Source organism: Pagrus pagrus, assembly GCF_965226575.1.
Source record: "Pagrus pagrus genome assembly, chromosome: 11".
NCBI lineage: Eukaryota > Metazoa > Chordata > Actinopteri > Spariformes > Sparidae > Pagrus > Pagrus pagrus.
Window position 1 is genome coordinate 16,898,126 of NC_140195.1, and position 121,108 is coordinate 17,019,233.

General features: G+C 41.8%; 8 protein-coding genes across 15 annotated transcripts; 2 read left to right on the forward strand and 6 right to left on the reverse strand.

The window, feature by feature from the left end:
- Positions 1-4,206: 4,206 nt before the first annotated feature.
- Positions 4,207-24,041, forward strand: avpr2aa (arginine vasopressin receptor 2a, duplicate a). The gene is made up of 7 exons (XM_084366430.1): positions 4,207-4,495; positions 5,523-5,600; positions 13,810-14,195; positions 15,463-15,708; positions 15,940-16,083; positions 17,518-18,061; positions 21,260-24,041. The coding sequence occupies exons 3-7, from the start codon at positions 13,812-13,814 to the stop codon at positions 21,454-21,456; spliced, it is 1,515 nt and encodes a 504-aa protein (XP_084222556.1). The 5' UTR covers positions 4,207-4,495; positions 5,523-5,600; positions 13,810-13,811; the 3' UTR covers positions 21,457-24,041.
- A 5,487-nt stretch (positions 24,042-29,528) lies between these two features.
- ssr4 (signal sequence receptor, delta) lies at positions 29,529-33,566 on the reverse strand. The gene is made up of 6 exons (XM_084365895.1): positions 33,381-33,566; positions 33,036-33,154; positions 32,862-32,936; positions 31,311-31,400; positions 31,116-31,181; positions 29,529-30,186 (listed from the first exon to the last, which is right to left on the reverse strand). Exons 1-6 carry the CDS (start codon positions 33,427-33,429, stop codon positions 30,082-30,084), a joined length of 504 nt encoding a protein of 167 aa, XP_084222021.1. The 5' UTR covers positions 33,430-33,566; the 3' UTR covers positions 29,529-30,081.
- A 1,849-nt stretch (positions 33,567-35,415) lies between these two features.
- On the reverse strand, positions 35,416-46,433 carry arhgap4a (Rho GTPase activating protein 4a). 3 transcript variants are annotated; one of them, XM_084367428.1, is made up of 22 exons: positions 46,380-46,433; positions 43,819-43,908; positions 43,460-43,631; positions 43,153-43,315; positions 42,857-42,919; positions 42,645-42,773; positions 42,419-42,547; positions 41,476-41,697; positions 41,277-41,378; positions 40,808-40,981; positions 40,198-40,282; positions 39,968-39,995; positions 39,774-39,873; positions 39,555-39,615; positions 38,669-38,746; positions 38,424-38,552; positions 38,204-38,309; positions 37,327-37,554; positions 37,188-37,243; positions 36,882-37,110; positions 36,740-36,788; positions 35,416-36,161 (listed from the first exon to the last, which is right to left on the reverse strand). In XM_084367428.1, the coding sequence occupies exons 2-22, from the start codon at positions 43,883-43,885 to the stop codon at positions 36,018-36,020; spliced, it is 2,514 nt and encodes an 837-aa protein (XP_084223554.1). In that variant the 5' UTR covers positions 43,886-43,908; positions 46,380-46,433; the 3' UTR covers positions 35,416-36,017. The 3 variants fall into 3 exon arrangements, with proteins under 3 accessions (XP_084223554.1, XP_084223553.1, XP_084223552.1); XM_084367427.1 differs by lacking the exon at positions 46,380-46,433 and adding an exon at positions 46,108-46,370; XM_084367426.1 differs by lacking the exon at positions 46,380-46,433 and adding an exon at positions 44,189-44,256.
- Positions 46,434-48,390: 1,957 nt separating this feature from the next.
- naa10 (N-alpha-acetyltransferase 10, NatA catalytic subuni) lies at positions 48,391-51,262 on the reverse strand. 2 transcript variants are annotated; one of them, XM_084365893.1, is made up of 8 exons: positions 51,074-51,262; positions 50,829-50,927; positions 50,645-50,703; positions 50,515-50,560; positions 50,307-50,422; positions 50,132-50,176; positions 49,076-49,160; positions 48,391-48,947 (listed from the first exon to the last, which is right to left on the reverse strand). In XM_084365893.1, the coding sequence occupies exons 1-8, from the start codon at positions 51,092-51,094 to the stop codon at positions 48,765-48,767; spliced, it is 654 nt and encodes a 217-aa protein (XP_084222019.1). In that variant the 5' UTR covers positions 51,095-51,262; the 3' UTR covers positions 48,391-48,764. The 2 variants fall into 2 exon arrangements, with proteins under 2 accessions (XP_084222019.1, XP_084222018.1); XM_084365892.1 differs by having other exon boundaries at positions 48,391-48,955; positions 49,075-49,160; positions 51,074-51,261.
- Positions 51,263-52,871: 1,609 nt separating this feature from the next.
- Positions 52,872-60,559, forward strand: LOC311265006 (ceramide kinase). Of its 2 annotated transcripts, none has more exons than XM_084366284.1 (13): positions 52,872-53,230; positions 54,926-55,021; positions 55,258-55,395; positions 55,497-55,625; positions 55,770-55,833; positions 55,939-56,084; positions 56,167-56,241; positions 56,358-56,510; positions 56,776-56,881; positions 58,355-58,458; positions 59,289-59,485; positions 59,569-59,885; positions 60,074-60,559. In XM_084366284.1, the coding sequence occupies exons 1-13, from the start codon at positions 53,107-53,109 to the stop codon at positions 60,177-60,179; spliced, it is 1,755 nt and encodes a 584-aa protein (XP_084222410.1). In that variant the 5' UTR covers positions 52,872-53,106; the 3' UTR covers positions 60,180-60,559. The 2 variants fall into 2 exon arrangements, with proteins under 2 accessions (XP_084222410.1, XP_084222411.1); XM_084366285.1 differs by having other exon boundaries at positions 58,361-58,458.
- Positions 60,560-61,591: 1,032 nt separating this feature from the next.
- LOC311264786 (glucose-6-phosphate 1-dehydrogenase-like) lies at positions 61,592-66,320 on the reverse strand. 4 transcript variants are annotated; one of them, XM_084365890.1, is made up of 14 exons: positions 66,176-66,320; positions 65,970-66,084; positions 65,510-65,766; positions 64,836-64,873; positions 64,593-64,701; positions 64,294-64,511; positions 64,044-64,202; positions 63,819-63,944; positions 63,643-63,736; positions 63,366-63,552; positions 63,027-63,262; positions 62,053-62,129; positions 61,865-61,957; positions 61,592-61,761 (listed from the first exon to the last, which is right to left on the reverse strand). In XM_084365890.1, exons 3-14 carry the CDS (start codon positions 65,636-65,638, stop codon positions 61,671-61,673), a joined length of 1,557 nt encoding a protein of 518 aa, XP_084222016.1. In that variant the 5' UTR covers positions 65,639-65,766; positions 65,970-66,084; positions 66,176-66,320; the 3' UTR covers positions 61,592-61,670. The 4 variants fall into 4 exon arrangements, with proteins under 4 accessions (XP_084222016.1, XP_084222017.1, XP_084222014.1 ...); XM_084365891.1 differs by lacking the exon at positions 65,970-66,084 and having other exon boundaries at positions 66,209-66,320; XM_084365888.1 differs by having other exon boundaries at positions 65,510-66,084.
- A 1,570-nt stretch (positions 66,321-67,890) lies between these two features.
- Positions 67,891-78,248, reverse strand: galnt6 (UDP-N-acetyl-alpha-D-galactosamine:polypeptide N-acetylgalactosaminyltransferase 6 (GalNAc-T6)). The gene is made up of 11 exons (XM_084365640.1): positions 78,039-78,248; positions 76,379-76,884; positions 75,422-75,594; positions 72,041-72,190; positions 70,696-70,930; positions 70,502-70,619; positions 70,192-70,392; positions 69,902-70,033; positions 69,682-69,783; positions 69,427-69,585; positions 67,891-68,486 (listed from the first exon to the last, which is right to left on the reverse strand). The coding sequence occupies exons 2-11, from the start codon at positions 76,858-76,860 to the stop codon at positions 68,373-68,375; spliced, it is 1,866 nt and encodes a 621-aa protein (XP_084221766.1). The 5' UTR covers positions 76,861-76,884; positions 78,039-78,248; the 3' UTR covers positions 67,891-68,372.
- Positions 78,249-81,200: 2,952 nt separating this feature from the next.
- On the reverse strand, positions 81,201-120,364 carry LOC311265644 (adenylate cyclase type 6-like). The gene is made up of 23 exons (XM_084367527.1): positions 120,123-120,364; positions 117,311-117,508; positions 116,329-117,217; positions 96,651-96,800; positions 96,155-96,276; positions 93,321-93,432; positions 92,892-93,019; positions 92,343-92,501; positions 92,117-92,258; positions 91,844-91,972; positions 90,053-90,081; positions 89,659-89,806; positions 89,461-89,558; positions 89,231-89,318; positions 88,981-89,097; positions 86,460-86,612; positions 86,104-86,273; positions 85,712-85,741; positions 85,467-85,599; positions 84,810-85,073; positions 84,503-84,707; positions 84,191-84,315; positions 81,201-81,663 (listed from the first exon to the last, which is right to left on the reverse strand). Exons 3-23 carry the CDS (start codon positions 117,214-117,216, stop codon positions 81,535-81,537), a joined length of 3,519 nt encoding a protein of 1,172 aa, XP_084223653.1. The 5' UTR covers position 117,217; positions 117,311-117,508; positions 120,123-120,364; the 3' UTR covers positions 81,201-81,534.
- Between the last annotated feature and the right edge of the window lie 744 nt (positions 120,365-121,108).

The window sequence follows — 121,108 nt, forward strand, 5'->3', positions numbered from 1 at the left end:
ACTACAAAGGAACTTTCTCCCTTTTATTTATTGATTCTGGCGGCCCCTGTGGAAAAAAGTGGAAGTGTTTTCATTCGTGTTGTAAAGATCTTGATCTGACTAGCGTGTTTTCAGTTTGAAGGTAAGTGAAGAATGAAGCAATATATTTTCACTGCAGTTTTTCTGTTTTAATCATAGCTGTTTGTAGGAGGCATGGCAATGGGGTAATGTATCTGTTAGTAGATATGTAGGATTAATAAATGTAGCCTAAACTTTTATTTTAGTGTCGTAGAACCAGACTACAGACACTCTATGTTACTAATTAAATATTTATTAACAAAATGTTTCAAGAATTCATTTGAAACTTTGTAAAATAACATAAAAACAGCAAGACACACATTTAAACCACACTGGTGACAGTGTGTGTGTATATGTTTTCGTATGAAAATTACAATAATAATGTAAAAAAAATCCCATGACGTGCCAGGACTTGCCCTTAGGCACACTGGTGTGTCCATGCACGCCATTTGGCAACCACTCAAGATTAAGTGGTTGCCAAATGGCGTGTCTGGGCAGCATAGTTGATACCAGTTAAACTTGTTTTTTATCCACCTCAAAGCTCCTTGTGGTGCATTGAATGGAGAGAAATGTAGGTCAAATGTAAAAATAAAATCATAAATACAAAACACAAATGAACACTTGGCTACTACTTAGCTGATCCTTAACAGAGCACTGCACTCTTATAACATCGTTGACTCACGATGGTCAGTTTAAAAAAGGATCTTTTTTATTCCATAAATTCTACTTCCTTATCAAAACCTGATTCCTACATTAACTGCAGTGCAACTCAACTGCTGGCAGTTTGGTTGGAGATTCACGTGTCTTGTGCTACAAGCAGCTAATGCCGCCTCGAGCCCTTGAGCCGCTAGCCTCAAGCAGAGATGAGGAGTGGGCTACAGAGGCCTGATATCCTGGCTTCTTTCCACAACTCCAGATTTTTCATCACTTTCAAACTTCAGTCTCAACAGACACTGTTGGAAGGCTTTATACTTTTACTACTTTTTTTTTATTTTTTATATCCAGTTGTACTCTCCAAGACATGTAAATGGACTGTAAAATCTGTCTGGGGTTCCCCTTCAAGGACGTTTCATTGCTACTCTCTGGCCAGATACATAAAAGGGTGAGTTCACCTAAATTATAAATAAAGCACTTGTCTTCATTAATCTCAGGTGGTATTTAGCCATGCACACAGTTTCAGTTTTTTTGTTTGGGTGTTTGAGATGATTTTAGATTTCTCCTGCCTCCTCAATATAACAAAGTCGAATGGGATTTTGTTTTTGTTGCTCAAAGCATTGAAAATTTGATTGAAAGGCAGCGTCACACCAAACTGAACAGTTCTCAGGGGCAGTACCAAAGAAAATGTCCTTTTGTATATTACAGCAGGAAAACTGCCTCTGGAAAGAGATGTTCCCATTGATTTATTTTCAAATGTACTTTTTTCAGTTCCTTGAACACCAAATAAAAAATTCCTTTCACTTACATTGCATGAAGAGAAGGATAGATTGATAGGCTACTTAAAATTTGTTCAAATAAAAGTATGTTACAACGTGTGATTTAGGTGAACAAACCCTGCAAATAAAGAAGTGCTCATTTGTGGTATAGATACAGTTACTTAAATAACATGTTTACTTCTGTGGCTCTGTATTAAAGCATTAACTTCATCATCAAAACTGAAGAGGAATGTGTTTTTTTTAGCAGTCAGTGACAGGTTTGCAAAAGTGATTCATGCTTGTAGCATCTCATGGAAAAGAGCTCTGAGGATAATGACAGTAATAGGGCCTCTGATAGAAATAAAATGACTCTTTATGGGCAAAATAATCATCCCATAGTATCTTTTCCTGATTATTATGTATTCACACAAGTGGAATCCCAAATTCCTCATCTCTCTCTGTTATTCGTGGGTTGGCTGACAGTTAATGATTCTTTCAGATGTTCCTGAGCTTTTCAGTGCCAGTTTTTGTCAGACCAGGTGTTGTTCTGCGCTACGTGTACTTCTTCACCTCAGGCATGACCTAATTCAGGCCGTCCTGCAGGAAGACAAATGGCTCTGTCGGACTTTTTGTTCCTCTGAGTGAACATCCAGTTAAACCGTTTCTCTGTGTTGAGGCTCATGGTAGCCATGTTTGCGGTGTCTGACAGACTGAAGAGAAGGAGCCAAAAGTGAACTTGATTGAGTGACTGTTTTTGGATTCAGCTCCGTCTGTTCCAGGACTGCCTCCATCTCTCTCTTTCCCAGGCAGACGAGGGCCCCTGATTGACCACATGGCTGATTCATATTACCTAAAAATCAAGATGTTTTAGTATTGTCAACACCTTTGCTCGAATTAAGAAAAACCCTGAGAGGAGTCATTGAAAGGTCTTTTAAGAAGAGATTCAGCTCCCAGAGGAAAACAGCTGTCATTTTTATTTCTGGCACAATACTAGGAGCTGGAAATAAGCCTCAACATGTGGGAGAATGTCCAGCCAGAATTCTCAAAGGAAAAGGTTGTCATAGATCGAAACATTTAAAGGTCCCAACATTCCTTTTAAACTTTAGTGCTGCTCTGCGACCTAGCATGAAGAGATGTTCTAACTCATGATAGACGACGGTAATAAAATGTGGGTTGATGTGCTCCCAGTGTGTCCTTTTCTACTTGTTAAAGGTGCACTATGTAGTTTAGTATGCCTGGACAAACTAAATGAACAAACTTTCTTTGTCTTCATGCCTGAATAAACTGAATAAACAAGCTGATCTTAAAGGACAACACAATTTCATACTGTTTACATATAGTTTACATTTGGCGGACCCTGCCATCTTTCTAACTTCAAACAGTGTTCTGGGGACCCTAGTTTCCTCTGAGTTCAGCTTGTTAATTCAGTGGATATGTAAAAAACAAATATTTTCACCTCATTAATATTGTAACAGTTACCCTTTAAAACTCAAACTAAAGATGAACAAACCATCTGTTTCCATTTCATTGTCCAGCCTTTGTTTTCGCTCCTTCCCTCTCTTCTCGCTCATCGGCTGTCATGTGAAGCTGTTAAACAGACAAAGTGGATTGTGGATTAATTCTGCTGCTCTACCTCTTTGTGATAAAACGTCCTCTAAGACCAGAGGAGCCAGGATAATCATGTTAGAGTGATTCTCAGGGAGCTTACAGCCCCACCTCCGCAGCGGCAGGACAGAATGGTTTGGACTGAGGAGGGAGACATTTGATGTGAACCTGGCGGCACCACTGGAGGAAAAAGCGCCAGCCTTTCTGACATCATGGGACAATTCGGTCTCTGCTGGCCAGGGATCAATGGCTTTGTGCTTGACGGACAGACAGTGCCCCATGGGTATATTAGGTGTGTCTGTGCTGCTGGGGGCAACTGAATGGGAATATAATTCTTGTAAATGTCAATGAACTGCTGTTTCCTTGTTCTTTGCAGCTGTTTGGGAAAAAGTAAGAGGAAGCTGCAATTTACTTGTCAAAATAAATTTGGGTACATCGGCACAAATTGCCTGTTAGTCTGTGCGTGTGTTCAAAGTTTGTGCACACGTGTGTGTGTTTGCCGTGTGTGAGACAGAGCCTTGACATTAACACTGACGGACAGCCATTTTTTTTCTTCTTCACAGTAACCTTCACTGCTCCCCGTGTACACCAAGGGCGTGACCTGCTGTTGGCCCAGCTGACTCAGCCAGACGGCATTCCTGGATGGGTTGAAGTGCACCGGCCCTTGTCCACCACCAGCAACAAGACAAGAGGAAAGAGAGTGCAACACAGTGCAGAGCTTAGAATAAAAAACATGGGCGGTGTGTATCAATGACTTACACCAGCCCATAAATCATTACAATGGTGGGAGGTGTCACACTGATACACACACTCACACACACATGCATGCACACATTAACCTCAAAACAAGTTTGCACACACACACACACACACATGCACATGCAGATAAAGCCAGTCCACACCTCTTTCTCTTTCTCACACACTTTATAGGTATGTATAACACCCTCCCTCCGCTGCTGGCTGTGCACGCTCCACCCTCAGCCCTATGAGGACAGGCTGGTTGACCCAGGAGGAGGGGATAGTGGGGGGGAGGTAGGAGCAGACGGGAGCTCAGATTCATTTCTGCTGGTGCTGCTGGAGGCACAGCACATTGCAAGAGGCATAACATGACGCACAAGGAGCCGGGACGCACACACACACACACACACATGGCTATCAAATGGATTACTTTGACACACGTGAAGTCCAACAAAGCGAGGACAATACAGTGAGCAGGCACACAAAGGACTTGTACAGAACCTCTCTGGCAAACTGACAGTTAAAGGAAAATTAAGTGGCATTTCTTGTGCGTCCTGCTTGATTCATTCAGCAGTCAGCTGATTTTACTCAGAGCGGAGGGACTCGAGTTGACAGCAGTGAGGATGTGAATGTTTTGGGGAAAATTCTGACAGCTTCTCTGCGACCACTGAAGAGGATCACAAGTAAGTGGCTTTTATTTACTCTGTGGTGAATGTTTGATTTTTTGCTGAAAGGCTTAGACAAGTGATATTGCTACTGAAATTCTAAGTATAATCCTCCAATAATTCTCCTCATTCGTTCATTAAAAAACAATTACAACCTTAGCGGTGTGTAGGAACTTAAACTCTCAAACGCGAATGTGTGAATGGTTTTGTTTACTGACCATCTAGGTCATCTCTCTGTATATTTGCAGTATCTCATGTCCGCACGAGACACGCAACTTAAGCTCGGTGTATAGGGTTTTACAATTCGTGTTAACTGTTATCTTTCATTAATGTTTTATTTTTCTTAGTTTGTCCATGTTGTTATCATTAAATTTACTCAAGTTTTACTCAGTCTTGCTTTTTTCCTGAAAGAAAAACCCCATGATTAAAGAAAATCTGTGTCATATGATAATCAATGAGTTTGAGCAAGAAGAAAACAAATCTTTTTAGAAACAGATCCACAACAGAGCACCTGTTTTTAAAGTGCTCCTATGGCTGAAGTGAATGAATGTATCGATTGAAATGTGCCTCATACTTTATTAAACAATTACTGGCATGAAAAAAAAGCTTATATAACATGATAAGATGACGATGAATGGTTTTTATATGATTAATAATATATATGATTTTTCCATACAAATTCGCTAAATGTTGTCGTCTGTTTATTTAAAATGAATAAAGATCACACTCAGTTGATTTGTCAAACAAATAGACACATTATTCACAAAGCTTTCGATGAAGAATTGATACGTTGAGTATGTATTTATCGTGTCTGTCAGTCCTGATATTAACATTTATAATAGATGTTAACATACACAGAATGTCAGGTATTCTTGATTGTAAATGTTTGATATCAGATCCGAGCTGAAAATGCATGTGCTCCTCAAAGTTTTTCAGGGGAATTAAAAAAGCTCCAGGGAACTGTCAGCTTGTTAATGTGATCTGCTCTAGCATGCAATGTTAATGGACTGTAATGGTGACGACTCTTAATGCTTTTGTCCCACAGTCACCGAGACGGGGGCAAAATACACCAAGAGAGAGAAAAGGACACGCGTGAGAAAGCTTACCATGCACTGACAACAAGGTGAGAGGCGACAAAAGGCATATACGGTCACCTTGGGGTGCTCTTCTTCTTTTATGTGCCTGCGTGTATTTGTGTGTCTTGTTTCCATCTGTATGTGTGTCTCTGTGTGTGTGTGTGTCCTGCCCGTATTTTAAAAGGAAAATCAAAAAGATGATTAAAAAAGAAAGTTGAGGCTGCCTGTTTATGGTACACACAAATCTGCTTTTAAGTTAGTTGATTTATTGCTTTGACATTCAAACGATTTTTATGATGGAACAACTAATTACTTAAAGGTCCGGTGTGTAGGATTTCGTGGCATTTAGGGTCAGAGATGAAGTGTAACATTCAAAATTATGTTTTTATTCGTGAATAAACACCTGAAACTAAGAATATCTGTGTTCGTTACCTTAGAAAGAGCCTTTTTTGTATTGACAAAAGGTGACGAACTCCGCCATATTTGTACAGTAGCCCAGAATGGACAAACCAAACTCCTGATCTAGAGAGGGCCTTGTCACGTCTCAAGCATTTTTAGCGGCTGCTATTGGGGCTGGTGAGGTGAGGCCTATCGCTAGATGCCACTAAATCCAACACACTGGACCTTAAATAATGTAAAAATGAAAATGAAAAGATTTCTCTTTAAAGAGAAGTTCTGATGACAGCAAAATCACACACTTTAATTCTCAATGAAAAGCCTGTATCTCTACCATCACACAGTCAGTTTCCACTGGTGTAATCGCAATTAAAGTAGCTTGTTAGTTCAATAGACAAATCACAGTTTGTTGAATTAATTTTTTTTTGGATCTGAGCAAGCTGTTTTAACCAAAGCGCTTCAGGGTTTGTTTTTTTCCATTAATCATGCACTTTTCTCCTTTTTTGTGTGTGTGTTTTTGGCACAATCTAAAATATCCACAAAATGACTTCCTTGATTGCAGTCCCCATCAGGAAAAATCATCACCATTACTGTTATTTTCACAGTCAATTTACTTTGGTCTCCAACTGCTTTTTAAAAAAAATTTCATCATGTGGCACAGATCTGATTAGATAAACTATATCCTACAGGCCTGTTTTAGCTGACGTGGTCACACTGTGACCCACTTTCCACCCTTCAGGGGCAATACTGAATTTTCTATCTGCTGTGTCACATGAAAAAGGTCCCTGTTTTGTTTAGGGCACAAGCCTGCTGGCAGCACACTGGTTAATGATACATAACAAGAAAAACATTCAGTGGTCTTATGAACAGGCTTTATCAGTGCTGATAAGGGGACTTGGACCTTCTTCAGCACCAGTAAGATCTGTCCACTGACTGTATTATGGAAATAAACTCACAGTGATGTTTGTGAATACAGAACTCAAGGAGTGGTGCCGAACACATACAACTGAAATGTGGGCGCATAATGACTGTATCAGTGTGTTCAATGAGGTGTGGTCCCACATGATTAACATTTAATGGGTTTTTTGTGCAAGAGAAAGTGTTTACTTGTATTGCTCATATGGGCTGCAGTGGAGAGCCTGAGTGGCATCAAAGAGAGGAACACAGAGCTGCCAATATGATTTTTAATAAGCACTGCAGGTGCCTCTTGAAATCGAAAATATATGCAGAGTGTCCATCTGTCATTGAGGCAAGGTATTCAGATGGGGAATTCATGCCACATGTGAGTGTCAATGGGGATCTAATTTATGGGGAATTTTTTCTGCATTCTGGAGTACCTTTGGGGATCCAATTTACTGATACGTGAGGCTTAAAGACCAAAGCGTGGTCATGCCTTCTTTATCATGCAGATGAAATGCTGCACAGCCCAGAGTGTGGCAGTACATGACTCATCCGGGACTTTCTTGCGAAAGAATCTATTGATCCATATGCAAATAAAGTCTCTCGCCCTTCTGAGAAAAGTAGCAGAATACCAAAGCTCATGTCACATGGTGTGATCTAATGTTTGATTCATATGTTTATTTCCAGTCGGATTAGATGCAAATTGGGCTGTTTCCTGCTGCCAGGTGTGTTAATGAGGATGATAATTCAAATCAAACATAAATGATAGCCATATCAGAAACCTTCTCCTTTGTAGTTTTGATTCTTAATGGCAGGAGAGGGTGGATTGGTTAGGACAGGTGAGACAGAGAGGGTGGATGAATGAAAAACAAATAGAGAAACAACAGGTTAGGGGAAAAAATAAAAAATAAAGTAGAGAAGGAAATTGGCAACAGGTTGTTTGAGCGCACACCGGGCTGCTAATGAGGATACATCAGTCCTAATTAACCAGATTGGGTCAAATCTGGTCAAAGGGAACTAATCAGGGGACTGACAAGCACACACAACACAGGCGGGGAGGTGATGGATCTTTCATTATGTCTGGAGTATTGCACCTCGTGCCTGAGCACCTGCTTGTCTGCCATTACCGTTTCACGTTAGCTACTCATTAGCTTTAGATCTGCCAGGCAGGTTCATCCACGCTGTCAGTGTCTTTAAATGCAAATAAGGCGCTCAAATGCACCAAGACGAGAGAAATGTGTTTCCATGCCACGCAAGACATGACAAGACAGAACCGAAGACGGGCAATATTTTGATGTGAAGACACAGGAAACTTATTTTTTATTTTTTTAAATTTCTTGCAAAGTAGTTTCTTATGAAACCATGAATCAAACCTGTACGTAAAGGACAATAACAGTGTAAACAGTTAAATTTGAATGTATTTTGTCTTCCATTCCAGACATCCATTGAATTCCATTCATTTCCACACTATATGAAAGTCTGTCAGTTAGCCTTAGAAACTTGATTGAGTTATGTAAGCCTTCACAGTGTAGATCAGGTTTGGATGGATTGTTGTTACATTATTCAGGTCATCATTAGGTTACATTTTTGTGAGGTGCAGACTTCAATCAATCCGTGCTCTACATTACCGCGCAGCAATAATGCAGCATAGTCAAATATTAATGCAAATTTGATTTTTACCGTGGGCAGATTATGCTGAATATGTTTCAAGTCTGCTGATTCATTTCCATGTGATGCAGAAAATAAAGGCCAAAAATGATCATCCAATCGCCAGAGCAAACATTAGATCAGTACCTTTCAGCATAACCAAAGATAAATTCGAAATTGTTATTTTTAATTTGTGACTTTACTTATGTTGAGGTTCAATTTCTCTCTTGTCACAACGCTGTGCTGGTGCTCTGCTTAGGTTTAGGTGCAAAAACCACTTGGTTAGGTTTAGGAAAAGGTCATGGTTTGGCTTTAAATACATGTTTTGGTCACCACAACAAATGCCTGGAGACTTCCCAATGAAAATGGCCGGTTTTGGGTTAGGGTTAGGGTTATGCTACTAACAGGAAAAAAAGAAGAAGAAAATAAAACAGTTTTGGAGGATGAGTTGAGGACCCTTACAGTTTGATGAAAGAAGCTGCTCTGTAGTCTGGTGGTACATCAGCGGATATTTCTGTATCTTTTGCCAGATGGCACCAGGGTGAAAAGGCTGTGTCTGGGGCTGGTGTTGTCTTTTAGTATCCTTTGGGCTCTGTGCAGACATCTCACTTCACTGATATCACTAATGCTCAGCAGATGGGCACCAATGATGTTCTTTTAATCACCCGCTGTAGAGTCTTCCTGTCCTGGGCTGTGCACAAACAATGCTGGTTTGTGATGTTTCCAGCTAGGGTGCTTTCTATCACTCCTCTGAAAAAGATGCCAAGAATTTGATCCTAGAATTTAAGTTTCCTTAAGAAGTACACATTTTTTGTGCCTTTCCACATAATGAATAGCGTGCTAACATTTGCACACTGGGATTGTCCTTTAAGTATAAGTTTTTATTGCTTAAACCAAAGTTTTTGTCCAATAATGTTTCAGTTGCCTGAAATCATCTGCAATCCTTCCAGCAAGGGAATCTCATCATTATACTGTATGTGCTTATGTCACATCAGATTTATGACCAACACACAAAGGGTATACTGGTTTACTTTGATTGTTTGTCATTTTGACAAAATAACACTGAAGCGATTATAATCTCATCTGAAAAATGTATCTCTTGGTACATAACATACTTAAGGATGGTTTAACAGGACTTTGACACAGACAGATAGTGTTTGGATCCACGACATAGCAAGAACATGACGTAGTTTGTCAAACGAAATGACCGAAACATGTGTGAACAGCCAGAAAAGGGCACTGAGATGTTGAGAGATGTGAACGGTGGGGAGCTATAATGTTTTCTTGCACACTTTAACTACCTGTTTCAGTCCTCCCTGAGGCACTGTAGATCTGGGATAGCGATAGAGAATGGGGAGGACATGAAAATGGATAGTTGCAAGACGGTTTGCATCTCGAGAGGAAGGCAAGACAGGAATCGACTCCGTCATTAATCATGGTGAAAGCTTTAAAGTAAAGGGGGGAAGCAATGTACTCCACTAACTACTAAAAGCAGTGTCCACAGTCCATCCAGCACAGAAAGATGGAACAATTTGTGCCTAACATTAAGTCGATCAGACAGACGGGAATGCCGTGCTGCGCTTGTGTTATTAAAGAGAGAGCGAATCAGAATATATTTCCAGAGACAGGGTATGTAAAGGAATATGTTAAGCTGCATCCAGCACAGTTCTGCAGACAATATTTACCTTCTCTATGTGAAGGAATTTCCTCTGAGGAAACTTTGTTGCCAGAGGTTTTGAGCTATGCGTGGGTCTCCTGAAGTTGAGCAATTTTAAGACAATCCATCTTGATTTCTTGGATGGACAAGTCATGCAAATGAGACATAAGAAAATACTTTAAGTCCTTCAGGAGTTCAGGAAAACAGGGGCTAATTCAGAATCCATCAGAGCAGAGATGGAGCAATCCTCTCTGAATCTGTTTATGTGGAAATGCCTCACACACTTTCCCATACATGATCAGCCGATGACACCATTACAGACAATTCTTCCTACCAGATATTAATCCTCTTATTTCATTTTATTTAACACAATTTGGAGCCATTCATTTGGCAATACCATGGGTTCATTTCTCAGGCCACACTGGTATTATATCACCTCCCTAAGTCATTACACCTTATCTTCACAGAGGCATAAGAAAGGGTCAGAAATTAGTCACATGGGCAAATATACATAATGAGATTATATGTGGGTAAAAAGGAGCGCAGCAGCACAAAGAATCCTCTCATGAATTATGCTGTAATTACAGAGAGGGGCACAAGGCTCCTCAGGTCTGCACAAAGAGAGGCCAGGAGATTCCTTGATGGAAAAAGGCCTCGTTGTCTAAACCTCAAATTAAAACTTGAAACGGGAAAAATAATAAACAGATAATAAGAAAGAATATTACTAATTTTGATCCAGAGGACCTTTAGGCAGGAACAATTTGAGCAGAACCAATTCAACAGAGGAACCTAACAAAGGTTGCGCTTGGTTTTACCATTTATGGCAGTGCTGTGGCTGACTGGTGTGGCCGCAGGGATTCACAAACCAAAGAGTCGTTGTCCAACTTAAGAGGAACGGTTCCACTCAGATTCCCTTCCTGTCACCCGCGGCTCTACCTTCACGCTGGGTGGAGTGGTCCAGCTGGCCCGGCCTGTCATGCATTCATCTGAATACATTCCTTTGGCAAAGCCAGCATGTAACACTTGACAATATGTTCAGCTGTGTTATCTCACGCACCCAGCAGTGAGAACGCTATATTATGAGCAAATTGGCCATTAAGTCTCAGTGGAGGAGTGAGAACAACCTTGTAATGTCTTGTTAGTCACACTCAATTGCACAATAACATGACTTCAGCTTCAACTTTGCTGTTCCCCTTGCAGCCAGGTAAAACATAGAAGTGACATTGGCAGGCAGACTCAGGTGCAAAAAACATCATAAAACACATGAACTCACTTTAAGTGACAACCAGAAACTTAGAGTATGTTTAGCCCATCATCGGGCCGCAGTATGGGAAACTAATCGTCAGCTGGGTCAATGTTCATTTTGGCGGCTGTTTTAGATTTAGTTTTAGTCTTTAGACAAAAGTGCGCTTCAGTTTAAGCCACATTTTATTGAATTTTAATGAAGTTTTGGTCAACAAAAAGCCAAACATTTGAGCCACTACTTAGTCAAAACCTTTTCTCTTTTCAAACGCATTCAATAAGGCTATTAAGGCTCTGCACAATCAGCAGCTTCGTGTTTGGTGATTTCTTTTTCACACATGCCAGACAGTTTGATCAGGCTGTTGTGTAGGTTGTACTGTCAAATGTGAACATAAAAACCCAAAACTGATGAAACAATTACTTGATTAATATGCCTACCTGGCCTCGGCGATCACACACAATTATCTGTCAAATGAACTGCTGTGTGATCTTGGACACAGCACTTCTAGATATTAACTGCTGTGCCACGTTCAGAGCCGCCATTACACTTTTTCTGGTTAAATTGAAAACAGTTCGAGTATAGTTGCTCCAATTAGCACATTGACCCAGCTAATGTTTGCCTGGAAGCCTGGAAGTTAGTTAACATTAGGACTTATAGCTAACATGAACTCACTGTGGCGTTATTATCACGTTGGAACGCCTTCAACTGTCTCTTCAGGTTGGTTGTAATTCTTCCAACTTAATCTGTAACCACAGGGTGTTTCTCCGTCTCCCTTTGCTGCATTTTGTTTTCCTTTTTGCCGACCAAAAACCATCATGTTGTTGACACTAACTTGCTGTCGGTTTAGGACAGAATCACCTGGGACTATGGGAATTTTGACAGACAATTGTAGGGGATAAAAATCATTCAGTTTTTGAATGATAGTCACAACATCAAAACTGTTACTTCCTCACATTCTGTTGAGAATTGGTTAATTTTTTTAACGCTTTTAAATACAATTCTTACACATTGCACTTTTAACCTGTTTAACCTGTCCTTCAAAAGGGTAGGAGCTCAAATTCTCTTTTTACCAAGAGGACATGGTAAAAGATCTCAAGCCTTAGAAGTTGCTCTGTTGTGAGACAGATCATGCAGTTTAACACAAATAATCTTAATGGCCTCTTTAACTACATGTTGAAACCTGATCTTGACACCTATTGTAGTTTCTCTTTTATTTTTAGAAGTGGAAAATTTTCCAAGCACCTATTCAGCACTTCTGTATACCGAACCACTCCTTGCACATTAGTCAAAATAATGACAGTGTCAATCAACACGCAGTGAGATAAGTAACAGCTTCAGAGTTGGTCACCTTCTCTTTCCTTATCTTATCATACTTTTTCCACATTTCTGTACATTTTTGGGGGCGTTTTTTTTCCATTTCCTGCCCTTTTCTCCACTCTTCTTTCATCTGCCTTCGTTTTCCCTCCTACATGTCCTACGTGCAGTTTATTTGACCGAGGACGCCCCCCCAGCATCCCACGACTCTGTTTCTGAAATTGTCATCTCATTCCTATCAACTTTCTGGTTCTTTTCAGCCATTTATTTATAAGCAAAGAAAAATAAACGTAAAGATTCATTTGGATCAAGAGAGAGTGTGAGTAGGGGGGGGGAGAAAAGAATGCCCAGCTGTATGGGAGAAAGTTTGAGAGGGGGCGGAACAAAAACAGGAGAAAAAACAGGAATGTATGGGGGTAAGCATGGGATGAGAGCGATTATGAGAGCGGAGGTGAAGGAATAAGAGTGGTGGGATAGAGGGGAAAGCTGTCAAATCAACCTTGAGAAAATATGAGAAAGAAAATAAACCGCGATGGAACTTGCGTCAAACAGAACTTGAAGCTTTGAAAGATGGATAAACAGACACACTGAGGACTTATTAAAAAATTGGAGAGAGCGGCACGAAAACACAACAATATTCACATGGCAGCATGATCGGTAGAGTCCTCTGGCTCTCATTATTTTCAGGAACATTTCACAAAAGCGCATAAAAGAAGCATTTTAGAGTGTTCAAAAATGTAACAGATGCACCAAAGAGAAAAATAAAGAGTCTTTGTCATTTATCTCGGCATCAACTTGTATTTTTTAAAGAAGGTTGAATTGTTTTGCTTCAGATTCTCGGCGGTTAGATAAGGTCAAATTACTCAGCTGACAAATTTTCCAGGCAATTGGAAATTTATTAAAGTTGGCAGACATGAAACAAATACTGGTACAACACAGAAGAATTAAAATGTTTGTTGATTAAATCTTCACTTTGTAAAAAAATAAAAAGCCTCAACAGTCTTGTGACCCTGCAACAACATGACTCCTGATGGCTCTTTTTGCACCATAGCATCATTTAAAAAAACCATAACAGATTTTATGGGTTTCTGTCTTGCAGGAATGGAAAGCATCAGTTTGGAAACGGACTGGGATGGGTTAGCCCTCTCCTCTCTGGTCGCTACAGGAAGGAACAACTTCTCCTCCCCGTCCTTGTTTGTCTCTGAACTGAACTCCCTCAATAGCTCTCATGGCGGGGGATCCTTCTTCGGAATCTTCCCCGAGAATGGTTCAACCACCACGCCTCACACCCATCCCCAGCCCAGGATGAGGGACCTGGGCCTGGCCCGGGCAGAGATCACAATCCTTGCACTGGTGCTGGCTCTTACCACCCTGGGGAATAGTTTTGTGCTGTGGGTGCTGCTGAGGAGGAGGAAGCACAATGCGCCGATGCACGTGTTCATGGTCAACCTGTGCGTGGCTGACCTGGTGGTGGCGCTCTTTCAGGTCAGTTCACGAGTTATTGACACCATTAAGTAAACAGAAAAACTTGTAGTTAACCTAGTCAATTTGATGAGTGTATTGTGTTTTCATGAGTGTATAATGACCTGAAAGTCTTTGTGTTTGTTACCTTAGAATGAGCCTTTTTAGCTTCAAAGTAAGCGAGTCCTCTCCCACGTCAGACAAATAAAATCAAAATCAAAATCAAAAATGATAGACACAAGCCAGTCAGAGACAGGGGAGGGTGGCGACAAAAGCAGTGGGATCTATAAATGGCCTAGAACAGACAGACTACAGACTGGCTCTAGTGAGGCCCTTAGTGGTTTTCATGTTTTTAGTGGCCACTGTAGAGGAGGGTGAGGTGAGGGGCGTTCAGTCGGTTGCCAATTTCAACCTCACTGCTACATGCCAATACACACTGGATCTTTAAATCAGTCGTTTTAAAAGTAGGGTTAAGAGACATCCAGGGTCCTTGAGAGAGATCCAGGGTCTCCAGCAAGAAGGGTAATAATTTATTTTCACTATCATTCCATCCATAACACAGTTACATAATGTATGACTATTTCTGTCATGGGTTTTTAAACAAGTTCTGTGATAAAACATCTAAAAACAAAATTCTCATCATACTCTGGTCCATAATCTAATTTATGTCAGTTTATGGGTCATTGATGTACAAAAAAATGACCAAAACCAACAATGGGTTGTCCATCATTCAATACTCTGTGGCTTTCCCACCACCACATGTAGTTTCATTCTCTGTTATTTCCTAAAACAGCTGGGCACTGTAGTTTTTAGCAAAGTCAAACAGGAGTTTTAAAGAAAGCACATGTGTTGGGGACTATTTTCGGCCGTGGATTAACGAACAATTGGTGCTCTAGATCTAGGAAGTGTTTACAGCAGTAGCAGCAGGTGTACGTGAATAAGCCCGAGTCAAAATAAACTACAGCGCTCATGTTCATGGTAATTAAGGAATGTGTCACCCGGTGTGACTCATTGAGGCTTTTGAAAACAGTTTTTGACAACAATGGAGGTCCGTGGCACGCAGAGATAAGCTATATCAAGCTTGATATAATTTATAATTAATTGTTAGCGTTGGTGTTTTCATGGCATTTGTTGACAATGAGATAGGAGATAAGATAACAAGAAATATAAAATATCACCAGACGTGTCTTTTAGTGTTTCTCTTTTACATCAGAGCCAGATTAGAAAAAAAAACTCCCCACTATACTGCCACATTTATATAAATAACTGTTTTTTTTATCTGTGTTTCCAGGTTCTACCCCAGCTAATATGGGATATCACAGAGAGGTTTCAGGGGCCTGACCTGCTCTGCCGGTCCATCAAGTATTTGCAGATTGTGGGCATGTTTGCTTCCTCCTACATGATAGTTGCCATGACAGTAGACCGGCACCATGCCATCTGCTGCCCATTGCAGGCTTACCGGGGGGGAGCGATGTCCCGCTGGAACACCCCTGTCATGGTGGCCTGGGGCTTGGCGCTAGTCCTCAGCATACCGCAGGTAAGGAGGGGTGAACACACATATGCAAACAATACTTCACACGCACTTGGGCACATGGTGAAATAGGAAATGAGAACTCAGCGGGTGTTCACGCCCTGATTTCTACAGTCGAACTCAAGATGTTGGTCTATTTTTAGCCTGATGAGGTCATTGCAGTTCAGTTGATGGAAGAAGAAGCTGACAGTCATGTCTGCGGGTGTGCTGACCACCTCCTTTTGTTCGGTCTGTCAGGTGTTCATCTTCTCTCGCACAGAAGTGAACGGAGAGTACGAGTGCTGGGGTCAATTCGCCGAGCCGTGGGGGCTGAAGGCCTACGTCACCTGGATGACCGTGGCAGTCTTCCTCCTGCCTGCCCTCATCATTACCATCTGTCAGGTAATACTGGTTGTGCTGGCTGGACACTGCAAAGTCCACAAAGAGCCACTGAGTAGGATGGCTGCAGGCAACATTATCCAATAATGAAGCGTGTGGCATGAATGAAATTCTGTTTTGTTTACATGGAGGGGGCACTTGGCAGCCATTGTTCAGTAACCCGTGGGGGACTGGGGCTGGTGTTATGTAGCATCCCAAGGCGGACTGGCATTCTGGGCCGACTCTCATCAGCACTGCTGCTCTATTTAGGGAAAGATATTTCCAGGGTCCAGCTATTTCCCCTAATTAACACTGCACTTGGAAGACCACTGCTGAGACGGCTGCTCAGAAAATCTGCCCACTGTGAGAACCTCCTGCCAGGAAGTGGAATACACCAGATCTCAGCCAAACATAGAATCCTTGACCTTTTTTCTTTCTCAAATTTCAAATCGAGAGACACTTTTTCAGAAGTATTGAAGTTGTTGTTTCTGCAGTGGGAAGTTATTCTGAAAGTGTCGACTGACTCAGCTGATTAAGTCCATATAGTTTAATGATATAACTGTATGGCATTGTGGATTGCAGTGTCTCAAACTGTTCAGTCAGTAAGAAGAGCAACGGTTGACAGAAACTTAAAATAAGCAAAAATAAAGCACGCTGGAGGTATGACTCATAACTTGAGATATTGCTTGATTTCAAATATTGTTATAGTTTCTCAGGAGAGCATGAAGAATCATTTCACTGCAATAAAATTTTATGGTGGCATTTCTGATTCATTGCATAAAAATGTCTGAAACTGGTTCATGTCTGATGGTGAAGGCCAACAAACACTCACTTTCGTTTCAAATTTCCTGTCCCTGTTAAAAAGCAGAAATGCAAACAAGATAAGCATCTGAATCTGCCACGTGCCACATTCCCAGGCCCAGAGGACCTTTTTTTTCCTAATTTATTTTCCTTTTTTGCAACAGCATTGCTTTGTAATGTATTCAGTGTGGTATACCAAAATACAAAAGTTTACATGTTGTCCATTTTTATACACCCTTAAGAGAGTGAAAGATGGATTGTATGGAAATCAAATGAAAAATGCGACTTACAGAAAATAAGAAAATGTAATACATCCTTTTAAACATACATAAACAAACTGTGAAATTTGGTTTTAATAAAAAATTGTGGACGAGTGCACAGTTTTAGCACTGTCATGAAATTTAAGAAATATAGAGTTTTCATATATGTTGTGAAAGTTACCTGTGGAGCCTCCCAACATATACTTCCTCCATGTGTAAAAACCTCAGAAGTTCTCCAAGTACAAGACAAATAGCAATAAAAATTAATATTGTGCTGTGGTATTTGCAATCAAAGGGGCAGGGGATAAAATTGACTGCAGTCTTTGAATGTCTTCATGGACTGTCCTGTTTCCATCATAACCTGCTAATTCTTGAAAAATATTCCCTTTTTTTTCAGATAAGAATCTTCCGAGAGATTCACAATAACATCTACCTGAAGTCAGAGAGGATAGTGATGACTGACATGAAGAAGAATGAAATCCTGTTCCGCTTCCACAGCTTCAAGAAGGAGGACGAGCGGGCGAAAGAGAGGGGGACACGGGCATCTGGAGGAGGAGGGGGGAGGGGAGGACAGCTCTTAAAGGGTGTGAATAACAACCCTCACAATACCAACCATAACAGCCAAGTACCGTCAGCTATTCAGTATAACAGTTGCTGTGGTGAACATGACACAACATCATCGCCTACGCAGCAGCAAATACTGACCAGCTCAGATTGCCACGAGTCGTACACGTCCTACGAGCTGAACTCAGGCTCACCCCGCTGCTCCCTCGACTACGCACCCCCTCACCCTCCGTCCACTCCGCCTCCAAGCATCACTAAAGCCATGTCCAAGACAGTGAGGATGACCCTGGTCATCGTGCTGGTCTATACTATCTGCTGGTCACCTTTCTTCATCGTCCAGCTGTGGGCGGCCTGGGACCCCAACCCTCCTAACCAAGGTCAGTCCCATAAGTGCATATCAACCCAATCGCCACAATAAATAAATGTTGGCTGTGTACATTCCTACAAACCAAGGATGTGCTGAAAATTGACATTTGACACATTTACATGTTATCTTCCTCACTGTTGCAACTTCATGTACGTTAAAATGTGCTTAAGGTCTGGTTAGGTTTAGACACAAAAAACACTTATTTGGAAAAGGTCATGTTTTGGCTTACCTGGTACTGTTGCCATAAACACATCTGAAATATGTCCAGTCATCTCGCCATAAATATCTGGTTTTGTTGCCACTAACATGGCTGGAAATTGTCCTGTCGACGTCTTGTTAAAGGTATCCACTAGTTCTCAGTTACAAATGTAAACACCATGTCAAACACTGTCACGCCACCACCTACCCTCCAGCTCCTGACACAAAATTCAGCTTATCTTCACGTGATCGCGAGAAGATACGTATTGTAGAAATGTTGCTATGACACATTTGAACGTATCTGTTGTTTGCCAACATTTGATCCTGGGCTGTGCTTATCCATGAGACCTACTATGTGTGCACAGCCAACCAACTTTTGGACCTCAAAAATAGGGAGGATTTTGAAGCCTGGGGGACTCGGGGCCCTACCCCCGAAAAATTACAGATTCAAGGACTGTGTTTCCTGCTTTTTGATGACATTCAAAAAAAGAAGAAGAAAAAAAAAAATAGGTAAATAAGTAAAATGCTTAATACACAGTAGAACATACTTGTTTAGCTGGGAGTTATCAAGCAAGACATCGCCAGCGTAAATTAACCAAGAAGATTAAATAGCTTGTTTAACTTAAATCACACCGATATACATATACCCATGATAAGCCCCTTTACTTAAAACTGTACGTAAGAAACAAGAATTCTCTCCAACTCGTCTGAAATTTGTTGAAATATTCTTTCTCCTTTACATTTGTCTGTCCGTCTCTTATTCACAGAGGAGGACATGGTGTAACAGTAGAGGAGACAGCACGCTGTATAGTGCCAGTAACAGGTTGTGATATTTAAAAAGGGGGGAAAGTGTGAATGTTGTCATAAATTGGGAGAAATACAGCAGAATTGGAGGAAACCGGGAGAGGGCATTAAAAAACGTGAGTCTGCGGGGAAAATCGTGAGGATTGGCGAAGTATGTGTGTGCAATTCACCCTCAAAAAGCAACAAAAACAGACATCTGGGTTATAACCATTACCAGTGAATCACTTTAGTTGTTTTTCTCAAATGGGTTAATCCTCCTTATCCAAGTTTATCCATTTAATTGCCCTAAATGTGCAAACCCCATCTGGTTTGCACTGCAGGCAGCCAAAAACAAAAAGCAAAACAAGCAGGTCTGGTTCCTAACAACATCCTCTGATGTGATCAATGCTGATGTCCGTCTTGGTGATTCTAAACACGATCTCACTCATTATTCAGAGGACACCTAGCTCCAGCTCTGATGTGGTAACAGTGAGTGAAATACAAGGTCAAAAACAATGTTTGTTTTGACTCAAAACCAGAAACCCTTGGATGACATCTCTGGCCTCTGTACATTTTGGCACAGGGAACATGATCTGTTGATGTCTTTACTGGCAGCCAGTGATGGAGCAGGTGAGGCCATTGTCACCTTAAGCTGCAGCTGATAGTATGTTCTTAGCGGGTGTCCTTTGATCTGAAGCTAAAACAAACAACAGAGGCCAGTAAATAACCAGTTTATATCCCCTGCTGGTTTTGCAACACCGCCAGATGTTGACATTTCACCAACAATAATAACGTGCCAGCAGCATGCACACATAGTCCAAATCACAGACACACGAACGAGGCAAGCTTGGCACGCACCAAACTCGAGTGTACATGCATATACACAGTGTATGCATCGACATGAGTGAGTCCTTACTGGCAGGCAGCTCCTATCTCATACATCTCAAACACACAAACACACCCGCCCGCATAAGTGATCATTATCAGCTTTGCCATCTAAAATCAGTCTGTCCTCATCGCTTGTCCTCAAGTGGCCGTGGTGAAATAAGCACCTTCTAGTTATTACATAAAATACTTGTAGCTTTTTCAGCCGTGTTCGTTCTGTTTGTAAGCGGGGACACAAAAACTGATGGATTGGATTTCTACCAAACTTGGATGGAGGATGGGTCTTGGCCCGGAATAGAGCCAGCATCCAGGATTTTCTCAATTAATTTCTCCGGAAATAATGCGTGGATCTTGGTGCAAAAAATCAAGCATATTTATGTGGCTGGTATCTATGCAAGACTACAATTTGATGCGGATATAGGGGATTGTTGGGCTTTGGCGGAGGTATGCACTCTACTGAGTGGCATTCTAGTTATTAGAAGTGGAAAAAATGAAAAAGGATGTACGTAGGACTTTGTCGGATATTTACAGTCCTGTTGCTATTCCTGAAGGAAACACAATGAGAAACAATACTCATGAATGGTTTACATTCAAACTGAACAGTTGTTATACATATACAATGTTTGTTTCATAAGAGAGAACAATGGGATGCACACCATGACCCAAGTTGGAAGAATTATCTAGCTCACAAACTGTTCATGCGAAAATTCCCATTTTATTTACAAGCAGTTGCTCTTGTCTCTGTATGTATTTATAATACTAATAAACTTTATTTATGTAGCACATTTCATACAGGGCTGTAGCTCAAAGTGCTTCACAAATTAAAAACAAGCAACTAGAGCACAAACCTCTTCCATAACACGCCCCTCTAATGTAATCAAGCCAAATCCCATATCAAAGCAAACATAGTTAAATCTGCTAAGTTTTGGTTTGGGATACCAGGCACCTAAATACGCCAGATTTCTTTTTAACAAGGTCCATCACTGTTCCCTAAGAAATTAACATTAAAAAAAATCTTGGATCCGTCCCTTTATCCGGATCTGCACCAAAAGTTAATTGGCTCTGTTCTGTGCCGAGACCAATCTTTCATCCAAGCCTCGTGGAAATATTTTCTGTAGTTTTTGTGTAATCCTGTTTACAAAGCAACCAATGAACCAACAAACAGACACAGGTGAAAACATAAGCTCCTTGGCAGAGGTAACAAGCAAGAGAAGCAGCAACTTGCAAGAACAGGTACACTAAAACACAACATGTAAAAGATAGAAATAAAAGAAAAGATAAAAAAAAGAATAAAACAGGGGAGAAACGCAATGTTGACTGTTTTTGCGCTTGTCCTCTGCAGGAGTGGCCTTCACCATCCTGATGCTGCTGGCCAGTCTGAACTCATGTACCAACCCGTGGATCTACACAGCTTTCTCCAGCAGCGTGTCCAGAGAGCTGCAGAGCCTGCTGCAGTGTCGGTCGAGACCCGGCCGCCGGGGCTCCCTTCCCGACGACTCCACCACCACGCACACCTCCACCAAGGACAGTCTGTACTGACAGAGACTGATGCGACAGAAAATGACACACAGTGACATGTTTGAAAAGACATGCATGGGTGCACACGCGCCCTGTTGCAAGGACGTGCTGTTGCACACAACTCGGCCACCATCACCGCCTCCGGAGAGTGCTGACCTCTACCAGATGTTTCCAACAACAAAGGACAGCTGTACTGTCAACAGGACCTCTATCCGTAATCACCTGTCCTCTCCACCCTAGCAGTGAGGAGGGCTGTCATTGAAGATGTCACCACCATTTTATGAGGGCCCTGTGGAATATACTGTACAGCAGCAGTCAGTGACAGCATCTGCAATGCAAAATGGCCTTGAGAGTAAAAAGATTTTCACCTCATCTGTGGTTGAGTAGGACCCTGTGTGTTGATTGAACACATGAACTATGAGAAAAACTTGCCTTGCTCAGACAGAGCAGAGCCACAGGAATTCAAGGGGTGGGTCATGGCATTAATGGCCTTACGGCACGCCTAATATACACAGCAGCAGACAAAGCTATGGGTGGAGAGAAAACAAAGCGGCAGGCTGAGGGAAATGGAAAGAGAGACACAGACAGACGGCAAGAGAGCATGAGACAGCTGCTGGACTGAGAACAGACAGTGGGATGACATGGATGTTACAGCTGCAGGAGCGGCCCTGAGAAGGCTGCAGTTGAAATCTAATAATGTGAACAAACTTTGTTAAAACACAGAAAGTGGATTACTGAAGGATGCTCGAGGCTGAATTCATATTCACTCAGGAGTTCCACAGAACAATAGTGATTTGTTAGCAGGATGGATGGAGATTCACTCATGGAGGACAGTGCAGCGGAGTCGAGAAACTGCCCCATGAGACACTGGAGCAATGTGGGTTAACGCAGCAGACAGGAGGAGGGGGTAGACCCAGGAGAATACAAATAAACAATCCAGGTTTCCTCAACCAACCGGGACACAATTATGTGATTGTATTTTGTACAAACACAGCATATGAGGTACACAAAATTACCTTCCTGACATAAGCTCTAGGTGAATGATAATCCAGAGACACAGGAAGGAAATAAACACTCAACAGCATTCCATGTGCGCTGATGAACAATGTAAAGTATATTTATTGAAAATGTAAGGCACATTAGTTAACGTACTGTTTGTGTAAGATAAATCTTGAATGTTAATCACGCTGGTCCGATATGTGTAGTAGAAAACAAGGAGATGTCAACACCAAAGATTTTTTAAAGCTCAGCTGTAGAATCAATTTAGGTCTCAATAGCAGAAATGTTATGCTCACATGCAGTCAGACCAAGTGCCTGTAATGTCCAGAGACATTAGTAGAGGGGCCTCCCTCACTGGATTAATCTCTGAGCGATGTCAGCCATGTTATTGTTAGACAGAGCAGGAATCATAGGTTATATCACGCCACAAGCCATGTCTTCTTGTATCCTTTTATTTATTGTTGTATAAATGAAAATATACATACACAGATATATATATATATATATATATAATTCTGTTCCTGTTACTGCCTTATGTTCATGTACAGTTTTTATTTCACATTTCAGTCTGCATAAAGAGTAATGTATTATGCCCCTCCACTGCATGACTTAAAATAGTAATGTTATGACATTTCTTTTTATAAGAAGTACGATTATATAAGCCACTGTACAGTAGATGTGATAACGTTCTGTGTGTATAAAGTTAGATTAGAAAGTCCTGGATGTGGTCAAACTGTTCATTTCTGTTCTTGAATGGGACAGTTCATCCCAAAAAATTGAAAACAAGTCTTTTCCTGTTATCTGTAGTGCTATTTATACATCTAAATTGTTTTGATTTCAGTTGCCAGGTTTTGGAGATATCGTCCGTATAATCTCGTGACTGTAATGGACCTAGGTGGCTCTGGGCCTCTGCTGCTCAAAGCACCAAAAAAGCAAACCCAAAGTATAAAAGTAAAAAGTATGATTTCTTGGAGCCAACAGCTTCAAACAGTTCATTTGAATAAGGCCATGAATGGGGAATGTCTTGCTTCTCAGAATCAGTGTCGTCGGCAATGTGGCCTAGTTCAGTTTCATTCATTCATCAGTCACTGCCTTCGTCACTACACGCTTTTTTTCCCCCGTTTGAGTCTCCCTCTCCGTCTGTTTCCGTCTGGTTCGTCTTGCTACATCTGCCATGCATGATATGCACTAATAGGTTGAAATCAGTCTTGTGATACTGGGAAGGCAGCGTGCAGTGACGCAAAATCAAAACAATTGTTAATTCCCCTCAAATGCATTGAAACTAAAGTTGCAAGCCTGTTTTGAAAATGTTGAGAGTAGAAAGTACAGACGTTATTATTTTTGTTAAAATGTAGGTAGTAAAAGTAAAAAGTTGGGAGAAAAATACGTATTCAAGTAAAGTACAGCTACGTGAAAAAAACAGTATTTGTGCTTCATTACTTCCCACCTCTGCTCATGACAGTGCTGGATGTAAACATTAATGGCGGGCTTTAACATTTGCTAGCTTAGTTAGCTAGCGTCTCATCTGTGAGTACACGCACCCCTCCTTCTGCATGGTGATACGAAAACAAAATAGTTCCAACATGAAATGAAACATGATTTCTGGAAAGAGACACTGATGTCAAGTTTTTCACATTTATTTTTTAGGCGCTTCAAGCACCATAAGGCGAGTCCCATCCGGCTCTATTATATTTGAGAGAAGGCAGACATTTCTACAGCCAATATCTCCAAAACTTGGCTACTCACACCACAACTATCTGGACGGATATATAGTGCTGCAGGCAAATGGAAAAATATGCGTTTTTGATTTTAATTTGAACTGTTCCTTTAAAGTGCCACTGACTAATTTCAAGCCAGTTCAGCACATCCTTTTTCATGAGAGAGCAGCGCTCTGCGTGTCCACAGGACAATACTGGGATGCTTTCATGGTGTCTCAGGAGTCCTCGTCTGGGTCGGAGGAGAAGCCTCACCTTTTCCTCTGTGCGGCCAGGGTGTTCGGGCTTTCAGCACGCCACTGTGAATTCGCTCTCGAGATGCAAGCCTCTGCTTTGATTCTCTGCCAAATCAAATGCTAGACTAACAACGTCCAGCGTCTCACTTTGTTGTATCAGGAAATAAATGAACTTCCCCCAGACCCTCGGGGTGTTCATGTATTTTCCTCTTCCTGTCAGGAAGTTTGAGAGGTCAGAGGATGATTCTTCTCTGCTGAAAGGGTCAGACTTCACATCCATCCAGTGTTTCAGACTGATGGGAGAGGCAGAGCACACTTTCACTGTGCATTAGAGAGCATTACACCAGCTAAATAATGAATGTTCTTGGATGAGTTTGCTGGCACATACACCCACTAAAATTAGATTCATCATTGCAGAGAATTTCTCTGTGACTGTCTTGTTTCCAGAGGATGGAAGACTTGACAGTAGCTATTACCACCATCACCCCCTCCTTGTCAAAGCATATGATAGATGGTCTATAGGGTAGGTTACTGCTTTTTTGTAATCCTGCAGTGTGTCATTGTGGGTGTGTTTATGCTGAATATCCTGATGCTTATGGATTCCAGGCTGAAGCAAGGTTGATGTCTAAACTCAAGGTCACTTCTTCATTACAGTGGGGGCAGAGCTTCCTGCCAGGCCCCATGGCTGTGCTGGTGCATAAGGGAAATAAATGAGCCCTCTGTGTGGCTGTCACAAGGGCAGGAAAATAGGTGAACTTCAAATCAATTTCGGGTCAGCCAAGGAGTACATCCAGTGGCTCTGAAGAATGACGGAGCCCCCCCAGCCTTGACCAAAGTCGGCATAAATCAGACCTGGGGCCGGGAGCTTTACTGCACTGAGCAATGTGTCTGCATTGCTTAACTCCAGACCCCTCCGCAGATCTGATGACTGCCGAGGCTGCTATAAGCTCATTCCAAGACACCGGGAGGCATTTCTGGCCCCAACCAACTTACACAACCAACCCAGTGTCTGGAGAGCGCTGGAGCATCTTACTTTGTGAACAGCAAAAGAAAAATGAGCCAGATAATTCATTATGCCTCCATGACACGAAAATCTTATCTTTGCTTCATTTTTCTCCATTCAGCCAGGTCATTTTTTGAATATACTTTCTGTCTGTCAAAACAGCTGGGAGTTTATTTTGGGAAAGACATTTTTCCCTCACATAAAAGGTAGGCCTTTCTGCACCCCATTGCCTTTATTTACAACCTTTTGACTGCGATTGTTTTCAAGGTGAATTTCACCAAATATAGCCACACTTTTACTTTTATTGGCCCGCAATTATGATGTAGCAGAAACTCTTGCCTCATACGTGTGAGAGCCAAGGGGATCAAGGTTGGCTTTTATTGCTCTCACCCACCCTGTTTTCATTACTTAAAGGACCGCTGTGTTCACACCTCAACACGACCCTGTGTTTTTTTTTTCTTCATTGTAAAAGCAGGCATGTGGACCGACTGATAAAATCCATTTTATGGGAGCTCATTCAACAGGCTCTCACAGGATTTATGTGCAAAGAAAGCGTTTGTTGTGGTGTGTCTGATCCCATTTAACCTACTTCATGGCTCTTGGCCAGCTATGAGCAGTGCATGTAAATTTAAAAAAATGCTCTATTACTGTGGTTGACCTTCTAGTGTGATATGATGAAGGAAAACACATCCACAAAAAAGAAAGAGCGAGAAAAGGGCAACTGCATTGACAGGCAAAGCAGATTAGAGGATGCTCCAACAGGACAGGAAGAGCGGGATAACACAAAACAAAAGCTCAAACGCTTGGAAATGACAGTGAGTTTATTCACTCAAACCCAGTCAAACTGTTGTGGTTAAAACAGCTGCACATATATAACATGCCTCACTGTACATACACAGCCGGAACAATAACTGTTATTGTAGTGTAAGGAAGGGGAAGCCAGAAAAGCCTGAAAAGATACAGTCTGTTTTCTGAGTATGTACTTTTCCCTGCGTGTTTGTTGACCTTGTTCTGCTTTGCAAAGAGTGTAAAGAACAAGCAGTAAAAACAATGCTCGTGGCAGAGACAGTAAGTATGACTTCATGTGAGAATAGTTCGAGCGACGCCAGTTTCCACATTGCTGAATCTCACTAAGCCCATCGGTGTCTGCCCCCGGAGTTGGCGCTTTACACACCTCTGTCAGAGCAGCTTTTCTCTGCCTCACAGCACACACACACACACACACACACACACAATCCAAGATACCTCTACAGTAACTCCTTTTTCTCAGTAAAGATGTTTGTTTTGTTTTTTTTACCTCTGCCAAGGATGTTATGTTTTCACCCATTTGTTTGTTGGTTGGTTGGTTGGTTGGTCGGTTGGTTGGTTTGTTTGTTGGTTTGTTTGTTTGATTGTTTGTTGGTTTGTATGCAGGATTATACACAGGATCCTAGATCTGGTAATCTTAAATTGTGGTTAAGCAGTTATGGGTGGTTTAAAAGAAGTAAACATGTATGTAACGCTGTGATCCTACCCTCTCACTGAAGTTACATAGTGCAGGAACAAGGGATGGGGGGGCGGAGTGACAGAGGCAGAGACACCATTACCCAATTACAAGACACTTTAAAAGCTCCTGTAGCTCAGGAGGTAGACTGGGTCAACCAGTTATCAGGAGGTCACTAGTTTGATTCCTGCTGCATGTTGAAGCAATATACTGACCCCAAACTGCTCCTGATAAGCAGCTCCGCACTGTGCATGGCAATCAGTGTGTAAATGTGAATGTGACAGGTGTTGTACTGTGCTTTGAGCAGTCAGCAGGGTGGAAAAAACACATTAGAAATGCAAGTCCATTTACAACCATTAAAAAGGATTTTGAAGTTGTTATTATGAGGTAAAAAAGTTACAAAATGTTGGGTTAAATTGAATAGGACTGTTGGGCCTTGACAAAGTGCCATGCTTGCTTTGTTACATAATAATATGAAGAAGAATGACAAACTAATAGTACACTCTGTAAACCACTGAAAACAAAATTACAAGATGCTTGTAAGGTGCAATTAAAACCATGTGTTGTGTAATTATATTAAAATAAATGTGATTCACATTCGTTTGTTTACATGACCTCGTAAATTTGTGTCTGAAACAGAAAAAAACAATCCACAGATGAACAATCCATCATTGAAAGAATAAATTATGACTTCCTGTGAGTGCATTTACTCTGAAACAAAAGTAACAATCTCAAAATATTTCACTCGACATCTGCAATAATCTGCCCTGGTGTGTGGGTTGGAGTTGTGCACTTTAAACTCCATCACACAACAAAGGAGAGGACGAGTCTTGTATCAGCATCGGCTCAGTGGCCCTCTTTGCCTGTTTGTTTGTTCATTCCATTTATATCCCTCCATCAACTTCCCACAGCCTAATAGATGACTCCGGGAGAGAGCGTCTCTGGATTCACTCCAGCTCACGTCTTCTTTGAATTAACAACATTGTGATGTCTCTTTTGTCTCCTCTCCAAGGTGAGAGGAGACAAAAGCTGGGATGTGCTTACACCATGAGAGGGTGTGTGTTTGGGCTGACAAAGCTTAAGAAAGCCAGACATGTGAGAAACTTCTTCTGGTGCACTCTGTACACTGTGCAGTGTTTATGTGTGCAGATCATGTTACTCACATACAGAGTTTACATTAGTCTCATGGGAGTCAGTGAGAGGTTGCAGTCGTGCGTCTCTCTATACGTGCTGTACAGTGTGTGCAAACACTGATTCGGGCCAACTACAAAAATAGACACGCTAAGTTTAACAAACTAGATCACATAAGCACGCGATTGCCCTAAGTACCCGTAAATGTGACAAACTAAATTGAGGTGGATGTAAAACAGAACAGGAGCTCAAGGTGCATCAAGCAATGTGTTGCATTACATCAGCAACAGCTGACATTAAACCAGTCAAAATCACCTTTAATCCAATGGAGACTTTACAAAGCAGCACAGAGCTGCCACAGTGTGTTCAACTGGTGGCACTGCACTACAGCAGGTCAGCAACGCATGCAGCTTCGGTGCCTGTTTGCTGATTTAACACCTACACCATGTTTAATGTCGCGTACAGTGTCCACGGAGAGAAAACAGGACAGGATATCAGGTGCCGGAGTGCTGCTGCTGTGTCCGAACACGTACTTCTCCTTGACTATCTAGGAACACCAGTGGGACAGTGATGCCTCTCCTCTGCAGACAAAAATAGCCCAAATTTCCACTGAGAGTACAGCCACAGCCTTCCAACTGAACATGTTTACAACAACAACAGGGTTATTTTTCTCCATGATTTCAGTAACTACCAGAAATGATTGAGTACCCTTTAAAATGTAAACAAAAATAGTTCTCATATGATTGTCTTAGACTGGATTCTCCATCAGTAGGTGTAAATCATTCTTTAGGGAAATTAGAAACTGTTAATCAGATCAGATATAGAGCTGTAACTCCTAAGTATATCTGTATAACCGTTTTTGATCTCTCCAGGAATTAGTCTGTGTCTTAGTCTGCTCCTGAGTTATGATGTCCAATAATGGGCAAAAAAGGGTTTTCTGCAGAACATTATGTCATCACTACATATAAATTTGATCCTAGTCGACATTTGTATGAATGTTTTGTCATAATTATCTTATGGTTTATTGAGTTAAGGCTGACGTGTGTTTTGTGAGGTAACGTGACCATTGACCACCAAATTCTTATCAGTTCATGAGTGTTAGTGTACATTTAGGACATTTAGTGGACATAAGGTCTTGGTTTTATCATTTCAGTCCGCTTTAACTTTGCCTTGTTTTTATCAGAATCAGAATTTGTTTTATTTTCATTTGTGTTGGTTTTAACTGCTATCGTTTCTTTCTTTTCTGCCAAGCACTTTGTATTGTTTGGAAAAGTGCTATATAAATAAAGCGTATTATTTTATTTGTGAAATTCCCTCAAGGCGTTACTGAGATATTGCATACACAAGAATGGGACAGACGACCCATAAACAATCCCTCCAGGCATGGCTATTGTCGGCATAGAAGCATTTAAAAAAAGAAAAACCTTATAGTTGACATCTGGAAGAAGAAGCCTTGAAGTTTCAGTCTGCCTTGGAGATAAAGTAATTTATAGGTCTGTCACATGAACCAACACATCACACTGGAAGAAAAACAAGCCATTTATTCATTTTACTGGAAGAGACAAACACACTTAGCCTGTTCAGGCCAGCCAGTGCAGTCACGTTATTGACATTTCATTTGCATCGAGGTCTTGATCTCTCCCTGTTGGTGTTTGGCACATCTGTACAGTCCCACTCTGCCCAGTATATCCACACAGAAGGACAAAGGATGAACTGGTCTGGGAGTAGTTACATTTTTTTTAAGCAGGACTTAATACAGTACGTGATCTTTATTTGTTTTGTTGACTTTTGTGGTCCAGGTTTACGGTTTGGTTTTATCAAAATTACAAAATTTCCTCCACATTGACGAGACAAACTCATGACGCAATTCATCTGTAAATTGATAAGACTGATGGCATACAGACACAGTCTGAATAAAAAAAAAATACAAAGACTGCTACTCCCGCTCCTCGTCCCAAAACAGACCATGTGGCAAAACCCTTTTGGCTTGCCACCACACTGGATGATGGATCGTAGGTCGAGTGCCACCTGAATTCAGTCTTTAATGATCCAGTGGTTAAATAGTGATTGTGAATCTGATTATGCTTGGATGGTGCTCTTAGCACTGAAGGCCATGTAGTAGAACAGGATACCGATGAGGGCAGCCACCACCTCAGTCGACACCCATGGGCCGTTCCAGGCACCCTGTAGAGAGATTAAAGAAAAAAGAGGCTCATCATCGGTTTATAGAGGAGGATAAGTAAACAGTGACGACTAACTACACATTCTAGTTTCACCTGGTTCTAAGAATACGGCAAGGCTGAAAGCAACACAGGTGATTGCTCAGATTGAACCTCATGTCACAAAGTACACAATGACCACACAGTCGGTCATCCTGACCTTTTTGTACAATAAAATAAGTTACAAATAACCTGCACTGTACAGGATATATTTCTTTATGATCACGACACAACTTCCCTAAATTTAATACAATAAAAATTCTGTTGTAGTGAGGAGGGACATCCTTAAGCAATTACTTGACATTAAATCATGACTTAAATCCATTTATTTATTTTTTTTGTTTTTGTTTAGACTGAGGAATAATACACTACAATGAATACCTGCAATAACTGAGGTGTTTTGGTCTCTTGGGGAATTGGAAAAAAAATGTGTTAGTAATCAGATGGCTAATTACACATCTCGAACATTCGGAGCAACCTTGCCATTCATTGACAGTTGTATTTCTGGCCGCCTAGTGAATACAAGTCCAATACTCACTCCCCTTTAGGTCTGGTTTTGGTCTCCACTATATTGTATTTATAGAACCTATTAGCAGAAAAAAGCAGCCTGCTGATCAATGCCGCAAGACTGAACCAAAAACAGTAGAGTGGTAAAATCCAAATATAGAGTAGAAAGATGCTACACAGCTCTGTAAAGCTAAGGGGGGTATCGCAAAATCAGGTGATAATTCTGTGGGGTTTATCACTTCGAGCGAGTATTCATGTGATTCAATTAATCCTATGAAAACACTGATTGTAGCAGCTTTAATTTGCAAGTGTTTATTCAGTTAAACAAGGCTTGTGGCACCATGAGTGCAGTCATGCGTTCGATCTGAGGGTCTATGGGAGACTCACCCTGTGGTCAATGTTGACAGAGAAGAGAGGCTCAATGGCGTTTACATCTTCATTGTTTCTCTGGGCCTGGAACAAAGCAGATTCACGTATTCATGTATAATTCAAATTAAACAGTTTTTCCTTCAACAAGATGGCACATTGCAAAGCAAGTGGAGCTTACTGGCAGGAAACTATGATCAACAATCGAATACTGACCTTGCGCAGGGCACTGTAGGACTCCTCATCAAAGAATTTGACCTGATATGTTCCAGAGCTGGCCTGTTTGTGAGGAAGACTCCAGGACACCTGAGGGAAGAAGTCACATGTTGACAAATATCTTATTTTATTTGTTAGAGTGTCTAAATTAGATGCCTTCACCCCTCTCCGAGACGCTGTGGAGTGTGTTTATGAGCTGCTGAGGATATGGGCTGTACGAACAAAAAGCAAAAGTGCTTATGGCTGTTCTGTATGGCCACACTCGGAGGAAAAGATTAAACCCTGCTGTAATAGGAGGTGATGAATCATTCTAACAGGGATAACAGTGTACGTTCAGACAGTCCCTCCTCAGTGTCAATCATGTTGTTGCACTTCTTTGTACGGATTAAAACTGACAGAAGTAGTTGTGTGCAAAAAGAAAAAGATGGCTTGAGTTAGGAGTTCATATCTCGTCAACTATTTTGATAATCAGTTAATCATTTAAGTAAAATTTCAAGCACATCTCAAACATTTCCTGGCTCCTTCTTCTTAAATGTAAGGATTTATTGCATTTCCTTGTCATGTATGATAGTACATAAAGGGTCTTCGGGTTTTGTACTGTTGGTTGGACAAAAGATGTAATATGAAAACATCACTTTGGGCTCTGGGAAATTGTGTTAAGCATTTTTCACAGTTTTTGGGACATTTTGTAGAGTTATTGGCAGATTAATCAGCAATGAAAATAGCGTGTTAGTTGCAGCTCGGGAGAAGTGATAGGGTTGTTAGATTTAAGTGACAATTCCCTCCCAGTTCATGTCGGAAAGGTGTTGTGGGGCATTGCAGATGGTGCTTGATGATCAGACAGTTGAACAGTCATGTCAGACATGTTTGATATCAAAATGATATTTGACAGATCATTCACCTTTGGAGGGACAATAACCCCTGACAACCGATGTGGTTTTTTCAGAGTTGATACCGATTATTAGAAAGCAAGGAGACTGAAAACTGATATCTGCCACCAATATTCATTTGCAGTACAAAATTAAACTCTCACAACCAGTGATGGATTTAAAGTTTACTCACGTAATGTTCCTAAGTAAGATTTTCAGGTACTTTGCTAGATTATTTCTATTTTCTGCTACTTCACACTCTACTACATTTATTGATCCATTTAATTACTAGTTACTTTGCAGATTCAGCTTATTCAGTGTTTATAGGCTATTAGCTGTGACAGGTTACCAATCAGATATTGTGGGTGAGAGGACACTGCATCAGAGCCAAAGTAGCACGTTTTTAAATTAGTTTATTTTATCTGCAATCGGACAGAAAACTCACTGATACCGATAATCAGCAAAGTGCTGAATATCGGCCTACCCCTAGTTTAAATGTGTGTAAATGTGACAAACTGAGATTTGCAGCTAGACAGCACTCAATACTCAACTCATAGTGGCTCTAGGCTCAGCCCCTCTTCAGGGCCATTATCTTATAGTTTTATGGCTTGTAGATCACATATGAGTACCATGAGAGCTAATGCCTCACTCATTGCTTATGAACTTGAAGCCACTTCCATACCTGGTACTTGCCAACATCCTGACCTCTAGTCACTGGGAACTGTCTTCCATTGACATCAGCATACAGAGTCACACTCTGGAGAGGACAGAAAAGATCATCAGTGGAAGTCAATGGCTCGTTAACATCAACATATAATCAGACTGTTTGTTTGAAGTCGTAGAGGTGGACTGTTACCTGAGCTCCGTTGGCACAGGCCAGGCTGAGTTCAACGATGAAGACAGACTCGGAGGAGATGACGGCGTCAGAGGTGGTGTAGGCCGACGGAGTGATCACAGGGTCCGTGCAGCTCTCTCCTGTTACCACACAGTGCAGAGACGGGTTAATAAAATCTTTGACACCAAGGTATCATCTGCACAGAGTTAACAGTCAACACACATATCACCAAGACTAATATTCCACCTAACTCAGAGGACCAATGGAAGTGATTCAATGGGCTACTGAGATACTAGCTATATGTGGTTAGCATTAAAGGCTAATTAACCCCCGCAGATCTCTTCAACCGGTTCCCCGCTGACTTACCAGAGCAGGCGACCACCAGCAGAGCGAGGAAGGCGGCTATCCGAATCATCGTGGCGTCTGAGAGGTTGTCTGGGAGGGTTTTGTGTTGTTCCTGACGTCCAGCAGCTCAACTGTACTGCTCCTTTCACACTGACAGAAGGAAAGAAGTCCACCTCAGCTCACCGATGCTACTCCTCTGCGGCTGCGCAGGAATGACGTGGACTGTTGCGCCGCGAAGCATTCTGGGAAACTACTATGTCGACACGTCATCTTGTCTGAATCAAAACAGAGGACAGGCTTTGAATGAATTAAAATGAGTCCTTTAGTCATTTTAATGCGTTTTTACCACACATTTGTTTACCTAAAACAATTTAAATGTGGTATTTTATGTAAAAGCCGTGTGGTACGTTGTTTTTTGTGTGATATTTATCCAGTGGTGGAAGAACTAAGTTCATTTAGTTAAGTATTTTTTAGGTAACGTTACTCGTAGCCTACCTGAATGTTTCCACCTTATGATACTCTATAAATCAACCCCACTACAGTTTTAAAGGGAAATATTGTACTTTTTTACTTTAAAAAATATGTGAAAGTCATACAATTAACACTGCTGATTTTTATTTTATTGAAAATATGAATGTGACACAGACCAAAAGTAGGCTACAGGACAGTTGAAATAGGCTCATGCCAAATCAGCTAAAACATTAAAATACCTTTTATTTATTCATGCGTTAGTGATTATAAACCTATACAATAACATAACAGATTGTTTATTCAGATATGGGAAAATTTATATTTCTGAGTTTGTATTATTACCTCATTAATATCGTTTATACACAGAGCCCATTAAAAGTTCTATTTTGAATGCAGGGTTTTTACCTGTGATTGAGTAAATTGCATAGCTACTCCTTCCACCACTGAATGTATTACATCCTTATGGTTTAAAGACTTATTTTTAGGTCTTGATAGCTTGAGGCTAATATTGGCCCTGTAACACTACCAATATGATACAGGCAAATCCCACATGTACCAATGTGAATTAAGAAAGGTCTTTAATCTACTAAGAAATCATACCCGCAATACATCCAAACAATTTTTATCTCAAGCTTCGCAAAAGCATTCAAACATGTGGGTCTATTTAATCAATTAGTTTTCTTTTTGTCTTTTTTCTCCGTCCTCCTTCTGACACTTTCCTCATGAGCCACCATTAAAATAATTTAGCAATCATAGATATTTGTACAATTTGACTAACTCTTACTAAAAGGTTTCTCCAGGTGTAAATTTTTAGTAACTCTTTCAAACTGTCATTCAAGTTAATAGACTTTTTTCACAGAAGAAATTTTGAAATGTCACGGCAGCAAAAACACGTGTTATTAATAACAGTAAAAACCAATAATGGCTGCTTTCTTTAATCCCATTACCATTTCAAAGCAAGGCCCTGCTATGGTTAATCTGGCTCATTTTGAAGGGTAACTGACACTCAAAGTGAAATAGATCAATCATTAATAAGACATAGGCTAATTAAACTATTGATTAGAAGTTTCTTGACCTTAATGTTTTGTTTTTTTAACAGTTCTAACGGTTTTTTGTAGTTTTTCCAGATAAGACATTTCTAAAAAGCCTTTATTTCACCATTCATATAAATAGAAATTATAATCAAGAAATATTTAAATACTAGTTTAAGCCTACTCATCAAAAATCAAGTTATACATCCCCTATTTTTTGCCAAAATCAAGAATAAAATAAATAAATGACTCAATAAATAGTTAATGCCATTAAATGCATAAATAATAATAAAAAATAAATACAGACATTAATAAATACATAAAATAACATCAATTTACATTTCTGTTTGGGTCAGTAAATAAATGTGGATGAATAAAAGGATAAATAGATACAGAAACAAATTAAAACTAAAATATCAATTCATGCCTACATTTACTTCCACTATCACTTTTAGTGCATTTAATGGCATATTAATTTATTGAGTCATTTATTTATTTTTGATTTTGGCAGTTTCTGTCCTACATACTCAAGTTTAAAAAAGGGAAGACAAAGCTGGCAGAATAGACAAAATATTTATTCGCCATGTAGCCTAGATATACAGACAAATCATAGAGTGTGAATCGAGTTACAAATAATTAATATGTACAAAATCCTTACAGCTACAGTAGTCACAGTTTTCTTATCAACTTTAGGTGAATAATAGATGTGTATATTGTATGTAGATGTGCATTTACCGACTAAAAATGACGGAGAAAATTTGTGGAAACAGTTTAATATCAACACCTACACAGATGCAGATAGTTGCATAAGCACACTCAGCTGTACACAAACACGTCTGTGCATTTCAAGTAATCCACAGTTTCCACATTGTACAGCAGGTCTGCAGTCTCAACAGGAGTCTGCTGTAGAAAACATGAATGGGAGGGCTTCTGAGTCAGGAGCCACCCCGTGGAAAGAAGCCAATCAACAGACCTCAGAGAAGTGACTATGGGTCAGTGACCTCAGTTTTCTAGAAATAGATGTGCTGAAAGCTACTGTCAGAGCACATCACCCTACACCTCAGTTTTCATTTGTATCATCTCTCTCTCTTTCCATGTCATCAACTATTGCCTGTCCTCTCCAGTCCAGTGGATCTGCTCCTTTGAAGAGCCCTGCTCATCTCCCTCTGCGCCCATCCCGCCTCCCTTTCCTTTGGGCAGCCTGGGCAGAGGGAGAGGAGGCGGCGATGGTGGAGGGATCCGACGCTCCTTGCCGCAAGAGGAGCTCCTTGAAGACCGAGTCCATCTGGCGACAGACCTCCTGTGAGATGAAATAAACAATGGTGGTGTGAGAGAGGAAAAAGACAAAACTCTTCTTTGTTCTCTGCACCCACTTCTGCTCGCGAGCTACTGAGTATGTTTGACAGAAAAGTCATACTGCACTATTGTCATGAAATCGTCAGTAATTTGGTGCCTTTTTATTAAGACACTTTAAAGGGTTTGTAAGTTATAACTAGAATAAATCAACTTAAGCTCTACAGAACCCTTAAAAGCCGTTTATAAATCACTTTTGAGTTGCCAGGTTGTCTCTTTTGCTCTCATCAGTTCATCAGGAAAATCTCTAAAAAGATGGTTCAACCACTTCGCCTCTGGAAAACATCTGGATCAAAAGCTGTTTTATGAACATCTTGAAACATTAACAACTTGTTATAAAAAACCCTTCAAGGACTTATTAACATTTATAGTTGCAGATTACTTATTAGAACATCATAGTCCCATTACTTTTTATTTATATAAAAAGTAGTGGAAAAAGCTTTTTGTTATAACTAACAAACCCTTGATGAAAGGTTGCCTTGTCACATAGTTGGACCAGTAAACAAATGAGAAATAAAGACAGACCTTGTCTAATTGAACGGGAATATCCTCAGAAGATGAGTGTTCCTGAAATCTGTATAAAAACAAAAACATTGTAAAACAGTGAATATTCATTTATCACACGAACATAATGAGTTGGAACGCTGAAACATTCAGTGGTACTCACTCTCTGCGCACATTGGCAGGAGAGTGGAGCCGCCTTGGCTTGCATTGTGGCCCAACAGGAATCTGGAGCATTAGTTTCCCACCCGAAGCGATGCCTCCCCCTGCTGGCCCAGCTGACAACCTTCTGCCGTCGATGGAACCACTGCTGTTGGCTCTGGGGCGGTCTGGTTTCTGCGTCGCTGCTGCAAACGAGCTTGTGCTGTTGTCAACCGAGTATCCCATTTCCAAATCTGTAAGCACATCACTTTATTTTATTCTATTCAAAGACACCATCACAGTTGATAAACTAAGATAAGCACATACTTACCATCTCTGCCATGTGTGTACTCAGCCTCCACATCACCTTCTTCAATGATAGGCTCACTGTAAAGAAAAAAAAAACCCTCAGGTAATCACTCCACGAAACATTGCATCCTTGTTGTGTGTATGAACAGCTTTTCTCTCACCAGTCATCCTCCTCCAGTGTCATGCATTTCTCATACACCGGGCCTTGTAATTCACTCTGGCTGGGGAAGATGCTCTCATGCTGGATGATGATGTGCTTCACCAGGGCATTGATCTGAGGCTGCAGGGTGACGACATCATCGTCGTTTTGTCCTCTTACCAGGCTGGGGCCGAAACACACAGCCAGGTTGTAAGGCTGCATCATGTTTTCGTCGCTGTACTGAGACACACTGGAGGCAGAGACACAGAGTTATACGATGAAGGAGTGAGGTAGGTGAAACTAAGCTAAAATTCCCTGACGCTTTTATTAACCTTCTTATATTCATTCAATACGAATACAAGTTCACAAAAACATCTCCCAAGTCTCCTCCCAATCAAATTTTACGTTTTACGATAAAAAAAAATATAAAAGAAATTCCATGTCAGTTCAGACCACCTGTGTACAAACACTTGTAAAAGTTTGAGCAGATAATACATAAACGATTTTTCCAAAAAGCTGAATGATCAAACTAACTAAACAAGTCCACTGGGGACCAACTATGACCATTAGACCTGGGAAAGGTCAATCAATTAGGATGATCTCCACAATGATTTTACATTCATTCAGCTTAGGTGGCACCCAAAACTGTTAGGGTGCTGCACCTAAACCTTTTAATTGTAGGGACAACTCTGGAGTTTTAATTACATTTGACTCTAATACATATATATTGTGAAAAAAAAGCCCCTGATCCATCATACTGCTGTCAGATCTAATAAGACATGCACTAACTAGTAAAAACATATTTTCCTTCCTCTCGCTAGAAAAACATGGTTTCCTGTGAGTCACTTTCATTTATGTAGACACACATCCTGAACAGTGATGACTGTTTAAATACTCACTGATGAAGGAATGCAAAGAGGTATCTCATGACGATGATGACCGGCTCGGGGTAGGAAGAGATGACCGTTTTGAGCTGAGCTGCTCTCTCCGCCTCGTTCTTTATTTCTGAGAAAAGGTGATGAAAGAGAGATAAGCTACTGCTGCATGCTCTCAACCACACTCATTTCACATTTCAACACATACGCCCACACCCACCCACCCACACACACACACACTTACGAGTGTGCTCCAGAAGTTGGCTGGTGCTTTCGATGGGGAAGAGGGGGTTCTCCAGAACTCTGAAGTAGAGCTTCAGCACTCCAGCGACAGAGTCCATGTCACATCTCCGCTCAGCCAGTGGGTCCTCTCCTGCAGGGGAAGCCCACAGCACACTGCCCCACATTATTAATGCTCCACAGTGGGGGGGGACTACTCTGTAAGCACACATACAAGTCATGCAAACACACACAAAAACACAGGCCTACCTCGCTCAAAGGCATCCCTCAGGTTGTTGACCTCCATCTGAGACCCTGGCACTCTGAATATCCCTTCATGGTGGAGACCTGATGGACGGACAGATTATTATAATTCCTTAGTGATCTGAATGATCTGAGAACATTCAGATTCAATGCATATTGTAACCGTGTTTCTGGGGACATTATTTTCACCCCCACCCCTTAAAAAGTCCCCAGTCTGCAGTACTGCATTTTATTTCAGCTACCATTTTTTTTTAATGTGCGTTGCAAACCAGTTCAAATCATCAACATGGAGTTACAAAGAAAGGATACAAAAGATGTAGTCCAGGCCATATTGTTGACGTATAAGAGCAACTGCCGCTTTTTCCTACGTCAGCGGGCTAATTTGCCTTATTGTTTCTCGTCTTAAGACGAAAAAACAACACAATGTGCTGAAGGATCGTTTCAGCTCCTTGAAAAGCAGTTCCTGGGACTAAAGGTCCCAGGTACTTTGGGTGGAAATGCAGCTTATATACATATCTAGAGACACCATAGGTAGAAATGTATGCCATTAAAGCATCTTTACAAGTACACAGCATAATGGCTTTTGTTTTGTCCTTAGAAAAGTGGGACAATCACGATAAATACAGCTGCCGAGTGTGTGTTGCTCTCAGCCCATTCATTTCAGGAAACTGATGTCTGCTACAGTCAACTTTTACTATGACCCGTGAGTGGCACTACAGCTGGGAATTTTCAAATGCTACACAGTGGCTTAAAGTGTTTCTTTAGTTTTATTTGTTTAAAGGAAATATAATACACATGGGATCACTCTACTGTAACAGTCAAATATGTTTTTGCGCTTGAGCTGCAAACGTGCAGCTGCTGTTTTCGTGCTCTCTCCGTCTTGAATACTCACCATTTAGATTGATGAAGCAAATGCAGCTTTGCACAACAATTGGAATCTGTTGTCCTGATGCCTGAAAGAAAACAAGTTTCTATTTAAATTTCGCCAACAGCAAATCGAACACATCATTGCCAACTGAAAGAAAGACAGGTGAAAATAGATTGAATATACCATGACAGAGAAATGCCAAAAGCGGACATGGTGAGATGGTGTTATCATGGTGTTAGCTACCTGTATGAATGAGAGCATGTCTCCGTTAAAAAGTTTGTGGTTGTGCTTCAAATTGGCACTCGAGTGATTCTTCCTGATTCGCATAGACATTCCGTTGTGTCTGCAGAGCCAAATACCATAACGTGAAGACACAGTTAACTCAATTAAACCAAGAACAAAGACTCAATACTAGAACTAAACATTTTAATCCATACCTTGGCTGATGTCCATTTGCTGCTTCAGCTAGGAGGAGAAAAGGAAGAAAAACAACCGGCATAAATGAAAACCAGCCAGTAAGGAAAAACTAGAAGATCAAGATTTCATACTTTGGATGCAGGTCATAGTAAAACAATTTAGTTGGAAATGATACCCCACAATGCACCAACTGTTATCAAATGACACTTTGGGTCAGCAGTTTGATTCGTGAGAAATGCAGAAGCGATACCTTTTTCCACGGCCGCTTTGAGCTGGTCATGCTTGGCTTGCAGTTTACATACCAGGGAGCTGCCTAGAAGGTACTCTTTCACTCTCTGTGAAACAAATCAGCAAGGTTATTATAGTTCAATAGAACTGAAAATAGCAGTGCATGTTCATTGAGACTTTGGTGTCTACATGACTGTGTGTCATTTGCCTTCATCAAGTGTTGTGTTTGTAATGCAATACCTATCCTGAACTCATTCTTGCCCCTGAAAAATACCCCCCTATATCATAATAAAAGCAACCATTTTTAAAAAGAAAATACAACAAAAACAACCACAATAGCAGTTAAGACTACACATGCCAAACAATAAAAGCTAAACTGAAACAACTCTGAGAACTAACTGAAACTAAACTGCATTTAAAACAAAAAGGAAATTAAAAACTAATGAAACATACAAACTATAAAAATAAATATACAAATCAGATGCAATTTAAAGTCATTATCATGCCGTCACCATCAGTCTCTGTGGTCCTCATCATTGTCTACCAAAACCCAAGAATTCAGCCAAGAAACCACATCTGATATCCACCAAGTGTTTATCTTTAAAATCAGTTTACTGCCATTGTGGCCTTACAGTGATGTAGAGGTTTTCTATTTCCTGCAGGTTGGCTCTGCGTCGGGCCACACTGGGCTTGACTGTCAGGTTCTCAGTGCTGCCCTCTTGAGAGGAACCACTGCTGGGGTCCAGATCATCGTCACTGATACCCTCCAGCAGGGACGACTGGGCCGCTGACATGCTCTTACTGGCCTGTATGACAGAGTGTGACAGAGATAACAACTAAATACAATCCTACATATAATCATTACATTCTTTTGAAATATTTTAGAGTCAACACACAAGTTAAGTTTGATACTTTGGTTCTTCCTCACAGGTTTACAAGCTCGCCTTCATGTCTTTACCTGAGCTTTGCAACTACTTCAATAAAATACAGTTAGAAAAGCCCTGGACTCATATGTGATGAGTTATAAACACTTGTGGACAAAGCAGACCAACCAACAAAAAGGTGATAATGAGGTGTTAAGGGTTGTGTGATGTACTCTACCTCCTCTGTTTCCTCGGTGACCGCTCTCAGTCTGGTTTGGATCTGTTTGAATCTGGTCTCCAGCTCGCATCTCATCTCACACTCTGCGCTGACCTCAGTCACCTGGAGAGTCAGGACACAGGAGGGTTTGTTAATGCAGAACAGCCCAATAATCCACTGAACGAACACACACACACACACACACACACACACTACAGACCTGGTCTCCATCATGGGGCTGGTAGGAGAAGCGGAGGGGCATACAGAAGGTGTTGTAGTTGTCCTGCAGTAGGGTGTCTCTGTCCTGACTCTGGTCCAATCCGGACACGGTGACTTGGAGCTGCTGCAGCCCCGTGCCCAGGTTCTGCTGGGCCCGCCACCGACTGGACAGGTAGGCCTGCATCACCCGGTTCAAAGAGAGGTGGTACCCTGCATCTGCACACTGAGGGAGGCAAGGACAACTCAGACAATAATCACCTATATAACTAAGGAGACTTCCTTAAACATGATATTTTACACAATATCACCGGTGCACAAGGTCTAATATCACCCTGTGTTCCAATGGTGTAAAAGTTTGTTGACTGGTTCAATGGAGCATGCTAGTAAAGACCGATGCCAACCAACTGCTTGTAAAGTATGAGTTGTATTTAAGGAACATAAGACAATGGTTAAGTTAATGGTAATATAAGAGGAGGAGATACCATGACACAATTTTCAGGACAAGGTAAACCCACTGGGCTCTATAAGTGTCGCGTAACAAGTTAAGAGTACACCAGCCAAATTTTAACATAACTCTCATATATTAACAAAAGCTAAATCCTTTTATTGAAACTCCACAGCTTTTGTTGACTCCTGTCAATTCGACCAGCTTCGTTGCTTTGTTAATATTATTAACACATGTGTTATTAATATCTAAGAATATAGAGAAACACAGATTTGATGGATGTATGTTGTGAAAAACAGAACTTATATGACAATAACCAGGTCAATCAGTGCCTATAAAAATATTGTCCCAAAAAGCTTATTTCTCTTGAAGCAATCTTTTTTCTTTCGTAGAAAGTGTTACGTACATGTCTATCGTTCATTTAGCATCCACAATATCGACACGTTTATCATCAAAGGGGGTTCAGCAGACACAGAAGGGTGTGAACTGATGTGCTCACATCTATGAGGGTGGAGATGTCCTGGAGGTAGTACTTATTCATGGAGGCGTTGGCTGCAGCCAAGTTCAGGAGGTAATCGTTTCGAGCCTTGCTGCACTTCAGGTAGACTTCTTGGACCTTACCTTGTCTCTGCAGAACAAAAGACAATCATCAATAAAAGGAGAATTAGATATTGTGCCTAAACACACGTATGCACGTACTACCACATAAAAGGGCATTTATTTACTTTCTCTATCAACCTCCCCAGTTTCTTTGCAGCGCTCTGCTTTTGCTTTTCTTCCTGTTTCTCTGCTTCCTTCAGCTTCCCCTCCGCACACACATATTCGGAGTGGTACTGGTAGTACGTCCTCCATGCCTGCACACAGACACATACAGTCATGCTTTCCTTTATTTGTTTGGTAGCCGGAAAATGTTTTGGGTTGTTGATTTCTCACTTACGGTCTGCAGCTCTGTGGTAACCTTGAGTAGCCCATCTTGCAGCTGAGTACAGACGTCTTTACTCTTGAAACAGAAGACCACAAGTTGAGATGGCATAACACAGAAGGAACACAGTGAACCACAATCTATGAGTTAATGTCAAGAGTTCAAGAGAATTACAGTGGTGGAAGTCTGAAGAGGAAAGTAATGGCTTTGTTTTTCTGACTCAGGTAAATTGCACGGTACAGGTGTAGGCTTGTCCCAAATAATGAAAGACTCTGCTCGTGTTTGGTCAATGCCAGCGCTCATATCAGTACCTTCTTGGCAAGACGTTGCGTGTACTCTAGGCAGTGCGTGAGCGACTGGAAGAGAACGTTGCTGCAGCTCTCACTCAGTCCACTGTGGTCCTTACTTTCTTGGCGGGTCTGGGACAGCAGGGCCAGCCAGACCTGGGCCACCGAATGAGTACTGGGCTCCTTCCTGAACACAGGTAAAAAAGGAAAGGAAAAACAAGAAAAACTGTTACAACCAGGAAGGCTCAACAACTGCATCCTCAAATGAAAAACTAACTGCTAGTTCATTCTAGTACATTACGTGCTCTGCCAGAGGCTGTTTTGCCTTTACCTCTTTATCCTAGAGGTGAACCGTTCAGCAAGTTTTTCAAGGGAGCGAGCGTACTCGCTTTCGAGCTCACTCCGCCGTCGCAGGTAGTCCGTCAGGTCCTGAAGCTGCTGGCTCTTCTGCTCTAGCTGAAAGTCCAACACCTTCAGCTGGTCGACAAGCTGGCAACGTACCTCTGAAAGGGGGAAAGACAGGCAGAAGGAAACGCACAAAAGAGAGAGTATGACTCATTCTGAAAGTCTTACTGGGGGTGACAAACTGATTTTTTCCACACAAAGAACACATCTTTGTCACAGTTAAGATGGGGTGTGATGAAGAGGGAGGGTTTCTGAGAAGACTGCTTGTAAAAGTCATTATTTTACCTTTGATTTGCGTGTCGTAGTCCACCAAGCCAACCTTTTCCTTCCGGAGTTTCACATGGGAAGTCATAGTTGCTCCAACTGGGTGGAATTCTGGATAAAAGGAAGTGAATAGTTTGTGTGGTTTGCATGAAATATCAGCTGAATCACGTCTCTTGCAGAGTCGAAGTCTGCTTCACGTGCATGCAAGCTATTCTGATCTTTGTAAAAAAAAAAAATTTTTAAAACTAGCCCTGTGCTCCACTGCTGCACCCGAGCATGCTTCTCTACTCTACAAACTCTCACACCGCTGGTGATGAAACACCCCCCACTCCACCGACCATGCTAACTTCCTCCTGCCACAGAACGAGCAAAAAGAGCATGTTCATCTTACTGTAACACATCTCTTCAAACTGGTCACCCTCTGCTGAACGGCAGACAGCTAGAAAACCAGTTGGCATGTGCTGCCTGCTGCACCGGTCGGTCACGCTGCAAAATTGCATTGGGTGCAAAAATAGCTCTAGCAACAGCTCAGTTGCCCTAAAAATAGGGTGAACCACAAGCTGCTACAACTCTGTGGGGATGTTTGTTCTCAAGACTACAGGTAGTTTTACCACAATACTCAAGTTTACTCATGCACTCATTAGACATTCTGGATTTTCAAGAATAAATGGCTAATCAATCTTAGTATTTCTTGATATCTCACTTACTAACCAGATGACTGAGAATCTTTATAAAAAAAGTATATTTTAGTTTAGACTCAAGTTTATCTGACTGAGACTCGGCTTTAGACCAGACACCATGATCAATCAATCACTTTCCATTTTTAATCGAGATATTTCTTTTAAAATATCATCTGACAGGCCTTTGACAATCAGAGTTGACAACGAACTAACTAGATGGCACAATCTTTATAGAAAGTATATTCCAGTTTAGGGTCAAGTTTATCTAACCGGAACTAGGGTTTGGACTGGATAAACACCAAAATTGACAAAAATCATTGAGTAACATTTAGCTGACAAACCTTGGTTTTGGTTTTCTTGCCACGTTTGCCTGACAAACAAACAACGCTTTATGATATCTTGTCCTTTTCTCAAATCATCCGACGGGCCTTTGACAATCTGAGAATGGACAATTAACTAAGTAGATGACAGAGAATCTTTATAGAAAGTGTATTCCAGTTCAGGCTCAGGTTTATTTTAATGAAACAAGGGTTTAGACTGGACAAACACCAATAACGACTTAAGAACATTCATCTGAGAAACTTTAGTTTTGGATTCTTGCCATTTTGTATGACACTAAAGACTGACCGACATCTGACGGGCCTTTGACAATATGAGAATCGACGTCTAACTAAGTAGAGAATCTTTAGTATATTCCTGTTAGGCTCAAGTTTATCTCACTGAAACTGTGCTTGAGAAACACCAAAGCTGAACTCAAGTCGTAAGACCGAAACTAACAATGCTGTATAAAACCTTGTCCTGTTCTCAGCAGACTATAGATAAAGCAGTGCAGAGAGGAAGGCTGCAACATCTCGGTGCATGACAGTCATTAAACGCATCATCTGGCTGGCCTTTGAGAGCCAGAAAATTGACAACTTAGCCACTGGTATCCACAAGATATCCCTTGTTAGGACGACATTTAGTTCACGTCAGAAAGGGGAAGAGAAGGGTGTTTTCTTGCTGGATCACAACCCTCTGTACACAATCACCACACACACACACACACACATACACACTCTCTCTCTCTTTCCCCCCTCGACTTCCCCTTTTTTCAGAAGCAAACACCACCGATCAGCACTCTCTTCAGCTGAGACAGTAACGGACCTGCTGAAATGAGTCTGCTGTATTACAGCAAACCCAAAACTCCCCATAGAAAGGAGTCTCTCTCAATTTTCAATTTTCCAGCCTATGTCACCCTTTTCCATTAGCCATTTCATTCTTTCTCTGTGTGATCAGCAGTGAATCACCAACTCCTGTCGTCACAACATGCTGTAATATTTTATTTTAAGTAAGTCTTAACCTTGCACTTAAGACTAGGGGTTTTTCAGTTGCTATAATCATGCGTGTCTAACACTGAGGTTTTCACAAGCTCAAACACATACGTGCTGCCTGAGCTATGAGACGTTAATGACCTGAGGGCTGTGACTGTAGCCAACAATAACATATCTGAAATAATCAAGCAGGAAGGTCGATCATAACAACTTGCTTGGTAGCACAAAAACATGTTTATTGGATCTAAACTGGCCTGTTTTGGTGAGGCAAATGAAAATCAAGAAAAGTTTAATACATCCAAAAAAGGAGAGAGTCCTACCTGATGAGGAGCAGTCTGGACTAGTGTCTTCTCCACACTGAGGCAACTAAATAATGCCAGTTAATAGCACAGTAAGCTCTCAACTGTTTCACCTCCCCCTCACATTGGACACGGATGGATGTGGGTGGAGTGGAACTCATCTCTCTCTGACTCTCTCTCTCTCTCTCTCTCTCTGTCACACCCTCGCTGCTCTCGCTTTCTCACCCATCATCACGCTCACACATGCAGTTTGAGCCATCAGTGTGTATTGTGCAAGTGAAACGAGTCAAAACCTCTTTTCCGAGCCTCTCTTTCAGGCTGCCTCTTGAACTCCAGAGAAGGTTTTCAGTCCAATCAGACACCAGCTGTTTTCACTGATTAGTCCCTCTGCACTCTGGTTATTCACTGGGCACTGAGTGAAATCAGCTGCCATGGTGTTCAGTTGGAAAAACAACACAGAGGGCAACTCTAAGCCAAGATTAGCTTCCATGCTGTGTGACCACACTTCATTATTAGTGCAAGTAATGATTGCATGATTCATTGGGTAAATCAATTCATTTTTTGTCTATAAAATGTCAGAAAATTGTGAAAAATGTCGATTAGTGTTTCCAAAAGCCCAAGATAAGGTTCTCAAAAGTCTTGTTTCATCCACACCCGAAAGATATTCAGTTTACAGTCACTGAGGAGTAACAAACCCTGGAAATATCCACATTCATGAAGCTGAGAATTTAATAAAAAATTACTTAAATCACAAAACTGATTATCAAAATAGTTGGCACTAAGTACATTAACTCAAGTACTGTGAAGTATAATTCTGAGATACTTGTACTTCACTTGAGAGTTTCCATTTTCTGCTACTTTCCACTTCCAGTCCACTACATTTTAGAGACATATATTGCACTCTTTACTCACTACATTTATTTGATAACTTTAGTTACAAGTAACTTTGCAGATTGCACGCTGCATTACAGCCAAAGAAGTGCATTTTTAAATGCATTTATATGCAATCCAATTTGAACAAACAGTGATTTCAATAAGGAAATGCTGAATATCGGATCCAATAATCGGCCAAGCTAATAATCGGTCAATGCATACTATACTATACTATACTATAGAATATGTATATATACATAAGTAAATATATGTATAATTAACTTTACTTGTACTTTTGACACTTACTTTTTATACTAAGTATAATTATTGACTTTTACTTAAGTCAGCCCCATGATGGAATTTCTTTCACCAAAGTGACACGTTATCTTTACTGTTACTCCACAATGACTTTTACAACAAAGCTTTAAAGGTCAAAGCTAAAAAGGGCATTTGACTTCAGAGAAATTTTCCAGTAACTGTCATTGCAGGCACATTGGTGACAAAATAAGGTAAAAACAACAATAGCAACAACAACATTGCTGCTATCAAATCCTAACTCATCTAAGCACGATCAGTGTGGAAGACTTGTTTTGAACAGCAGCAGCATTGTCACCTTCTCTCACCTCGAACTCTAACGTGTTAAATGGCACGAAGGTGTGAATCAGAGCTATTTCCAATGTGTCACAAACTGCCAAATTTTCAAAAAGGCCAGTGTGCAACATTTGCTGTTATCTGTCATGTACTTCTCTCTAAAAACCACTCCAGTACGACAAAGGACAGTGTTGACTGTAGGAAGTCACTGCTCAGGTCTCATGTATCATGACTTTAGTACCTTGAAATACCTGTTAGCAATAAAGGATTCCCACTGTGTCTGCTAACTCGGCTGTAAACAAAAAGGATTCAAGTACAGATACGTTTTAGGAAGTACTTTTGTTGACTAGGAAACTCTTCACTCTCATAAATCCCCTCCATCTATATGTAGCATTAGCATTAATAGGAAATGTTTTGTAATGCTAGAAAAATGCGACAAACCTGATGACAACGCAGTCTGCTCCTTTTATTTCATACACTAGCGTCCAAAGGTCAAATCCGTTGTAGTTAAACAGTGTGCAATAATACTCTGCCTGCCAGTCTTTATTTGATGACGCCACTAGGAGTCACCAAAGTTGGAAATCGTTAAATTCCTACACACTCTGTAAGGGCTTCTCACTGTCAATGGGAACCTTTATTATGGATCTTGTGTATCTCATGTGATTTTGTAAAACAGAAGTAACATTCGTGACAGTGCATATTCAACAGTAACCACTTCACAGGCTGTGTAGTACAAAAAAAAATACATCCGAGACATTTCTTTAACTTCCTTCCTACTTCCAAGTAAAACTACTACGCTGCTTTAATGATCGCTTTTAGGAATAAGTGCAATAACACAAGTATTATTTCAAAGATTTATTTGCAGTAATTGTGTTAAATAATGAAGAGATTAGATTGAAACAGCTTTGTTTTCAATTCTGTAAACCTCACAGAACTTTGGGCCACTTTTGATAATGACAACAGCAATCCAATAAAAACACTGAGACCAATTATTCACTTTAGTTTCATTTAGATAACACTCAGATTCATGTCATTATCCAAGACGTTTTGTTCAGCACTGCAGTGGAAAGCGAGACTTGAGAAAAACCAGTGATGAGAATGTGTGAACGGCTTTGACGCACAGATAGTCACAGTTTGTAAAGTCAGAGATGTTGTCGAAAATAGATAAAAAGTGGAAGTGAGAGATGAATTTAAAAATGTCTAGGACCGCAGCGTCATTGTGAATCGGAAGAAGAATCTTTAACGTCCGTGCTTTCTGTCGCCTCGCTGACTTCGCTCAGCTCTTTGCTCTCTCCTCCGCTGTCTCTCTCGCTCTCTCTCTCCTGGTCGCCGGATCCTGATGGGCTCTGGCCAGACGGTGCCTCCTGACCAGAGACGCGCACTCCAGGCTTTCTCAGCTGTGGGGCCAACAGACGAAAAAACAACATATTTCACAGTCAGAATCAGCTCAGTTCAGGGGCGTTAAATGTTAAACGAGGAGCGCCAACACAAATTTCCACAGTAGTTACACTGAGAGTCTAGTCACCTCGTCAGCCATGTGGGCCAAGTCTCTCTTCATGGCATAGGCGTCCTCCCCATCTGCGTAGTATTTAGGCTCCACCTCACTGATTCTATGGAGCGCCATGACAACACATCAGTTACAGTCAGAGCAAATATCTAAAAGTCTGGGCTGTAGCATTGAGGTCATATTTGTATCTTCATGATGAGAATTATGGGGGTTTAAGCAAACTTGGAAGTGTTTAGATTGCAAACAACTCAAATTTGACTCATTTTAGGCCAAAAAAAGAAAATAATAAGAATTCAGCTTTTTACGCACAAGAATTTTATTCCTGGCCCTGAGCAGAATGCTCTGGAACCTTCATGTTGGGAACAAACGTTTACGGAAAATATAATTAAACAGTTAACACTTAACAAATAAAATCTAAAATAAAAATAAATATAAGTCTAAATAGATTGTAGAAGCTTAGTTTTGTGGTGTCTGGTGCTGTTGTTTATCAATGAGGCCAATATCCACTTACAATATATATTATGTATGTGTAATAAAAATCAGGTAACAATAACGGCCGACACTTTTTTTTGCAAAAACAAATATTTTGAAAAGGATCCATTAAAATTGATTTTGTAAGAGAATTTGTTTGTTAAGCATTGGGAGGCATTTGTCTCTTACTTGACTCTCTGATGGTCAATTACAGCAACACTGTTTAAATGACCTCAGAGATATGAATACACGGTGCTATTATCAGTGTTAATAAAAGATGCCTGATCATATGTATTTATAAATCAAGTGTGCATTCACTACCAAAAAGTCTTGTGGCTTAATACTTTGTTTCTGACTTCAAAGATATCTTCAGCACTTCTGTGCTGCATTTATTCATATCATATTGGTCAACATAAAACACATTTGCAGACACAAATATATCTGCAATAAGCTGATATTGATCGTTACATCAGTCATTCTTATTTACTGGTTTAGCACCATTCACGAGCCAGGCCACGGCCACACTACTTGTGTGACAATACCCTTGGAGAACATGCATTACAATAAATGCACTGAAGTAATGTTGGCAGAGAAACGACTTACTGGAATTTGAGTGTGTTGGAGTACAGGTGCAGGGCTGCTCGGTTGCTGCAGTGGGGAGAAAATATTGGTAAGTCTATCGAAAACAGGAGCATTAACACACATAATCGGAGCCAGAGTACATTTTGTAAACAGGCAACCATGCTACAATTTATCATAACACAAAAATGTACAGTACCTTTTGCGAACATGAAGCGAGACATATTTAGCATTGAAGTTTTCTATCATGGCCCGGCTGGCCTGGTCCATCAGCTTCTGAGCCAGGCCGAGACGTCTGTGGGAGCGTTTCACTGCCTGCAGGACACAGATGAAGGTTTTAGTTTCAATAGAGGAGCCAGCCAAATACATCAACAATATAAAATGAGGTGTTTCTCATTCAGACTCACCAGGGATGTGATGTGACCATGGGGGACATCATCTGGGTCCTCCTCCCTAGTGAGAGTTCAAAACAGTTTGTTGAAACACTGAACATTTACTTTGTTCAAGTGGCGTCAGGTAAAGGTCACACATACTCACATCTTTGCTAGGACATATCCCACAATTTTGCCATTTTCGTCCTCTGCAATGTATGAGAGCTGAAACAAGGAAAAGAGGGAAAAAAGTGTCAAACATGCAGACGTACATATACTGTAAGGATTTAGATGATAGGAGCATTGGTGGCAGAAACAGGAAAAGCAATGGACACTGCACTGGGAATTACCTGAGGCCAGGACAGCCCGTGGTAGAAATAGTATTTCATCTGGTAGTTTTCTGGCAGACACAGCAGGTTACAGTGCTGCATGTTCATAAGATCCTCCGGCTGAAATAAAGAAACTGAATGTCAGAAAGGTGCATGACACGATGAAACGGTGATATGTGGTCAGCTAGCGAGTGGGCTATAGTAGCTAGCTTAGCTTTAAGTTAGTAGGACCAGCATGGCTGTCGACAGGTTTTCAGCACACTTACCCTTGCGTTTCGTATGTTCATTTTGGTGGTTGGTTTGTTACTCGGACTGTACAAACAGAAATCAAATATACTACGTTACACGTATCAATCAATTCATAATAAGTACACTGCAAGATTTAAAGAGCTTCTCTCGCTAGCTAGCTAAGTCGACTTGCTAGCAAGGAAGGGAAGGGAGGAAGGAGCGTGCCACAATAACGGCAGGCATTTCCGGTCACGGTGTGCGCTGGGACTTCAAAGTAAAAGTTGTAACTGTTGCATGAGGGACGAAAACATGCTATACACGACCTTTATTTTGAAATAGGGATTCGCGTCGATAGGAACTCGGATGTTGTGTTGTGGGTTGTTGTCTCACACTTCACACACCTACAGGAAGCATCAGGCTGGATCAGCAACCAGGGAGACCGGCTGCCTGCTGTGGGGCCCCGGATCCCCAGGGTCGACCCAACCCCACATTCATCGTGTGCAAATTAGTTGCAACAACCAGCACAATATCAGCTTTATTTGGCAAAATCATGTCTTATTATCTGGTCTTGTGTGGACCTTGTATTGTAATAGTTATTAAAATATTTTTGCTTTCAAAGCATGAATTATGTCAAGTCCTTAGAGAGTCAGATGTCCAAGAAGTGTCACAAAAATCAAGTCCCAGATTAGATTTAGGCCTTCATGTCCAAGTCTCAAAACTCTGGTTGGAGCACTGTGAAATCACTTCGGATCACTTGGGGCACAAGCTTTTAATTTGAAATCCCCAGGGTTAGCATCTGCCTTGCAATACGGCTGAGGGCCCATATTGTGTTTTTGCCCAGGAGGCCCCCTAGTGAATTCATTTAGCCATGTTTGGTGCGATAAGCTACAAGTATACTGTCCTGTCTGTGCGGATGGAGACTTTACTGTTCAAAAAAATAAAACAGAAGTCATGAGACATTATTTCTCAATTCATTACTCTTAATTTAGAGCCAGATCACAGATTACTAATCATCTCCAGTTTATCAGTGAGCCTTCAGCTCAGAAAATTCTCACTTTCCTATCCCCTCATCACAGAAAATAAATAAAATCACATTTTAAAAGAAAACTACTGCCGTTAAAATGTGGCTGTAAGATTTAATGTACGCACACTGAAATTACTCTCAATTTGATATTACTGCATACAAACATTTTACATTAGCATTGGCTCAATACAGGTATGGGCTTATTGGACAGGTTGGTATTATTATCAGTTTGTTTGTTTTGATGCGGTTGTTGTGGTTGTTATTTTATTACCCCTCAGTTTATTCTGTAGCTGTAACTGTTCCTGTTGTTTGACATTTATTGCAAAACTGAGAAATAAATGAGTAATTGCGGTTATTTGTATGTCAAGCAAACTGCTTAAAAATATAAATCAAAAAAATAGATTTGGAAAAAAGTGTTGCAAAGTACAGATCCTGTGTGGCATACGGGAAAATGTTCAAGTCTAGGCCACCATTAGTGTCATTATTACTTTGGAAATGATTAGTAAGAATATGTAATCTACATTTCCTCTACAGAGTTGTATTTGTTTTTCACAAGTGATCTTAAAGTTGTCACTTTACCTGTTATTCAACCCTATTGATCACCACATTTGTTAACTTTATATTTCATAATTGACTGTGACAGGGTCCAATCACAAGTCTTTGCGCTGCTGTCTTAATTGGACAATAGTCACCACTTCAGGTGAGCTTCTGCCATCCAATCAGCAGTGCAGCATGCAAATATTGCAGGTGTCACCAGCAGGGAGGGACAGTAGAGGAAACATATTTCCAGAATAACACGGTGTGTGCCAGGCTGTCTCCAGCACTTCACAGGAACGATGTTGTGAATGTGTCTCCAGGTTCATTCAGAGGAAGATAAAAAAAAAAACTCCCATCATATAAGGACTGATATTGCTGACTGACGGCGAGGTCACACTGTCAACCTGCTCTTATTTCTCAGAGATGTGATGGTAATGGGTGTCAGATGTGATCATTTAAGTTTTGTGAGACACCGGAAAGATCGACGCTGTGGCTGAAGCGCGTTTCCAGATGGAGGCAGACCTGAGGCTGGAGTCGAGTTTGTGGGTCGGGAACAGAAGATACCGGGCGGTCCTGACAGGCTGGCACTTCAACTGGACCGAGGTAGATAAGAAGAACCGCGACAAGAAAACAAGTAGGTGGCTGTTAACTCTTCAAAATCAGTCGATCGGTAATGTCGCTTTTTATAGCCTACTTTCCTCTGAGCTGACACACACAGGGCTGATGACAAGCCGAGCCTAGGAAACAGCAGACAACAACACTTCAGCTTCAGTGTTATCAGGGAGGGAGGGAGGGCACGATCATTGAGCTGCTTGCAGAAAACGTGAAGAACAAGTTAAACAGCACCAACATGAAGCACAACCTGCTGATACAGTTGACTGAAAACACAGAGGAGTCACACACTTCCTGACAGTAATATTAGGCTTGGCATTGAACTATCAGTCTGTGTTTTGTCTCAACATCTTTCATCCTTTACTCAAGTAAAAACACCACACTGTAAAAATACTCTGTTATTTGTATTAATATTTATTCATAGTTTTGTTCTTATGTGTATACTTGCAGTGTTATGTATACAGTATAGCGACTATAAATGTACATATAATGTAATATTATTTATTTATTTTATCAAAGTTTATCTTTATATTTCATCCCTTTATCCTGTTACTATATTCTGACTTATGTTTTTCTTCCCAGCTATAAGCTCATCTTTGTAAAAGTACAAGTGCCTCAGTTTTCTTTTGTTCCTCTACTGATTTAATGATTAGATGGAAAGTGCTTTCTGGAATCCATCTGTTGTCGGATGTTGTAAAGAGGTGTACATGTCTTCTTAGAGATAATACACACTTGTGTCCATTTAAAACATAATGATGATAAATTTGTGTCAAGTCAAGTCAACTCAGTTTTAGTTATGCAGTCCAATATCAAAAATCACCAATGCAAAAATCCTTTAATTGGTTGGTATGTTGTCTTTGATATGCGTTAAAACTAAAAAATATTGACCCATAGAAGACGCAACGATGTTTTAACCATCAATCAAATGTCTTTCACAGTCAGTATTATAGCTATAAAACACCAAGCTCCAAACTGTGATAATAAACCTTTTTTACAGGGGTGCTGTGTAACAATTTACATGTATTAATCACTTTTTATAATGACATGAAAAATGAGACCTTCCCCGTTTCTCTCAGTTGTCTATACAAGCCTGTGGATGATTTGTTTGAGTTGTTTAACGCTGCTAGACTGTGAATTGATTTGTGACGGACTCTGGCCAGATTTTCCACGACAATCCAAAGTATGTGACTTTATGCACGTTCCAGTCCGCTAACATATCAACCGACCGGCTTCAAGCACAACACATAAGTTCCACAGAGCCCCTGTGACACAGACATTTTGACTTATCATTAACAGGTGTAACTAATATTATAGATGATGGCCCAGCTCTTCCTAGGTGTGCCAGTGAGCCAGCATGCACAATAGGCCATTTTTCACAGTAAACAGTTTGACTTGTCATAGGAGGAAAAGCACCACAGGTGTGACATTAACGATAGCTCTGTTTTGTCCCAGTAAGTCATGACAGTGTGACAAGGAGCCAGGACTGAAGCAGCTAAATGGAATTCACTCTACTTCAGTGCCACTACGATCACGTGCTTTTTTTTCGTGACATGAGAGCTTTGATGTTGAACAGCTAAATATGACACTTGTGCTTTAACGTCTACGTCAAGTAATAAAAGCTGCCGTGAGGATAGTGGTTGAAGTATTCCATTCACTGTATGCAAAGAAGCGTGTGCACTGAGGTTTGCGCTGTGTGCGCTTGTCTGTGTGATTAAAGTTTCAGTACCTGTGGCAGAGGTGGTTGGAGTGGAGGAGGGCCGGGTGGAGATACTACCCCAGAAGTCGGTTGAGGACACAGACAAAGACTTCACAGGTGGGAGACTCTCGGATATCACAAACCCAAGGCCAAGGTCGACGCTTAAGTAAATAGTAATGACACAGGCTCTTTGGCCGTTGAGGTTAAAATGAGATTCGATTGAGAGTAATTTCCATACAGGTGCACGGCAGATAAGCTTTACAATTAAGAGAAATATGTGCCTGTCAACCCCCTTGCTCAGGCAGGTGATATTGTGGTTTAACAGGATGGTTTTGTCTTCTTTCCACCTTCAGTTTTCTATGTGAAGCGCTTCAGCAGTGGTGGCTCTTACGGGTTACTATGGAGACTGGGCCGGACCCAGTTCAGCTGCCCCAGTCGGGCCCTCAGAGACCAGTGGACGAAACACCTACGAACTGCTCTCAAAACTCACAGTAAGGATGGATAACTAGACAAAGATGATACTATGACTCCTATGTCTTTTAAATATCTAAGAACTGTACTAATTATCTTTAAATCTAAATCTATCTGCTAGGTCCGCTGCGTCCACACAGGCTGTTGGTGTTCATCAACCCATTTGGAGGGAAAAAGAAAGGAAGAAAGATCTACCATTCTGTGGTTGCCCCTCTGTTTGAGCTGGCAGGCATCAGCTCTCATGTAATAGGTGAGAGACAACAACATATTAAATTAAAGGGGCACTATGTAGTTTTGGGGAAGAAATTCAAACTCAGAATTTTAACATTTACAATTGAGTCTATTTAGTGTTTAGACATTTAGTCTATATGTAATAATAACTTTTATTATTTAGTGACAGAGCGGGCGAACCAGGCCAGAGACCACCTCCTGAAGAAAGACCTGGCAGGCTTTGACGGGTGAGAGCTGTCAGAGTGCAAACACTGTGGTATGAGAGCACAATAACGGCTAAGCTCGCTGGGAGGTGCTTCCCTAACAGAAGCTCTTGTGTTTGTTTATAACAGTGTGGTGTGTGTGGGTGGGGACGGCATGTTCAGCGAAATACTTCACGGTTTGATTGGGCGGACACAACAAGAGGCCGGCCTTTGTGAGAATGATCCTGCTGTCACTTTGCAGCCTTGTCCACTACATATTGGCATCATCCCCGCAGGTACTGACACTGATATTCACACACTGATGGAGTGAGATTCAGGGCAGTGACAGCTCACGTTCATGTGTTGTGTCTGTTGCAGGCTCTACAGACTGTGTGTGTTACGCCACAGTGGGAGTGATTGACCCTGTTACTTCAGCTTTGCACATTATCATTGGTGAGGAGACACTTTAACTTTTAATCACCGTTTTTGAATACACAAACAATATTATCCAATCTGAGCTCCATGGTTTAGCCTCTATGGCCATTCTTAATTCCCACAATGCTTTGCAGGAGACTCTCAGCCTCTGGATGTGTGTTCAGTCCATCAAGCCTCTGCTCTGATGCGCTACTCAGTGTCTCTGTTGGGCTACGGCTTCTACGGCGACGTACTGGCTGAGAGCGAGAAACACCGCTGGATGGGACCTCTACGATATGACTACTCAGGTATGAGTCATTTAGTGAACAGGAACGAGCACACGCTGAGTTACATTAGATGCTGATAGATTATCTGTATTTATTTTTAGCTTAAAGCTAAAAATTCAACCTGAAACTGTCGCTATGACAGAGATGAAAGGACTTCATGTGGCTCATGTGCTCTTTTTATGAAACGAAACCCCACGAAATTTCCACGCGTATGTTCTTTTTAAAATCTTGTTTGTACGCCTAGTGTTGTGCATCTCCAGCTATCTGATGGCTCTCCTTTGTCTAGGCACGGTGGTGTACCTGAGCAACAGAAGCTATGCAGGCATAGTTCAGTATCTGCCAGCAGACCCGGTGCACTCCAGCCCGAGAGACAGAACACGCTGCCTCTCAGGGTGAGATTCCAACTACTGACAAGACTTGACATAACACTGTTCAATTAAAGGAGACATATGCTCATTTTCATTTTCATAATCATGATTTTATTTGGGTTATTACCAGAATAGATTTACATGCTTAAGTGTTAAAAAAAACAAACATCAGTTTTCTCATACTGTCCAATGCCGCAGCACTGTATTCCTCCTTTGTTTGAATCACTCTGTTTTTAGCTCCCCCCCTCCTGAATACCCAGTCTGCTCTGATTGGTCAGCTCACACACGCCTGTGCCAGCAGCACTGCTAACAGCAACAGAGCAGCTGTGCTACATCAATTCTTACATGCCAAACTAGCTGCTAGGCGTAAATTGTTTGACAATAAATATTTAATATGACAAATATTTGACAGTGTGATGTCATGAAGTCAGGAAATTAAAGGCGGGTCTACTGACGAGGCATTTCAGGAGCAGTGTTTTCTGTGGGAGAGAGGAGCTTCTGTTGGTGCGGCCTATGACCTTTTTAACTTTCAATACCTTTTACATGCATAAGAGCCCGTATAAAACACTGAAGGAAAGGAAACAAATGAAATATAATAGGTCTCCTTTAATAATATACAACAAACAGACTTTCAAAAATAGAAAATGGAGAAGATTCGAGTGGGATCATGATCCCATAAAAATGTAAAAAAAAAAAAAAACATGTTTTAAATGAAAAAAAAACACAACCACTATCTGGGAGCGTTATCTATTTTGCAGACTCTACTTCTCTATTTTAATTATGTTATTTGTCAAATATAACCTTGTATTTACTGTTTGGATGTGATTTTTTTCTGTACTTCACCAGTATCACAGAGGTGATGTTCATTCCTTTAGTTTACAGTGTTATGTGACTGAGATTTGGCTATGTGAAGTGAAAATATCACATAAACAACAGCACCACAATGTTTTCATGTTGTGTCTATCCATGAGTCCCAGTTGTTTAAGGGGAATAAGTGGAATGCGACAGTGTGGTCATAGTAATTTTGTAAGTGAATTTGTCGAAATGATGAAAGCCTCTCTCATTCTTGGGTGACTAATCTTATTCCTAGCCTTTCTACAAGTCCTTATCCTTAATCTGAGGGTGAATCTAACTGGCCCTTTTAATGAGAAAAGGAGAAAGTGTCCCTGGGGGCAGCATCATTATTATTAATTTCAAATTCACTGTTTGAGACGGCGTAACTGCCAGCACCTGCAGCAGGGACTCAGGTGTTGGGTGCACCTTAAGGAGGGTAGGAACCACGTCAAGAGGAACTTGATCTGGATGAAAGGTGAGACTCGGCCGTTGGAGTGAACAATGCCTCGGTCTTTGTCTGAGGCAGCTGCCTCTGGCTGTCGGCAAATGGCTTATGATGCTCCTTTGAATGGGTGTCAAGGTCGAGGAGCTTGTTATTTCACAGACTTCCAACCAGTGTGAAAATTCATTGTGTTGTGTTTGTGTGTGTGTGTGTGTGTTCAGGTGCAGTGTGTGCTCCAGAAGCACAGAAAGACTTTTCCATCAGTCTTCAGATTCAGGCTCCCTGTACAGCTCCCACTACAGCCAGTTCACTAGTGACTCAGAAGGTAATAACATAGATGTGTTTGTGTTTTGTGTATTTTATCCCAAATCACGTCTTATTTCAAGCTTCGTTTTTGCTGTTTATCCTTTAGACTGGAGGTAGATCGAGTAGGCAATGGGAATCGCGGAGGATTTGAGGATAGCGTACTCGCTGTCATTATCTGTCATAGTGTCATTTATCATCTGTCACTCATTAGTCATCATCATAAATGTATAAATTACACACAAAAGACAAAAGCCAAATATTACAAAATTGAAATTCGTCAATGATAGAGTTAGGGTTAGCTAATGTTATTCTATCTGAAAATAGCAAAATGTCAGCTAATATCGCATAATCAATCTACCACTTTCTAGCAAAATAACACACAAAACCTGAGCCTTTGTTTCTAACTGTATACTGCAACATTTCTCATTTTGAATCCTATTAAAGGTGCACTATGTAGAAACTTTAATCAGAAGAGAAAAATGTTTAAATTACTGTTTTTTAATGCCTAAACAAACTAAATAAACACTTGTTGTTTTCATGACTGAATAAACAGAATAAACAAACTGCCCTTAAAGGACAAACAGCTAGCTTCAAATAGTGTTCTAGGGACATGATTTTCCTCTGAGAACAGCTTGTTTATTCAGTTATGGTTGAGTTTGTTTCATTACCACAATAATATTGTAAATATTAAAATTTTATTTTTGAATCATAATTTATTTGTTGAGTCATTTCTCTATTTTTTTTCTCTTGTCAGTTTCAGTCCTCCATAGTGAGGCTCATAAAGAATCATCAGTGACTGTAGGATTTTTTTTTAATGTAGCATCGTCTTTCTTTCTCTTGTCTCTCCAGGTGAGTGGGTGACCGTGGAGGGCAGGTTCAGGTGTGTGTCTCTCACTTGCATGTCCAGCTCTTGTCCCAAGTCGCCTCTGGGCCTCTCTCCCTCTGCTCACCTGGCCGATGGAACAGGGGACCTCATCATTGTATGGGACACTCACCCTCTGGGATTCCTCAAGTTCCTCTACAGGCACACAAGCACACAGGACCAGGTATGGGCACTCTCCCATTAAAACAAAGCTGGACCAGCAAGCTTTAACACTGCCTGACCTAATTCATCTCACGCTTTTCTTAGTTCGACCTGCCGTTTGTGGAAGTCCACCGTGTGAAGGCCGTCCGTTTCTCCCTCCCCTCTGGAAAAGAGGAGGAGGGATATGAAGAGATTGGAGCGACAAGTAGCGCAATTGATGATGAAGAGAGAAGCTACATCGAGACCGTAAGCAGGAATGGATCTCAGCAGCACCTGGCAGAGAGAGGCACAGAGCGAGAAATGACAAACGAGCAGAAAACAGTGCCCCCCTTCCTGTGTGGTCTGTGCTGCAGCAAAGCTCCTGCTGCGTCTGTGTGGAACTGTGACGGAGAGATTCTGCCTAACACTGAGATCCTCTGCAGGTGAGAGAGTACAACCATCCATGTTGTGTTTTGGGTATTGTCATACGATACTGTATTATCCAGGTTCAAATGTAATTGTAATGCAGCTTTATCATATAGTAATAGACAAATAAAAAATAGTGCACAGGTGGATAACGATGAGTATTTCTCTGCTGCACACTTTTAACTGCGTTCACTTCTTCTCTCAGGATTCATGGCCAGTTGGTGCGACTGTATGCCAGAGGCATTGAGGACGGAGCAGCTGTACACAGCTGCAGCGAGGAACTTGACAACAAGTGTGAAAGGATATTCTGAACCAAGACATGTAATCTAAATGATTGACAATGAGAAAAAGGGAACAATAGGAATGTTTGTAAGGAAAAGCTAAACCTTGCAGTCCGTCATGGCCAAAGACTTTGTATTTCAGGTACTTTTATATAACAATAATGAAAAAACTATTTATTCTTATATTAATGTGTGTTTAATGAAAACTGCTCCTAAAAAACACTATTAACTTATCTGTAGTGCAGGTTTTTCTGCACAAAAACACAAATGTGCACAGTTTTTTTGCAATTTCTGGTCTTCACAATGTACTGTATTTCTACTTGAGCTTTCCGAGAATAAAATCATGGGCAGTGTCAGTAGAAGTTTCAAGACAAAAAACATCTTAATGCAATAAAAAAAGACTGACCTGACTCTGACTGACTTATTCTTTATTGTCATCAACATCAGCTCAGTAGTGCAGAGCAGTAACGGCTTCATTTTTGTTGTACATAAACAATCGTGTGACACAGAGATGTAGTGTGAAGCCACAAAGTCACAGAATTAAAGTGAGACTTCTAACAAGGTGTTTCTTTCTGTGGGAGACAGGAGCTTCTGTTAAACGATCTTTTACATGCACAAGAGCTTATATTACATACTGAAGGGAAGGGGGAAATAGGTATGGTAGGTCTCTTTTAAACAAATTAAATCAAATAACACAAACAAATATAATAATATGTCCCAGAGGAGAAGTTCTTTAAACACATGTTTGTCTTTGCTGCATTTCCCACGGTCCTCCGGGTACCCGAGCCAAATCATCTGTTATTTGTCAGAGTGTGTGTGTATTTGCGTGTGTGTGTTTGTTGATGGGAGGCCTCCAGCTAGACCACGCACCTGGTAGAGAAAGACATAGTTGGAAAGAGACAGCGTCAGTCTGCTGCAGGCAGTTGAAAAGTGAATTGGAGTTGTGATGTTAAAACTTTTTCATTATAGTTTTGAAATTAGTGTGAAGCACCTACCTTGAAGCCATTCTTACCTAAAACAGGACATTCAAGCTCTTCTTACAAACCAGACCAACAAGCCCTCCAAGTAAAAATATTATGTGCATATTACGTTGTTGCTTTGCATGCATCACATTCAGTGACATCATGGTTAAGTGATGACTCACACAGGCCTGCTGGCAGCAGAGAACAGGCTTATAATATTAACTTCAAACAATCATGTAAGTAGAGATTGTCTTGCTCTACAGGTCCTACATGTCTTTAGGCCGTAGGTGTTAGGTGTGACCACTGCTGTTAGAAAAAAAGAAAGAAGGGTGGGTGGTAGAGTGAATGATGATTTATTTCGAAATTTACAGGTGAACACTCAAATCAGGCGACTACAGTTATTCTTGTCCTGTGTGATTTGGAATAAAAAAAGCAGTGTTTTTTTTCATGCAGACAAAATCAAACAACAGTACAGCAGTGAAAGATTGCAGTAAACTTTATTGTAAACTTTCCTACGGTGACGTGTGTGAGGGTTTGTGCATGTGTGTGACAGGGGGCATCATGTTTTGTGGGGCTGCACCCACTTGTATGTTCCCTCATAGCGGAATCCCACCCTCTTCACAAGATCATCCGCCTCGTTTGGACCGCGACTACAGACACAACAAAGAACGGAGAGGAAGAAGCAAAATGAAAAGGGAAAAGGAAAACGTGCTTCATTTCTTAATTTCTGTCTGATTGAACGAATAGTGTTACCTTCCATATGTGTAAGGGATGGGGTGTGTCTTCTCTGCCTCTATTTGGTGGAGCAGGGGGGTGAAGATCCTCCAGGCCTCCTGCAACTCGTCACTGGGACAGAAAGAGGAGCAGTTCAACTCGAGACACAGCACATTAAAAACAACATACAGAGACAATGAACGATGACGGTAAGTATAATAACCAACCTGCGGACAAAATGCATCTGATTTCCACAGAAGACATCTAGTATCAGCCTCTCATAAGCATCTGGCAGCTTCACGTTCTAGAGGAAGATAGCAGCTGTTAAAAAACTGTAAATATTTGCTTGCTAATGAATAAGTGATCTGTCTTAAAAGTACTAGGAATATTCAGAAAATCTTGTTATTAATGACACCGGTGGCCGTCAAGTGAACTGCAATCAGCATCCTGTTGCTCACACCCCAGGAGCAAGCATCATCCTGGGCATCGGCCAAAAGGGTCACGTGACAGTGAATGCAGAAATAAACACTGAATACCTACATATATATTTTGAACGAGAATGGCATTTAGTAGAGTGTATACCTCTACCAAGCCCCAAGCGTCCTCCTTTAATTAATAAAGCCTAATCCATTATCAAACTCAATAACCTGGTATCATAAAAAAAAAAGTAAACTACTTGTACCTTCTTAAATATAATTTAATCTCACCAGATCTAGGATCTGTCGAAAAATGTCTTATCTTGCAATGTTAAAGAAAGTGAGAAAGATTCCTGGGTCCGCCCCTTCAACTGGATCCGCACCAAAACTCAGTGGGGTTTATTCTGGGGGGAGAACTATCCTCCAACGAAGTTTCATGGAAATCTAGTCAGTAGTTTTTGTCTAATCTTGCTGACAAACCAACCAACCAACCAACCAACCAACAAACAAACAAACGGACATAGGTGAATCACTGTGAGCCATTAAATATCTATCACATACTTTTAAGAGACATGATGTAATATGTTGCAGATAAATCTGACAATTCAAATAAAGTGTGACCAACTTTTCTCAGGAATCAAGTGACACTATCTCAACCTTGATAGGTTTGCAGTCATAATAACAACATAATAACAATAAATAATATCAATAATAACATTCTAAAAGTAAGGTGCACATGAATGATGGACCACATGGATACTTTGAGTTGACTGAGCCTGCAGCACCTTGTATCTGCTCCTGTAGGTGAGGTCCAGCTCAGTCTCCTCCGGGCTGAAGTACACGCCAGGCCTCTTGGTCATCATTTTCAGGTAAATGGCTTCGTTCGGCTGCACCCGCACCACCAGCTCATTTCTCTGACAGCTTTTGCCAAAGATGTCTCCTGGCACGTCGGTGAACTGCAGACGCACTTCTGCCTTCTGCTCGTTCAAAGCTTTACCACAGCGGAGAATAAAAGGGACTCCTGGTGGATGGGAGGTCGACATGAAAGGAGAAAATCAGAAGGGACGTTTTTCAATGTAGTGAGTAAGTGAGGAAAAAGAAATATAAATTTTTTTTTGCCTCACCATCCCATCTTTCATTCTGGACATAGAGCACTGTGGTGGCAAAGGTTGGTGTGCAGGAGCCCTCTGGTACCGTGGGGTCATCAAGGTAACCCAGCTTGGAGTGCCCCTCCCCCTCAGGGTCTCCCACATACTGGCCGAGCACCACATCCGATACAGCAACAGGGGCTATACACTTCAGCACCTTCACCTACAGCACATCAAGACAACAGGAATGCAATTACACAGAAAATAAGCACAAATATCTGACTGTTTCCAACCACCCAGTCACTGGTGTTACCTTTTCATCCCTCACGTCAGCTGGGCTGGTGGAGGCAGGTTTCTCCATGGCGACCAAACAGAGCATCTGGAGGAGATGGTTCTGCATGACATCTCTGCATCCAGAAACAAGAATCAGTGCAACAATGACATTTTATTCAGTGTTTTTCACTTTTATCTGAACATACTGTTTCTCACCGAATGATACCAAAGTTGTCAAAGTATCCTCCACGGCCATGAGTGCCAAAAGGCTCCTTGAAGGTAAGGACCACACAAGCCACACTGTTCCTGTTCCAGATGGGTCCAAAGATGCGATTTCCAAACCTGGAGGTGAGAGAATGAAACACTTTTGAATTAAAACCATTCTGTTTAGGTTTATATCAGTTGTAAAGTGCTTGAAAAAGTGTGTCTGGCGCATGCTACCTCAGCACCATGAGGTTCTGGACCATCTCTTTGCCCAGGTAGTGGTCTATGCGGTAGATCTGGTCCTCTGTGAACATGGAGGACAGGTGGGCTGACAGCTCCTGTGAGCTCTGGAGGTCTCGGCCAAAGGGCTTCTCAACAATTATCCTGTTCCAGCCTCTGTTTAACAAACATAGCTCGTTAAATTAATGTGATCAAACAGCAAGTAAACAATTGCTTTTGTGGATTATAGAATATACCACACACTGACTTGCTGCACATGCACTTGGCTTGGATGTTTGTGCTGACTGGGTGGTAGACGGTGGGTGGAAGAGCCAGGTAGAAGAGTCTGTTAGCGTCCGCTCCCCCAGGCAGAGATGACAGATGAGCGTTGAGTTGAGTGAAAGAGCTGTTGTCATCATACCTGCCTCTGACGTAGGAGTTCCTCTTGAAGAAGGCTGAGAGACTCTCACTCTCTTGATCAGTGACCTAAGGGAAATGATTAACAATAATTCCTGAAAACAAACCCCAAACCATGTTGTGTCAGACAGCCGTCAAGGAGTGTCCTACCTTCATATGAGGCAGACATGCTGTCTTGATGTCCTCCACGGTCAGGTCAGACCGAGCAAAACCCACAAAGTAAGTGTTATCTGGGAGCAGGCCATCTCTGAATAACCACCTAAAGGAGGGACAGAGTCGGTGAGAAGCGGCGAGGCAGGACACCACCCAAGGGTCGAAGTCCTCATGATACAATGTGACCAAACAACATTTTAACCAACTTTGTCTGTGTTTGAGCAGCAATTCCATACTCACCACAAAGTTGGATAGATCTTCTTTTTTGCAAGATCCCCCTGTACAAATAATACAGCAAAGAAAGAGATCAGATTATGAAGCTCTACTGATAATCGCAATCAATAAAGAGTCCAAAGAGCAGGCAAACTTCAATAGTACAGTCGCAGTCCTATGGACCGGGTGGAACGGTTGAGAAATGTGACAACTTTGACTACACCCTCTCTGCAACACTCTGAGACTTTATTTAAAGTTTACATAGATCACTGCTTTGCCAAAACAACTAGATTTTGGGCTCAAGGCCAAGAACAGTCTGACCAAATGAAAATTCTTTCACCGCTCGACAAAGGGAAAAGTAGATGCAGCACATTTAGTCAACATGTGCTCATTCCACAGCTTTTATATTCTGTGATATTCCCCAGTGAATTGTTCTCCTGCAAGGCTTTGTGTCAACTCCATTGTCTCTTTTTAAACTCTTATTTTCACTCTGTACTTCAGTGTTTATTGAAGTCTATATGAGCTGACCTCAGCAAACAAGACAGTTTGTTGACTTTTGACATCTGAAACAAACCTATCATTTCTGCAGATCTCTGTTAAATGTTGTCAAAGGGAAACTGAAAGTGTATCAAATTTAACTTGAGAAAAGAGGAAACTGGTTATGTTTATCATGTTGTAAGAAGTTCAGAAGTTGTACTCACAGAGGCTCCCAGGATTATGAATGCGTGTGTGTCGGAGTGACCGGACCGCTCCTCTCCATAGAGCTCCCTCCTGAGCTCTCCGAACACCTCAGAGCGACTCAAAGGCTCAGTGCTCATTTTCTGGCCCATATGGTCTCAGTCTGTGCTTACTGTGACTATTACAACTATTTTCCTCTTGCCACATGACACATGCAGTATGGTGAAATTTCAATTGTCATCCTGCCTTGCAGAAAACCTCAGCGAGTTAATGCTGCCACCTGTTGTTGCAAAGAAATAATGTCACTGCCTAGTCATGCTTTGTAACAGCCCCTGTAGTTTAGAAGGTTGAAGATGGAAATCAAATCAGGTCTGGCAACCTGTAAGAAATCCTTTCCATTCACTTTAACTCACAATTCAGGTTTATCAAGGCGAAACCCAAAAAAACAATTGGGAGGAATGTTTCTTGCTCCTAAAACCTCACCTTGGACAAATGTTGCGCAAACATAATCAGTTGCCTCAGACGGAGAAAGTCTGCAGGAGTTCTTATCAGTGCTCTTTTCACAGGAATATGAATAGTGTTCGCATGCATGCAGCTTCTAAATCAAAATGATTTCAGACATGTATGAGTTTTAGTATCAGTAACAACTGCAAAGAGTCTATTTAAGCACTATTTAAACTAAAACATACCATACATAAGCTGAAAAAAGATGACTACTGTACACAGATAGTGGTGTATGTTGACGAAGGTTCTCAGTCATCCAGGTCATGGTAAATCTAGGTGCTGTATCATAGGAAACTGGACTTGTTTCAGTTTCAGACGTTTCACCTCTCACCCAAGAGGCTTCTTCAGTTCTAACTAACTGGAGGGGTGTTGCAGGCTTTTAAACTCTGTGTGGGAGTGTCCTTCTTATGTGTGAGCTCTGAGTTTCAGAGTCGTTAGGGCCACTTGTGGGTCGTTGATCTAATCGGCCTTCGTGTGGGTTGCTGAGGCTGGGTGAGCCCAGGTGTGAATGGTTGTTAAGCTGTCTGGGGAGGGAACTCAGAACTGCATTGTAGGCGGGTGATAAGTAATGTCTTAGGCCACCTCCTCTGTTCGAAGACCTTCGTTCCAGTTTGACATAGATGGAAACTTTTACTCCTCTATCAAACCATCTGTCTTCTCTGGCCAAGATGTTTACATTGTTGTCCTCAAAGGAATGATTTTACTCCTTCAGATAAAAGTGGACAGTAGAGTCTTGACCTGAGGAGTTGGCCCTACTGTGTAGTGCCATTTGTTTATGGAGAGGTTGTTTTGTCTCCCCAATTTACAAATCTGTGCAGTCCTGGCTGCATTGAACAGCATAAACTACATTACTCTGTTTATGCCTGGGTGTTTTGTCCTTAGGATGGACAAGTTTCTGCCTCAGTGTGTTGGTAGGTTTAAAGTGAACCGGGACACGCTGTTATTAAAGATCCTCCTGAGTTTCTCAGATGTTCCTGCGACATAGGGAATGGCGATGTTGTTACGTTTTCTCGTCTCCTCTCTGTCTGCTCTGGATCTTTTAGCGGTTTTGACAAAGGTCCAGTTCTGGTAGCCACAGGTTTTAAGTGCTCCCCTGATGTGCTTCTGTTCCTTCTCCTTCCCCTCTTTCTTTGTGGGCACGGTCTCAGCCCGATGGTTTAGGGTTCTGATGACCCACAGCTTGTGTGACTCTCTTGACGACAGTCAAACAGCAAGTATTGATCTGTGTCTGTAGGTTTTCTGTACACCTCAATGTTGAGGCTTCTGTCTTCTTCGATGTGTACTGCACAGTCCAAGAAGGGCAGACCGTCTCCTCTGACATCTTCCCACGTGAACTTGATGTTACTGTCCACAGCATTTATATGTTCTGTGAAGGCTTCCACTTCTCTTGCTCTGATTTTGACCCAGGTGTTGTCCACATACCTGAACCACTGGCGAGGAGCAGTTCCTGTAAAGGTCGAGAGAGAGAGATCAAGGTTCTGCTCTCAACTTCTTCCATGTAGAGGTTGGTCACTATTGGGAGCACCGGTGAGCCAATGGCACAGCCGTGTTTCTGTCTGTAGAAGCCTTCACTGTACTGGTGACTGTAGCAGGCGTTTCTTCACCATCTTAACAGCTTCTTGAGTGGGAATGCATGTAAATAGTGATGTGACATCGTAAGAAGCCATTGCTTCGTCTGGGTCCAGTGTCTCTCACCTTGCTGGCAAAATCCTGTGAGTTTTTGATGTGGTGTTGAGTGTGTTGAGTGTTACCGACCACTCCAGTGTTACCGAGTGGTGTAATTAATCAGGACAGAGCAAAGCTGTTGGTCACAACTCAAAAATATTTCACTGTTTAACTGCAATCCTCCTGAACTGGATGTACAGTATATGCTGATGAAAAAAATCTGTAATACAAGTGATCATTTATGTGACACAACAGAGTCGATTTTTTTATTAAAAAAAACAAATGTCTTACTCTTTAGTTAAACTTGTGCATATTGTCACATTTCAACATTCATTGTCAGACAAAGAAAGTCAGTAAATAGTGATTTTCCAAGCTGGAGTGTAAATTCACTGAGTTAAGTTCACTGCAGTTGACAGCCACTGCCCCGCAGTCAAGCTGCCGCTCCTGAAGTCCACAATCTCTGATAATCCCCAACCACCTTCAAAAGTCTTTCTGGAGTTTCCATCATAAATAAATTTAAAACAAGCCAAAGCCAACCCGAGCATCTTCACCAGATGTGACCGTCTTTACTTTGTCCTTCGTCTTTAACGGTTAACTCAGCGAGGCCAAATGCCTCAAGCTCCACAGCACAAAGCCCTTATGGATCAATGTTGAGTTGGCTCCTTGGAGCAGAGTCTGAGGAGGTGCCAGAGGTCACCCAATGGGCAGACTGGGAGGTCAGCTGAAGCGCCAGTGTTGGAAGAGGTCAGCAGCGTTGCACTGGTCCATCTGAATCTTGTCTCCTTTCAGCTTTAAACACAGCCCACTACTGGGATTCTTCAGAAGATTTTCCTGGAAAGAAGCATCAAAGAAAATCTGAACAATTATAACACTCAAACTATTCCTATAACCACTGTATGCTGAATAAATATGACATTTAGGGAAATACGCTTATTTTCTTTCTTGCCAAGAGTTGAATAAGAAGCTCAATAGCACTCGCATGACTGTTTGCTAAATTTAAGGCCCCGATGCAGCAAACTGACATCAAAGAACTAGCAGCCACGGAGGCTGACTGTTGCGTCTCCTCGCGTCTCCTCTGTCTTGGCCACAAAGCTGCACTTGAACACACCACAAAGAATACAGCAGGCGACCAACAAGCTTGTACATTCTGCAACTGAGTGAAAGAAATGCCTCTCTACAGATATACAAACTGATGTTACCATTAAGCAGCATTTTTTGACACCATTCTCACTCATATAGCTGCTTCTAATGGATTATATGTCTGATAAAAAGTTGCAAATGGCACCGATGTAGAGGCAGATGAGAAAATCAACCAACAGTGCGGCACACACGTGTCAACTAGTGCACGGATGTTCACTGATGGCTCCCTGTCGGCCTGGTGTGTCAGGACCTTAAGGCTACAGCCAGCAGCTGCTTAGCTTAGCTTAGCATAAAGACTGGAAGTAAAAATAACTAGCTCTGTCTAAACAATCTGCATTCAAGCACCTCCAAAGCTCATTTATTAACATGATATGTCTTGTTTGTTTAATTGGTGCAAAAACCAAAGCAGTAACAAATCTGTAGTTTTATGAAAGAAAACACAACCTCATGGTGACAATAAAAGCAGGGGCCCCTGTGTTTTCCCTTCTTCATTTAATATTTAATTATGCTAGCTGAACAGCATCTAGCTGTATCCTTATATTTATCGGACAAATATGATACTCATATCGAATTTCTCATCTGAATCTCAATTGCGAGCATTTCGCAAAACCTTTCCTTGAACGCTCCTCACCTCTGTAATGACCCACTCCTGTTGTGGTGCCAAACTGGTGCCCTTCCCCTTCCGCTGACATAGCTCGAGCTTCACCGGCTCTGACTGGGGTGAGGCATTAAGACACAGCTGCTTCCCGATGTTATGACGCAGCTCCTTATGAGTTGAGTATTCAAAATACTGGAAGAGACAGTCATCCAATTAGATACCTTACTGTGCCAGAGAACATCAAATTATCCTCAGCTCTTATAGTTTCACACGTGTGAGTCAGTGTACCTGGTTGCCTCCCATGTTGTGACACTGGTACATGATCAATGGTTTACCACCCTGGTTGTTCTCGCCAACATCCAGACAGGTGTTAGATCCCGAGTTTCTAAGCTGGTGCGAACACAGACACAAAACAGTGAGATTCAGCCGCAGTTGTGCAACATACAACAGTTGTGTGGTGAGTTATTTGAGTCATAGCCACATTCAGACAAAGACAAACGTGACTCACTGCTCCAAACTTTTCTGGGGTTAGGTCTGGAACGAAAGCCTCTGGGTAGACGGTGTTTAAGTACCAGGTGAAATTCTTGCACTTCAGCCTCTCTCTCAGATTAAGACGATCAGAGATGTCCCCATACTTATGCTATAAACAAATAAAAAAGGAACAACCAAAACAATCATTTCTAATTACATTATCACACCAACTTGTTGTGGCAGGGATATAAAAGGGGATAAATAGCATTGTATTCATGTGCATTTATCATTTGAACACGGTTACTCCTATCAGCAGGTCACACTGACCTCCCTGGCCATAGCTGCAGCGTTGCTGTTACGGCGATAGAAGATATTCTTGAAGTCATCCATCCAGACTTCAGCCAGGCGGACCTCGTTGCGAGTGATGACCTCTGTGCCCTTGGGGAAGGTGTGGGGGCTCTTAGTGCGGAAGACATGGCCCACAGAAGAACAAGGGATGATCTCTAGCTGACCCCCACACTGCCACACCTGTGAATCACATTTGACACAGGCAGAAATTCAGATTCTAATTTGATAATGACAGGAAGGCTTATTAAATAAAATATCCAAGTGTGGGAGCAGAGATAAAGACACTGACCCTGAAAGACATCTCAATATTTTCACCGCCCCAGATCTCCATCTTGTCATCGTATGTGCCAATGTGTTCAAAGTACTCCTTTGAGATAGAGAAGAGACCTCCGGCAAAAGTAGGTGTTCTAAAAAAGATACAAAGGCTTTATACACTTAAATGATTCAGGGTGTTCTCAGTGAAACCAACATGATCCTTCTTACTTTACAGGGTAGGTTTCATCCTTGCGCAGCTTCCTCGCATCCTCTGGAATTGGCTCCCAGCCGAAAGTCAGGCTCCAGTCAAAGTTACCTCGGTTGTAAGCGTGGTTGGTGACCGCAGGCTTGTTGTACTGAAAGCTGTTGAGGTCGATGGTGGTGATTTCTGGACTAACCACAGCAGTCGGTTCCTCAACTATGCGGGCCAAGAGGGGCTCTAGCCAACCATGGAAACACTCACCTACATGGGGATGAGAGAGAAGTGAGAAATCACTTCATATCCACATCTTTACCTCAGGCACATAAAAAACAATTTATCGCCACCAATCAGTTTCAGGTGTAGAGAGTGTAGAGAGCTGATATTACACAAGATTTCATCCAGGAACGCATGAGCAATCGTCTGACGGGAAAGGCCAATATATCAGGGCTTCTGATGTAGCCAGCACATCTCTCGCTATATCTGTATGTCAATTTATTAAAAAAACACACTAATAAAAAGCTAAATCATTGTCAGACAATAGCTGATGGGTCCTATGATTGCATTTTGGCCCATGCGTTCAACCTCTTTTGCTTTCCACATGGACTGTTTACCTCTAAAGCCCACTCAAACAGTTGTTGTCAGGGCAGCGGAGGCAACGAGCGCCGATATTTGACAAGGTGGGGAACCACTGAGAGACTAGCTGCACCTAATATTGTAAGCTATTCTATGTTTATAATTCAATCTTTGCACTTATTTAATATAATCTTTGTATAACCCTCTAGACCCCAGCCAGCCTATTCTTCATTTCACCATTTCTTGCATCAGTATCTCCAATGATGTGTAGCATCACCAGAGTCGTAATATATGTCTATATTGGCAGAACTGTTGATTCAGATATAACTTGGTCCGACTATTTAAAAATGCAAATAAAAATAACACTAAGAGAGGCAAAAAGAGAGAACAACTGGACCTAATAATTGCCAGTTACTGATGCTGGCTACAGACAAAGGAAGATGTAATTGTTAAGCTTGACTAGATATCAAACATATAATTAATATGTATACAGAAATGTTTAGTGAGAAAGTTTATTAAACACTATGCGCAAGTGGGATTTATGTCCCAAAACCTGGATAAACAATGGATGGAGCTTAATATTATGCAAAATAATCATGATCTTCATTTTATTTAAAAACATGCAATATTACTAATCAACAATTTAGAGAAATATAGGAAAAAGGAGACATTTTCTTGCAGTAGTATGAACATTTCTAGTGAGGATAGCAGTGCTTTTGCTTTGATGAGCTGCACACAGCTGCTTAAAAAGGTGACTGTGGCTTGTGTTAAGTTGTAGGTGCGTGTGTGTTTTCTCACAGTGTGCATCGAGAAAGGTTAGCACTTCGCCCTGAGCGATGCTGGCACCCAGCATCCTGGCAGTGATGAGGCCTTTCCTCTCCGGCTGCCTTACGACGTGGACAATCTTCAGCTGACGGACGTATTCCTCCAGTTGGCTCTTCAGATGCTCTGAGGGAATAAAAAACAACATTATTGTGTCTGTCGTCATCCAGTTGAAAGTGTTTCAGCTCGAAGCTGTTTTCAAGCTCGGCGCAGTTATGTCAGAGTGCACTCGGGGCACACTCTGACATCACTGATGTGGTTACTTTTGCAGCAGAGCACACTGAACCACAAATACTTCAAACTTCGAAACAGAAGTGGTCACTGACTAAATTTAATTTCAACCTGGTCTTTAATAAAGCAGCTCACTGCCTCACAAGACATATTCACATCTGTGAGACCACTTCCAGAAAAAATAGCAATCAAGTGGAAACGTTACTGGTAAAACTGGGTCACACTTCCCTTCTCATACAAATATGACCACAATGCGTGCTGCACATTTGTCATAAGTTTCGGTCCAAGAAAATCCACCAACCACATGCCTAGACGTCATGACACAGAGCTGCCTCACTGGCAGCAAAAAGGGAAGTTTGAGTATAGTAGAAAACATGCAAATACAGTTGAGGGCAACTGTAGCTTAGGATGGATAACTGAGTTCCTCTCTCTTTGAAGGGTGTACTTGCATCATGATGCAATTATCTTATATCAGTCACATAAAATGGTCTGAAAATGACAATAATATTGTTTATTGCAATTATATCTGGAAGAATATATCGTCCAACATAAGTATTTATTGTGACAGGTGTAGTTGGTGTTGCTTGAAACATTGTAGTAATCCTGGGGCTTGTTCCATAAAGCGCACTAAGAGAAATGGGGAGTCCAAGTCCTGACTGAAATAAGCCTAACAAATCAGTCGGGCTAAAGTGGTTCAATAAAGATCAATTCAAGTTTACACACAATCAACACAGGCTCAACTAGTCAAGATAAATGCATGTGTAAGCTTTTCAGAAACAGTCCATGAGGTCGAACACAGATCAAACCGATCACTGCCACAGAGCAGCACTTACTTTTGGAAACTGACAGAGAATTTAAACATCCAATCTCAAAAAAGGCAGTACAGCTGCCATAGATACAATCAGAGATGCTGGAAAGGCTGAACGATACATGTGTGAGTATGAACTAACTTGTGATTATACATTTGGCCCAACTATGTAGTTCAACTGGTGGAGTGTGTGCTCCATGTTGAGACTCTCAGCAGATACTTAGGCTCAAATCCGACCTGTCACCTTTTACTAAGTACGGAGAAAAAAAAACGATTTACTGGTGAAAATTAAGTTTTAAAATGTTATTCAAAATGGTAAGTTTGCTTACTGGCTATAAAAGCAATAGTATGGCTTCACTATTGACTATTAATAATAATCTAAGAATACACACATGGGTTGAGTTCTTTTTAAAAACTTCCTTAATTTATTAAAAGCAATACAATCAGGCATGACGATAGAGGCATATGGATTTAGATGCTACATTTCTGCTCAATATAACTTTTTGTAATTGTATTGTACTGTTAAATATCCATGGATTTACTATCATTCTATTCAGTAATTTATATTGAGACTTATTTTATGAAGCATAAGCCTAAACATTGGGTATCACATAACATATAATAAAACACAAATGCTGATCTATATCTTTACATTTATCATTGTATATTTTTGTATTCATCATTTATTTAAAATGATTTTCTATAAACTTTATTTGTTAGACTGATTACGGTTGATAAAGTCAAATTATATGTCAGCAGGTCAGAGAGTCAGTTGAAAAACCATTGCTTGTCAGGTCAGTGTTTCAGGAAGTGATCTGGTTAAGCAACGACTCAGAAGACAGGTTGCCCTGGTCCAGGTTGCCATAGTAACTGGGCTTGAACTAATCTGAGGTTTCTTTATGGAAATAAATCAACTGGAAAATGAGTCAGACTAACTGGAATAAGCCTGGCTTATTTGGTAATCTTGCTTTATGGAACATGCTGCGGATCTGCATTTTAGATCTGTTTAGATTCAACTTTACAGTCATAGCACAGTTTGGCAAGTGTGTGAACAAAAGTGCATATAGATAAACTTAAAATATAAACAAATACACGAACAAACAGTAAAACAATGGGGTAGGTACTGTAGGCCTACAGTAGTTGAAAAGTTTGCTTATTTCAAAAAGTCAGGGATATTAACTTTTAACACACTGTCTTATAATGAACTTTACAGACAACTCGGTTATGTTACTTTTGGGCAATGATATATAATTGTGTCTGCATGGTTAAGTCATCACATAACACACCAGATTATAAAACAACTAAACACTTTCCTATGCAATCGCACTACAATGCTACACTCTGTACACCAAATATCAGCTTCTTTTATCATTGAGAAGTTGGCGCTCACCACTTTAATTTCTACTTCACTGGAGGCCAGCCTTGTGTACACTAAAATACAGAGTCATTCTCATTTATGACACCGTTAGCCGCTCTTTCCCTCCACGTCACACAATGCGGTTCGCTTCTATTGTTATAAAACCACACCTACCTGCCACTGTGTGTGTGCATGCTGTTAAAAATCCCAAGCTAACATCATTCTGGGTTATCTTATCAAAGTGCACAGCCTACAGTGACTGGAATACTGCCCTAAAAACTCTGAAGGTCAATTAATATATTACTTGTACTAAGTGCAGACTTAGTGTAACTGTGTGTAACTTATTTAAGATACAATCAACCACAGCTTCCTGGCGATTTCCTTTTGTTTATAAGTGTCTCTTCACTGTCTAACTGTGAAACTAGTGTTCAGTTTTATCTACACATCATCCAATAAAACATCAGTACTATGTACACAAGGCTGGCCTCCAGTGAGGTAGAAATTAAAGTGGTGAGTGCCAACTTCTCAATGATAAAAGAAGTCGATCTTTGGTGCGTTATGTCATGACTGTGGCTCAGGGGTAGAGCCGCAGTCGGAGGGTCGCTGGTTCGATTCCCCTGGTCTGCATGTCAAAGTGTCCTTGGGCAAGATACTGAACCCCAAACTGCTCCTGATGTGCTGGTCGGCACCTTGCATGGCAGCTACCTCCATCAGTATGTATGTATGTATGTATGTATGTATGTATGTATGTATGAATTACTGTAAGTTGCTGCTGAATGCCCTAAAATGTAAATGTATGTGACAGGTGGGTTTTCTTTGTAGCATTACATCTATTGTCAATATTGGAAGCAAAATGGTGCTAAAACTGAACTCCAAGCCCCTCAAACAAGGTTTTCTATATTTTCCAGCAAGCGAGTTGTCAAGTATGTTTTGTCATCTTGTGCGTTTACATTTCTCACACCTGCAACACTGGCGTCATCCACCAAGATGATCTCTTTGAGCAGGGAAGCAGGAGAGGTGTGCAGGACGCTGTAGACCGTCCTGAGGAGAGTGGACCAAGCCTCATTGTGGAAGACGATAATAACACTGGTGGTGGGCAGCGGAGGACAGCGACGGAACTTCCTCTCCACGCACCTGAGTGAATTCAGTCACGCCAAAACACAGAGACGAAGACGTGTGAGAAGTGGGAGGCATATCTGATAGAATAAATAGTAAGCCAGTGCCACGTCTTAACAGGCCACTGTTTGCGGATATTTAAGGTCTGCCAATGCAAACTTCTGCAAACATCCTTAAGCAATCAGTTTTAATCTTTTAAAAGCTGCTAGAAAGTCCCGTAAAGCAAATAGCTCAAAGCCTATGAAGCCTGTGTCAAGTTGGATAAAAGTTTATAGCACATAACACAGTCAATACATTTGTAGATTATTTTCTCAATTAATCTATTTGTTGTTTGGTCTATAAATTGTCAGAAAATGTTTCCCACAGCCCAACATGACGTGCACAAATGTCTTTTTTGTCCACAACCCAAACATATATTTATTCATTCATATTTTACTGCTGTAGAGGAGTAAAGAAACCAGAAAATATTCACATTTAAGAAGCTGGAATCAGAGAATTATGACTTTTTTCTTAAACAATTACTCAAACACATACTGATAACTGATTATCAAAATAGTTGGCAACTAATCAATTAATTGTTGTGGCTCTAATGTGCACACTGCTGTGCAGTTGTTGTGAAGTGATTTTCCTGTAAAATGGAGAGCTCAATATAAAAATACTTGTAAATAATTTACTGCTCTGAGCATGACCCCAGCTGAGACACAGTGTGTTATCTTGGCTGCTGTGTACATGTCAGCACACTTGTTGGTAAAACAGTGATTAGTCCAAACTATCTCAGTTTATTTTGAGAACATGTTCTTACTCTGGAGGCCTCGTGTCATCCCCAAGACTACGGCTAAGCGAGATGCGGTCGCTGGCAAACTGGTTGAAACAGTGCCGTGTCATACCCTCCGCCTTCTCCTTCTCCTCCTCTGGGGACATCAGGTCCTTCTGAAATGCCTTCCCATCAGCCCCGGGGCTGTTGGGGTCCTGTGGCGGCCTCTCCAGGTGAGGTTTGAGAGCAGCCTGAGTATAGAATCCAGGGGGACAGTTGACATCCTGGGTGGGATGGTCCTGTACTGATGGCGGTTGTGGAGCTCCGATCTGGAAGCCAATGTTGTTGACAGCATCTCGGACCATTACCATCACCTTGTCCCCTTTGTTCACTAGGTCCTGAAACCAGGGGTCGTCTGCGGAGGAAGAGCCAACATCCCTCTGGAGAACCACAAGGGCAACCAAGAATAGAGTCCCCCCAAAGAGTACCAATTTCAGGGGGGACATACGCCGGCGAAGGAACAGACGCATGTTTGAGAATGGGTTTCCTCAAGGCTGTTAAAAACAGAAACAAACAACACTAATTACTGGATGCTGGACTCCTCACTCCTCTGAAACCTTAATCTGCCGTTACTGAAACATTCAGCGAGAGGACAATGAGCAAAGAAAAATCCCCTGAACCGGTTTGTGCGTCTGTGCAAGTGTCCTAGCAGCAGGTGAACTAGTCGAGCTCGCTCCTCCCTCCCCGTCTCTTCAGGAAACAGTCCCACAGGGCGGGCGAGGAGAGATCAGGGAGGTGGAGAGTGCGAACAAACACACCACACCTCTCTGTAAACACCTGAACTCACCTGCTCCGGCCACAGTCCTCCAGGACCCACGTGGCAGCAGGTGGGCCGCAACGCTGCTGGCTCCACCTGCAGCTCCCACACAGGTTAATGAATTACACACTATGACACCTGCTCCAAAGACACCTCACTTGTACTGATCATCTGTCACCTGCTACAGGGAAGTGCGGTTTGCTACGTGGAGCATGACAGGACCATAACATCGGAGCATTGGCACAATGAGACGCTGTTTCCTGCTGTGTGAAACAGGATATCATTGCAATGTAGGAGTGTCCTTAGGTGATCACTGTTCAGTTACAGACTCACTCTTACTTGGTCATAATTAATTCACTCTATTCTCAAGCCAGCCTGCTTCATAATTGATTCGAGAGGACACTCTTGTAGTGTTCAAGAAAAGGGGAAACAAGCACAGACCACTCTGTCCCTGATGATGAGCAACAGGTTATTCCAGTTTGAGCTCAGCACAGTTACGTCAGATGGGTGAGAGGAAGGGAAATTATTTAAAAAATTAAATACCATTATGTCCCATGGGACCAACTTTTAATATTTTTTTAGGAGGAGCCATCATTTTACAAATTACACAAATATTCTCACTTCTCAGTCACTTCAACAAAAAGAGGAAACACTGAGGTCAATTAAAAGATGCTGACTTCTGTCAAAAATCACTAAGCCGAGCCATGCACTGAGGAGAAAAAGAAAGAGGAAGAGTTGACTGAAACTTTTGATTCAGAGTGGGAAAGCTCTAAAAATCATCGTATCCGACGGACATGTGAAACCCGTCATTCAAAAACACAAGTGACACGGAGACGCGGCTGAAAGGTGAATATTAAAGCGTTTCTATCTGCCCGACACGCCGCAACTTACCATCAACTGACGAGCCGCTGTCGCTAACACCTGTTCCGGTTGGTCCGGTGGTTGTTTTAGTTGTGCAGGAAGCTGCCGGGCGGACACGCCGGCCGTCGTTTCAGGTGGTTGAAGTTGTCAGACGGGAGTTTTGAGGGAAGCAGGATGCGGCAGCAGGTCCGTGGCCTCCCGGATCTTCCTCCGAGGCGAACAGGTGCCATTTGTTGAAAATGATTAGCTGGAGTGAGGCCCCTGCTGGCCGCGTGCGTCCTCAGCAGTGCTGTCATTGAAAAGTGAGCACGAGCGCGTATTTAAAAATGATATAGTATGGAGGCTTCTGGTGGCGGGAAAATACCAGAAAACTCCAATCAATAGCCTACTACAAAGTTATTAATAAAACAAAAAAATAACCATAAAAAAACACGAAAAAACCCTGCATTTTGGTGTATTTATATATTGTGCAGCTGCTATAGGTAAAAATATTTAAAGAGATTTAAAAAAAAAAGTCATTGTTAAAAAAACAATCAAAGAACTAGTGTAGTGGTGTGTATTACAGAGACATTACAAGTCCCTTCTACATCCCCAGCATCACCAGCCTATTATAGCAACATTGGTGCTTTTTCATCAGGGATTAGGAGGAATTTATGTCGCTTAATTAATGTTCAGCATAGAGTGCTGTAAGTGAACATTGCCATTAGCTCAACAGAAATTCATTATTCATGTGAAAGCAATTAAATACTCTCTCCTGTATCACCCTCTTGTAACCGTAGACTGATTTATTCAGAAAAAGGAGAAGGAGGCGTCTCTCAGGTTACTGCCACAGGGAGAAATCTTGATTGCAGGCTGCTGATTGACAGGAGGGCTAAATTAAAGCCAAACAAACAGAGCACCCATAAACAGTGCAGTGGAAATGAACTGTTTCGGAAGTCGTTTTGTCGGGAAAGAAAGAATAGATCAACTGATTCTTAGCACTTTGTTTGGGAAGAAGTGTTAATCATATATATATATATTTTTTTCCACCTTATTATTCATAAAGGTGCAATATGTAAGGATGCTGGTGCTGGAGGGTAGTAATAGTTTGAATGACTAAAAAAAATGCCATATTTAAGCCAATATTAAACCAGATTGTCTGTAAGAAAATGTTGTTACAACCTGTAAATTTCAGAAGGTGGCTTTTGCTTTTACTTTATAAAGTAAGGAAACTGATCCTATCTCAGAATTACCAAGTAGACGATTAAATTGAAGTTACACAAGCTAAAAAAGTTAAAACATTATTAGTCTACCTAACCTGGTATTGTTGAGGAACCCTAATTTGTTTCCTCAATATTTTCTTCAAGTGAAGCTACCTTGTCAGATTTTACAATGTGCTTTGAGAGATAAACACATTTTCTCTACAAGCACAGTTTTATTTAAAGGTGCAATAAATAACAATGTTAGTTTATAACATTTAGAAATGCAAATACAGCAGCTACAGATAGCAGCATTTAGCGGTTACTCTGGTGGTGCTGCCCCCTGTTTGTTTGGAGAATGAATTTCACATGTGGCCAATTGTTACGTATTGCACCTTTAATAACACATCATAATGAGAACAAATTGAAGGTAGGCGGTCCCCTAGTTCTCTTCTGTAAAGATCTAAGAGCATTATCAGAAACAATAAACCAAATAAACACAATCAATGCAAAAAAAACAGCCATTTATTAATTTCTTATCCAAAGGGAAATTAATCAGATCAATCATTGCACTATTTCTTCATTTCTGCCACTTTTTAAAGGAAAATGCAACAGTGTTTCGTTGATCTTTCATTTTAAGGACAGAGAGGGATAAGCGAAAGTGAGGATCTTTTTTGCCGCCTGTGAAAGCAGCAGTTTTAGGCTCAGACAGAAAAGTGAGCACATCAACACCAGGTGTACATCTCGTCTAAATATAAAACACACCTCCACTTATCAGCCAACTTGTAGTCTAATCAAATGGGCGTCTAGTTCAATGATTAAGTTTCTTCCTCAGTACCAAAGGCAATGTAAAGAGTGGTTTTCTTCAGTAGTAGTTTCATATTCATCATGACATACATTCATATTATTATTAATTTGGGGGTTTTTCAATCCTCCATGTGCCAAATACAACCAGCTAGGGTCAAATACTGTTGTGTAAAGTTGTGGTCCATGAAGTATGTGGACCTTGGAACTGCATAATCTCAAGGCAATATTTGTGAGCAGACGGAGAAATCCTGCATACAGTTAATCCTGAAGCTGTCAGGAAACCAGCTCACTTGTGTAACACAATCCAAAATATACGTTTCGTAGGCTTTTGCTTATTTAGGTCTGGAATGAAATCAGTCAGAATCACAGTCCAGTAAAAGGCGCAGTAGACATAATTCTCTCCAAAGGATCATTTTGACACAAGAAATCAGGAATGGGCACACAACTCCAAAGAATAATATAAAACATGCCTCGCAGCAACCAGTTTGGCAAGAAAGCATTGTCATACAGTATCATAAAAACCTCACAGTGAAAAGTTACAGTATGCCCCTTTATAGATAAAGATCAGCATTCAGCTACGTGTGTTCACACCCATACACACACACACACCCAAACACCCACACATACCGTACTCACACACACTTATATAAAATGTTTCATAACAGTTTAACAATCTCTCTTCAGTACCGTGATACTAACGCAACTGCTCTTCCTTCATTTTGTACTTTTGAACCAAAAATACATCGCAAGGAGCGCGTAATCAATCGTACATATCAGTGAACAACAAACAGCCTTGTGTCCAGACTGTGGCTAATCACAGGCTGGAAGAAACAAAGAAGGCCCTGATAAGAAACACAGCCAGTCCAAGCCAAGGTTATTGTGTTTTCTATCTGCGTACTGTATGTGTGCGTGTTCTCCTTCATGAATAAGTCCATAACAAAAAAAAGTGTTTGTCACTATCAACGACAGTGACGTTACCGTGGCCTTTGTTGTCAAAACTGAATAAATTACTCAAAGTTACTGTACTTTCAAACTGAATCATTAGTGTGTGTTTCATATCAAACATTTGTTCTTTGGTCATTTCATCCTTCATGTTGTCCTTGCATATTTTCCTTTAAGTCTTCTTTGTATATATATGTATATATATATATATATATATATATATATATATATATATATATACATATATATATATATATGTATGTATATAGGTCATCACAAAATCCATCTGCATGAAAATAAATAACGACTCCAGATGAAATACTTGTACTATTGCTCATAAACACAAGCATAGCCACTTCCGTTCTAAGGCAACTGGGCTTCGTGATCTCTCGAGCATCTTCAAACACGGTCCTACATGTGTGCATCTGAGTACGTGACAACATACAGACAGGCCGAGCTCGTATGCGTCGACCGTCTCCTGTCCCCCAGTGTGTTCGCACCGCGCTTCGGTGCTTATCGCCGAGCTGACCACTCAGCCTCTCTGCAGTCTCTGTCTTGTTAGTGCAGTGGGAGTCACGCTGCGGTCGGCCTCTCCGTTGTTAACTGCCTGGGGGGCCGCTGGTGAGGAAGTAAGTGGTCATCTCGCCCTTCCCCTTCACCTTGACAACACCTCGACAGTCCAGCTGGTATCCGTTGTTGACCAGCACGTGGTGCAGGTCTGTGGTCACCTAAGAGAGGACACGGAAATTTGACACTCAGGATGTGAGACACTAAACCCTTCCGAAGAGAAATACTGTCTGTCCCAGTTTCATATTGAATAATGTCCCTACAGTGACTTTGATGAAGGCATGGGATATTTATATAGATAAAATGTTTAAAAAGTAAAGTTGCATTTTGTAAGTAAAGCAAAATAGATTTATTTATTTATCAGTAATGAAACAAATAGTACATCGTCAGAAAATTTGTCCACAATAATCTCACGACAATCGTTATAGTTTAAAGGAGACTTATTATGCTTTTTCATTTTTTCCCTTTCCCTCAGTGTTTTGTAAAAGTTCTTGTGCATGTAAAAGGTCTTGACAGTTAAAAAGTCCATCAGCAGAGGCTCCTCTCTCCCACAGAAAACTGCCTCGTCAGAAGTCCCGCCTTAATTCTGTGACTTTGTGACATCACATTACGTCACAATGTCGCACATTTGCATAATTTATGCCTACATTCACGGTAGAAGTGAAGCTAACTGGAAGCTCAAAACATGACGGACCCGACCGGAGACATGGTGGACGGTAAGCTGACCAATGAGAGGAGACTGGGTATTCAGGAGGCGGGCACATTGGGGGAATACAGTGCTGCTGTATGAGAAAACTGATGCGATTTTTTTTCCTATTCTAGTAGTGACCCAAAATAAAATGATGAACTTGAAAATGAGCGTGTCTCCTTTAAGTTATTTATCAAGCATACAGTAAATGTCAAACATTCACTAGTTCCAGCTTTTCAAAGGTAAGAATTTTCATCTTTTCTCCTTTTTCATATAGTTGAATATTTGGGTTTTGGACTGTAGATTGAATCATCTGATGGGGACTTTTTTCCATTTTTCCAATCACAAGATTATTTGAGAATGGAAATAATCATCTGTTGCCGTCCCACTGTTTGACAATTTGACTTGCAGTGACTCATTCTATACAACAGATGGCGGCATTGTTCTGACTGTAATCTTTCTAGCAGCCAGCTAATTTCTGTCATTTGGTGCAAATAATCTCACCACAGCTCTCAGCTAGGCTAGCACGTTTCAAAATGAGTGTTAACATCGACTATTTATATCCATGAATGAGCTGCTGAAATATGTTGTCCTTAACTAACAGGACTGACACTGTCTCTCAGAGGAACATGCAAGTACTGTTTACTACTGATTCCCCTTTTGAAGATGAAAACAATGTGGGGAATTCATATTTATCTTTCTGTCCTCCTCCAGAGGGAAACGAGAGCTCTGTTTCGCATGTCGGTGCTGACAGGGATTTTTGCTCAGGGGCACTCCTGCAGAGCAGATGTCTGGATCTGAATCATTGTACTGTAAGGCTTGTTTGATTGTATTCGTAGAACTGGTATCTGTATGAGTTTCAGGAAAGACAATTCTGGGTATGAATAAACATCACTGATACACACTACAGACAGCGTGGTGACTAATTTCTAAAGTAATTAGATCAGTATTCTGTGTTGGCAGATTTACTGAAACTGGAAGTTTGCAGTTTTTTTTTTTAAACCACAAACGAACAGTGTTAAACTTCACTCCATTTTGACTGCACCTAGACTGTTTAGGACTGTTGTATCAACTACGGATTATGTTCCACAATTTGTCACCGCTGGTCTACAGACACACAGAGTAAAGTCAGATAATCCTGTCTCTACACTACCTATTTCTCACATAAAATGCCTTAAGAAACATATTTTAGCATAAGTCACCGGCATTTCTCATGTTTCTGTATTGTGAAAACAGACACTGAAAAAATGTAGATTAAAATGCAAAACAAGGCAGTGCTGATAAAATATGAACCATGATCCTGTTCATTGTCTTTTTCTCCCCCAAAATGTTTTCAGATGTTGATATGATGTTGTTTGTTTTGACCTGGCCGGTTTACTGTTTCCTGTTTTCATTGGTCCGGTGCGGCACAATGCATTCTGGTTGTTCTAGGTTTTCTACCTTTTGAGCAAAAGGGAATACCACTGCCCCCTTTCTCTGTTTTCTCTGATCATGTAGCACCAATTCCAAAAATATTTGTGTCTTCCTACTGGAACGACAGCCCAGTTTTATGCCAGAGACATCTTTTCAGTGGTGTCATATCATTCTCATTTTCAGGTTCATATTTTTATTTTGGGTGTGTACTAGAAAATGTTTACATGTTTTAATGTTAAAAAATACATTATTTTTCTCACACTGTCCATTGCTGCAGCACTATTCACGCTCGGTTTGCATGCCCGTCTCTTTAAGGCCCACCTTCTTAAAAACCCAGTCTCTTCTGATTCATCAGGTCTTACAGGACTGAGCAGTCACCGCCAAACCGCAGCCAAACCGCGGACAAACCGCGGATAAACTGCGGACAAACTGCGGACAAACTGCGGACATTGCTGAGGGAAGTCCTGACGACTTGTTTGAAGGTGCATAGTGCAGGCTTTATAGTCTAAAAAGACATGGAAATCTTGCTCTCTACAACATGGGACCTTTAATGATAACTAAAACTGTGAAATGTTCATGTAAAGTACCTGGATGTAGTCTGGTACTCCTGTGCTGTCCATCCGGCTGGCCACATTCACTGTGTTCCCCCAGATATCATACTGGGGTTTCCTGGCTCCAATCACCCCTGCTACCACTGGCCCCATGTTCAACCCTGAGAACAAATTACCTCACTGTGTTACATCATACTAGCTCCATCATGTTAACTCAATTATACTGCTGTTTCTCAGGAAGTAGATTACTGTAGTTCTCCTTTGACCGGGAAAAGGATTTTCTTTTAAACAAATGCCAACCGAAAGAAGATTATCAGATAATGTTTCTCCACCACCTTCCAGGCTTACCGATCTTCATCTGGAAGTTGTTGAAGGAGTGCTCGTTGATGTATTTCATCTGCTCCCTAAGCCTCATGGCGTAGTCAGCCAGAGCCAGGATGTGTGAACGGCCCTCTCTGTCATAGGTGGAGTCGTTGAGGCCAGAGGCTGCCATGTAGGTGGAGCCGATAGTCTTGATTTTCTCCAGCTGACGGAACCTCTCCTCACTGATGATCTAGAGACAAAACGGTGCATCAGAAGAGGACATGAGACAAACTAAGCAGCACTCGCTTGGCAGAACAACAACTGTTGATTTGCATTCATCCTTTCTTCTCACCTCGTCAAAATCAGCGATGATCTCGTTGAGCAGCCTGAGACACTCTACTCCCTCATTGTTAGCCTCCAGCTCCACGTAAAACTCGGAAAAGTTGCTGATGGAGGCAAACATGACAGCGACGCACTCGCACGACTGGTAGTACAACTCGTCATTCCGGCGCTCCCGTGCAAGGAAGTGGGCGGCTACGTCCTTGGGCAGGATGTTGTGGAGCAGGCGGCGGTTGTACGCCTGCAGCTCCTCCATCTCCTCCTTCTCCTCTGTGGCCTGAGGAGGGACAAGGAGAAATGTGGTTTGCTTAGTCTCAGTACAAACTCTCCTCTTTATACTCTCATAAGCTATTGTAATATGAATGAGTTTGAGTACTTTGCCAGGTGTTTATAGTTATACAGTTATTACAACATTGCTACATGAGTACAGAGTACTCATGTAGCAATGTTGCAAAAGATTTTAATATTTTCTCCCTCTGTTAGATTTTCTCATATTTGGACCACCTGGTTTGCCTTCTTTGAAGTACTATATAAGTACTTCCCTACTTCCAGGAGCACCTGACACATGTTTGTTTGATTTTGACTTTGAATTATATAGAGGAACCAGTCATCTCTTTCCCTAATAGCTTTAGTTTTGTTCCCTTTTTATGCATGAAACTGTTTCGTTTACCTGCAGCTTCCAGAGGAAGTCAAGGCGTGCGGTGGACTCCACCTGCTGGCCATGCAGGTAGAGAGCCAGAACAAACACTGTCAGGATTACAGGGGTCATGACCTTTAAGGGTACCTTGCTCATGCCCTCCAGGCTGAGGAGGGAAAAAGGAGTTGACAAGAGTCGTGAATCATTATCTTGCATGGGAGTAAAATGTACGCAACCTGACGCGCATTAAAACACACAAATAAGTGAATGCTCCTTACCACTGTTCTGCAGTTTCATTGAAACTAGGCCTGGAAAATAGAAAAGAGAAATCAATGTCTACAAACCATATGAGTCACTGAAATCAGGCAGTACAAAACAAATAGTAGTGTAGTAGCCAATCATTAACAGGTGATGGTTGCCTGAGGACAAAAAAACAAGAACATTTTCAGAAAATAGGATTAGAGCACAAGTGGCACACAAGAAAGTAGGCCTTTTACAATCTAAACCTTATCGTGAAAAAGTAGGCCATGTCCAACCTGAACCATGGTATTGTGACACGAGAGCTGAATGAATCACTTCAGAATTGTAAAAGGAGGGATTGTGTGTGTGTGTGTGTGTGTGCGTGTGTGTGTGTGTGTGTGTGTGTGTGTGTTCCTGGCAGGGGACTCACAGGGTGTTGACCAGCAGGTCTGCGTTGTCGAACAGGACCACCTGAGGCCACTCCACCAGCAGGAGGAAAGTGAGCTGGATGAACAACATCAGAGCCAGCTTCCCTATGCTGCTGATGTGGAGGAACACGGAGCAGGCCAGCAGGGTCAGCAGTACGCTGTAGTTGAAATACTGCAGCAGAGAGGAGGCAGCGAGGGACGAGGAGGAGGAGGAGGAGGAGGAGGAGGAGGAAGGTCAGGTGAATATTCAAACATTCTTTTCAGGCACACAGAAAAACACACACGTACATGACCACGTAGGCCCACACTTTGCATCTAAGCAATATACACACACATGCTAAAATGTTCTGAGACTGACCTCGGGGAAATGGCAGGGCATGACCTGGCTGAAACACAGAGTCAGACCGTCCTCTGCGGTCTTGGTCAGGTTGAGCAGCAGGCAGCGAGTCACTGAGGTTGTGTTCAGCTCGTTCTCCAAACACTCCCTCAGATTCTCTCTGCTGCAGGTAAACTGGCAGGGAGGAAGGAGACAGTCTGTCAATTAACTGCCAGCAAGTAAAGGTGAAACAACACAGGAATGTAATGCTGCAAACAGAGAGCTACAATCGTTAAACATGTAAATATTTTTTTATCCCTATCAAATGACGGTAGAGCCCGATTGATAATGGGTTTATGCATGCAAAAAGCAGGGATAAGGGAGGAAGATACCGGTTTATGAGGCCAAGAGCAACATCCATGTTTGAGAGTTACCTGTATGTATATTATGTACGTTATATATTTGTATTTTGCATTTGTTTTAATAAAGGATCTGTTGCTTATCTGTAATTAAAGGTGCACGATGTAGTTTTGGGGAAGAAATTTTAATCAGGAGAGAAAGATCTTTCTTTTTTTAAACTGTTTATGCCTAAACAAACTAAACAAGGAAACTCTCTTTGTTTTCACGATTAAACTGAATAAACAAACTGACCTTAAAGGACAACACAATTTCATACTGTTTCACTGTGTTTATATTTGGCGGACCCTGCCACCTTTCGAGCTTCAAACTGTGTTCTGGGGACCTTAATTTCCTCTGAGAGCAGCTTGTTTATTCACTTATTTTGTATTATTACCTCATTAATATTGTAAATATTAAAAATAAATTCTGAGTTTGAATTTCTTCTCCAAATCTTCTTAGAGCCCCTTTAAAGATTTTTGACCTAGATATGTACTGAGCAGGACATTTTACATTTGAAATACAGTCTCTGGTGAATAAACTATGTAAATAATGTATTTTTCTTTTTAATCACACCAAAGATATTACATCTTTCAATAACCTGCTTGTTTTCATCCAAGAAATAATCCTCATTTTTCTATCAATGAAATTTATAAAAATACATTAATCAGACAAAGTGTCTAAAGGATGAGCATACTGAGACTATACAGTACAGAAATGCAGAAGGCAGCCGCTGAACTGAGCAAACAAGCCACTGAATAAGTCCCTGTGAAATCTAATTTGGCTAGAATGATGTTGGAGTGTGACAATGAGCAACCACAGGCTGAAACAACCCTGCAGGCAGCCAATCACACAAGTGGATCAGCAAAACAAAACAGCTACAGAGCACGAACAATGAGTGGCACACAAGGCGACACCTGTCCTGGACCGGCAGCAGTCAGATTAATATCTTAAAGAATTATAACGAATTATAACAACAGATACAGAAATTGTCATCACATTTAATTTATGATGTCTCAGTATTTCTTTTACGTGTAGATACATTTTTTTTTTGTTTTTCTGAAATTCATTCAGGTATTTCTTTGTTTTTATTGAATAATTGTCTGTTGATTGGTTATTCTTCTGCCTATTGTGTGTGCTTCTTGTTGCATTTTCCTAAATTATGTTACATTCATTTTTTTATTGTTTTTTATTTTTCTATAAAGGGTCCATTGCATAAGCCTTCTTGGCCTTACCAAGCCCCTCTTCTTCAGAATCGTCTTTCCACCCAAATTCAAAAGGCTAGCTCAGTCGACTCCCTCAAAAGTAAATTCAAAACACGTCTTTTCGCATCAGCCTTCAACCTCAGTTAGTCGGCCCTAAATACTGCAATCCAACTTTAACTTAGCCTTTGTGGGCACACTTTTTTCTGTATACAGTACGTGTGTGTTCTTGTATTTGTGCTGTTCTGACATCAGTACGTGTTAAGATTGTGATAATGTTTAATGTATTATTTTATCGTAAATAGTCGCCTTTAATGCCTTTCTTATGATTTAGCGTTTTTAGCAAACATTGAGCGAAATGTATGCTTATTTGTTGTTTTTTATTACTTAGACAGCTGTTTGAGGCGTGCTTTGTGATATTGAGCCACAATAAACTTTAACTTGACCTGTCAAATCTTTTCATTATCTAAATTTCATGCAATCTTATGTGTGTGCAAATAAAGGAAAAATTTAAAAATATACAGTAAAAACGTTGCTAAACCATAGCCACATTATCGCTTTTGTGGCTACATACCATCGTTTAAAAAGCACAGTAGGCACATTTGTATGTTTTGCTGATGCACAGCTGTGAGTCAGACAACTGTCACAGACAATGATTTTTATCTTTCGATGAGTTTTAACACTTCTGTTGTTTGTTTCTTCATCTGTGATTTGGCATACACAGTGGTGCCAGCATTAAAATTGTTTTGATCGCCTTTTACACATAGCAGTACTAAATAGGTTTACATAATGTCAGTAAACATCAGAAATCAGAGAAGAAGTGTGATGGATGAATGGAAGGACAGACAGATGGTGCTCAGGCTGATACTGTACCTAACCTCTTCCCTTATGTCACTGTGGTGGCAAATTTGAAACAACACGTTACATGATACAAAACTGACAACATGAAGAGCTGTAGTCCCTACCATGTTAGCAAAGGAGGAAATGAAGAGGAGGAGGATGGTGAGGACGCCCACCAGTGTGCTGTTGGCACGAGACTGGACTATTTTCTTGGTTACAGTCTGCAAGGCATCTGGGAAGAGCTTGAACACACACAGCAGATAACAGAGAGTTAATACCATTAGTGATGCTGGCTGAAGACATATGATAATGACTCTTATCTGAAGATGTCTGCGAGAGAAAACATATGAGTGGCGAAGGGCCTCTGTTTCTCACTTTGATGCAGGAGTAGATGGCACAGATGAAGAGGATGTTGGCGAGGATGATGAAGATGCTGATGTAAAGACCGAGCATAAGTGGTGTTCTGCGGAAGAGAAGACAACAGGCTCATTAGGATATATAACTCTCATTAACTCCTCATAAACTAATCACAACCACATTTCCTGTCCACAGTTCAGTATAACTGGGAAACTGGGAAAGGCAACTTATCGGAAAGAGTGACTTACTTTGGGAAAATTATAATCTGGATGAAACAGATGCAACAGAAAACGAGAAGCGTGCAGGCCACATATCCCCCGAAACGATCATCGACCTTTTTGGAGTACTGGAAACAGAAAATCAAAGAGAAATAAGTTTCCTTGCTGCTCAATTAAAGAGGAATTTTACTTGACAAGGAGTTACGGTGGCTCCAATCAAACACCAACCTTCTTCTCGAGGTCGGCGGTCTGAAAGGTGAGCAGGAACTTCTTGACGTGGTCTTTCCTCAGCTGGTCGATGCTGCGTGCGTCGATTGCCCGACCAAGAAACTCATCCACCTCATCCTCAGGGTTCAGGGCTTCCTGAGCGCAGCGGCTGCGAGGTAGATGGAACAATAGGTCACTGTTGGTCACGGTGTGTGTTTGTATCCATGAGGAAGTTGGCCTATGCTGTGACAGGCAGGATGACTCAGAGCTAAAGTGGTATTAGTGCTGGCTTGGATCAGACTGTTTTAAACCAACAGTGGGCTCTAAAGTTAGACCGCTACAGTGACAGTCTGCCGGTCAACCGCTAATAACAAAAAATCACACTGATAACAAAAACTGAGGGCAAAACACTCACTTGTCTTTGCTGGATGCCTCATCGATGCCCTGAGAAAAACAACAACAGACAGTGAAAACGGGGGAAAGAAAAAGGGAGAGAGATTATCGTGTAGCCACAGTACAACTGAAAAATAGACAGAGACTCAGACATCTGCACAGCTAATCCCTGAGAGCCAGACTGATGTTTTAATTAATGCTCAGAGGCTTCAAATTACACCCTCTTTGCCCCCTAGGGCTCAAACCCACTGAGATGCAGAGGACAAAAGGAGGAGGAGAGGGGAAGAATGTAGGAAAGACAAGAAAATGAGACTTGTGGCATAAAGAGAGGGAGGAAGTAGGAGAGAGTGAGTGAGAAAGAGAAATATCTGCAGCTGCAGCCTCATCTGATTAGCTTCAGTAGTAAATGATGCACTGGGTGAATCCCTGGGAGCCCTGTTGTAACTCCTGTTTGTTTGACGGGCACAGATCAATACTTCTTCTCACATTCCCATTGTCTCCTTTGGGCTTTAGCTTACAAACAGTTCTCTACACATTTGACACTCCAATTCAATTTTATAGAACATCTTGTTCATTCAAGGTGAAGGTATTTTAGGATTTTGCCAGAGTCTTAGTTTTACCGTGCAAGCATGCTAACAAAGAGTGCAGCGGGAATGAGCCCTACATAAGTAAGCATTTTTGCATTTCAAGCTCCGTTATCTCAGACTGTAAACGTCATCACGTTGAACACAAAGTCCCCTCTACTCTCAAGTCTGTCTCGGCAGGCGGTTTTAGTTGCAAGCTATTCTAACTCTACGATAACATAGAAAAAATAAGGCAAGCGCTGTACTGAGGTGCTCTTCAAGGATGAGGACGAAGGTTGAGTACAAATAAAAAATGAAGCAAGCTACTTGCAAAGAATGTCCATGTTATGTTTCAACTCCAAAAGTCTTCAGTGAGGCAGCTTTATACTACCGTTGACTGCATTTACACTTAAAGAATTACAAAAGTAGTGTTCACTTAAGAAGATGATCTTGCTGGACAAAACATGTAAGTTTACTGTCTGCAATAATTCAAAATCCAATTTAAAACTCCTATGAACGAGAGCAACGCTAACTTCTGGGTTAGCCAACAAAGCTAGGTCATCTCTGCTGCTATCTATTACTGTTGTTGAGACGTTGAAAAAATAGTTAGAAAGCACAGAAGACAGAACAAAGACAGGAATATCCAGTTCCTAACATCTTATCTGCATGCTGAGAAGAACCATTAGAGCTTATCCTCCACTCCCTTGTTATTCTGCACAGTTATCTAACAGAAAGAACTCAAAGTGCAGCCGAGGCACACGAGAATGTCATTAGTTTTGCAAGTATTTGGCTGTAAATAAAATTAATGGACATACAAATATTTTGACCTTATGATGACACTAGAAGAAACGCCACAGGATCACCAAAGTTATTACACTTCATCCCGAGGTGGACATGAATGCCTGTACCAAAATGTAATGGCATCCATGAAATAGCTGTTGGGATATTTCAGTCAGGATCAACTTAGAGCCATGCTGCTAGCATGACTAACAAAATAAGGATTGTTTTTAGAGATTATATGAGAAGAAATAAAGTTTGTGTAAATTGTACTGATAAGAAGTTTTGCCCCAACAACAGTTCCCATGACCCTGAAAGACCGGAGAGAAATCGCTAATATTAGCAGCTACTTTACATGATAAGGAAGGATATTTATGATTTCAGAGAGTGGAGAGAATGACACAGGAAACTGGATACGGACAAGAAGAACAGGTGCCGTGAGCTCAGCTAAGTGCTCCCTGTGTATAACTCACCATCTGCCTGAAGACTTTGGACTCCTTGGTTCTGGAGAATGATCTGTCAGGCACCCAGCGTGGCATCAATCCCTCTGCAGAATTTGCACGTGCTCGCTGCATCTTGGCCATCATAGCTTTCTCTTCTTTCTGGAAGTGAGGAAGAACGCACCAGGGTAAATGTTTCAACCAACTTCGACGCCAGGTGACAAGCCATTTTACTGTTTGTGTGAAATGTGGCGCTAGTGTGAAGTTTGTGTGTGTGTGTGTGTGTGTGTGTGAGCGTTCACTTACCCTCTTCTGGCTGCAGCCGAGCACCAAGAAGGTCTCAATGTTGTTTTCCTTCAGGTAAGCGTTCCTCTCCCCTCCGAATCCAGGCTCCACCTCGTAGTCCCCGTTGAGATACTGCAGCGTGGCGTTGGTGATGTGTATACGCCTACAAACACATAGCGTGTTAGTATCTAAATGTGCTACTTGAGCTCACGTCACTGCATTAGCAGGCGGAGTGGGAGGGACTTACCCAGCCTTCCCCCCGGCCTCCATTTGGTTGGCGAGCGTCACGTCGTTGGACCAGACGTCAAACTGCCACTTGCGCAGGCCCAGCACCCCGCAGTGAACGCGCCCGCTGTGGATGCCCACCCGCATGTTCACATTAACGCCCGTCACCTCTCTCACCAGCCTGCAGTGACACACACATGCACACGCTAGTGTCAAAAAACTAGTGTCACCTTCAGCTTCACAGCGTCTCCTCGAAACCTGCTACACCATAAAGGGGCACCGAACACATTCAAACTCAGAATTTTAATATTTTCCATTTTCCAGGAAAATAAGGTCCCCAGAACATCGTTTGAAGCTAAAAAGGTGGCGGGGTCCGTCACATATATACAAAGTAAAACAGTATGAAATTGTGTTCAATTCAGTTTATTCGTGAAAACAAAGAGAGTTTGTTTATTTCGTTATTTCCCCCAAACCACATAGTGCACCTTTAACTTCACCGGAGTGCACGCCTGTGAGGGTGTCTTTTCTTGTTCTGAGTGTGTTTCGGTGCATCAGTGTGTGTTTGACTCACGAGATGGCCTCGATCATGTCTACTCCCATCTCCACACAGCAGTGGGCATGGTCAGCCCGGGGCTCAGGCAGCCCTGACACACAGTAGTAGCAGTCCCCTAGGATTTTAATACGCAGGCAGTGGTTCTCCTGTACAGCACGGACACACACACACACGCACAAATTAGTCCTTCAATTACGGCTAACTCACAGCATGCTCATGTAAAATATAAAGCTTTTTATGCTCAACTTAGATGACTCATCAGTCTCAGCATAGTCTAATTGATGCCTTACACAATGCTTAAGTAACAGCCCCCTCCCCCCCACCAACAAGTACATCATGTAGGCTTTGTCATACAAACAGCGGAGGCTACACACTGTACAGTTACATAAGCAACAATGGTTTAAAGTTCTGCTGTGAAAATGGCTGCGGCAGGCTGTCAGCGCTCACCGAGGCCAGCTTGTCAAAGCGGGCGAACAGCTCGTTCAGTGTCATGACCAGCTCCTGCGCCGTGCACTGAGACGCCAGGCTGGTGAAGCCCTCGATGTCTGCAAACAGTATGCTGCAGGAGAGGTGATGGTGGAGGTGGCGAGGGGAGACAGAGAGGAAAAGGAAGACAAAGGAGACAGAGAACGAGACCAATCAATAAAGTATAGAGTTAGTTAGCATGGTCTACTGCCTCCCTCCCTCCCTTCTCACTGTCCAGCTGCTATGTGAGCAGGGGAGGGAGAGAGGCAGACATTTGTTCAGCTCTGGCTCTCATCATCTAGGCCAATGTAGGTCACCTCCTCCAGCCCCGTCCCTCTGAGAACACCACCCCCTGTCCCCCTGTCTGCATGCCTTTCATTGCTAACTTTTGATAGTAATGAAAGGACAGGATAAACAACACCACAGACAGGGGGAGTTCCAGCCGAAGGTGACAGATGGCGCTGTTAGTCCCATGAGGTAATCCACTGGGGGAGCGCTGCTCCAGCAATCTCCCACCCTGAGCTAAGGCTGTGAGCCATGATGCAAGAGCTTGTCTTTAAAGGGTCAGTTCACACAGAAAAACAACAACAACAACACAAATGTATTTCCTCACTTATTCCTAGTGGAATCCAGTGATGAAATGTAGTACATTTACTCAAGTACTGTCCTAAAGTACAATTTTAAAGTACTTGTACTTTAGTTGAGTATTTCTGTTTTCTGCTACTTCCACTCTACTACATTTTGAAGTCACATACTGTACTACTACTACAGTATGCTACTTTTACTCCACTACATTTACTTGATAACTTTAGTTACTTTGCAGAATACATGCTGCATCAGATCTAAAGTAAACATTTAAAAATGTATATATTTTTTCGGCAATAGGATAAAAAAAAAACCTATCATATCAGATCCGATAATTGAGCATCTATAGCATACCATAAATACAGTACAAACATGTAAATATTCTTATTCTTATTATTATTATTATATTATACAGATACTTAAAGACTTTTACTCAAGTACTATTTTCATGAGTGACTTTCACTTTTATCAAAGCAATATTTCTTTTACTCAAGTAAGTATGACTTTTAGGCCCCCTTTACAACAGTGTTGATATCTGGCCTAGTTAACACATGCAGTCAGTCTGAGCAGTTTTCATTGGAGCTGCTACTATATCTACTAGAAAAACATTTCCATGCAGAAAAAAACAACCGCCTCAAAAAATCTGGGCAAACTTCCTACATGGCCAAATACTCTGAGCAAGTGAGAAAACAGCTTTCTGTAATTTGGCTGAACTGGCCTAATAAGTATTTTTTTAACTATGATTATAAGTAGCGTCACACACATCATGAATTAGTTTGACCAACAGCATGTTGAGTGTCAATGACCTGTATCACAAGTAGAGGCCCATTTTCCATGTAAAGACGCCGTCAATAGGATCAGAAAAACATATAACTTAGATTTATTTGTTGTTTGGTTTTAGAAGCAGTGTTGGGGTAGGTACAAAAAAGAGTATTTCACACTGCTCCTAATATTTGAAACTATGCATTACTTTTGCATTACTCTGCAGCATTGCCTGAGATGCAATGTCACAAAATTGTAAGTTAGGAATGTCACATTAAACCTTACATTGGCCCACATATAAGCCTTATCTGTCATGGTCCTAGGTTTCAGTGTCATGTGTCATGTTTTATTTTTTTCTTCCTATCGTTGTCTGTTTTCCCGCCCTTTCTCTGTGTACGACTGTGTTTCATCTGCTCATCAGCTCTTGTGTATTTCAGTCTGTGTTTTGTATTCACTCTTCGTTGGTTCGTCTGTTTTCGTCCTGTGTCTCCTGCGCTCGTTCCTCTGTACTTGTGCGTTTTTGATTTGTTCCCCAAGGCTTTATGGTCTGTCCTCGGTTGTTGTATTACTGATTAGTTTTCTGGATTTGTCATGTTGCCTTTTTAGCCTTACTCGCATTTTGGATTTTGATTTTTGGGCTTCAGCTGTCATTATTAAAGCTACCTCAAAATAAAACTATATCACTGTTAAAATGAATGTTAAAAACGTTGGCCCCCCTAATACTGCCTAGCACAAATATTAATGGCCTCAAAAGACTTGGCCTAAAAAAAAAATCATGTTATGGAGTATAAAGTGCATGTAGCGGGCCAAACACAAACGTACTCACACGTGTTTTTACAAAGCTTTTACAAAATGACAATGCGCATCAATCTGGGGCAAAGACAGCTGGTTTTAATCTTGTGTTACATATTGTTGGATAATGCATTGTTCCTGTAAGTTTACACCTTGTTAGAGCAACGCTGTCGCAACGGATTATAAGTGCATCACCTGCACCTATTTGGGTCACCTCTGACGGGAGATCTCTGCTGCAACCTCATTCGCGTTTCCGCCACCACAGCCTGAAAAGCACCGGCTGGGCTCAACAGTAGGCTAATGGATGGAGAGTTTCAGTCAGTTAGTTCCGACTTATTCCCACTCGGGAGGTGAAATCCAGTGGTGAGGGCTGAGACGGGGGGCCGGCAAACTTGGGGTCTGCCTCCTATCATTTGCTACAGAGAGCACAGCAGTGCGCCAAAGTAAATATCGTTAATGCAGCTGGTGGAGTCGGTGTCAATAAGCAACAACATGCATAATACATGCTGTCAGGGAAATAGCTGTTGGAGGGACTCTGTAACTGACACATCAGTCAGCGGAGTTAGGTCAAATCCACTGGTGCTCACTGTGATAGCAGAGTCGACAAGCGCCCCAACATCCTCCTGAGTGTGTGTTCAGTTGTGTGGAAGCACACACGTGTATTTATCTGTGTTTACCTGACGTTGTCGTGTTTTTGGATGTAGATCTTGTGGAACATCATATCTTCCTTCTTGGCATTGATATCAGCCTTCATCTCCATGGCAACGTGCCTTGGCAGCACTGAGAGCAGTAGGCGCTCCTGAGAGAGAGAGAGAGAAATTAAAGAAAGAAAGACAGAGAGAGCCCATTCATTATCATCAGTTTGTACTGTTAGGACTGCTCAATGAGTCACCCTGCCTCGTTGGCATCTGCGTGGGAACGTGTTAGTCAAATAGAGAGGAGTGGAGATACGTGTTATACTTCAGAACATATGGCCGACCTCAAAAACTGAGAGGAAAAAAAAAACACACCAGAAAAAAGGAGACACCCATGTGTTGCTCTGCTGAATTTGTTTATGTGTTTAGTTTTCCTACGGCGCACGTGCACAGCAGCCGCCCTCGCTTATTTGCGTGGAAGCATGCACGTGTCTGCGTGTGTGTGTGTTTCAGTGCATGTGTGTGTGCATGTGTGTACCTGCTGCTGGTTCTCCCTCTGCAGGTGCAGTCTGGCCTGGATATATCCTCTCGTCTCCTGGAAGGCTTGTCTCTGGGAGACCTCAGCAGGATAGTGGGTACAGATCCCGATCATGTTAGTGCACAGGAAGATCAGCACGTTGGCACTGATCTGAAAACACACAGAGAGAAAAAAAGAAAAACATGAGAGTCCCACCAAACATACACAACGGTGAACTCTGCCTGACCTGGGAGAGGTCAATATTCGAAATTGATAACACTCTGTGTCATACAATTTACTGCAAGGAGAAAAATTCCTCAAACGTCTGAGGAGCCATTAGATGTGATCTGGTTAGAGATGATGAGCATGGCCTTGTGGCTGCAAGAGGACATTCCCATCACGTCGTGCTTTTAACAGCAGAGAGGAAGCCTGGAGGGTTCAATGTGATGCATGACTGGGGACACGCGAAGACCGTGTCACTCGTGTGTTTGTTGGACTTGAACTGAAAGTTTAGATCGTATCTATTGTGTGGTTGATCCTGTCAAAATGGGAAAAGGAAGGCAGCAATGTGCAAATCTGAATATTTTAAAAAAACAGAAAAAGGTTATTTGAGCCTACAAAACAGCTTCTTTTCAGAATTGAGTGGTTAAGTACTTTTCATGCAACTGGTCGTGTGTTTGAATGTACAGCTTTAGACAGCAGGGAGCTACAGAAATGTGACTTTTCTCTGTATCTTGGGTTGAACAATGAGGCTCTAAGCATGCACAGGCACAAAATGTGAAACAGCATTATCTGTGGCTTGAGCAAATTAAGTTTAGATATAGTGTACAGTTAGCTTTGCGGGGTCATCGACCTTGAAAGCGTTCCTCTGGGCTGCTCCGGCCGCATTCTGTGTGTGCCTGTGTGTTTTCTGGATGCGTGTGGTAAGCCAGCGTGTAAGTCTGTTAGTGATTTCTCTTCTCGCTCGTCCACAGCCAAAGACTGTATACCAGAAATGGAGCCCTGAGCTCTGGACTTCCCCTCCGCTCAGAAACACACAGGCATGCGCACACACACACATCCTCTACATGCTCAGAAACACACTCCAGCCTGGGAAAGTCACTTGACCCATGACCAGAGCACAGAGTGTTTCCTCTGAAGATGATATCATCAATAATGAGAAAAAGACATGCAGGGACGGTACGTACACATAAAGGCTGAATTCTAATCAGTCTTAATAACTAAAAGTGGAAACTGGAGGACGCGAAAAGTCTCACCACCATTACCAGTATTTCTGAGCCATGGCTGGTATGTTGCCAAACCAGTGTGTCTTTGTGCGCATGTTTGTCATTTGTGTTTATGAGCAGAGAGATGGAGAACTGGAGATAGAGGGTGCTTATCTGTGCACATGCATGCACTGCATATTTTCATGTATGTGTCCTTTTAAAACGCAACTACTGACTTTGCGTCCACACGACGAATGTAGACTCAAACACGGCCTGAAACTTTCTGTCATGATCCTGACATGAGGTTTACACTGTACACACGAGAACTCATCCCTCTGTTGTCACAACAGGACAGAGCCAATCTAACCAGCTGTGCTCGAAACGCAACACCGTTACCACAGGACAGTGGCAGCCATGTATTGGCTAAATACCATTCCCCGATGTAGCTGATGCAGGCAGAGAGCAACAACTTTACTCAAAAGCTAACACCAAAGCATCCAAAGTGCACTCTCATGTTTTATTTCTGAGGGTTATAGATAAGAACAGGTTACCTCCAACATCAATGTAATACCGTTGATGCAAACTGAAAACATCGATCCATATCATCATCTTTAGGCCATCTCACTCAGCAGTCCGTGAACTTGTTGCTCTCACTACGGCAACATCAGCTGATTTGTGTCAACTGCTGTTGGGCTGGAAAAACCTTCTTGCAGACTGAAATTCGATTCATGCTGTTCTGTTGGGGGAAGCAGTGACTTAAACCAGCAGTGAGTAAGAAAAAGAATAAATAAATAATACAAGTAGAGGAAAAGTCTGCTAGCCTTTAGGCTAATTGCAATGTAAAATGCCACAGGCTTAAGCTAATAAAAGCGACTGGGAAAAAAAAAAGTGTCTCCTTGACATGTTTTATGTGTTAGTGGAGTCAGTTTAAAGTAAACTTTACAGCAATTAGCTGGTTGCAATTAATTACAATTATTCATACGTTGTTATTTTCTGTACTGCCAAAAGCAGAAAAGAAAGTCATGGCAGCTTCTTCTGTGACTGATTGCGTTACATGGGCAGATATATTGGTCTCATATTGATCGCAGGCCCCTGAATGAAATCAAATGGGGCTCATATTTTGGCAAACTTTGCGATATCGGTAAATATTATATCGTAGTCCAAAGAATCAATAGCGTCGTATTGTGATTTACACCCCTCGTCACCTCTGAGCAAGAGGCTCTTTTTGTCCTGACGGTGATCAGTCAACTGTCAGTCATCTGTCAAAGATTCAGATCGAAGCTGTCAAACAGACACCTCATGATCAGGCTATTGAAGATCAGGTGTGAGGACCTACAAACAAAACCCACTCTGGTCCTCTACATGACTGTCTGAGCAATTGTTCCCCTTGAGTGCAACTTTAAATTTGAGCCGCACCATCTCTTAATGAGTGATTCCCCTATTGTGTTCATAAATCATTGGCAGGCCGGGGCTTCCTGATAAGTCCTCCATCGTAATGTTAGAGACCACCGATGGAGACCCGACACCCTGGTCTTGAGGGGCTCTGATAGAACCTGATCACATTAATCCCAAACAGATGGCTGTGAACCGAGCGAGCCAGATAACTTTGTTAAGTGGCCTGTCTGAGATACAGGGCCACCTGCAGTTCCCAGGACCACGCTTCTCAGCGCTGCACTCAATTCACATCCAGAAGATTCAGCTTCACAGATTTCCATCCAAATAAAGACATTCCTATCAAAATTGATTTGATAGTTTGGCAACAAACTGACTACATCTTGAATGATAGCTCAATATAACAGCCGGATAGCTCTGAATAAGTGAAACTAAAGTGTTGGGAAACATGATGAACAAAGCTTGCATTAATGCCCAGTTATGCTTAGTCACCACACAGTCTGGAGATTAGAGGCAGCAGCATTCACAGAGGCTTTTGAATAAATCTTGTGTGTGAGCTATGCATGTGAGTGTGTGTGCCTCCTTTTGGACTGGCAGCTCTTTGATCCTGAAGCTTGTGTCTGTTGCTGCACTTATAACACCCAGCCATGCAAATCTAGCACAGAGCCACAGCCACGCTGACACTCTCCTCTCCAAACAGTGATGTGGTGTAAAGAGAGCAGTAGAAACTTCCCTTCATTAGCACGTCCCCACTCTCTTTATACCTACTAAGCTGGACTCAGAGTGTCTTCCACTGACGTCTCATGACCACTCTTCCTGCAGACTTTTGGCTCTCAAAGACGAGCCCCGCTCGACATTTACTTAAGCAGGATCCTCTTGGCGGTGAAGTTAAAAGGAGTCCAAACATTGGCTTATAAGGTGCGGCTCCCGACAAGGTGCTTTATGAAGTGAGGCAGATGGATAACATGTTAAAGAATGGGTGAAGGAAGGGGATGGAAAAGATTTAGGCTTGGCAAACACACAGCAAACACATTCTGTCTTCAATAATATCCCACTGGACAATTCCCTCACGAACAAGCACGCTGGAATGTACAACCCCAATTCAAAAAAGCTGGGACGCTGTGTAACATGTTAAAGGAGACATATCATGCTCATGTTCAGGTTCATAATGTTATTTTGGGTTACTGCTAGAATAGGTTTACATGCTTCAGTGTTAAAAAAAAGAAAAACTTATCAGTTTTCTCATACTGTCCTGTACTGCATACCCAGTCTCCTCTGATTGGCTAGCGCACACATGCCTGACCGAGCATCGCTAACAACAACAGAGCAGCTGTGCTCAATCCATTCTTACATGCCAAATTAGCTGCGTGGCATGAATAATGCAATAATGAGTGTGATGTCACAAAGTCACAGAATTAAAGGCAGGACTACTGACGGGGGGTTTCAGGAGCAGTGTTTACTGTGGGAGACAGGAGCTTCTGTTGGTGCGGACTTTGACCTTTTTAACGGATAAATGGCCCTGAAGGAAAGGAAATGTTCCTTTCATACCCAATCATGATACTATCACCTGTTACAAATTAACCTGTTAACCTGTGAAATGTCCCAAACTGGTGAATTTTTTTGGAGCGTCCCACAACTTCCCCAGTCTTTTACTGCACCAACTTGTTTGAAGCGTGCTGCTACATCAAATTCAGAATAAGCATTACTTTACTAAAATCAATGAAGTCGATGAGATAAAACATAAAATATACTGGACACCAAATGGATCTAATAATAACTGTGTGTGCTGAGTTCGGCATTGTAATCTATGCCCCTTTTAGTTTCCCAAATTTAGTCTCAAATTTTCAATAATGACGGCCAGAAACAATGTGAAGCTTCATATTGTATGTAATAAGGTTGGAATGAGATCAAACTATATACCTGTGACGGGTTGCTTTATCTAGAACCAGGGGATAAGAAAGGTGACTGGCTCCAAAATAATTCGGACCATGATATGTTCAATTGATGGACAGGGGATGTTTCCGTGACATTAAGGCCTGCTGCGTTGACCCCAACTGTAAGTGTTTTAATCCTAAGTAGCCTTGTCTGAGAGCAGAGCTGAGGTGTAACTAATATTGACTGTGACAATACGGTGAGAAGAGGTAAACTAAGAACTGATAACCACACACGACACACTCGAACTTATTGGATAAAGGCATTGTTCTGGTAATCAATCCTTGGATTTATCCAGGAGTATTTGAAAAGGGCCTGCAATGAAAGATAAGTCCCACCAACCCTGAGCTCCACTAAAGTTTAAACTTTAAAAGGCCAGAGTGCTACATCCCATAAGTCAACACACAGGCTCTGGGGACAGGGACTGCTGTTGACATGGGGACTACTCTCCAGCACATGACCTTTGATAGGCATCTGGAGCTTTTTAAAATGTCTTACAGAGATGAACGTCAAAGTCCAGTCACACACTGCTGATCGCAGCCTGAAAAGATAACATGTGGTACAGCTTGGTAAAAATAGACACTACTATGAGACTTTGTTGCACCAGTCCGGATCTAATCGGGGTTACTATAACATGTAATTACTGACTGAAGAAAAGAAGCCATTCCTTATAAAGATAAATGTTGCACAGGGGTGGGGGTGCCTGTCTTTGCCATCTTGGGTCTCTGCCATCTGGAATCGGAGCTCTGTATTCGTCATGGCTCGGGCCAAACCAAAATTGGTCTCAGGTGACCAGCGAGGCCACGAAGTAATCTTTGTGAAAGCGCTGAAGCAAATTCCACAAAGCTAAATAGAGCTGGACCCAGCCCGCACATCTGTCGGAAAGTCAGATCCTGAAATATTGCACATTAAACACTGCGCAAACATAAGGAAAATCTCCCAGCAGTCCTGGAATTACTGACTAAAACAAACTGCAACCACCAGCTAAAAACGACAAACTCCATCCGTCTAATTTTACAGACAAGTTTTTCCTCAAATCAAAAGATTATGATGCTCATTTATCCTTCAACTTCAATATCTCAACCTTGAACTGAGTCTCAGGTTAAACAGCTCCAATAAGGACAATATACATCTGTCTGGCCCTGAGTTTACCACTATTCTTCTGACACTCTATCTGTATCGATGTGTTTGGCCTGAAGACACACAACAGTAACAGAAGAAATTAGTGGCCTCAGAGAAAAAGACTGACAGAGAATGGGGGACCACTTTCGGTAGAACAGCACACAGATAAAAGAGATCCCAGAGGATCTGATGTTGTCATTTGAGAGCCTTGAACAAGGTCGCTCCCAAGAACCAAAGCAGGAAGCTCACATGAGCCCACATTAAGAGCCATCGTAATACTTTCTTGTGGTTCGCTTCACTCAGCTGAATTATACCACGTAGCATCGAGGGTTTAGGTCTGCTCAGGGACATTTATCATTCGTCCCTCTTCCCTCTCTATCCACATATTTTCTGCCTTTGAACTGCAGAGACAGCCACCAAATAATCTGACATTGGTCCTCAAGGCTTATATGCCTATGTCTTGACCTGCTGCTGCTGTTTCAACCAGTCAGAAAATATTTAGCATTTTTGCGAGAAAAATATAAGTTAAAGGCACGGTATGTCATTTCAGCAGCTCTGGGGCCTTCAGTCTGAGCAATCAAAACAAAACATTTGATGGTGAAGTGAAGTAGCGTGGGATCATTGGAGTTGTTTTCTTCATTAAACAACCTACATTGCAGATGACAATCTATCTGATGTGACTCAGGTTACGTTTAGTCACGTTCGTCAACTTCCTTCCTCACTCTCCATCAAATCATCTGTTGTATATTGTGCAGTTTTTTACTGTAAAGTTGCAAACGGATGTTTATAAATCTTTACACCTGCTTAATTAATGGTTTCTAAACTATTAACTGACTATAAATGCACCACTTATTAATGATGGTTATTATAAAGCGTTACTGAATATCATAATATTGGTGGGAGTCATATTAGTAGTATCATTCCTTCCAGAATCAACAGGTGTTGCATGCTTGTCACTGTCTTCCCTGTTTCTTCATTAGAATAATGATTTAACGGGTCAAATGTATTCATTAAAACACGAGTGTTATGTGCTCCATTGTATCAGACGGGCATTAGATGCAAAGCTACAACAATGAGCACACAAGTGTCTGTTTGTCAGTGGTCTTGGCTGCTCAGCGGTCCGGGGTCAGTATTTGGCCTGGACAGCCAGAAGGGGGGAGGGAGGATGGGGGAGGAGTGGGCAGGACTGGACACAACACTCTCCTCCCAGCTGTGTCCTCACTAACCCTTCACTTCCTGCCCACTCACACCCTCACAGGCACAGCTGCAATTACAGCACGGCGGCTGCGAGAATACAAGATTTGGTTTAATTAGCCTAACAAACCAACCTGCCCCATTCAACCTTCGCTGGCTCCTCTCACTGATTTGGACTGTGTGAGGGAGTCCAGACCTTGAACCGTGTGACTGTGAGCTAAACATCCAGGAATCCCCATTTCAGCTGCTATCGCCTCCATCTCCTTTTAAGCACAATATGACATGAACCCAAGGCCAGCATCTCACTAAGTAAGGGACATGAATATTAAGAGATAACTCTAAAACGGGAAAATGCCTGATGGTGACTTATATAACTGCATTTGTTTATCACTTTAGCCAGAACGATTTTAAATACCGAGTAAGAGAATTAATAGAGGGAGCATTAAACTACATTAAATGAGATGGTGTGTGTGGGCCAGATGCTGGAGCTCTAATAAAAAGAGTTCAGTTTCAGCGTCCAGTTATATAAGAATCTGCGAACATTCACTTCACAGTTTTAACCACTGTCCTTCCCTGTTCTGACTCCTCAACCATACACAATATTGACTTTTACGACAAAGCACACGGATCGATACTGGGATGAGAACAACGGGTTATAGTTCAAACAGCAGAAGCACGAGAGCAGTTTGGTAGCTGGCAAGTTTTGATCTTCCTCGAGTTGCCCAGTTAAGGATGAGCTGATACTGAAGTCATGCATATAACACATCCGCCTCCCGGCCCAACTTCAGGAAGCGTCACATGTGACATGTTTGTGAAGCCTGATACGTTCCATGGGAATAAAAGCGCGGGGGTTGGGTTTCAACACATGGTTTGAAAGCTATAGGCTGAGCTGCTACTGAATATGTCTTACTGTTCTGACCTTTTCTTGATGATGTCCTGATCATTTCTGCTCAGCTCTCAATGACCAAAAACAAAGGCTCTTGGAAATGTGATTCAGGCACATTGAGTAGTCTGGCAACTGTAGCTCGTCTTTCCAACATGAAGGCGCTCATGACACTTCATCCCAAACAAAGAAAACAGCACTGTCTACCTGCCACCTTAAAAGGAAAGGATTTCATATTTGATGCGCGAGGAAGGAGCGTAATAAATTGTGACGCAAACACAATGCGCATTTCTGAGCTATCTGTCACAGGACCGGTCCTTTCCGCTCGTGTGAAGGCACGAGACAGAGTGTAACTTCCTTTGGACTGACCTTGAGTGTGTGAAATTAAATCATGGGACCAGGGGCTTGTTATTGTATCTGACATCATCCACTGAAAATGTGAAAAAAGACACCAAGGCTCAGTGCTTGAAACTTAACAGCGAACAGGAAAAACTGTCCACACTGACTGGATGAAATCATTAGAACGATCTGCTTTTTGCATTTTGGTAAACTGGTCAGGTGATAGAGGTCGAGCAGGTAACCCTCAAAGACAATTTTTGGGGTGCCTGACTCTCCTGTATTTAATTTTTCCTTCACTTTTCTAGCAGTCAGCATCAAGTGTCATACATCATTTGATACGCATATTATATACGTTAACACATTTTTTTGCAGTGGTCCCTCAACTGAAGCTGTCAAACACTTGTGAAAAAGACACATACAGTATGTAATGGAGGCAGGATATTTTACAGTTTAACGTCTGCACTGATAACAGAAAACTTCACTGGGAATTAATTAGTTATAACCTTCCCCAAGCATCTTTTCTGCTTTGTATTACATTAAAAAGAGAATTTATATTTGCAAATACTGGACAACATTTACACCGATACCGATATATCTGTGATAGGCCAATATCGCCCAATAATATATATCAACCGATATATCGGTCGGCTTTCGTTACAGCTATTTAATATAATATAATAATAAATGATGTTTTTCAGTGGAAAAACAGGTGTAATCCCATATTTTATTTGCTGACCACGTAGATGTGTCCAAGAACATTCAGAGAGTAAATGAAAAGGTCATTAAATCAGAAAAGATGATGTTGAAGATGATATCTTTTGAGCAACATAAATAGGTTGTCCACAACCATTGCCTGTTGGCCAGAGGAAGAAACTTCATGACGAACTTGATAATCATCATAATCATAATGGGTTCATCAATCAGTTGATTGGTCTATGAATATCAATCAGTGTCCACAACTCAGTGGAATAGTATTCAGTTTGTTGTCATAGAGGACTAAAGAAACCAGAAAATATTCACATTTAAGAAGGTGGAATAAGGAAATGTGCTTTTTTTTTTTTTTTACCTCTTATAAAACCAATTATCAAAATAGATTATCAAAATAGTTGGCCATGTAACAGTCGACAACTAATTGATGAACTGATCAACAGCTATAGTTCTAGTGCACATTTCAATATAAGGAGGTTGTTTGTAGCTTCACTACCCCTGAAGCCAGTTCGACATATGTTGTGGCTGCTTTAACAGTGTCACTGTAACTGGCATAGTGGGATAACAAGACAGTTGGCCAGCACGACTGCGACCTTTGACAGAGAGCCATTCACCTTCCTGTCACCAGCGCTGGGAGACAATGCACTACCATCAATGAGATCCACGGTAAAACTGCCCTTAAAAGCCTCGGGGCTTGCATGCCACACAGATCAACATTTAACACCGCTAATGGATTCCTAATATATATCTCTTGGCTGTCCGCCATGTGCAGTTCAGCCTTAAATCCCTGTATTTACTTTTGCGGCGAGCCAAGTTGTTAGTAAACCATGAGCTGTTATTAGAAGCCTGCACTTCCTCATCCCCGACTCAAACAGCTATTATTAGCTCGGCTATTATTTCCCTTATCACTGGCTGTATTTTAAGAGCAATATTTCGCTTATCACTAATCCTAATTGCTCCCACCCATGGCGGTGGAAGTTATCCGGGTCTGTATCACCGCCTCTGGTTGTAATACAATAAGTGGATGAGTCACAAGCTCTCTCCCTCTCTGAGGGGTTGGGAGTAAAGAGGAGGGGGGTCTATTATTTGAGCCAGTGCATTGTTTGGCACCCAGAGTACCTGATGATGGGTTCTCACCATTCGACAGCAGCCAAGTGAGTGGCACTGATCCGTGCAGACACACACTCCGCTTCGTGTGACCTGTGTTTGCACACTGGGCAGCTCAGTAGATCAATATTATCACTGATTAGTAATTATTAACAGTGCAATATGTGAGATTTCTACTGAACTTTGCATGCTAACCAGCGAGCCTTGACATGTCCTGTATTGTAATACCACTTTGTACTGCAGGAGGCGATAGAGGCCTCGTTCCAACGTCCGTGCCACTGCAACTGTTGTGGTGCTTTTCTGGCAGCCAGTATTCCCCAGTCCAGACCACTATCTACACAGCTAACTGGGCTAACTAGCTAATGGCAACTACAGATAGAAGCAGTTAGTGAGTACCTGGTATGAATTTACCAGGTTGCCAATTCTTGCATACTGCTCCTTTAAGTGCTGACGAAAATGTGTGATAGAAGTATTGAAGTGTTGTGATGCCAAGTGTTAAACGTTGGCATCACAACTGTCCCGATCTGAACCACAAAATCTGATCTTATATTATTTGTCACGGTTAATTTTGGGCTACATTTTATTTAGGCAGTTGTTTATTACTGATTGAAAATGTATTACTGTTTAAAGGAGACATAATATGCTCGTTTTCAGGTCCAGAATTTTATTTCGGGTTACTACTAGAAAAGGTTTACGTGTTTTCTGAAATAGCAGTGTAATACTTCATTATATTACTGTTTTGTCACACATTTGACCTTTTTTTTATCAATAAATTGCAGTATTATAGAAGTCGCGATATTGTTATTATTTTGATTCATTGTTCATCTCTAATTTAAAGATACAGAGCTAGCGTGGCACATTTTCTTTAAGTTTCATCATCTCTCAGAGAACAGGGGGTACAAAGGCCTGCAGAGCACGCGAGTATCAGACACAGCTGTTGTCATACTTTCCAAGCAAACATCATAAATAATTGCATAAAGGTTGAGGTAACCTGGGTGGTTGCTTTCAGGTTTTTTCTTACATAACATCAATGTTCTGGCCTAAATGCATTATGCACGCTCTGGTCATGCCTGTGACATTTCATTGATTGGTATCTTTTTCACCAGTGTTAAGCAGAGGGATCAGTATGTTTCCACTAGTCCTACATTCGTTGACCCCATAACAGTCTGCCAAAGGAACAGGTTTTTCCTCTCGGCACGCAATAACAAAAGAGACTAGACGAGATGTACCTTCGTGACTTCACTGTCTTCTTGACCTGCCTGTCTATAGCTGATCTTCAGTTTCGGATTTAGTCATCCAAATTTATCCCGCCGCACGGAAGATAACAACTTCTGTTTAGTTCCTTGTTAATCCATGTATGACATCTTCCACGTCTGCTGGTTATAAATTCTTCTAAACTAAACAATGGCTCGGTAAGTCACATAATCCCCCTAAAGACATATAGGCGTATGGATGCACAGCTGCTCATGTTTAAGTTATTGAAATACATATAGCAAAGCAAAACTGTCCAGCATGGCGCCGAATGACAATCACGTCAACAGTTGCTGCCTCGTCTACCCACCAGAGAGTGTGACATAACAACAACATCAGAGACAGGTGGTCTCTCACAGGGAAGTACTCGGAGGGCCAAATGAATCCATTGTGGACCATGTGATGTGTGTGTGTGTGTGCACTGGCTCGAACATATCTGACCTCCAACTGCAGTCTGAGTGCTCGGCGCCACGAGGGGAAATCTAAGCTCAGGTGATTGGACAAAAGTAGACCACGAGGAGGCATTTTCTACCGAGGACTCTTTAAAATTTGGAGTTTGAGTGGATGTCCAGAGTCAAACTCGATTGTGTACTTTCCCTCGGGTGATATAAAGTCAGATACTGACAATCTGAGGATCATCCATGAGAATTATTGCGTGTTTAGATTAAAGGTGCAATGTGTATTTGTTGAAGGTCAGTCCAAACAAATACGGGAAGGAATATCACCAGAGTAACTGTCAACTGCTGCTCACTACTCACCTTATTCCTAGCCCCCATGCTGTCTGGGCGAATTGTGGGCACAACTTCCTGTCAGTTCTGGCATTTTCCATGGCAACAGGACGCTAATCCTCTTTCTTATACAACTTTTATATATGCAGATTTTTTTAAACGCGGGTAAAACAGCTAAAAATAGACGTTTGACTTTTTCACATTGCCAGGAGACGAGTTTGCCCTGTTTTTTTCCCCTCCTGTGTCATGTTTGTTACAACAAATGGGCCGAAAAAGCAGAGGATCATATACCTCAACAGAATACATCCAGGAGACATAAAGCCTGTTTCAATAAGACTTAATAAATAAAATTCGGAATAAACGAGCTGATAACAGAAGTTGCTAAAGAGTGAGACATCTTGCTTCTTTGTCATATCTGTTGAGAGTTTCATATGCACAGGAGAAGCCACTAACAACAGTTACTTTTTAAATATGTTTTGCTTCAGTCTCTTTTTCAAACTCTGACGACGTTTGAGCTGCTTGAACAGAGACGGATTTAAGAGCATTAACAAGCAAGCGGCCGTAACTTGAATTGAAATTATAATCTTGCACCTAAGAAGGGGAAAACACCGTGTTCACCCTGGTGTTGTGGTTTCATCACAGCCGATTGAAGCCGAAACCGTTAAACACCTGTGACTGTTGAAGAGTCACTTGACCCAGGTTTAAATGTCGATTGTACACATTCACATTGAAGACAATTGCCAGATGTTAGCAGGTGTTAGTGGCTTTTCTGTCCAGTCTGAAACGGGCGACTGGTTCAGTACCATTCATTCAGGAACTGCAATGCAACTTTATCGAGTGAATATTGCTAACACTATTCTTATTGCTTAGCCAACTTAGCTAACACTTCTAAAGCCTTAAAAGCGTGTTACTTATGCTAGCTCAGACAGGAACCAGAGGTATCACTCATATTCCTCCCAGTGACCTCCCCAGAAAATGTATGGATGCTCTCTATTGCTAAATATGGCTGTAGCTATTAGCTCAGTTAGCTTAGATAGCTGTGTATCTAGTAGCCCTAAGTCTCCACAGCCTGGGAACTAGCAGAGTGTTGGTGTTGGCTCAGCAGCAGCCTGGTGAAAACGGTCAGATTGGGACCGAGCACTGCCACAGAAATCGATGGAGGCCAGTTTTGTTTCTGTCAAGTTTGAGAGAAGTGTGTTTTAAAATGAGTTACCAAGGCAATTTAGCTTGTATTGGTCTTCTAAAAGAGAGAAATTTTCATTAAAAATATCCACAGTTGTGTTTTCCTGAATCATAAGGAAAATAAGAGCAGGAATAGTTCTTTCCTTTGCATTTTGTGAGTTTATCTTGTTTACACACGAGCTCTCAGACTCTCCCCTCTTGAGATTCGAGACACAAACACAAATACAGACATCCAAACTGTTGTTTCATCAGATTCTGTCAATAAAGTTTGTTATTTTTTTTGAATATTTTAAACAAATATCACATATCTGACACGCTGCACATTTCAGCGTGTCAGAAATGTGCTTTTGGAACACAGGCTCTATAAGGTGCATTCATGTGCCTCAGTGAGGATTTGACTTTAGAGCGTTCAGTCTTGCTTACGAGAAACGTCCAAAAACCCAACACGACGACAAACGCTGACTAGAATAATAGAATTTGGCTTCTTCCAATCAAAAGGCTGCTGGTAATCAGCCAGCTGTCAAAAGTTGGAAGTAAAACAGCTGTCAGAGCAGCCTGTAGCAGACTTTTTAAACCAAATGCAGTTAAAGGGATGAAGCGTGAAAAAGCCCAGTAAGCAGAAGTGAAGACGAGGAAATAATGAATTGACCGTTCGGAGGCCAAGTTGCAGCAACGAAGGGACTTCTGCCCAACAAAATATCCATGCAGTTTCCAAAAAACTTAACTCACTGAGGAAAAACATGATCTTCTTACCCTAACCAAGTGTTTTTTGTGCTTGAAGCATCTAAAAATAAATAAATAACTTATTAAAATAAAAAATCGAGTGAAGAAACGTAAAGTTGAAACATAAAGGCAGAGGTTAAACATAATGCTGATGATAAAAGAACTGATCGCTCGTCTTGAAGAGTTGTTTCATTCCATAGGGGAACACTTCAACCACTACCTGTTGCAGCTCTGTCCTGAAGTGCAAGGGGGCACAGAAAAACGAGGTGTGGGGGTAAAAGATAAAAGAAATATTCTTGCACAGTGCTACAAGCTAACCATGAGAGTTAGATGTATCTTTCCTCTAGGGTTGTGTGTTCAGAATGGCAGCTACCACTGAGGACACAAGGTCAGGACTCGAGTATAGCCCTCGTAACTCCTGTCTGAGTCAAAATCTTTCATTCTAACAAGACGCCACCTGTAAGAATGAATGAGGTCCCTCTGTTCCTGTAGTACAGCGGAGGCACTTGAAATGAACAGCAGCAGTGTGACTTTCTTCCTACTGAGAGCAGTTACACCTTCATCTGTCTGTAGAGGTCTGAGGAGGCCCTTCACAACAGAGCGGTGAAACATGGAGATCTAGGGAAACAATCCCCATGAGTAGCTCAATCTCAGCAAGTTGTGAAATAAAAGGCTACTCCATCTGAGAGGGACTTTGTGAGAATGGACGTATGACTCAGAGAAAAAGAAGGAGAAAAGTGAAGGGAGAAAAAAAGAGACACGAAGAGACTGGCAGCTCTTTTACAGCCGGGTGCGTCAGCCGAGCATTATTTCACACTCTCCATCCGTGGTAGCCCCCCCACCACCTCCCCTGCTTCATCGTGGAGGTCCCTCACAAAGACCCCTTTTGTCCTCGCCATCATCGCTCTCACATCTTCTCAGCTATGATCCTGCATTAACGTCTCCACAGGGAAAATACAAATAAGGGAAAAACAAGGCCTGGACACAAAGAGGGGCCGGAGGATGATGAGGTCCCTGAAGAAGAAACCAGCTTTCCCAGATCAGGGAGTCTGGCTGTGTGACGCCAGGAAACACAGAGTTTGTGTGAGTCTGCACGTGTGAAATGGACGGTGTAACAGACTGAATGGCGGGTTGCTTGAAGCAACGTTGAGAATTACCTGTCGAGCCTGAGAGCTGATTGTGCCGAGAAAACAAAGAAATCACCCTGAAATTCGTCCTCATTTAAAAAGATTTATGTGAAGATGAGTGTGACAACAGTATTAAACAACCCCAAGCAAACCTGATGTCCTTTCCTCTGTCTCTATTAAAAGTCCAAGAGAGAGAGAGAGAGAGAGACAGAGAGACAGAGATAGAGAGAGCGAGCCTCTAGGCCCATGTCCCATCATTGATTGCTCAGAGAAGTGGAACATACTGTGTTGGGGGTCCAAGCCCACAGGCAGGGCAGCAGTCCATCATCAGAGGACCAATGCAACCAACCAGGACCGGAGTACACAGAGGCATTAGACCAATGTGCCAGTAGTCGCCCTGTCTAGTCTGGGGCATGGGCACTTAGCACACAAGCTCACTAGACCAGTAGAGTTATGTCAATATTGCCTTACTCAGAGTGGCTCCACATTCATCTGGTTGTTTGATAGCGATAGTTGGTAGAGAAAACCAATAACATGCCTCTACAGAGTTCAGCCAGTGTCTGTTGTTTTGTGCCAGGATTTATTGCCTTCAAACATGTCCGCTACCCACAGGAATAAAATCACCTACTTAAGTTTGAGATTAATTCATTCTTGTCAGGGCAAAAAGGCCTCTGAAACAGCATGTAGGCCATCCTTTGACACTAAAGCGAAACTGCTACTAGCCAAGCTACTAAACTACACAGTTCTGTATAGCAGGTTGACCTATGGTACCAATAAAGTGGCAGGATACATACACACAGTAATACTAACAAGGTTAAAGTGCAAATAACTTATATAACCTTTTTCATGGTCCTTAGCTGTGGACATTTCTTCAATTCAATTGATTAAGACTGGGCTGGATCAGTATCAGGCATCGTTCCTTCTGATCGGTTTATTCTTCTGATGATTAGTGGAATATAAGGGTCCATGTAAACGCAGCTATTGTGAGGGGTTGCAAAGTCCACGAAATTTCTAGAAGATTTCCTGACATTTTCCAAGGGAAGTTAAGCCAAATAATAATGGAAATGTTACGCAATTTCAATATAAAATCTTACCTTTTAATAGTGAACTTACTTGGTGGGACAGTACACATAATAAAGCAATTCTGTGTCTTGGTGCATGTTGTGGTTAAAACTATGCCCATTTAATTGAATGTACCCATGCACTGCATTCGGCAGCACACTCTTCCATCACATGTGCGGATAATTTGCCGGCATCCCATTAAGTAGGAATTCAGTACAAACCTCTGCAGGCACAGTGCAGCCCATCATCACATGTGCAGCCCACACTACTGCCAACACGACAACAGCATCCGAGCCAAAGGACCACATGCTTTTCGGGTAAGACGATATTTCAAGAGACAGCCTAAAACAAAGTACACACTTACCTTCTGCTAGTTTTTGCTGGCTAGCTGTTAGCATGTGGGGTGTAACTTGATTGAGCATGCTAACTGGGGAGTTTAAATTAATCTATTTCCAATCTTTGCTTTGTAAAACATTTATTTTATAAATTAGGTGTTCACTTTAAGCCCACATTTTTTGGGTTGAATTTTGAAAGTACCATATCCCAATAGTTAATTTGCTAGCTAGCTAACTCACCACATGGCACTTTTGACATTGTCGGCTTTGTATTTGACAAATTAATGTTTAAAGAAAGTTTAATGCAATGTTAAATGACTCAATTAAAGCTTAACTCGACTAAACTGTTTGTTTTTTCTTTAAGAAGTTTTTACAACTAAAGGGTAAATGTTTCTATCTGCACGTGACATGTTAAATACAGCCTGAGCAAATAAAAATTCCCATAAATTCCTGCTAATTCCAGCTGATTCCCATGGAAAGTTTCCACCTTGAACACTCCCGAAATAGTCGGCATACTGGAAAAGCACAAGTGTAACTAAATTAAACATTAACAACGGATCCGTTCTGTTTGAGTGTCCCAGTAAGCCATGACAGTGTGACAGTGAGCCAACCATGAACAACACAGGACCTCGGCCTGTAGCTGAGGCAGCTAAATGGAATCAGCCTCCATTAATTTTATCATTTTACACCTACTTAGACATGTCAAAATGTCTTCTGTAAAAATATCCTGTTGCATCAAAGAACATGACAAGACTGGGCAGTTAAAAAGCAACAGTGAAATGCCAAAGTGCGGAAATTATTAGTTGATCTTTCAGTTCTACATCAAAAGAAAAGTGATCAACAATCTAAAAATCAGCATCTTCAAAATTTGCTGGTTTCAGTACCTTAAATATCAATTAGGTTTGTTCCTTTTACTGGTTTGAGACTGTTGCTGGGTCAAAAACAATGAATTGGGAACTTGTGCTTCGTGTTTTCTAGTTGTATGGTCCTTCAGGTTTTGGAGCTTTAGCAGATTCATGAATAGCTTTTGTATCCGTCAGTATGAAATCGAGTTCCACATACAGTTTATATCTCATAAACACATAGTGGACATAATTAAAAAAAAATCAATGAGGATCTGACAGCACATACAAAAAGAATTAACAGACAAACATAATGAATAAATATTTCCACTGTGGTCGGAGCTGAAGACATCATAAAAAGACTAATTCTCCTCCAGTACGAAGAAGTAATCATCCTGTTTTCATCAAATCCATTGCACAATCCCTGTATCCCACCCCACCCTGTTTCATTTTACTACAATAGCCTCCTTGTTTTAGGGAATTGCGGCCTGAATGGCACCATGCTACATTATCATGATATTCCTCCACAATGCAGCTAAACGGGCTCATTCAACCCAGATGACCTTCTACAAACCCCAACAGAGTTGCCAATAGCTGCCCTACAGCACAAAACATAGGCTCATTAAAAATCTCATTTGAAACACTGCCGAGATCTACGGCACCATCTACTTTTAGTACGGCACCTTTGACATGGAAAAGTGGTTGAGGAGTCGCTACAATGTTTGTCCTATATTGATGGGGAGAGAAAGTAGGGCGTTTCCACTACTGTGAATACAGTAACAACATTGTGCTCGATTGAATGGTGATAATAGTGGGCCTGGACTAACACAAGTCTGAGAAATGGGTCTTGTTTTTCTCATGAATATAATATAATGACATGCTTATATATTCAGCAGCAACTAGGATACAACAATGAAGATTTTTAACAGAAGGGGAAGTTGTATTTACAAGGTACTGTAAGCATGCCACAACAGCTTTTAAAGGATTCGTTTGCACTTTTTCAAGTCTGTCTTAAAGCCAACTTAAATACCAACATACTCAAATGTACAGTAAAGACATGCTGGCTGCTGTCCATGATAGTCGTGAAGACATCCCTAACTAATGTGATGGGAATTTTGCTCTAAACAGACCAGAACTACGTGAGATTCCCTCTTCATTTTTCTAACTGAAGCCTTCATCATGCATTTTTACACAAAATGAAAACTGTTGATTTTGTCTCCTGCCTCCATTATGGACAGGAGGTGTAATTACAGTGACTTTCACTGTAGATTAGGGACGGGCACTTCAAGCAAAAATGCTAGTCGATAGTCACGAGGAAACGTTCGGTGATTTTTCGAAGATCTGCTGTTTGTATGTACTGTAGCATATAGCAGCACAGGCTTATACAGACCTCACGTAGAAAAGACAGTGCTACACACGTTTTACCAGAGCCTGGTCATAATAACCAATTCTACCAAGGTCTGTAATAACACGATAACTGTTGGTATTGAGTTTTTTCCAGGGGGTCGGCAAAAACATGGGAAATAACAGACAAAACCATAGTCGCGTGACCTATTAAAATTTTTTAAATTAAACGACTATTTGAATATTCAAATCATGACCCATCCTTATTGTATATACAGCCATGTGAGTTATTTATTTGGATTGATCCTTAAAAAAGTGTTAAAATTATGACTTCAGGCATTTGGCCTCATTATCTGTCTTCTCTTATAGATTTTGTATCTGTAAAAGCACTTTCTCAACATTGTCACTGCTAGATTAAAGTACTGTTTATTTTCTTGAATAATATATTAATCATTTTGTCAATTAAAGTAAGCAATTTGTGAAAAATGTCCATCACAATTTCCCAGAGCCCAAGGTGACCGCTTTAAATGTCTTAAAACCGGCAGTCCAAAAGTAAAAGACATCCAGTTTGTGGTTATATGAAACAGAAGGAAGCAAGAAATTGTCACATTTAGACTCACGTACCTGCAAAAGTTTGTTTGTATGTGACTGAAACAGTAAGTCAGTCACCAGAATAGATATTTTCCAGGGGTGTGGTAAAAACCAATTCTTAGATGCCGATGCGATTCTCTCTTGAAGGATTATGTCTCGATGCAGAAAGAAAACTAAAACCCAACTCTCCACATTCTGATCACCTGTAACAAGTCTGTAACACCAGGCTGACCAGGTTTCTTAATATACTATACTATATGATGAAACATAACCAACATCAGCATGCGTGTTGTGTTTGCGTTCTGAGACAGGACACTTCTTCAGTTCTGGTGAGGATAGCTGAATGTGAGCAAAGACAACTAGAGTATATTTCTCTGGTTATTTTAAGTGTGGATCATCACAAACGTGCTGTGGTTTAAAAATAGCAAAAAGAGAATAAAAGATTCTGATGCCTTAAGATGTGTCATGTGTGCCTGTGACTTTCTGTCAACTGATCGATCGGTGAGGATCTAATCACTATGTAGGCGTTGATATCACAATATAAAAGTAAATGTACTGTGATAAAATAATTTCCTTATCGCCCCCAGCTAACACAGACTGACAGCCTGGTTTGTTATTCCCGCTTCACTTACCTGTTTGAAAATGAACTTGTATTCCTGGTTGAGCTGCCAGGCGGTCACGACATGTATGGTGGACAGCACAGCCCCACTGACCACAGCAGCTCTCATTCTGACCGGCAGCAGCGTGTAGATGATGTAGATGAAGAACACCGTCCACCAGATGCCCCCTGAGGCACTGGGGGGGTACACCATCAGCACCCCGAAAACCTGCACTACTATCAGCACCCCGATCACCAGGTAGCTCACAATCCACATGTAGTCCTGGTGGAAGCCGTTGCGGTTGCACACCACCATCATGGCCAGGAACAGAGCCATGGCCACAGAGAGTACTGAGACGTAGGCCACGTCGGGGGTCTTGTGTGTGATGCAGTGAAAGGCCAGCATGACCGCACACACCACAACCAGCACCCCCATCAGCATTGTCAGAGAGCTCTGGTTGAGCCTGAAGAAGTAGCGCTGGTACAGACGCTCCAGCTTGGCCGACTGAAACTTCTTGGACTGGAAAACCCACACCACACGCATCCAGCAGTCTGCTGCTGTCATCGCCTTGCAGCTGCCCTCCGCTAATTCCTCCTCCTTCCTGCCCTTCAGATCACCATCCTCAAAGCCCAGGTCCACAGCCTTCAGACCCAGATCCCCGCCGCCGCCCATCCTCTTCCCATAGTGGTCCTCCTGCCAGCCACAGCGCAGGCCGAAGCTGCTCCCACTGGTGCCGGCTGGGCAGTGGTAATGCTGGGGGGCCGCATTGGGGAGCTCCAGGTCCTCAGGGTCCCTCAGGCAGCTCATGTAGTGTGGGTTACAGAGTGACGAGCTGTCCTTCCTCTTTTTGCCATTGCGCTCTCCCCATGCTGTCTTTCGCTCATCCACTCTGCCTACAAAGAGGTCTCTGGCCCACGACATCCTAAACAAAACGCATCAACAAAACACACAGATGGAGCAAAACTTTAACCTGAACGTGCAAAATAATGTCGTAGAGAAGTAAGGATCATCTCACCTGTGTGGGCTTTACTGTGTGTAGCAACACTGCGCACTTTGGCCAGGCCACTAGTTGATCCCAGCAAGCACACACCATGAGCTCTGACTGGCCAGAGGCATCAGAGGTGTGTCTGCGTTTGAGCCGTCCTTCTCTGTAGAAACAGTCAGTGTGTCAGCCTGATAGACCGCCCAGTGACTCTATGGACCACCTGTTTTCCTGTGAAAACACACAAACAAAAGACATGGCATTGTTGAGCTAATTCCGCCTGAGGATAGATCACCTGAGGTTGGAGATCAGTATGGACACATTAACATCAAGGAAAACACTCATTTGCATGGGTTTGGGTGTGTGTGTTTGTCTTTGTGTATGATTCTCTGGAAGAAAGTTTAACAATCGATAGCAGAGGAAGGAAATTATATCTGGTAAATGTCTTGCTCGCTCCACTCTCTCTCATCACCGTCCCCCATCAGCCTGGGACAGCATTTCCATGGAAATGAGTTGCTGGTTTGTTTGCAAAACACTGAATTGTGACAGCAAAACCTCCTCATGCAGCAGGTTCCACTGGTCAATTTATAATCACAACTGTGAAGATATACATTCAACACCCTTTCTCGCTGATTGCTGGAATTTTGATCATTTACCATCAGGGGCTTTTAGAGGAGACTAACTCTTTCTTCTCGGTGGATCCACTCCGCTCCGCTCTATCACTGCAATCTGCCCCTAACATCTTGAGTGGGAAGGCATGGGTGTGCTCTATTTGACAACAAAGGCCTACTGAGTGGGCACCATCAGAGATCAAGAGCTCTCCAGTCCAGATTAAATTGTCCATGCTTCCCCCATTAGCTTTGATGACTCACTGTAGCTGGCTTCTGGCAGCACATGTCAAGGACACTGCTAACCTCTAAACTTAATAAGCAAATCTCTGCCAGGCGGACTGAGCTGAGACAAACAGTGGGAAGAGGGGCGCACATGCACTGCACACATGGTCGTGTTTACAGTCAACAGCAGTTTATAGTGGGGTTGGAGAGAGTGGTTTCACAGTCGAAGAAATATATGTTTTTTATTATTTTATTAACAATAACGCTCTTTTCTTGCTTGGAAAACATTCTCCTGGAAAACTTCAATTAAAGGGGCACTATGTAGATTTGGGCGAGAAATTCAAACTTACAATATTAATGAGGTAATAATACGAACTCAGAAATATTTAGTTTTTCCATAACCGAATAAACAAGCTGCTCCCAGAGGAAAATAAGGTCCCCAGAGCACTGTCTGAAGCCAGGAAGGTGGCAGGGTCCGCCACATATAAACAAAGTAAAACAGAATGAAACTGTGTTGTCCTTTAAAGGTGCACTATGTAGTCTTAGGGACGAGGTGGAGAAAGATCTTCATTGACTGATTTTTTTATGCCTACACAAACTAAATAAACAAACTCTATTTGTTGTCATGACTGAATAAACTAAATAAACAAACTGAAATTAAAGGGCAACACCATTTCATATTGCTTTTTGTTTATATGTGGCGGACCCTGCCACTTTTCTAGCTTCGAACAGTGCTCTGGGGATTCTGAGAACAGCTTGTTTATTCAGTTATGGAAAAAATATACATATTTTTAACTCATTCATATTGTAAATATTCAAATTATGAGTTTGAATTTCTTCAGTCATGAAAACAAAGAGAGTTTGTTTGTTTTTGTTTAAGCATAAACCTATTTTCTCTTCTGATTAAAATCCACACAGTGAACCTTTAATTCAACTCTGATTATAACGCAGTAATTACAAACAACCACAGCAATCAGCGTTACATCTCACATCGAGTGCATCCATTTAGCTCATGACCTACTGAGAGATAATGCAAATATGTGGCCAGCTCACCCTCCGCTTCCGAGCTCCCTGCAGGAATAACCTTAGTCCTCGACTCACCTTTGATACACTTACCGACAGGTCAGGCAGCTGCATGCGGCTCTTATGTAATGCACACTGTAAAGACATGCATCTGCCACAGAACGTATAAATATAATCTGTGCCACATATGGGCCGACTTGATGGGATCCAGCAGCCCCTGCATGCGTGCACACATTAAGAAGATGCTGCCTCTTACATCTCAGGCGACCACAGCCTCTTGCCTTCCCTCCACATGCTAACACGGAGGCCTGACATTAAAACAGAAAGCGTGTTTAGGAATTACACGTGTGGGCCCAGGCTGTTTGGATGCGGGCAGTCGGCCGAAGCGCATTACATAACAGGACGCTCCAAGTAGCCTAGAGGCGAAGTCGGCAGCTCCGTGGAGCCTCTTTAAAGCACACTACACATGGAGACACTGCTCCACACTGGATACACAGCCCCGAGTCAGCCTGGAGTCTGCGGGCTGCAGGAGAGAGTGGCACACATCTCCTCGCACCGCCTTTTACCAACTTATGTGGATAAAACATTCCGTCGGGCAACTCCTGATATGTCACACTGGGCCTCCCTGCATACAGGCTCAACGTCGTTGTGTTTGGACTCCAAACAGCTCGCTGGAAGATGAGGATTTGCGGGATCGGGGGGGAATGCAAACTGTAAAAGCAGCCTCTCTTAAAAGAAGTGGAAATGAATCGCCTGCGTTAGGACCCGATCAGTCCTGCAGAACAGTTCAACGCCGCCGCAATCATCACAGCAAAACACTGGAGTACAAGTCAGCTGTTGGCATTTTTTTTTTTTTTCCGACTGCTGTATCCTCTTACTGCGTTTCAGCTCAGCCGACCCGCAACACATTAACATTGTGCAGGGCAGCTGGCCGACACAGCCGCGGGAAAAGCTGCGAGAGACACACGGAGAGGCACAGAGACACTTACCATTGGACATCCTCCGTTACATGAGTAACTGTAACACTGCAGTGGAGCTCCGGTTCAGCGCCGCGTTCAGGCTTCACGCAGCCGCCGTCACGCGCTTGGGACGCGGGTCTGTCCGTGCGGGAGGAGGAGGAGAGGGGGGTGGTGTTTGGTTCAAGGAGACTAGCGAGGAGAAACTGCGAATTTGGCCGGACAACCTTCGCTCTTCCCAGCAGGCGCGACAGTACATTCCCACCGCCTCGACCTCCCCGGCTCTCTCTCTCTCTCTCTCTCTGTTTCCCTCTCTCTCTCTTTTACACACACACACACACACACACACGCAGACACGCGCGCACACGCACATAAGCTGCATTCGTGAACACAGGAGTCCCCCTAGAGGTGGCACTAGTGTCTCTCTGCCCGTGCCTGACCTCTGCTGCAGCGTTTTCCATCAGTTATTTTACTTTTTCTTTCCTCCAATTACACAACACAACATTACAAACAGAAGAGAGGAGAATTCAAGTGTCGGACTAAAGATATCAAACTCCACACATCACAGACAGCGTTACAGCACCACCTGGTGGAGAGTAGCCACAATCGCTGCAAAGGTCATAATGAAACCACTCCACATTGTTTTTATCAAGTGTTTGTGTTCGTTAAACATGGCCGATGTAACAGCAGAGCAATAAATTAAAAACAGGGTCATGTGTAATGACTGTACGAGAAGCCAGTAAACAGTCCAACACAACGTTAAGTTTAATCTGTAAACCAGTAAGGCAACCCTGGTGTTGACACAGAAGAGTGTTGACTTTTCACCCTTTAAAACAACTACACACCCAGATGATCCAGCCGGGAACATTAAACATGAGGCTACTGTGAGCTGTTTGTCTAAAAGTTTGTTAGTAGACTTACACCACAGGCCTACTACACTGTGTACTACTTCTGTGACAGACAGACAGATAGATAGATAGATAGATAGATAGATAGATAATGTAAAAACAGAGAAAATG

Excerpts from the sequence above, each read along its gene's own strand:
- naa10 (XM_084365892.1), bottom strand. The coding sequence starts at position 51,094 with ATGAACATACGAAACGCAAGG. Across the intron at positions 50,423-50,514 it reads ATGGTCACATCACATCCCTG|GCAGTGAAACGCTCCCACAG; the intron begins GTGAGTCTGAAT and ends TGTGTCCTGCAG. Across the intron at positions 48,956-49,074 it reads GGCCCACATGGCTGACGAGG|CCCCACAGCTGAGAAAGCCT; the intron begins TGACTAGACTCT and ends TTCGTCTGTTGG.
- galnt6 (XM_084365640.1), bottom strand. The coding sequence starts at position 76,860 with ATGCGTCTGTTCCTTCGCCGGCGTATGTCCCCCCTGAAATTGGTACTC. Across the intron at positions 69,586-69,681 it reads ACAACATGGGAGGCAACCAG|TATTTTGAATACTCAACTCA; the intron begins GTACACTGACTC and ends TGTCTCTTCCAG. Across the intron at positions 68,487-69,426 it reads AGGAGTGGGTCATTACAGAG|GAAAATCTTCTGAAGAATCC; the intron begins GTGAGGAGCGTT and ends GCTTCTTTCCAG.
- avpr2aa (XM_084366430.1), top strand. The coding sequence starts at position 13,812 with ATGGAAAGCATCAGTTTGGAAACGGACTGGGATGGGTTAGCCCTCTCC. Across the intron at positions 15,709-15,939 it reads TAGTCCTCAGCATACCGCAG|GTGTTCATCTTCTCTCGCAC; the intron begins GTAAGGAGGGGT and ends TCGGTCTGTCAG. Across the intron at positions 18,062-21,259 it reads CCCCAACCCTCCTAACCAAG|GAGTGGCCTTCACCATCCTG; the intron begins GTCAGTCCCATA and ends TGTCCTCTGCAG.
- LOC311265006 (XM_084366284.1), top strand. The coding sequence starts at position 53,107 with ATGGAGGCAGACCTGAGGCTGGAGTCGAGTTTGTGGGTCGGGAACAGA. Across the intron at positions 55,022-55,257 it reads CACAGACAAAGACTTCACAG|TTTTCTATGTGAAGCGCTTC; the intron begins GTGGGAGACTCT and ends TTCCACCTTCAG. Across the intron at positions 55,626-55,769 it reads CATCAGCTCTCATGTAATAG|TGACAGAGCGGGCGAACCAG; the intron begins GTGAGAGACAAC and ends TTTATTATTTAG.
- LOC311265644 (XM_084367527.1), bottom strand. The coding sequence starts at position 117,216 with ATGTCGTGGGCCAGAGACCTCTTTGTAGGCAGAGTGGATGAGCGAAAG. Across the intron at positions 85,600-85,711 it reads AATGAAACTGCAGAACAGTG|CCTGGAGGGCATGAGCAAGG; the intron begins GTAAGGAGCATT and ends TTCCCTCCTCAG. Across the intron at positions 81,664-84,190 it reads GAGTACCAGACTACATCCAG|GTGACCACAGACCTGCACCA; the intron begins GTACTTTACATG and ends GTCCTCTCTTAG.
- ssr4 (XM_084365895.1), bottom strand. The coding sequence starts at position 33,429 with ATGATTCGGATAGCCGCCTTCCTCGCTCTGCTGGTGGTCGCCTGCTCT. Across the intron at positions 31,401-32,861 it reads AGGATGTTGGCAAGTACCAG|GTGTCCTGGAGTCTTCCTCA; the intron begins GTATGGAAGTGG and ends TTCTTCCCTCAG. Across the intron at positions 31,182-31,310 it reads CCTACAGTGCCCTGCGCAAG|GCCCAGAGAAACAATGAAGA; the intron begins GTCAGTATTCGA and ends GCTTTGTTCCAG.
- arhgap4a (XM_084367426.1), bottom strand. The coding sequence starts at position 44,255 with ATGCCAACTGGTTTTCTAGCTGTCTGCCGTTCAGCAGAGGGTGACCAG. Across the intron at positions 40,982-41,276 it reads TCACCGAGGAAACAGAGGAG|GCCAGTAAGAGCATGTCAGC; the intron begins GTAGAGTACATC and ends TCTGTCATACAG. Across the intron at positions 37,555-38,203 it reads CTCTTTGCATTCCTTCATCA|TGTGTCTCAGTACAGCGACG; the intron begins GTGAGTATTTAA and ends CTCTGCCTCCAG.
- LOC311264786 (XM_084365891.1), bottom strand. The coding sequence starts at position 65,638 with ATGGGCCAGAAAATGAGCACTGAGCCTTTGAGTCGCTCTGAGGTGTTC. Across the intron at positions 63,737-63,818 it reads GACAACTTTGGTATCATTCG|AGATGTCATGCAGAACCATC; the intron begins GTGAGAAACAGT and ends TTCTGGATGCAG. Across the intron at positions 61,762-61,864 it reads ATCCCTTACACATATGGAAG|TCGCGGTCCAAACGAGGCGG; the intron begins GTAACACTATTC and ends TTGTGTCTGTAG.